We start from the raw sequence: 120,486 nt of genomic DNA on the forward strand, positions 1-120,486 counted from the left end.
AAAGAAAAACAGAGTTAAAATAGCATATGGGAAATGAAAAGCCAACGCATGCCCAGGAGACAGTAACAGAATTAACTATCACTTCATTATGAGTGCAATTCTTTATTCATGAGCATCCCTGAGTCTGTCTTCCTTATTATTTAATATACAATGGTTAGCAAATAAAATATGATTAAATAGGTCTGATGGGTCTTTAGTTAATTTTAGGATATTTAAATAAAACAATGCTCAAAGACACATGGCGATAATAAAAAGCTAATGCAGAAATCCATTAAGCATGTTCACCTGTTGTTAAAATCCACATCAGAAAAAAGTAAAAAAAAAGTTATTTTGCTTTAAAACTTTCTATTAAATTCTTAATATCTGTCCATCTTTTTGAAGTCACCAAGGTGACATTAACCAGCAAATAATGTCAAGAAAATGAAAAAAGATCAGATCACATTTAGTTAAATTATGTTTATTTAAGTATTTATTTAATTATTTTAGCCAATAAAACCAATGCCACAATTCAGAGAAAAACTCTAATAATGCAATTGATTATCTACTGATACATAATTTCTTACACAGCCCACAATAGTTTTTTCCTTTTCTTCATTTATTGGAAAATCAATGCACAATTGTACAGCATTTCTTTACATTTAAAAGATAGAGTTCATTTCTTAATATTTTTAGAAAAAAATTGTATAAAAGAAGTGCTCTAGTTGGATTCATATTTCTATGCCTGAAATAAGTTTCAAAAATAATGTTTTGAAAATTATAGGAAAAATGTGCCTAGTTAAAAAGAAGCAAGACATTCTTTGGAGAGAAAAAGGATGTTCCAGGTGTTCCCAGCTGTTAACAAGGATATTTCTGAGTTACGTCAAGGCTTAATTACATCAGGAATAAATGCTTCCCGAGATACCATTCTGTTTATTAACCTCCAGTTACATCTTCATATGAATGCTAGAATGATCTCAGATTATTTCAGCACAAAGATTTGGAGTAGCATCTAAATATGATGAAACAGATATTCTTGTCATTGACTTTTATGTATCCATTATATTTGTATTCCCTTTTCTTCCACAGAGTGGCTTATGTGTTTATATTGGATTCTGGAGTCCAGCCAGTGTGCTAAATCTGACTGAATTTGTTTAGTTTTGGCTTGCGAAATATGTGGGGACTTGAGCATTTAATCATGGTTTGTTGAATCTCCCATAATTAACAGTTTGTGTTTACGTGTGTGTGTGTGTGTGTGTGTGTGTGTTGTGTGTGCGTGTGTGTAATAATTGTAAAATATCTGTGTATTTTTATGTTATGTTTGTTCATACTATAATATTATGACATCATAAGTATAATAAGAAAATAAAGTATCATTGCTACAAATATATGATCTATTCAAAACACCTACTTTTATATGGGAAAACTTTATGCATGTACATCTGTATGCTCATAGGAACTCTTCATTCAACAGCGAATAATGGACAGAATCGATCTTGCAATGCTTTGAACAAGTTGTTATTTTTCAAAGGATTTAAATGTTCCTTGACTAAAAGGCTCTAAAAGATCAAATCAAGTAATAAGTAGCCTGTAACAACAACAACAGCTAAAATCAAATTCTTTTATTTAGGGTTCTAGCCAGACAGACATTTCCTTTTCCACATCTTACATTCCATTCTCTTTACGCCCACTCATTCTCTCTCCAGTCATTAATCTGTAGTCAGTGAGCATCTTCAGTTCTCATTTACTGCTGCTACTCCCCTGGTATTTTTAGGTTTCTCTAAGATGTTTGTTAGATCTTTTTTATGTATGAGTACCAGCTGGATTATTAAAAACAACAAACACACATTTTAGTCTTTATATTGGAAATAAAGGAATGATTATGCTGTGTAATTTTGGTAGAATAATTCAATTCATACGGAAAAGGAAAGAAACCTTGTAAAAACAGTGTTCTAGCTTCTAAAATTATAGAAAAATGCAGTGTAAGCCTAATTTACATGCTTATTTAATTTAAACTATATAGAAATTAAAATTTTAAGGAAATTTATAAAATTTAAACAATTTTTAAACAATGTAAATAACTGGCAAGTTACAAAATTTATATCAAACTCAGTCAAAAGTAATTTTGAAATGCTTGAATTAATTAGAAATGATATTTTAAAATTAACCATGGAATTGACAAAGAAGAATATTGTTGGCGGCATCTGTGTGTGCAGGTGTGGCTAACAATCCAGTTATCTAAAAGAAGCTGCAAGATATTACAAGCACAGGGAGTTACCAACCTTGGGATGCTGATAAGTACTAATAATCTGTGTCAGAGAAAAGCTTTTCTCCACTGGAGCAGAGTTTCTCAACTTCCACAATTTTAAGATGTGTGGATTTCAATTTCCAGAATTTCTTCAGCTGAGAAATTCTGGGAGTTCAAGTTCACACTTCTTAAACCTGCAGAGGTTGAGCAATAGTGCACCAGAGAACCAAGTATAGCACTGTGCTCAAAGGGTTCTCATAAGCACCTTCATCAGTTCTGTATAAAAGAAGCAAGACTATAAGGTGCCTAATGAAAAAGAACACAACCATTATCATCGTGTCCTGAGATGGTACAAAATGCATAAAGTTTATTTCCAGGTTTCATCCAGAAATATAGTTGAAGACCCACAGGAAACATAACCATCCAAGTAACACCTAAGGATGTGCCAGAAAGGCAGTGTTTCTCAAATTGGGAACTTTAAGATATGTGAACTTTAACTCCCAGAATTCTTCAGCCAGCCATTCTGGTTGGGGAATTCTGAGAGTTAAGGTTCATGCTTCTTAAAGTTGAGAAATGTTAAGTCCTTGAGTTAATGGCAAATGAAGAGCACGCATTCTGTAACCAACAGCTCTTTATTTCTCTTCTGCTCACTCCAACAACAAACTCTGAGGCTCGCAGGCCTCTTATCTTGTGACCGGATCCCCGGGCAAAAACGGTTACAGGGAAAGGCGCACTTTTGCGCCTTGCGCATGCACGCAAGGCTGGCACCGCTCAGTCTGGTCCCGGGCAGCTTGAAAACGCCCGGGACCATAGCAATGTCCCGAGCCTGCTTTTGGAGGCTCAGGACACAACAAGAAACACTGCCATAGGAGCTCTCACTTTAGGTGTCTTATGCTCAGCAGACAGAATTTTTCATGGCTTCTATGAAAGAAAGAAAAGAAATACAGGATTGCTAAACATTGGTGAATATTATTCCTTGCTATTTCAAATACTGTACTTCTTAACCAATACATGGATATGCACATAAATAAGGCTACTATAAGGAATTTCCAAACATTCATATTTGATATGGAAAAATAAAGGAAACAGTGCTATAAAGAAAAAAAATGTATTGAAGGTACCCATGATAAAATGGTAACTTTAGTATGAGGGCATTCACAATATTCCCTTCGCATTGTCCACAACATACTTCAGGAATAGGAGAAGGAAGAAAGCAGTCCATGTGTATGCTAGCTGTAATCTCACCGTCCCAATGCCTGCTAGCTTTAATTCCAGATGGTTGTCCATTTGGAAGAAGATCTGAAAGAGGTACAGATATCTAGTCTCTAAGCCAATTATAACTATATAGGTCCAGATGCAAATTGGAAGCTAATAAAGAATATATTGACCAGTGCAATATATCCATAATGTAGCAAACACAATTGTCATGCAAAGCCAGGAAAACATTACAATATATCTCATGACAGAAAAGGACAAGAATCTATTTGGGTACTGCTTTGGTTGCCATTGTATTCTCTACTGTCTGTCATATTCAAATGCATCTATATGTTTGCTGCTCTCTGTTACCACAATGTGTCCAATAAGCCAGCATCTAACCTTCATTTGATTCCAAGATGATTGCTTAAGTTTCAAAAATCCTGGATATGATAGACAGCAATGCACTTTATAAACCTCAAATGTAATGCACAAAAAAGTACACTAAGCTCTGTTACATAAGAAATGCCATAAAATTTCTCTGAGTCTTACCAGTTCAGCTTAGGTTGGAATTTGTACAAGTAATGTTATCTAAAGGAGAAACATATGAGAGCAAATTAAGGAGCACAGAATGAAAATGATTAAAGCTGAACCTAGAGGCAAACTTACCTTTAAAGGATCAGACATGGATCCTTATATCTTTGAAGGATTGGCTCTCAAGATATCTTTGGTTATACTAAAATAAGTCAAAGTATTGGTTAATTTATCCAGATCTATCCCCCCCCCCCAGCATTGCTGTGGCATGATTCCAAAACTATCACAGCAGCACACACATTTTGGATTAGCTGTGACTATTGGTTCAAAGAAGTCTGCCACTTGAAGAACGAAGAAATAATGAAGGGGAGGCATCAATATTTTATGCCAGAAATTGTTGCAGATAACCCTCCAAATGTCTCTGCTGCATGAAACCAAAGGACCACTGTTGAATTTAGCATAGCTAATTATGAAATGATTCATATCAAATTTCTCCATAGTATGTCATCTAAATTAAGCAAATATAGATGGAACTAGATTACTGGCAGCAGTTATCCATGGATTCAATATGCGTGGTTAATGTAAAATAGCTGCATTTACTGGATATATTATGATGATATGAATTTGGTATGGATAGCAGTGTCCATGTATGCGGTAGGTTAAGAACTGTTGAAAAGAATTATATTTCAAGTTGTTTCTTTTGCTGTCACTAGAAAAATGCAGGTCTCATATTTGCAAGCATAGATGAAGCATGCCTGTTCTGTATTTCTGACAATTGTTTGTCACTAATTTGTCACATGGATGCATTTTTAGATAGTGAGTTAATGTGATTACCATGTAAAAACAGTACAAATACTGAATTTGGGACATGCTGAATTCTAAATTCCTTATCCAATCTTCCAACCAATGCTACTTTAACAAAACACAATATACACAATTCTCAAGTAACCATGAAGACATGTTTCAACTTTAATCACTGTTAGCAAAACATTAGTTGAATTAGCTGCATGGAAAGGAGCAACATTGATCCTCAATCCCACCAGCCAACCATATCATTGAATTAAACTAACCTAAATAACAACAGCCTAGTTCAGCAACTTGATCTAGCTGAAATAGGATTTATTGAATTAGCTTACGAAAATAAAAACAAATGTTTAGCAAATCTATTAATTAAAATATTATTTAGCATGTCTTTAACCAACTGAAGTTTGAATAACAATTTTAAAGGAAATTAAAATAAAAATCTTTAAACAAAACTCATGAAATAATTATTTTTATTACATAGACTGCCCTTATGCTTCTACATCTCTAAACAGATCACTAGTCTATTTCCCTGAGGTATAAAGAGAGCATGCTATAATACAGTTATGGCAAACCTTTTAGAGACCGAGTGCCCAAACCGTGACCCAGAACTCACTTATTTATTGCAAAGTGCTAGAATCGCATCAACATTGTGGTGTCCTCAGGCGGGATGGGGGTCATGGCTCACTGAGTAAGCATGGCTGGGTGGTTGTAGCCACCTCAATGTTGCTCGTGGGGGGAATGCCTGTGGGGGCCGAGCAGGATTGGGGGAGATCCAGAGGGTCTCTGGCAGGTAGGGTGATGGGCAGGAGGCTCGTCTTGCGGGATGAGGCAGGAACCAGGGTGGGGTACCATTGCCATGGGGCAAGGTGATGCAGTGGCCAGAGTGGCTCCTGCCTGACACCATTGGCACATAGAGGCCAGCGAGCGCATGGGGGCCGACGGTGTCTGTCAGCAGCCACAGCCTGCCGGCCCCTTGACCGGCACACTCTGGGGCTCTGCAACTCACTGCCAATACCGGGCTAGCCCTCCAGCAGCAGGTGGAGTAGGGGAGGGGGGAGGCACGTGATGCAGACCACTGGACGCGCCTACCTATCCCATCTGTTTTTGCTTGCGGTTGGAGAGCAGGTTGTTGCTGGTCATCTTGGCCCCCTCACAGATCTTGCCCTTGGCCCACACATGGAGCATGTTCCCCTTGCTCACCCAACCTCTGCGAGCTGCTGACAGTGGCAGTGCACGTGCCCACAGAGAAGGCTTTAAGTGCTGCCTCTGGCATGCGTGCCATAAGTTCACCACCATTGCTATAATATATATGCTCTCTCTTGGGAGCAAGCACCATTGGATTCAATGGATATTACTTTTGATTTATATAAATATATAAATATAAATATATAGAATATCCAGATATGGCTTGTGGGCTGAAGACAGTGAGGAATTTATTTTTCATATATATATATATATATATATATATATATATATATATATATATATATATGTTGGGTGAGGCACCCGGTCTACCAAATATAAACCAGTCTGCTCTGCATTTCGCTATACTAGACTAGCTATACTAGTCTCCCACTAACTGTTTGTCAGCCACAAAATTTTGAATTTATAGTGTTCACAGTATGTGAGGTCTGCCTGCAAAATATCCTCCTAGATTGGAGCAAAACACAGAACAGACTGATTTATATTTGGTAGACTGGGTGCCTCACCCAACAGATGAGATATATATCCTCCCTGGTTTCTGCTGATAGGAGTAAGGGGGAACCTGTGGCTCAAAAGGGTAATGCAGCTGCCTAACATGCAAGCTGCCCAGGTTTGAATCCCTGAAGAATGTGACTAGCTGATGAGGGCAAATGAGCCTGAAATAGCTATATTAGTCTCCCACTAACTCTTTGTCAGGCACAAAATTTTGAATTTACAGTGTTCAGAGTATGTGAGGTCTGCCTGCAAAATAAGCTCCTAGATTGGAGCAAAACGCAGAACAGACTGATTTATATTTGGTTAAATGTTATTGTTTGTTTGTTCCCTGTAATTTGAAGGGACAAAAGCCTTAAAGACTCAAATCTCCAAAACAAATGATTTGAGGATAGCATGGGAGCTGCAGAATGGCTGTTGCTGGAAAATATTACAGCCTGCAGGTTACCAATTTCAGATCTAGACAGATATCTGGTATTATCACCATCATGTTTTCCAGCTCACTTTTGAGAGTACTCCTATTACTACTTATTTTTTACTGTTCTCTGCCACAGAGCTCAGATGTTCCATACTGTTGCTGCATTTGACCTGAGGTGGAAAGTGATAACATGTTCTAATGCATTCTCACAAAGCCATATAGATCCTTCATCAGAACATTGAACAGTTTGTGCTTTGGAGAAATCCATTGGCCTCTTTCATGCTGTTGGATTTGCCACAACAGAAAAGGAGAACCAGAGTCATAGAGACTCATTCTGAATGAATCTCTTGGAATTAAGTATTATGAGCAAGATCCATCACAGAGTATTTGTGTGTGAATAATTCTTTTGCAAGCTATTGAGAGGATTACCTAATGGAAATATGTGGCATACAGATAGCTAAACCTGAAGTTTCATTTTGAGGAAGGACCCTCAGAATATTGATGGGCAAGATTGTCCAAAATGTTGCAGCTTTTTCAACAACAAACACTGTGGAAGGTGAGATGGAAGTAAGTCTTCTGTCTTAGACTGAATAAGCAAGTAGTGTTTCAACTAATTACACATATGGAGACCAAGAAAAACTTGAGGGGTTGGGAAAGAAAAGATATAACTACTGGAAGCTTAGGTGCTTATAGGTTACAAGTCTTCTAAATGATCTAGAAATATTCTTGATTTCTAAGAACTCTAGGAGGTCTTGAAACCAAAATTTTTTGCAATGGTTGTCCATATTATCTCAGATTAATTTTGAGTTATCAGCTGAAAGCTCAAAGTTATGAGCTGAATCAGGCCATACATTTTTTTAAAATGAAACTAATGTAAATCAAGAAGTATTTGTTGATCAATTATAAAAAGTGCAGCTATTGGGATGCCAATTGAAATGGCTGTTGACCAGCAAATCATCTGGATTTGGTTTGTTATATTATCTGGCACAGGAATGTTTGGTAAATAGTTTATCCATGGTTAACCCCAATCAATCTTCCTATCGGTGCCATTGCTATGCATGCAGATTTATATCAGAGAAATATTTATTACACAAGTTGATTTTTGTGTGCAATCTTAGAGAACAATATTGTAATATGGAAAGCTCTTGTCCTACACAAACTTTTATTTTTACCTCCCAGTATTAGGCTGTCAGTCTTCAGTAGGTTGTTTTAACTTTTCAATTTATGATTTATTTTTCTAAAAACCTGAGGTTTAACAAAGTTGCTTGAACCTGGATGGTTTTATTTTGACTATGTCAGCATTAGCGCTCAACATCTGAGTACTGGAAAAAGATGGAATAGTATTTTTTTTCAAACATTTTTCAAAGACTGCTTAGATTATAACTAAGATCACTGACCTGTGTATTACCACAGGTAATAAGACTATAGCAAAAGTATTCTATAGAGTAAAAGTAAGACTATAGAGTAAAAGTACTCTTTGAAAAGTAAAGCATTCCTGCAATGTTTAAATTCATAGATTTAGAAATAATCTAGATAGTACATATTTTATAGGTCTCCATACTGAAGATGACTGAGAATACAGCCACAGCCATACAACCAAGTAAATTATCATAATAAAACAATTTGTTTCTTTGTTGCATTTGAACCAATAATCTTATATCATCTTAATACTGTTAACTCAGCATTGATGAAGTTATTCAATATCTCAGATCATGAAAAAATCAATTTCTTGCTAATGGCAAACAATAATAAGTGTGATGGCATTATCATCTGAATTTAATCAGAGTAATAATGTGCACAATAAAAATAAACATAATTCTTTTAAATTTAAATTCTGATCAATTTCCAAACAAGATCACTGCCAGATTAAGCACATACCCCTTTAAGTTCTACTGCATGTCTTGAATAAAAGAATATTTTATGCAATGAAAACATTTAACTTTCATTCATAGAATTCTAGGCAAGTTGGAACAATGATAATTAAATATTAAATCAAAATATAAAACACAAAGCAGCAGCTGAGTTGCAAGAATGGAAAAGCTGTAATTTTCTTTCTGTAAGATATGGAATCTTAAAAGATTGCATTTCATAACTTTAAAGGCTAAATGGTATCTTTATCCTTTCCAGTAAACAGGTGTCCTAAGATGCTACTGATCCTCATAATAATTCTATATTTTTAATTTAGAACTCTCATGGGAAAACAGGAACAGAGTTTGAAAAAAATCAATTTATTATAGATACTAGTAAAGATGAAGGAGAGCTTCTACCTAGATTTCTATATACTGTATGGATATTCTATGGTTTAATCCTGAGTTTCTTTTTCTCACTTTTCGTGATGGACTGCTTGCAATCTGTTTCTCACATTGGCCAAGTTTCAGCACCTGGTCTGAGTTTACAAATCAGTTTATCTGGACATAAGCTACTTGTTTTTGGTCTTGCCAGGTTCAAGCCTCCCACAGCTTCAGATTTTATTTTACTTTAGCTCCTGACACTGTAAAAACGAAAACAAAAGTCGAAGAATTCAGCTCTCCAGTAATGTCACCTTATCATTAGTAAACCTCCTGCTACCATCAGAGGTCATTAAAAATATGTCACCATCAACTAAAAATTCTCTCCTTGTTTGAAGGGAAGATCTTTACTAGATTCCAGAAGGTTTTTTGTAATGAAATGAGATAGGCTTCCTTTAGAAAGTTTGTGCTAAATCTTGTAACTATAAATCAATACATTGTTCCAATAATATTACTGGAACCTAAAATTTCTTATTGTTGGCTGGATTGATTCTTGTAGAAACAAATTGGGTGCTGAGGTTGGTACTCAATAATTGGGAAATGTCTAAATATTCAATTAGGAGGTTGTGAAGTGTGTGTGTGCCTAGTTGATGAAAGTCTATGAACGATTATTAAATATAATCACACCTATTAAGCAGATATTCAGAATGTGTAAACTGAAGACAATGTTGACCTTAAAATGTATGCTGTCACAAAATTAAGCAATTTTTAATGCAATAAATCTTGTCATGTACTAGACAATATCTTGAAAGACAACTCAATATTCAAGGATGTAATTTTTTTGCCACAACTTGACAACTATAAAAAGATACCCTGCATTAATCTCTACCAGATCTCTGGAAATATTTTCAAACTTAGATGAAACTCTCTCTAATCAAAATTGACTTTGGGGGAAATGAAATGCATAAAGAAATGACAAGCTAGCAGAAAGCTAACCACTCATGTGCCCCAGAGGCTGCTTCAAAAGTTCACAGCCAAACCAAGACCTGGGAGTTAACCCTAAATGTCTCTCCTGAAGAGATGTGACCCATGATATGACATCTAGATGACATGCTCGAACTACTGGGAACAGAAAGAAGACTTTCATACTGTAGATCAAATATTTGCAATGCTTTTCTATTCCCATCACAATTAACTAAAATTTCCTAACTTTCATTTTTATTGGTCATTTATCTGATGCTTGAATTAAAAGGTAAGTTCTCACTCTAAATCTTTTAAGACTATCTTAACCTAATTTTAAAAAATTAAAGTAAGATATAATTCAATATAAGGAAAAAATGACAGTTAATAAGGCTTGTTTCAAAAAAAACGAAAACAAAATCACCCAAAGTTGTTAAACGATATACAGGTGCTCTGTGTACATTCCTTTCTTGGATATGATATGAAGCAGATAGACATACTGCAAAGCTGGAAAGCTAGCATGTCCTGGAACACCGATGAAGGCCCAGACTTGAACACTCATCAACATCAATTCATCTTCACATTTTTGTTTACTTTTGTATAGATATCAGAGTACAAAATAGAAGAGTACAAAATGGATAATCAAAAGTGAAGGGCACATGTGTACAAAATTTGATGTGTTTCAGCTATATCTAGCACTGTGTGTGGTAGGATGAAAGGCAATCTGATTCCAGATTTGCATTTTGCAATTTGATATCTATACTCCAGCACAAAATACACAATCCCACCCATCCAGTGCAAAGGGCACACATGTATAAAATTGAGTGCATGTTCCTTTAAAATTTTCAGAACTTAGGGGCCAATCATTTATAGAGCATCACCTCATATTTAAATATGGAATTCTAATTTTTCCCCAAACACTTCTTTACTCTTAATGGGAATCATTGTGTATATTACTCAGATGTTCACTATAATATGCACAATATTTATTCTGGAAATATTTATAGCACAAGACCTGTTCTGTACAATGGAATGTTCTTTTCCTTGAAACAGAACCGGAATTTTTGTTTTCATAGTTCCCAAATTAAAAACAGTCTAGGCCATAAACATGCCATGATTTTTTTATAATAAAATAGACAATTAAAATGAACTACTTTAAAATATTACTTGAGTAAGTATGCACAGACCATTATCTCTGTATTTATTTCAGGATTTAATTAAGATTTTCAATAAAACTAATCACTGTTCAATGTCCCTATATTCACCAGGTCATGGATTGGCTGTGGCCTTTGATATATTATAATTGACAGAACTGGAGGACATCAAATGAGAAGAGCCTGTCTTAAATTTGGTTGTTTGGTTCAGTTCATAAACAATGCTAATGTTTGTCAACCTAAGTATTATAGAGGGACAATGAGCTAGAAATCAATTTCTGTATAAAAAAAGCAATAAATGTATTTTTTTTAACTTGAAAAAAATTAAACCTGAAGGACTGCCTGACTGAAAGGGAAAATATTTCCCTATTTGTTTTATTCATTGCACTTTAACTTCCTGATTATATTTATTCATTATCTTGCCAGAATTATTCATTTGTCATTAGAGACTCATTCTAGAATAGCCCTTGACGTCTTTATTGGTTTGATTTAACACATTCTAGCTGCATTTTCAATTCCAAGAATATTTTAAAGAATGCTCACTGTTAAGAGCAGCAACCATGACCACACACATTTTGGCTGGATTTCTTATACCATCTGAGTTTCTTACTCTTGTTGAGACAAAGTAAATTAAAAAAATGCTTTTGACATATTTACAAAAAAAGTTGGACATATGGATGTTCAATTAAAAGCCCAAATCACAAATATAAATAGTACCACTGCAAGTCTATGTTCAGAGTAATAAAATTAATTAGTAATCTTGGACTTACACCTGAATTAACATGCTATATATCTCAGAGTAGTCAAATATGTGTATGTTTGTTACCACCTTTTTCTCTCCATACTGAGTTTGTAATTGCTTTATTTAAAATAATGACTGTATTCTGTCTTAACATTCATTATATGGGAACTGCCCCACGTCCCTTACACCTGCCTAAAATTGCAGCCAGGTCTCCCATAAATCGACACCTGCTTCACCTCTCTGGCCCACTTCTGTGGCGTCCCCCATCCTGCATTTCACAGTCAGAGGCTTTCTGGAAAGGCCTCTGCAGCTGAGAATGCAGCTCTGGATTCCCCTGGCCTGCATTTTGCCATCAGAGGCCTTCCGGAAAGGCTTCTGCAGCTGAGAACTGAGCAACAGATTCAATGCATAGATCAGTTCTCTGCTGTAAAGGCCTTTCCTGAAGGCCTCTGATGGCAAAATGCAGGCTGAGGGGTGCAACGCACATCAATCTGGAGCTCCATTCTCAGTTGCAGAGGTATTTCCTTCAGCTGCAGAAGTGGGCTGGCTGAGTAGAGCTGTTGGTGCCGCCATTGCAAGGTGAGACGGTGAAAAAGACACCCTCCCAAAATAAGACCTATTGCCTCTTTTGGAGGGTCTTATTTTTGTGGAAATACGGTAATGAAATTTGGAAAACTTGTTCTTAAATTTGTTTTTAATTATTTAACAAACTGAGGGTTGTTGTATACATTCAATTTAAAACTCAACACCCAAGAAAAAAATCTGACATAATTTTAGTATTTTTGCCAGGTGTAAAACTGTATCTATTTCGTTCTTTTTCCTGAGCAGATTCTACGTCTCTCTATTACTTACTGTATGGTAAAGCAAGATTAAAAATAGAGTAAGCACTGTTTTATTTTTGTACTTCTTCTCTTTACATTTTCCAGGGGTTTAGACCAGGGCTTTTCAACCAGTGATACGGGTACCACCTGTGGTACATTGGCACCTGGCAGGTGGTACATGACCATCCTAGAAAAGTGGTAGTGGGGGAGGGGAATGAACTGAACCAGTGACAGCACCGCACAAGCCTGAGCGAGAGATGGCTGGAGCTGCAGGGCTGTCAGGGCTCAGCGGAAGCACCAGGATCAGTGCTGCTTTCCAGCTGATCGGCGCTTCTTCAGGGCTGTCAGAACTCAGTGGAAGCGCCAGGATCAGTGCCAGGGTCCTGCTGGAGCTCGGCGCTGATCCTGGCACTTCTTCTGAGCCCAGAAGAAGCACCAATCAGCTGGAATGTTGCCTTATCTCCAGGGTCTTGTGATTTACATTCAGATGCGTGGCAATTGATTCATATTTATGACGGTCACAGTGTCCCAGGGTCATGTGAGGTGACCAAAACCTGGTGCAACCACCCAGCAGACAGGTGGAATAAAAACCAAACAACCCCCACCCCACTCCCGCTGCCAATCCCCAGCAGAAATGCTCACAACAATGAAAACCTTGAACAGGAGGAAGAGGACGGCTGGGTGGGCAGGCAGGTGTCTTGCTCGGCTGTGGCTTGGGGGACACTTTTTCAGTGCCACTGTAACTTCGAACAGTCATTAAGCAAACTGTTCTAAGTCAAGGAATATCTGTACTTTATTACTTTTTTCCTTTTTTTTGGTCATTAAGTTTTTGACACCTTGCTAAGCAACTGATGGTACTTGGATATTGCCATATCCTAAAAGTGGTAAATGGGTGAAAAGGTTGAAAAGCCCTGGTTTAGGCCACTGTGGCCAAAGCATCATCATGAATAAATTTGAAAGAATTGCAGCATTCAATTTCTTAAAAATACTTAAAACTTCAATAATGAATTACTTGTTAAGATATTGGATTATATCTCTGTTAGGAAGCTTGCTGATTTTTTTGGTTAAATCAATATCCAGCCTGTGAGTTAGATAGCTTTGTCTATGTAACAAGGATGGTTATGTGGAGCAAATAAGAAGAGGAATGCTATATATATTGCAACACATCCTGGAGGAATGGCAAGATATAAATTTTACCAATAAAATAAATAAATAATTTACACCACATGTATTATGTTACAAATCCAGAAATGTCACTCAAGGGGATTTATGTTACACAAAGAGATTGACATGTGTCTGTTGCATTCATATCTGAATATTGATGGGAGAGAATATTTGTAGCTCAGGGTTGAAATGTGGGGACTTGGTGCTCTCTGTGCATGGATTATGTTACCTTGTATGGTAATGAAACATATGCAAGAAAACCATCAAGCTCAGAGAGCACTAGGGACTCCATATTTGAATATATACATGCGACTGGGTGTAGGCATACACACATGTACACCTGTGAATGCACTTAAAAATGATTTAATCCACAATTGCATAACCTGATTATCAAATTAATATATTTTGGAGGCTTTGTGCAATCCATTAAATTATAAGCTATATATCAACAGGCTATATTAACACATTAAGCCTCAGGAAATCAAATCAAGCTTAATTCTCATAAATTCTGATTATGCTATACAAATGTGCCTGCTTCTTCTTTATCTGAAGCAATGCTAACATTGCATACTTTCAATGGTATGAAAGCACTGTAGTTGTATGATTTATTCGTCAGTGAAAAAAATTGAATGAATTTATTTCAATCACCAGAGAAACCAAAAGTTATTCGGTAGTGAAGATCAAATATTTTCGGTTATGCCTTCTTTTTGAAATTAAGAGGAAAAAATCCCACTACCTTAAAGGATTTTAATTTTAAAGCAAAATGCTTAACAAAATTGTGATCCAGGAAAGTCTTAAACAGATAAAGGTGATTGAGTTTAAAAAACAGAAGAAATATTTTCTGAAGAAAGTGATTTTGAAAATAGCAAAAATAGCTATTCATGGGAAAACTGATTGATTAACAACAGTAGACAATTAATGGATTTTATAAAAGGAGAAGGGTAATATTAGTGAAACTCCGAGTCTGTAATTATGCAGAGCTGAGACTAACATGCTAAAGACAAAGAAAAGCAAAATAAAAAAAACCCTGCCTTTTACTTTCAGCATTATAATAAACATATTTTCACTTTCTCAAATGGCAATCACAAGAAAAGCTGCTAAACCAGTGGTTCTCAACCTGTGGGTCGGGACCCCATTTGGGGTCAAACGACCATTTCACGGGGGTCGCCAAACCACGCTGTCCGCCATTTTTTTCCCTTTTCCCTAGCTGTCCTACTCCCTCTTATTGGTGGCCACACCCACTTGGGGGTCACCACAACATGGGGAACTGTATTATGGGGTCACGGCATTAGAAAGGTTGAGAACCACTGTGCTAAACTATAAGACACAGGAGTTCACTAGAACAACTTACAAATATAAGCATTTTACCAGATTTATTGCAGTAAATGTTTGAAAAAAATGGCAAAAGATGACTACAATGGTTAAAAATGAAATGGAAGAAGGCTCTGTAGAGCAACTGGCTGCAAACTAGATGCAAAGTGGAAGATTTGGAACATAACACAGAAGTTATAAGGGGAGGAAAAGTTTGGGCAATTTGGCATTAAAGGAACTGAGACATTCAACTGAAGCCAGAATTGTTTCCCTTTGGACAAAGGAATAGCAGTTAGAAAGAAGCCAAGGAAAATTATTTCAGTATATGATTACTGTGGCAATATTATTATATGTACAGCAATGGAAAAAATTCAACACTACCTACTATGGAAGAATAGTTGGTTGGTTGATTACAGAAAAGACACTATCTGCATTTATTGGTGCCTCCTATAGACTTTTTTAAAAAAAGGATCTTGTAATTTATGGCTTTGATGATTAGACAGGATAGATTATAGAAAAAAGATTATGATGAAGAAAAAGATTATGATTATCAAAAAAGATAAGGGTATTTATTATCATTATAAAGAATATCGGAATTCACTTCGTTATATCTTTTTTCTTTTCGTTCTGTTTTTCTTAAACTTTCTTTTCTTTTCTTTTCTTTGATATTGTGTTCTCTTTGATTTCTTTTTCTTCCTTTCCTTATATTAGTGGATTAGTTTTTAGCTTTTTTTAAAAAAAAATCAATAAAATCACATTAAAAATTAAGAAACAAGGCATTGGTCACTTGGATAAAAAATGAATGAGAAAGTTGACTAGTGAGTCTATGCTTAGAAAAACGTATGTTTTAAATATGTAGTTCAAGTATTCCCATTTGTTTATATATATGAAAAAGGAATTACTATAAAACTAAAAGTTGACTGGTGTCTTTTTTATGATGTCTGAGAATTATTGAAGGATATCAAGGGTGATGAGAGGTTCTGAATAGGATAAGCATAGACATGGAACAAAAGGAAAAAGAAAAAAGAATGAAAGTAGAACAATTGCAGGACAGCAATATGTTTGAAAAAATATTTAAAGATAAATTAATTTCCAAACAAAAGTAATTGTAAATGTGTATAAAGAAAAAGAGTATGGAAGCTGCTCAAAAGACAGTACAGAGGATCCCAGAATCATATGAACTGATGCCAATGAGAACTGTGAAAGGGATGCTTGGCGGAATCAAGTGAAAGAGGCTGTGGTAATAAGAACATACATATACGTGAATGACTGTTGCAAAAAATGAAAATGAGAAATATATCATCTATAAAGAAAAAAAAGTTGCAAATAATGTAGTCAAGGAGAGCAAAGAGAAAAAGGGAAAACCAGAACAATTTGGATATACAGCATATATAGTATTGCATATTTGGATGTAAATACGTCATTTAGCAGCAGATAAATCAGCCAACTATAGGCACATCAAGATAATTTACATTTACACACCATTCAAAAGAGAATAAAAAAGCTAAGATGGAAACACAAATATCAGAACAGAGCAAGCTACCGTATATAAACAGAAAGCTTGCTCCACTCACTTGTAGTACTGAAGAGGTTATCTAGTTGGGTAAATGAAACATCTACAAACAAACAAGCTCAGAGAGCACCAACACTGTTTTGGAAGTGGGTTAAGAAGATTGAACAGGGAGTCACAAGTGGAATGACTTCTTACAAGAATTAAGAATTGAAATGATTATGGACACAATTGAAGTGAGGTTGCTTAAAGCACTGTATCAGAATGATAGTGATTTGTTAAAGAGTAACTTTTTAAAAAATACAATAAATATTAATGTCCAACACAAATGATGAAAAAGAAGTGATATAATAATGTGGAAAGATTGAAAAATTGTCAGGCTGCAGATATAGTGTAAGATTTTTGTTTTTCAGCAGGATCATACAAAGCATAAATGTTATAGAGAAAGCATATGAATGTTTTGCATAATTATGGAATTGAAGATTGGTAACCGAATGTAACCTTTCCTTTGCCTTCCTTATTAGTTTTACTCTCTTTTTGCTAAATGTTGCTTTTCCTAAAACAGAATAGTATGATATTAGTATGCACAGTAATTAGCTTTAAATGTGTCCCTACATCTTGTACATTAGCAAAGGAGTCCCCAATCTCTGGGCCACAGCTCACTACTGGGCAGTGAGCTATTTGCAACCAGGTTGTGGAAAAGGCGGATGAGTGCGTGCACGCATCCTTCCTTGCACAAGCAGCAGGCAAGCACATGCATGTGCACTCCATTTGTGTGAGAGGCAGGCATCTGTGTACACTGCTTGTGCAAATGGAGCTGCGCGCACTTGCCAGCCACTCACACAGAACCATCCCCCCCCTGCCAGTCCACAAAGCCAGAAAGGTTGGGGAACTCTGCATTAGCATGTGCATTTTAATGGCAATCTCTATGTCTTTTGCTGTCTTTTTTGCAATACAGAAGTGATCAGTATCTGAATCTAATGTAAAATTATCTGTGGGCTCACAGAATGCACTAAGCTGAAATCAGCCTATGATTTATAAGCCACTTAGAAGCCCCAAGCTCCCAAACCCAGCATTTTTTTTTAGTGTCAGGTTTTTAGTTGATTTTTTTCACTTCAAAATAACTGGAGAAATAGACATGTTAAAGTTGTATGAGATAAAAGATCCTTATATCGCTCAGCCAGATGTATCAGGTGTTATCACTATATTACTTGATATGATTACTATGTATAATATCCATGTATAACAGGGGTGTCAAACTGCCGGCCCATGGGCCGGACACGTCATACGGAAGCCGCGCCCACCCAATGGCAAAACAGTCCTGATATGTTGCGCGACATCATGTGATGTCGTGAGTTTGACATGTCTAATGTATAATGTTCAGTACCCAAGCTGAATAATGTTGCTTAGCTCTGTGCTAAACTGTGGACTACTCTCTTTGTTATCATCTGTCCCAAGAAATCAATATTATGTCAAAAATCCAAATCTACATTCCTTCCAGCATTAAAATTCTGAACAGTAACACAATGTGCTTTCAAACTAAATAATTCATTTCAAGTAATTTTAATAAAATTTGCTTCTGCTGTAGTACATTCCTTAGGCTAATAGTAGAAATGGCTATAACATCATCCAAATTTCTAAAAATTCTTTTGCTCTGATCTACATTCAACCTTCTATCCATCCACTTTTACTTCCACTTTTAAAAAATCTTTATTAAGTTTCAAAAGCAAACATTAAAATAAAAACTAACATAAAGAAGGAAAAAGGGAAGGGAATAAAAATGACTTTTGTTATATATTTGTTTGATGTATTTTTGGACACTTTTTATGTCCACTTTTAAGGTTTTGTTATGATTTTCCTTCAAAACCCCAGATTTGTGTAAATGAATCATCAGAAGTATATGCAAGCACAAATCATTTCATTTCATTTCATTCCTTTTTTTTAAAGGAATGTTCTGATGATATCAGGAATTTAAAATTCCTTTCTTGTCTCTTCTAACTCTGTATATCTACCAGTTATCTGACCTTTTCTTTGACAAAAAGGAGACACATGGTAAACTCATTCTGTTCTGACCCAATAATTAAGATTCTGTTTTTAGAAAACTATAAGAAACATCAACGAAGAATAAGAATGTTTTTTAGAAGAAAAGAATATAATCACTTAACATTGCTTGATTTTGCAAATACAATGGTCTCTACAATATTTTAAAATAAATTTGTATTTCTGAAGGCTTTTGATACATGGAATAATGCTATTTTGTTCATCGAGAGCGCCAGCTGAATACATGAAGGAAGACAGTGCCTCCTAGTGGTCTTCTTTGAAAATATATCTCTGATTATTATTAAGTAGTTCCAGGCTAGTTTTCTTTTTAAACAAACAAACAAACAAAGGTTTCTTTTGCTTTATGCTTTATGTTATGATTGAATATTGTTATCTGAGTGTTTGCTTCATAAAAATGTTATTATGCAATTAATCCCAGTATAGATAATTTCGACACATGGAAAAACTCCCTTTCTGTACTTACTTACACATTTATCCTCATGTTGTGTGGTGTTCTAATTGTGCATCCCATTTACTTCCATATCTGCAATTGACTACATCTACTCCATCTACTTTCAACTCAGCAACAAAGTTTCAAAATCTAAATTAAACAGTATAAATTATTATTACTGTAAAATGTCATGAAATCTGTGCCAAAAGGGAACATCATTCTGTTAACTAGTTTCAAAAACAGATAAATTACATATCTATTGAATTTAGTTGTTAGTATCAAGAATATTTCTTTTTGGTTTCTCAAAATACTTGTCCAAACCCAATAGAACTCCTTAAAAATAGTTAGATTCCAAAGTTTTGGGACATAATTGAATATAAAACTTTATTAATATATAAAGGTTTGACCATAAATCTTATGCAGATGAATATATTACTCCAAAGTTTGTCACTGACTCACAAGGCCAAATCGTATTTTCTGTGGCAGCATCTGCCTCAAGAAACAGCATCTCCCCAAATATCCAGATGATTGTTAGCCTTTCATAAGACTCTGAAGACCTGGCTGTTTCCTCAGTGGTTCCGGCAAGCTGTTTTTATTGTGATTTTATTATTGGAATGTATTTTTAGCTTGGGTGTCATGAGCTATGGATTGGTTTTTAAACTTCATATACTGCCAGAATCAACGGCATAAAGATGGGCAGGTACGTACATTTTAGCATTATGATAACTCCTCCCACACTATTTAGCATATTGGGCAGCAAGGGATCTCCAGTGTTTTTGATTTTGGGTGAATACTTCAGTGTCTTCCCGATGTTTAGAGTCTTTAAGACTTCCATGAAAGTTCTTTGCCATGTATTTTGCAGTCATCCTCTTGGTTGACATCAAAGGGTGTCAACTTGGGGATTCAATTGTTCTCCATACGGAGAATATGGCCTCAAGTTGGAGCAGTTCTTCATTAGTAATATGGTCAAAATAGCGAATCTCTAGGATACATATACACACACAAAGCGGAAGCTAAAATATTATTAATGAAGAGAAAGAGCTAGCTAACTAGCTAAATAAATAAATAAATTTAAATAAATAAATACAGGGACAGAAGATCCAGAACCCTCTTATCTTTGTATCATTGGTCCAAACACTGAAACCTTTGATGCTCCCTCCCAATGACAACAGCTGCCTTACAGAACCGTCACAGGTTTTCTCCTACATTTGCTTTATGCCCAACAGAGATAAATCTCTTGGGCTTCACTGATTATTTCTAAAAATGTCTGAAAAACATGAAATCTGGCTTTGTGACTTAAGTTCGTGATCATTGGGGAGCACTATGAACTAGATATATTTCATCTATGATATCAATGTACAGAGAATTAACTTTATCTCAAGTGCCAGCAAAGCTAATCCTCCCAGCAGCTGTTACCACTCAAATTCAAAATGAATATGATTTTAACTTACCTCAATCTAACCTAATAAATTCTATTGTTTTCCTAAGCACTTATGTGAATTAAAGGTTGACATCTAAGCACACATACAGGACTGGAGTGGCTTCTAGGCATGTAGCCAAATATCTTCCCAATTCCCTAATAGGGTATGTATCACTCCCTCTAGAAAGCCTTTGACCAAATGATAAAAAACAAAACTGTTCTTGATTTCTTTTAAATCTCCCAGACTTGTCAAAAAGGCCTCCGCAGGGCTCATGAATGTGACCTTGTAACTAAAATATGTATAATCTGCCTCCTATCATTCTATTTTACCAGATAATTCTGACTACTAATTTATGTACTATTCCCAATCCTTCAAAAAAAGGTGCGAGTGTACATATAAAGGACCTCTTTAAATCACCAGAGCATTTACATTATTCTTCAGTCACATAGTAAATCACATGGTTGTTAAGCTAAAACTGGCTGTTTCCACACACATGCCTAATACTTTACTGGGTTGCACATATCTGAAAAACAGTACTGCTACTTTTATGATTCAAAGAGAGGTGCTTCATGTAATACATTTTGCATCATCTATTTCACAGAATTTGTAGGTCTCCCAATTTGGACTCCAAGACATTGAAACTTTTTTTGACATTAATATAGTAATAGCACTTAGACTTATACACTACCCCACAGTGCTTTATAGTACTCTCTGGGAAGTTTACAATGTCAGCATATTGTCCCCAACATCTGGGTTCTCATTCTACCAACCTTGGAGGGATGGAAGGCTGAGTCAAATTCAAGCCTTGTCAGGATCGAATTCCAGGCTGTGGGCAGAGTTAGCCTGCAACACTGCATTCTAACCACTGTGCCACTAGGGGTCATGCATATATAAATGTAAAGTTATATAAATTTATAATATAAACGTAAAACTGTTATATAAAACTGTTTATGTAACAGAATAGTGTTATAACAAATCATATAAAACTGCTCCTATAGTGAATTACATTGATAACAATTTATTTAATGGTTTGTTAAGTCCTTGCTTAATGATTTATTAATAAGTCCATGAAAGGATTTTAACGTGGTCCAATATGTTTCTGTGAATCCAAAGAAGAATGAAGTCTATAATTTCCTTTTATTGATTATTGATTAAATTCATACATTGGGTCTGAAATTCACAATTGTTCTGTTTTGTTTCCATAAATTACTTCCACTTCTGACATCCACAAGTGATTGCAACATCTAAAATGCTAATAGATTCACGCAGGTAAGTTGTCCAATTTGCTTGAAAATCAGCAGAATTATCTGGTTCTTGTTTCAAGATTCTCTAAACATACAGTGATCAGAAAGCAGAAATTAATATATAGATAAAAGTAACTTGTAAAAATGTTACTACAAGTATTTTTCTATGAAATGTAAATGATTTTGTTACATCTCTGTACCTTTAATAATTGAATGAATCATAGAAACAAAGCATCACTGGTCACATTGCACTGGATGGTAATGGAAGAACATATAAGTAAAATAACAAATAATTCAGAATCATAACAGGCAGTCTCTTATTCTGAGAATTTGAGACTCACGGGTACTTTTATTTAGTTAGTTAATTTATTGCTACAGAGCAGTGGTTCTCAACCTGTGGTTCTCAACCTGTGCTGCACCAGTTGAGTAGTCCTCAACTTACGACCGGTTGAGTAGTCCTCGACTTATGACCAGCTGGGGGTCGCGGCATTAAAAAGGTTGAGAACCACTGCTATAGAGAAACCATTCTTTCATTGCTCAAATCATAGACTACTAATCCTGATACAGTCTTATGGTAATCTATGCAGGCTAAAATAGAAGCTTAATGTATTCTGTTCTAGAGCAGTTGTTTCCAAATTTTTTTTGACTGTATAACTTCTCATAGTAAAAAATATGAGGGCATACATCCATAATATATGCATGTTTATTTATAATTTAAATATGTGTGCTACTCTATTAACTTATTATGTACCACATAAAATATATCCCAAAACAGAAAGTAAAACATAATGAAATAAAGATAAAATAAACAATATTCTGATATTTTCTTCCAGCATCCCAATAGACTGTCAGGGTCAAACACACAACTCTGGAAACCACTGCTCTAGTGAAAAGACAATTGCTTGCTTAATTCCTAAAGATAATATAAACTATTGAAAAGTTATTCAAATGTTAATTCAGTTTGTTCCTTTATCAATTCGTCTTTCCTTCAACATAAGAGGGCTGTGTTAGTCTACTGTATAGTGACAAAAAATCAAGAGTCAGTTAGCATCTTCTCCAGATAACAATTTAATTGAGAGGCATAAGCTTGAAAGCTCATGAATGCTTATGCCTTTAATAAAATTTGTTAGTTGGAAAAGGTGCTACCAAATTCCTGATCTTTGCTGGAAAATATTATGTAATACTGTGCCAATTTTCTAATTTTGAGACAATGTCATCCATGAGCCCGTGTGGGTGGAAAACTCTTGTGGCCTTGTCCAAGCAGTTTACATCAATCTCCTTTGAGAACATAACAGAATCCTAACAAAATTTTTATGCATTATGCAAATTTCATTGTAAAAGTGTACGCTTTTAATTTCTAACACAACTTTGTGTGAATAAGATTTAAATTGTTAATACATGTAGACTAATTCACATTTCATGGCAATTGTTGGTTTAGCCTAATGTAAATGCACCCCATTTATAAACCATACATCCATTAATTATACTTAAATATTAGCACAGCAAATGAATCCTATCTGCGGACACATAATGATTTGACTTCCCTATGCCTCATAATATGGCTCTCTGCACTGTGAGAGGCAGAATTTTTAATTCCATTACCTACTTCCGGTTTTCTGATTTGTGTCTCTTGTCTTGCAATGTCACCACCACCACTTCTGCAGAAGGGAGAAGGATTAAGCAGCAAGACTATTTGCCATCCTCTTTCCATACTTTCCATTTAGAATTGCATTATCAGAGACACAAATATTTTGGCTTCGTCTTTGTACAAAATATATATTATGGGGACAAGGGACAATATTTTGCTATGTTGTATTTCGAAGCAGAATGGGCCAAATCGATTATCTTCCATTTGATCTCTTATATTTTTTAAAAATAAATTCTCCTAACACACTAATTTTTTTGCCTAGGGAGTTGTGGTGTACGGTTTACAAACCGCAGTTTGTTCAGGAAACCCTGACTGGGCAATTCATGGCGTAGTGCGTTGCAGAAATACAGTTCTGAATGTTACTTAAATCCTCCGACTATTTTATTTGTTTCTTTAGTCCAGCAAAGTAATTCGACATTCATTTCAAACTAATTAACGCGAGTCCCTAGGAACATTTTCATTCAGATTGCGTAGGACGGCCGCAGAGCCAGGTTAAAGGTCTGCCGAGCGAATAATTTCAGACTACATTTCCCAGGACACACTGCGTTTTCTCCGGAATGAGTCGCTGGAGTCATTCCGGGTCAATCTAGCATGGCTTCGGTTGGAGTAGCCGGCTGTGTTAGAAGCGGGAGGGCGACTTTGTTGCTTCCAAGGTGTCTGCTAAGGGCCTCGTGGGGATGGAGTGGGTTTTGCGAAGGCCCCGGTTCAGGTGAGTTTTGGCGGGGGCATCTGGTAGTGACCGCTCCTCAGATGTAGGAATGGCGGAGTAGGGGAGATTATTCCAACCGGAGCAACCTCATTGAAAGGATACGAACAAACTATGGTTGCGTTAGAACCTCCTCCTTTCTTCTCTGCTCGAATTACTGGATTTCATGCGCTACCTGATTCAGGCTGCGAGATCCAAAAGACCATTAAGTAGCAGCAAAGAGATACAGTAAACTTTGCTGTCATTGTTCACAGTCCAGATTTTTGCAACCCCATCTGATTGCTCAGTTCAGGCACCCACAACTTTGCTATCAGCTTACTGGAAATTATCTGGAGTGATCCTATTTAAGCAGCAAAAGTTTGAATTGTCGTTAGATGGCACAAAGCGAAAGAAAACAAGTCATCAGGATTTTGGTAGCTCAGAATGGTAATTATAGGTTACAGGAATTGAAGCACAAGACCCTCGGAAGGCGTCAGACAGGAGAAAACGTTCATTTGTCAAAGCTGAAATGATTTCTTTCAAGACTAATGTGCCTTAAAGCTTTATTCATCTCAATGGGATCAAGTTTCACTTCATTACTAATGTATTTGTAAGTGTAGTGTAAAAGGATAATAAACCTAAGGTCTAATCTTTCAGTATTAGAATTTATTCATGAAATGTGTATATATTGCCATGCCTACGCTGATGCTTTCAATGCATGCTGTCATCTGATAATGTTATGGTCATCTAGTCATCAGTATGATTCTGAGCAGTTTGCTTTTACAGTCCATGAGCTTGAAGTCAGATCAGAATGTAGTTCCCCGAGATGTATTTCTTTTGCTTTACATATAATTCTTGACTTACAATTACAGTTGGGTCCTGAATTTTTGCTGCTAAGCAAGGTAGTTGTTAAGTAAGTTGCACCTGATTTTATAACCTTTTTTTTTGCCATAGTTAAGCAAATCACTGTGAAGCACTGCTGTTAATCATTTGGTCATTAAATGAATCTGACTTCCCCCATTAACTTTGCTTGTTGGAAATTGGCTGGAAAGGTTGCAAATGATGACCAAATGACTCTTGGATGCTACCAAGTGCTTGAATTTTATCATATGAACATGGTGATGCTGTGACAGTTGTAAGAGGAAAGACCTCTTATAAGTCACATTTTTCAATACCATTATAACTTTGAACAGTTACTAAATGGTTGTAAGTTGAGGACTACCTGTGTAAGATAAAGTAGGATACTATTCTGTAGCTACTGACAAATTATGGTTAACAACCTAATATGTGGTATACTGATTAATTTTATATTTTACTGTTTTAAATCTATAAGTCATTTTTATTCATGTCTATTTGGATATATTCAGGGAAAAATTACTTTGTTAATAGTATCCTGGACCACTTCACCTCTTTAATTAAGATTAAAAATCTGCATGAAATCCTTTTCGTACTATTTGTTTGCTGTATAGAATTAACTTAGATCTTTGAAATATGAAATCTTCTTGCTTGTGCCCTTTAACCGTGAGGGAGCTGCAACTTCCAAGCCAGCAACTGTTTGGAATTGACTGTCTTATAGTCTGGGAAACCACTCGAAGAACCATAGATTATACAGTGTCATCTGTTGTGGATAAAAAAGTCTACCCCAATAGCTTGTCCATTTGATGGAGAAGAAAAAAAGAGAGGGTATGTCAAGGTATACTTTATATCTTCCAAGATGACACTAGAATGGGAGAGAATTGGAAATAATGCATTTATTTTTCCTTTCTTGGAATTAGTGAGATGGAAAATACAAATTAAGCAATACAAAGTGTCTGCATCTCATCCTGCCTTTCCAGAATGAACCCTGCAAGCCATACATTTGTTTGGCCCCATAGCTTCTTGCTTTTATCTACAGTATGATTCCTTGACCGATAAACAACTTATAGTACAATTACTTTGTATTTATTTGTGCTTATTCTCAGTTGCATATAGGATTTTAGCTAACAGTTGATAAACTTTTAAAAGTTTATTTTTTTAACGATATAATTTAATATTTTGTGGTTGTGTTCTAGCATTTATGTATTTTTTGTGAACTGCTTGTTTTACAGAAAAAAACAAAATTGATGTTCCAAAGCCTTGTTTCAGGGATGAAAAAGTTCAGAATTTACTCTCCAAGATGACACGGATAGATTTGCAGAAGATTTTCAAAGCAAGAAAACAAGAGCTTACGCCTCCTATATACAAGGTCATGACAGAATCCCAGCTGGAAGAGGTATTTCAACTGTTCTATGACCATAAATAGAAGATGTGTTGATTTGTTTGAGTAATTATTTACATTATTTTTTTCTCCCTTAGGCTTCAGCACAAGCTGTTAAGAAGGCTAAAGAGTATCTTAAAATGCCTCCTGTACTGAATGAACGGGAACCAATTGATGATGTTTTAGCTGAGGACAAGATAATTGATGGATCTGAGCCTTATAAATATGTATTTACTGATTTAACATATGACATCCCACACAGTGTAAGTCTTTTAGAAACCCATGGTAATAAATCTGAAATGTATGGCTTAATCCTATTTCCAGCTTCACCAATAGGCAGTGTGTACACAGAGCAGTAGCTTAATAGCTTATTTTTAGGACTAATTTCAGTGACTCAGGCTTTTCATATAATTCATGGGTTTATGAGAAATCAAAGTTTTTTAAAACATGCCACTTTGTGACGTTGTATTCTCATAGAAAATAAGAATGACTGAGCCATATTTTAATTTAGATTAGTTCTTTAGTTTTTTTTCCCCCTAGACCTGAATTGCCTGTTTTTTCTTTGCAAGATTCTAGAAGAAATCAAATGTATGCATGATGAATATTTAGAATTCATCTTTGCATTACAAGTCTGTCTCTTGTACAGTTAGCTTTAAAATAGAATACAAGCAGTCCTTGAGTTACAACCACAATTGAGCCCAAAATTTCTGTTGGTGAGACATGAGTTTTGTCCTCCTTTACCTTTCTTACAGTTGTTAAGTAAATCACTGTAATTGTTAAGTTAGTAGCATGGTTGTTAAGTGAATCAGGCTTCCCTATTGACTTTGCTTGTAAGGTTACAAAAGGTGATCACGTGACCCTGGGACACTGCAACTGTCATAAATTTGAATCAGTTGCCAAGCATCTGAATTCTGATCACATGACCATGGTCATGGTCGTAAGTATGAAAAATGGTCATGTCACTTTTTTCAGTGCCGTTGTAACTTTGAACAATCACTAAGTGAATTGTAAGTCGGGGACTATGTGTAATGTTTGCCAACAAGAGTTTGGAAACGGCTACTGAATTCTGTGTGAGACCTCAGTACCTAATTTTCCAATTTGTCACTACCTTATTTATCACTGGTTTTGTAAAGGCAAAAATCAGTTATAGAAGAATTGAGCCAGCAAGTTAGTTTCTAAATTTTCCCATTGAAATAACAACATTGGGGCATTTCAAGTGAGTGCTATGACTGGATATATCATATATAATCTTCTCTTATATAAATACAATATACATTACTTATTCAAATAGCTGCTAGGAATTTCTCAAAAGCCAGTTGGTATTTTAAATTTACACTAATTCCTGTCTACTTTAAAATGAAAAGAATTAATGCCACCATGATAAACTTGTAGCTTACTTATGTTTTATTTTTCAATTTCAGGAGCGATTCATTGTAGTTCGAGAAACAAATGGAGTATTACGCAAGGCCACCTGGGAGGAACGGGACAGGATGATACAGATCTACTTCCCAAAACAAGGCCGTAAAATTGTCCCTTCATCTATATTCACCAATAAAAATTTTGCAGTGGTAAATCCAGGAAAATTAATTTTCCTTTTGTAGTCTTTAGGGCAACTTAGTAGGCTTATCATATACCTGTTATTTGCGGACAATTGCCTAGCATTATCGTTTAAATTATTAGGCACCTAACTCCAGCTTGTTAAATTTAGCCAGTATGAATATCCTTCTCAGTCTTACATTCTAATTTAACTGGACTAAAAATAAGTTGATGTCAATTTAGTTGACATTAAACTACTGGTATATAGTATTAATACAAGAATACTAATGGTTCTCAGTTCCAGTTGGTGAAACTGGGACTGTTTACCTTCATTTGAACACTTGATTTACACACCTGAATAGCTTTTATTCCTGGAATCTTACTGCAGAAGTGGGCTTTCTCCTAACTGCTTTGTGGAAAATTTAAACCAAAGTTTTTGACATGAAGTGCTACCTTTCATTTTTGTACAATATTTCTTGTTTTAGACTATGTTTCTTCAGGATCGTCATGAAGAACTCCTTGATCGCTGTCTTATGCAGTTTGAGCCAGATTCAGCTAATTATATCAGAGTGAGTTATCAATATTGCTCAATGGAGAGATGGAATTTAGGAACTGCTCACCAAAATACCTTAAAAAGAAAATTTGTGAACTCTTTAGCACTATTTGTAGTTGTAGTCGATTTGAACTTCATTTAAGCCTTATTAATCTGGCTTCACTATTTTTTTTGTGTATTTTATTTCTATCCTGTGAGAGTCCAAGCAACTCTTAGATGATATAAAAACATTTGTGAGAGGTGTGTATATTAAGATTGCACTAAAAGGAGGTGTGATGGCAAAACTCTTAGGAACCCGTAGTAGACTTACGATCACTTACATTAGAAAACATGTAAGTGGCCTGCAATTCATTTGCTATACCTCTGGTTATTAGTGATCTCTTGAAGTATGCTTTGCAATCACTGCTCAGAAAGATAACATGAGTTCAATATTTTCAATAAGTGCATTATACAATATATTAATTTTGATGGCATTTGTTCAGTCAGCTCATTTCATGGACTAAGTTGAGGGCACAGATCGCATTGCAGTACTGCAGGATTATATATATTCTAAAAAGTGGCTATATTTCCCTACATTTCTGGAAATGCATTATGATTTGTTAATATGCTTAAATATATGAACAGATTCATCACGAGACATATGAGGATATTGATAAACATGGAAAGTACGATCTTCTGCGTTCAACAAAATATTTTGGTGGGATGGTCTGGTACCTTGTAAATATAAAGAAAACAGAAGGATTGCTACTAGACATGGTCCAAAGAAATTTGTAAGTACTCTGGTAAGCCAATATTTCTGTACGAAAGGAATTCATTAAACTATTTCAGTTGGCAATATTGTATTAAAAATGAGCCATGTTTATCCATGTTATCTATTCAGATTGACAGCTAAGGTGATTAGTACATTTTGGACGTTCCCCAAGAAAGTCCACTGCTCTGGGCTAGACTGAAGTTTTTTCTTTTGGTTGATATTGGCAGTCTCTTATATTCAGCTGCTGAAAAACTGATTTCTGTATAATCTCTAGGAGTTGAATTTCAGTTGAGAGCATATTTATGTTTGTATGAAAAAAATGTATGAATTCAGTTCTTTAAGTTTTTCTTGCTATTGTTACAAGTATTTCATAAATAATTGCCTAATTTATGTTATGTATTCTTGCAAAAAAAGTGGATTGCTGAAATTTAAATATTAAGAATTAGATTTAAAATGTAACTTTAGTTACAGAGAAGCTCATTTTTTGAATAAAAGTTTATGTCCTACATAGTAGTAGCTTATTTTTATCAGTATTTCTTTCACTATAAGCTAGTAACATTAAGCCACTTCCTGCATTCTTAATAATCCAAATGTTCAAATTATATATATGAAACTATTTAGGAGTTGTTACAAATGAACTTCTGAATTTCAGGCTTGAAGATGCTGTAAGTTTAATTACCCTCTACCATATGCTCTATCCTGATTGTGAAACAGCAAGAGAGGCACAAGAACAAGATATCCAAGGGATAGATTTAATTAAGGTATAATATACATTTTATGAATGTAAAAAAGTTGACTATAGAAAATGCATACATCAGCATCAGCTTTGCATCTTCCTAGTGGCTGTTGAAATAAAAGCAGTTTATTCATATTCAGAATTTGTTTTTAAATTTGTGTAATTCTTTTCAGCCCTGTTAGCTGTCAATTCCTCATTAGAAGTTTAGCCACATTTACCGTACCAATTGTTTTAGTATAAGAGTCCAGAATGTTATTTTCAAAATCATATTGGATACCTGATTATCATTTTAATTTTTTTTACAGGCATTTGCAAAGGCAGAAACATCAAGAGCCGGCTACATTGAACTTATCCTACAGGCTTATCAAGCACCTTCACCTAAGTCTGCAGCTTCACAAAGTGATTAGATCAATAAAATCATTTAATGTCCAGTGTATGAAAAAGGAGGAAAAATGTACATAAAGCTCTAAAAGAACGTTTTTATATCATGTATGATAAAATTAATTATTCCACAATTTTCTCAGCATGCCTACTTTTTCATCTTTCTTTTAAATCAAATCTTCATACACCAGAGACTGAGGGAATCCAAAAGACATTTATTGGAGAATTGTCTGATCATGTGATGCGAGCTTGCTACTGTATCTAAGGAAGCCTACATTACAATGGAGAAATCTATATCTGTATTGTAAAATACTGTCCCTATTTATTTTCCATCTTAAATATAAAAAAGAGTCACTTTTCAACAAGACTACATTGTCAAGCATAACTAGGTGTCAGAATGCACATCATTTTAAAAGTTCAGTCAGACATTTCTTCATCCAGAAAAATATCGGTGGTATCAATATCCTCCAATTCCAAGTTATCCAGATCTACATCCAGATCCAGTAAAACCTAAAACAAAAAAGTAGTTGGGGAAAAATATCTGATATCTTATTAGCAAAAAAGTAGACCATTATTTTGTTATGATCCTAAAGATGAATTGTCTTAGTGACAGTGCTATTATTATCTTATATGGCCAATGATCGTATTTGTAACTAAATTCAAATTTAAATAAAGCCAAATTCTTTACAATAGAGCTATCTTGTAAGGAAAAGCCATGAATTGTGTGTAGCTCTTATATTTTTTGAACAGTGGTTTATAAATCCAGGGTTATAACCTATCTTGATTATTAATATACATCGGCAGCTAGCACCATTCTAAGATATAAAATGAACAGGAAATACTTAAGTGTTAATGTTAGAAAAAGTATACAATCCTTATTCGACAGACACAATTAGTTGTATAGTTATATAAATAGGTGGAAGGGACTGGGATTGCTATGACCCACAGAATCAATATCAGAATTAAATCAATAGTGTAGTAGTATAAGCCTGTAGAACAGATGATAATAAGTAAACAGCTTGTAAAAAAAACAGTCTTATCATGCTTGGGATATAAAAATTAATTCCTGATAAATTGTAAGATAATAAAGCCATTTTACTTCTAATATTTTTAACTACAATTACTGAAGCTTTTTATTATGCTGGATCAATGCTGAAATTCATTAACCTGTTGACTGATAACGATTAACCATATTAAAATAGTTTATTTCTTAGGAACAAATTGGAAAATAAATATATTAGAAAAAACTCTAAAAATATTAATATATACTTTGTTAGTGAATTCCATACCTAAAACTGATTAAAACCATTAATGAGGAAGATAGTACTTAAAATGTAAGAGAAGATGTTATGCTAGGAAAAGTCAACAATTGCAGCTACATGCAAGAGCTCACATTTGAACACAATGAAGTTAGCCTGTATTCAAAAAATATTGTTTATCTTAGTTACCACTGCTCTTTGAAGGCAGTTAATTAGTATTTTAGAAAATAAGGTTTAAAAAAAACTGATGTATTGGTGTTCTAAATAATGGGACAACTTGTATAAAAGAAAGTTTACTGGCTAGCAGTCAATTTATACTGACTTGGCTCTGCGTAGTTTACAAAACAGATTTAATTTTGACACTATCACAGTAACTTGAAAGAAGGAAATTACAGAAGTGTAGTAGGATTAGAACTTCCAAACTGCTAATTCCTTTCTTTGTAGTATAGTAAATTTACCTTTTCATCTTTGATCTCAGCTGGAACCTTTCCAGCAACTGGAGGCTCTATTACAGGTCTAGGAGATGGCACTGATTCATCTTCTGATTCCTTATGATAAAGAAAAGAACCCCCCCCACTCATATAATGAAGAAATAATGTATACTTGTGCCTATCTGTACCATAGCCATTCTGTTCTAACATAAACTGAACTTACAGCGAAACACCAATTTTTTAGACCATCCATTCAGTGGACTTCAGAAGCACCAGATAAAATTTTACTTTGAATGTCACCTTGTTATTTCTAAAGTAATCTGAACAATTACATTTTTAAAGATTTATCCCACCCTAATTACCAAATCAGTGAACCTATATAATATTCCTTTCTCTTCCTATTTTTCCCACAACAACTCTGTGAGGTGGGTTGGCTTGAGAGTAAATGGCCCAAAGCCACCTGACTGGGGTTCACACTTAAGGAGGGATTAGAATTCTCCTGGTTTTTATGCCAGTACCTTAACCATTATACCAAACTGGCTCAATGTTACATTATCCAGTCAATTTACATCAATTACGTAATTATGGCAGCTACAATCATTATTAGGTGCTTTTCAATCTATATGGGATGAACACAGCATTGATTACTCTTATAGATGACCACTGTTGGAGGTTTGTGCCTGGACCATCCATGATAATCAAAGACATTGTCAGAGCAGTTATGTTCTTTTCTAAGTAGTTGGGTATGATTGAGACAAGGTAAGAAATTGGTCTAGTGGAAAACGTCTTTTCCTTTAACTCTTGTTGGCTTTTTGGAATCTTTTTTAAAATCAACTATTTATGGAAAAGGACATTATATAGTAAATTTATAGTCCAATATCAAGTATTTTATTTTTAAATATACAAAACTTTCAAGCTGTAGCCAGAAGATAATTGTTTTTCACTGATAGCATTCACGTTGTGAAATACATTTTGCATTGAGTTTAGGCTCCGTTAGCCTCCTTTTTACAGCCTCCAGAAATGTATTAAAACCTGAATTTTTCCAGAGAGCATTCTAATGATTATTTTTTTCTATACCAGAACCTTTAAAATCTTCCCATTAAGTAATCAATGTTGGACTAAGAATTTATCATTTTGAATACTAGTTGATCTGAACAGCCAATGTATTTCCAACAAACAGTTCTGAGGAAAATAAATGAAGAATGCACACTTGCCTATCAAATACAATCTACTGCGTTCTACAATTCTGTATAAATGGAATCATCTGTATAAACCCCTAAAAATACATTGTGCTTTGAAATGCTATAAAGAATGTATTTGTATCAGGGATTGGCATTATTGGGGTCCATGAGAATACTCATGTATTTTTTCCATATTTTTTTCTCTGACAATTTTTGTTTTTCCTACTGGAAAAACTAGAATGATAACTGCAAAAGGATTTGGAAATCATGCAAAGCTTCACAAAATATTTATCTTAAAAGCCTTTTTTGGGGGGAGGGCAATTTGTCCAGCCCTGCTTTCCTTAGTGCTCTCTAAAAGGTGTGATATCCTCAAATTTATTAATACTGACCTCAGGTACTTTGTTTTGCGGTGTGAAATCTTTGGCTTCTTCTAAGATATTTCTTTCTTCATTTGGCTAATAACAACAAAAATTAGTAATGCATAAGCAGAACTTTACTGATTCTCAAGATTGCTAATACTGTTGGTAACTTGCATCAACTTACAGTAACTAGAGGGTATTCACTGGATGGCCGTGATAAGGTTTGTGATTTTTTTATGTATTCTTCAGCAACAAATGCCTCCTTCAATCCAGGGAACAAATTTTCATATTCTGTGGGATCAGCTAGGGATTCAGCTGCTTTCTGATTGATTTTAGAAAGATTTTCTCTCCATAGTTTTACAACTCTGAAACAGATTACCATTGCAAGCTGTTCAGTTTTGAACAAAATATTTATACTATGTAACACAGATTTCACAGCTCAGTTACCTTGAAACTTGGCTTGGCAAATATGTTCGTGCTAAGAAAGCTGCTTCTGGCAATCGTCCGGTTTTAATCAAAAGTTCAAGACAATGGTCAAGCCTACAATGAAACAGAACTTCCTTTTAAAAAAAATGGACTTAAATTAGTAATATAACAGAAGTATGAAAAGTGTGCCTGCAATATTTCTATAGACTGCAAAAATCTGTGATATCATCAAAAGAAACCTATTTACCATTGTTTCAATATTCAATATGGGCTATTGACATTCGGTGCATGTAACAATAATATTACCTTCCTGTACCTATTTCAAATTCAGTTCCTGGTATAATTTAAAGTGCAGTTTTAATTTATTAAGTACTTTAGGCTTTAGCACCTTGATACTTGTAGCAGTGCCACTATGATTTGTATAAACCTGACCTATTAGAACAAGGAGACAGAAACTCCTGGCCTAACACTTCTAAGAAAGTGAGCATTGACTAGAACCGTGTTTCTTAATATGGGGGCCTAGGAACTTCAGGACTTCCCCATGATTCTCAATGGTTTACTAGAACAATTTGCCAGCCTATGTAGAAAAATAATACAAAGTTAAAATACCCTCAAGTGGAACTGCATCAATTTAATTTTTAACATGGTAAAAATCAATAAATATAACCCAGACAACATAGGGTCCTCCATAATTTTTTAAAGTGGTAGGAGGTCCTACCACTTTTTTAGTTTAAGAAACAGTGGACTAGAAGTTGCTGTTTCTCCATGGCATCTTGACATTGTGAAGTGATCCCGCAAAGATCAGACTCTTTTAAAGTCTAAAGTTAAAGAAAAGGTATTCTTGTGGGTATAAAATCTACCCATCCAGATTTGGAAACCATAGAAATTTAGAATGTGAAACTGAAAAATATGGGCCAAAAGAAATAAAAAAATAAACAAAATTGCTGGCCAAGTTGAAAGACAAATACTATGGTTACATTAATACTGTCAGGTTTTCCCAAACTTTAAATAGTCACGGGGTATATGTGATCCACTGGAGAAGGAAATGGCAAACCACTCCAGTATCTTTGCCATGAAAACCCCATGGACAGTACAAAAAGGCAAAAAGATATGATGCTGGAAGATGAGCCCCTCAGGTCGGAAGGTGTCCAATATGCTACTGGGGAAGAGCAGAGGGCTAGTACTAGTAGCGCCAGAAAGAATGAAGCGACTGGTCCAAAGCCGAAAGGACGCTCAGCTGTGGATATATCTGGTGGTGAAAGGAAAGTCCGATGCTGTAAAGATTTTTTCTCCATAGGAACCTGGAATGTAAGATCCATGAATCAAGGCAAGCTAGACGTAGTCAAAAAAGAGATGACAAGACTGAACATCGACATCTTAGGAATCAGCGAACTAAAATGGACAGGAATGGGTGAATTTAACTCAGATGACCATCAGGTATACTACTGTGGGCAAGAATCCCTCAGAAGAAATGGAGTAGCCTTCATAGTCAATAAAAGAATAGGAAAAGCAATACTGGGATACAATCCCCAAAATGACAGAATGATCTCAATTCGAATCCAAGGCAAACCATTCAATATCACAGTAGTCCAAATCTATGCCCCAACCACTGGTGCTGAAGAGGATGAAATTGACCGGTTCTATGAAGCCCTACAGCACCTTATAGAATTAACACCCCAAAATGATGTCCTTATCATCATGGGGGATTGGAATGCTAAGGTAGGAAGCCAAAAGATAACCGGAATAACAGGCAAGTTTGGCCTTGGAGTACAAAATGAAGCAGGGCACAGGCTAATAGAATTTTGTCAAGAGAATACGATGGTCATAACAAACACTCTTTTCCAACAACCCAAGAGACGGCTCTACACATGGACATCACCAGACGGTCAACATAGAAATCAGATTGACTATGTGCTCTGCAGCCAAAGATGGAGAAGCTCTATACAGTCAGTAAAAACAAGACCAGGAGCTGACTGTGGCTCAGATCATGAGCTTCTCGTTGCAAAATTTAGGCTTAAATTGAAAAAAGTAGGGAAAAGCACTAGGCCACTCAGGTATGAACTAAATCATATTCCTGATGAATATACAGTAGAGGTGACAAATAGATTTAAGGAATTAGATCTGATAGACAGAGTGCCTGAAGAACTATGGATGGAAGTTCGCAACATTGTACAAGAGGTAGCAACTAAAACCATCCCAAAGAAAAAGAAATGCAAGAAAGCAAAATGGCTGTCTGAGGAAGCTTTGCAAATAGCTGAGGAAAGAAGGGAAGCGAAAGGCAAAGGAGAAAGAGAAAGATACACCCAATTGAATGCAGAATTCCAGAGAGTAGCTAGAAGAGATAAGAATGCCTTCTTAAATGAACAGTGCAAAGAAATAGAAGAAAATAACAGAATAGGGAAGACCAGAGATCTCTTCAAGAAAATTGGAGATACGAAGGGAACGTTTCATGCAAAGATGGGCATGATAAAGGACCAAAATGGCAGAGACCTAACAGAGGCAGAAGAGATTAAGAAGAGATGGCAAAACTACACAGAAGAACTATACAAGAATGAGCTTAACATCCCAGATAACCACAATGAGATGGTCACTGACCTCGAACCAGACATCCTAGAATGTGAAGTGAAATGGGCCTTAGAAAATCTGAGCAACAACAAAGCTAGTGGAGGTGACAGTATTCCAGCTGAGCTATTCAAAATCTTAAAAGACGATGCAGTAAAAGTGCTACACTCAATTTGCCAGCAAATTTGGAAAACTCAACAGTGGCCACAGGATTGGAAAAGGTCAGTTTACATTCCAATTCCAAAAAAAGGCAACGCCAAAGAATGTTCAAACTATCGCACCATTGCACTCATTTCACATGCTAGTAAAGTTATGCTTAAAATCCTACAAGCTAGACTCCAGCAGTATGTGGATCGAGAACTACCAGAAGTACAGGCAGGATTTCGAAGAGGCAGAGGAACTAGAGATCAAATTGCCAACATACGCTGGATCATGGAGAAAGCTAGGGAGTTCCAGAAAAACATCTACTTCTGCTTCATTGACTATGCTAAAAGCCTTTGATTGTGTGGATCACAACAAATTGTGGCAAGTTCTTAAAGAGATGGGAGTACCAGACCATCTCATTTGTCTCTTGAGAAACTTATATGCAGGTCAAGAAGCAACAGTGAGAACTGGACACGGAACCACTGATTGATTCAAAATTGGAAAAGGAGTCCGGCAAGGCTGTATACTGTCGCCCTGCCTATTTAACTTATATGCAGAGCACATCATGAGAAAGGCAGGGCTAGATGAATCAAAAGTTGGAATTAAGATTGCCGGGAGAAATATCAACAACCTAAGATATGCAGATGATACCACTCTAATGGCAGAAAGTGAAGAGGAACTAAAGAGCCTCTTGATGCGGGTAAAGAAGGAGAGTGCAAAAGTTGGCTTGAAACTCAACATTAAGAAAACCAAAATCATGGCATCCGGCCCTCTCAATTCCTGGCAAATAGATGGGGAAGAAATGGAGGTAGTGACAGATTTTATTTTTCTGGGCTCCAAGATCACCTCAGATGGGGACTGCAGCCAAGAAATTAAAAGACGCTTGCTCCTGGGGAGGAAAGCTATGGCAAATCTAGACAGCATTCTAAAAAGCAGAGACATCACCCTGCCAACAAAAGTGCGTATAGTCCAGGCCATGGTTTTCCCAGTTGCAATGTATGGCTGTGAAAGTTGGACCATAAGAAAGGCTGAGCGCCAAAGAATTGAGGCCTTTGAACTATGGTGCTGGAGAAGACTCCTGCGAGTCCCTTGGACTGCAAGGCGTTCAAACCGGTCAGTCCTAGAAGAGATCAACCCTGATTGCTCTTTAGAAGGCCAGATCCTGAAGTTGAAACTCAAATACTTTGGCCACCTAATGAGAAGGAAGGACTCACTGGAAAAGAGCCTAATGCTGGGAAAGATTGAGGGCAATAGAAGAAGGGGACGATAGAGAATGAGATGGCTGGATGGAGTCACTGAAGCAGTAGGTGTGAACTTAAGTGGACTCCAGAAGATGGTAGAGGACAGGAAGACCTGGAGGAACGTTGTCCATGGGGTCGCGATGGGTCGGACACGATTCGCAATTAACAACAACGATATGTTTTAGTAACTTTGTTTCAGTCTTTTATTGACTGAGTTGTCCCTTTACTCATGTGCCAAAGTAAGCTCTTTTAAGGTTAGTAACACCCAACTGCAGGCCACTTTTAAGGTTAAGAACACCCAATTGCCGGCCACTGAGAACAGCTGTCTTAACATTTTCGCCCTTTCTCTAGAAAACCAATAAGACTGGCTGCAGCGGTTTAGTTAAGGGGAAAAGAGATTTTTGTGTATTTTCTAAATACCAATGTTTATTTTTTGAGGATACTTGGAAAATGCTACTGAATATAACAGAATGTTTGATACTTACTCTCCTTGCAGGAAGTAGCTCATAAATGCTACATTGTTCTTGCCATCTTTTTCTGCTGCTTCAGCTAGCTTGCTCACCATATTAGTATTTCCTGAAGCTGTGGCTAAAAGCAGTAAGCCACCATAGTCTTGTGCATGATGCAGACATTCTTGGGCAAGGCCAAACTGGCACTTATTGATAGCAAGTTCAGCTAGCTGCTTCCACTTTTGCTCAGACTATAGAAACAAAATATTTTCATCTTTTGAGCATTATACATGCTAAATGGTTTTGAAAATTATTTGGTTCTCCTAGAGCTGATTTTTTTTTATTTCCTTGTTACACTTTCCCTTTTGAATAATACTTAAACAGATCAAATTTAAGAAAAAAATATTATGCAACTCTTTTTAATATATGAAAGCTATGGATATGCATTTTTCAAAGAGTGGTATATGTTTAATTTTTAAAAAGTTATTCCTAGACAATTCAATGTAGGTTACGGTCACTAAACCATAAACTCTCAGTAAGAACTTACGAAGATTTTGAGCTAGCTAACCATGATCATTTCCCATCTCAGAGGAATCAACTGAATTGTTCATAATTTTTCAAAATAACAGACAATAAATATGTGTCCTTTTTAAACAATTCAGGAAAACATGTAACTCATTTAGACCCTTCATGTTGATCAATAATTTGGACAAGATACCTTGAATTAATTCTATTCCTAGGCACTCAAACTTCTATTTCTTTTGCACAAGTCATTTCTTGTACTGATTCATATAACCATTTATTTTGTTACTAGGCTTATATGCAGTTCCAATTATGATAGACTCTGAACAGTTCAGTAATAATAAAAACAAAATTTAAAATGTACAATAAATTACTGAAACTCTGAGGAAGTCTCTTCTCTTTTGAGGAAGACATCTTCTCACAGAGGAAACAGTGATAATGATCTTTACTCCAGAGACCCATTCTCCATTGCTTCCCAAAAAGCAAATGGAGTTGGGCCAATCTAATATTGTGGAGGATTCTGTTCCAGAGAATGGGGTACAATATTTTTAAGACGACACCAACATACCTCTGCTTCCAACGCAAGTTGATATGCAATCTTAAGCTCACCAAGCTGAAGAGCAAGCTCAAAACGATGTTCAGGGTCTGTTGATACGGCAAGTGCTTGCTGCTTGAAACCCTAAACACATTTTTAAAATAGCAACTTGTTAGTGACAGTTTTCTTAACATCCTATCAGTGGTGGCGAACCTATGGTACGGATGCCAGAGGCGGCACTAAGAGCCCTCTCTGTGGGCACGTGTGCAGTCTCCCCAATCCTTTGCTCTTTGTATTTGGCTGTTTGCTTGCAGACATTTCATTATTTGCTTGTCCTGACAGTGTCGGTAGGAGTGTGGTTTTCTCCTTGGTAATTAATATATCTGATATTTTCTGAGTTCATAATTGCTCCTTCCTCATCCTCAAAAGCAAAGAATATTGGGACATCTTAATTTTAAACAAAATCTCTGGTTGTTCACAACATAAAATTCCACTACAACTGAGACTTGAAAGACTAGGGCAAATGATTTTACCTGCTTCTCGAGGAAGTGTGCAACTCTGGTCCTCTGTTCCTTTGGAATTGTAGGGAGAACTTTGTCGGCCATACTGAAGTCTCTCCTCATGACTGCAGTCTGATATTCTAGCACTGAGACTAGTAAGGAATAACTCACTATATTTAATTCTTTGTCACCAAGGTAAAGTCTGTTGTCTTTGGGGATATACCCTAATAAATACATTGTTCTTTAAGAAATGAAAAAACAAAACAAAACAAAACAAAGGAAAGTATGTTAATGCAGATGTGAGGTTTCAAATAGCTGAATCTGAGAAATAAGAAAGACTAAAATAGTTATTTATCTAATGTAAATAGGCAAATTGCATCAGCAAGCATGTTCTAATTATGACTAACTCTAAATACCACTTACTCTGTTATGAAGCAATATTTTGCACAGCGACCAAGAATAATGAGGTACTATCAAAACATAATAAATATACTGAGGCACTGACAATAGTGGAAAAGTTTCTTCCAAGTAACCAATTAAAAAGCAACTTGCTCTAATCATAAATACCCAGAATTCTTCTTTTTCCTTAAAAAAATACATACCGGGGGGAAAATTGTATAAAATATTGAGTCTTCTGCCTTACATTGAATGAACAATAAATAGTTAGGATTATGGAATCCTCCCACCACCAACACCTTTACTAGAGTCTATTAGGACTCTGCCATCTCACTATAAGCATTTCTCTCGTCTCCATTAAGACTACAGTGCTGCAGTGTTCTCAACATTATTTCAATCTGAACATCACCCTAAGGACCATATGCCTGTCCATTAAGAATGGACAGAAGGCACAATGGCAGAATGATTTTACATCAACAAGAATTATATCTTATGATCTTCAGAATGCTTACCGGTCCAAGTGTGCAATAGTGACAATTTCTCCTCCAACATAGTAGTTCAACCTGTTCACAGAGCTTGTATAAATAAAACAATCTCCCACCCAAAGTCCTGTTTTCACAATCTCTTGAATTTCACCAAGGACCTAGTGGAAGAGGTAAAGAGTTTATACTCTGTAATATCCCAACAGATTCAGCAAAATGATTTCATTAAGCAGAGGTTTAGCCATATTGGCAAATTAATGCATTATTTCATGAGCTCTGAAATGAAATTAAAATATGAATTTGCCAAATTGAAGAGTGTTCTGCTAAAACAATGACATAATAAGCAAAACATTTGCTACCCATATAGTTTTATATCTGATTATGAAGCAGAAATTCACAAGTATATTGATTTACCCATTCACTTATTTTATCAGGAAAATACATCTATACAAATACAACATGTACTGATGAGGGATCAGATCACACTGTACCAATACCTCAAAGGCATCTTCAATGCCATCTTCAGTGACTCCCTCATGTGTATCTTGTGCGGTTGCAACTTTTTCAGAAAGGTATTTCAGAATGAAGAATGATTCTTCCGTAGCTATGCAGACAAGTTCACCAGAGTCAGACCAGAAAATCTAAATCAAAACAACAGAAGCCATGGGTTGTGAAAAGTAAGTATATTGAGCTGAATATTCTGCATTTGAAGAAAAACTTTAAAAAATTCAATAAGTACTAATACTGTTATTTATTAAATTTAAAGAATTTTCTTCAAAGGAGTTAAAATTAGTATCAGCTTAGCTTTAGAAAATTTAAGCTTTATTTATTTATAACTCATTTCAAACAATCAACTCTGAATGCCATACAGCTCCCCAAATATATAATTTGGACTTAAAAACTGATTGGTAAATAATGTAATTTAAAAACATGCCGTGCATTACAATTGCATATAAAAAAATCAAGAATCATATTAATTAGAATAAGACCAATTCATCTGGAAGATGAATAACAACCCAGCCTCCATGGCTTCATCAAATAAATAGATTTTCACCAATGTTCTAAAATCTAGGAGATTTTTAGATAATGAGATTCAGCTGAAATAACAACTTACATGTTTGGGCTGTATTTCAATTCTGCGTATCAGTTCTGTATTTTCCCAGTCATAAAATGCCAAACCATTGACAGATCGGACACCCAATAAGAAACCACCATATATACCTGTATCAAAAGGAAATAAGAATTAGTGTTTTGCTAGAAAATGCTCCATATGATTAAATAAAATGCTAAGCATTACATGCATAACATGCCTTCTGCTCCAAAATCAGGTTTAAAGGATTTCTTCTCTTTGAAGTTTTTAAATATCTTGACACTGCTGTTGCTTTCTCTGATTGCATACCTGGACATAAAAGAATTCAATATAACTTCAATATGCCAACACATATAAGAAGCAGGCAACAATAGGTACCCAGAATGCCTATGGTTTGCTCAAACACTTCATTAAGTTATTCATGTTTTCCAGAGCTTGAACGAAATAAGTGAGACATGGATTATGTATAACCCACCAGCCATGCATGCCTTCCCAAAATTAGAATATCCAACCATTATTAAAATGTTTGAATATTACAATTTATTTTTAACATTTTTCAGATATGTTTCACACTTATCTGAGAAAAAATAGTAGTACTTTCAGATACACATTATACTTTCTAACTGAGCTGGTTCATGTGCCACATAATATAATAGACAAAACTCTTACTAGGATTACTTTACTTACTCAGAAGAATCATGTGCCCATGCAAACTCCTGAGCAGAGCCAAAGCTCTTGTTTCTCAGTGCCATAGCAGTATAAATGATGTATTCACCATCCCCACATACTACTACAAATCTGAAAAACAGAAAGATAATAGCATTAGTAAACCATATAAAAATGGTTTGCCTATAAGACTCAAAAAAGGTATTATAAAAATATATATAAAACAGTGGCGGGATACAAGTCTTGTATGCATGACGTACTGGATACACTCAAATAGAACTGTGAAAAAGTAAAGAAAAGTAAAACTATTTCTTATCAATGTCAATCAAAATGGCCTGGCAGTGATAGTGTAATTCAGAATAACAGAGTTCCATGTAGTATATTTCTAAAATGCTTTTGGTTCTACATATAATTTAAGACAAACCTTTTCCCCAAAACCTTCTGAAAAATGAACCTTACCGTCCATTCGGATTATGCTGAATAGTTTGAGGATATATTTCACAGCTGCCCATATCTTTCACAGCAAGAGGTAGCCTCTCCCCATCTTTGATTTCTGTGTCTCCCATTGCTTTGAGATTAGCTTGCTGAATTTCTGAATGCTTGGCCCAAATAATCTTTCCATTTGCATCCATTGACATGGCTGGCTCTTCCCGACCAAGCTAGTAAGGAGAAAATTAAAATGAAAATAGAATAAAACATCCTATACATTTCTCCAAAGCAATTTGCTTACATCTATGACATTTACAAAAAGTAAGAAAAGTCACCAATGCCAAATGCTCAATCGGTGTCTGTTTCTCAGATATGAAAAATATGCAATCATTCAGCTTGGTGGATATCAATTACAGGTTTTATAAGATAAACATACTTTGACAATGATGCTACCCTCATCATATCCAAGGGCCACATTGTTTGATCCTCTTAGGCTTGCAACACACCATACACGTTCCATGCCATAATTCAAAGTACTTTCCAGACGATAAGTACTCGAATGCCAGATGCGAACAGTTCCTGCATTTAAAAAAAAAAAAATGGGAGGGAGCAAGAGCAAAAATAATTTTGATCTATGATCAACATGACTATTAAATACAATATTATTTAAACATTTTCAACAAGAACAAAAATCTATGGTTTCCTGAAATGGCTTATATACAGAAAAATAGATAATAATCAGTAAAATGAGTCTTATTTCATATGTGATATATCCACTGTCACACTTCTAAACAAATAAGGGAAGGAATCAAAATAAGCTATTTTTAATAAACTATTTTAATCAGTTTGCAGTTACATTAATTTTATGCAGGCAAAAGATCTCAAAACTAAATAATATTGATAGAATATCCATTTTTCTCGCTCTTGTCTATATTCATCACTCAATGGCACCTAAATAACGGAATATTAAGAATCTGAATATATTATATAACACTATTGTACTGAGTATGTTGTATTAAAACCAAGAGGATAGAGCAATAGACAGTCTAAATGAATAGATTTAGTAATATGTTAAAAGACTGAGCTAGAGCTATATTAATACTTTATGGATATATCTTTAGTTTCTTCAAATATCGCTCATTTAATTACTATTTTTATATTCTTTTCTGATTATATTAGCAATGCTTTTTTATGGATGTATTTCATTATATATTCCAGTTGCTATACTTCACTAATAAAATATTTAAATATTTTAAAAAATCTCAGAAGTGTTTAATAAGCAATTATATTTCCCAAGTATTTATTTTATTTTAAAAAGAATTGTACTGTTAAATAATCACAATCTAAACTAGTCTCATGGTAATGGATAAAACCCATTTATTGATTCATGCATTTATTCAACAACGTTTAAGCATTTCTTAAAAATCTTTTATGGAAAGCTCTTCACAGAACCAATTGTACAGGAATTGGTCGTTTTGATCTTTCCTGAACTTAACATAGTCATAAGTCAAATGTTAATAACCCCCCCTGAAATCTATTGTTCATAATTAATATAGGCCTATGTACATAAAAATGTTTTTATAAGTAATGTTTAGAAGAAAAAAAGTATTAATAATTCATAATAGACACCCTAAATAAACCTATACTATGATTTATTACTAGGTTTCTTTTACAAACCAAATCAGGAATATTCCAATGAAATCTGGATTTGAATAATGCATAAACTTAAAGCAAAAAAATGTGTACAATAGAGTTGTAATAGACATTTCAATTTTTTACTGTTATAAAATATGGGAGTGGAGTGAATAGTCTAATACTCTAAACAAAATGTTAAATTAGTTTCATAAATGTATATCTAGATTACCATCTTCAGAGCCAGTGATGATAATAGGAAGCTCAGGGTGAAAACTGACACAAGAAACATTCTGTGCATGTCCCTCCAGAATTTGCACACAAGTTTTATTCTAGAAGAAGAAAAATGAAAATAATTGATCAAGATTCAGTTGCACTGAATCATCATGGATCATCATCATAAGATTCAGTTGCTATATCGATAATTTAAATAAAATTAAATAAAGTTATATGCTGCCCAACTCTCAATGACTCTTAAATAATACAATGAGGTTTCAGAAACATGCTTAGCATTCTCCAACAACAATCTTCAGCTAAATAACAAAACATAACCATAAATCCAGTTTTCAGTTAAAAAATCCAGCATGTCCAGCTATTTTCTATAACCCCCAAATGGTTTAGAAATAATATACCTGATAATCCCAGATCTTAACAAGGCGATCATCTGCTCCTGAAATTAGGTAAGGTTTATCACCTCCACTGTAATAATCAATACTATTTACACCTTTCTCGTGCCCTTCTAAAGTAAAGTTGGGTGAAGAAGAGCCAAGCTGCCATACCTTGCAAAAAGATGAAATTACATATTCTTAAAAAAAAAAAAAAAAGTAGGCATAGGACATGTACCACCACCAGTTAATAAAGTTGATACAGACAAACAGTGATTCTGAAAACTTCGGCTACATTAAATTTATAATATTCTGCTCAAATTCCTGTGAGTAAAATTAAATCAGAAAGGAAAAAAATAGATCATTCTAAGAAGAATTTAAAATCTTACTATATTAGAAGTTTCTTCAGTTTTCTAAATAAACACTAAAATTGAATAAATTATGAACTTGCTGAAATAATTTCAAGCTTATGCAAAAAAGGCATTCACAAAAGAAATTTTTCTTAAGTCTTTCTGCATCAAGAGAAGCCAATCTTTGCTATCATATCGAATCGCCATAATCCATACCTCGAAACCCCAAGCAATAGCTAATTAAAGCAAAAACTTCATACCAATGAAAAGTATTAATGCACTAAACATACTTAAAAGTAACCAAGAGGACATGGTATTATTGATAATCAACTTCTGTAAATTCAATATGAAATATCATAAGCAATATATATTAGTTTAACTAGGTTTTTGTATATATGACAGAATAAACATTGTTATGAATGTTTCAAAGATAATAGTTGTCAGTTCTGCTACAGAAATAGTTAAACATTTACAAAGCGATACATTTATTTTATTGTAAATTAATAATTCTGACTATCCAAGTAATAGTAGTTACTATTTCCAAAGAGAAATTCATTATTTATATATTATACCTTGATTGTTCTATCCAGAGAGGTACTAGCAAACTGGTTATTGTCCTTGGGATTTATGACAATCTGCATTACATAATGAGTATGCCCTTCAAACACTTGAGAACAGGCCCATTTTTTATCCCAATCCCATAGTTTAATAAGCATGTCATCTACGGGAGAAAAAGAACATAAATCATTGCAAATTTTTCTATCACTACTATTACCAGCTTTACAAAAATTGCACATTGGAAAATTTAACTTAGGAACTAAGTGTGTGTGTATATAAAAAAAACATATTTTATATATATAAACCATCTTACCTGAAAGTCTTATAATAAAATAATCTCATAATTTAGAAATAAATTTAGAAAATTTACTTGACAAAAGGGAGAAAAGCCAGACACTACATCGTATCCAACTATAAATACTGGCATTCTGTAGTTTTGATGGAATTGTATTGAGTTATTCAATTACAAACTCGTGCTTCAACCTTCAGAAAAAGAGGTTTTGACCTTAGTGAATGTAAAGGAAATTGCCAAGAAAGTGTCTGTGGAGATTCTCAGTCATCCAGGTCATAGTTGTCCCAAAGGTGCTTTTTCTAGAGGCAACTGAATTTTCTTGTTTTTCTTTGAAGATGTTTCGCTTCTCATCCAAGAAGCTTCTTCAAGCTCTGAAGAAGATTGTTGGATGAGAACTGAAATGTCTTCAAAGAAAAACAAGAAAGTCCAGTTGCCTCTAGAAAAAGCACCTTTGGGACTGCCAAGAAAGTACTGATATACTTACCACTGCTAGTTAGAATAAAGGGCTGTGTAGGATGCACAGCAATGCAGCGAATATAATCTGAGTGTGCTTCAAACATATGTACCCTTTCCAAAGTATTATAGTTGAAAACTTTAATTTGCATATCATCCTGTGGGAGAACAAAATCAAATGAATAAGTAAAAGCATCACTGATTCAACTGTTATGATGAACAACTGAAAAAATGAGTGCGGACTACAAGGATGATGAAATGTTCTCAAAGACCATATTACAGTTATATCAAGAGTGGAATATGGGAGAAAATGGAAATTGAAGAACATGAGAGGGGTGAAAGAAACTGGAATACAGTTACTGCAGTTAGCAAAAGCAAATAATTTATGTATAAAAGTGATAAAATTGATAACAGAGGGAATGAAATGTGAACATTAAGAGCAGATGATGTGGAAAATATTTGTAATGGAGAAACCTTACTGTTGTGTGTAGCAAAATCTGAAATGTAACACATAAAAAAGCATGCCTATTGAAATACTGAAAAAAATAATTTTATTTGAATTTTTTAGCTGCCCAACTCCAATGGGCAGTTAACAAACTGAGCAGAGTCCAGAATTTTTTTTAAAAAACATAAAGGTAAAGATAAAAGTTTTATCTGTGCAGTTGTATCCCACTCTAAGGGCCATGCTCCTCTCCATTTCTTAGCTGAGGGAGCCAGCATTGTCCAAAGACCCTTTCTGTGGTCATGTGGCCAGCATGACTATATGCCACACGGAATGCGGTTACCTTCCCACCAAAGTGGTAACTATTTATCTACTTGTATTTGCATGCTTCTGAACTACTAGATGGGCAAGAGCAAGAGCTGAAGCAAGTCACAGGTGCTCACCCTGTGCTCATATCTGTAACTGTTGAACCATTGTGCTTCCATGAAAATGTCAAATCAGACAGACAGACCAGACTAAAATACTCTAATAAATATATAAATAAACAGAACAAAAAGGAGTCCTAATAATAAAACATAAATCCCAGGCCATGCACAAAAAGTGTTCAATAGGCTAGAATTTAAAAAAAGGATATAATACACTAAGAGGGTATGATAAAATGAAAACTTTTGAATGAAGGGATTTCTGAGTAAATATGAAATTGCATGTTGGCTGCTAATATATCAGTGACACATAACAAAAGCATGCACAATAATTGATTATTAGATTGTTGTACGCCACCCAGAGTCACTTTTTGTGAGATGGACGGCGATATAAATTTGATGAATGACTAAATAATGAAATGTTTAATGAAGCATTCAATATCAAACAGAGAGTAAGACAACAATATATGCTATCCCCATGACTGTTTCATAAATAAAAATACAAGAAATGTTTTGATGACTTTAGAGGCTAGAAACATGTGCTTTTCCATCCAAATGTGTGATGTTTGATTATATCATTATTTATTACATTGTATTATGTTTATGAACTGAGGTCCATCAATATTGTGGAAAGTTAAATTAATATTATTCTGTGACCAAGTTTTATAATGATGTGCTTAAAAACCTACCCAAATAACTTGTTACGCTATAATACAATATTTTTTCATTTGCCTCTTCTATTTTCCCCTTAACACATAGAAATAATAAAAATATTGAGCTACATTTTATAAACAAAAGACATGTTAAACAGCTTCATTCTATCATTATTATACTAAGAGCTTCACTAGTATATAGATCACAGGTGTCAAAATTGTCATGTCATGTGACATGTTGCGATATATCGCAACTCTTTTTGCATTGCTGGCAATGCAGTGGGTGTGGCTTTGATATGATGAAACCGGCCCATGGGCCGGCAGTTTGACACCCCTGATATAGATTGTCAAAGAAGCCATTCCCATTCTGATATTAAAACAAAACCTGGTCAACAGTTAAGTTGGGGAAAATCCAGAAGTGCAGGCAAACTAAGAATCCTAAATTTCCATATAAAGATGAGAACATATATTTTAAATGTTAAACTGTGGATATAAAGTATGATTGGACATAAAAAGTTTTCACAGTTAAATTTGGACTTCAGGATCTCTATCTTAAGTAAACTATAGTAGATCTCAATAGACTTTAGAAATATATATCACACAAATGAACAACTTACAGCTCCTGTAACAACCCAGTTCTTTCTTGCCACAAATTTAGCTGCTCTGACAGGTAAGTCACATACTTCAAAAGTCTTCACTAGAGTCTGAAAATAAAATAATTTTAATTATTTTCACACAAATAGATTTTTCAAATGGCTATTGTTTATCATGTAAATTATAGCACTGTAAGGCTAGAGCCATAAATTTATAATAATTTTGTTCTTATACTACATAAACCTGGTATTTTGGGGAAAAAAATAATTCAAAATTTTCTGTATGCCTCCAAAGAGGAAGAAAATTACTAATACCATAAATACAACCTTTAATGGGAGAACATGAGAGTTAATTAAAAAATGTATTGCATCAAATGAATTTTTTAAAAAAAACATACACAAGGAGAGTATTATTTTTTCATGAATCTACTTCCATAATAACAACTTACCAACAACAATACCAACTATATTTAATATTAGGCTTACTTGTGTTTCATGATTCCAAACACAAACACTGCCATTGTAAAGGCTAGCCAACATCCATGGTTCTGTGGGATGCAAGTCCACACTCTTCACTCGATCAGATCGAGCTGTTAGTTTCCGCTTTATATCAAGTCGGAGAGGCTAAACAGAGGAAGATTTATTAGGCTATATCAAACAAACAGTATCTGCGTATATTATTAAAAAATGAAAATAAAAGCTTGGTTATATTTATGTAACAATATATCATTATTATTTCTGCAATGAGCCAGATTAGTTTTTCATACAGGTGATGTTTGAAATTGCTCATGAATTTTGTGGACCCCAGACCATAAAATTAAGCAAGCAAGGAAATATTGCCACTGACTCAACAGAAACATTCATTTTTACATGAAAGGAGCTCACTATCTATGTAGATTAATCAAAATAAGACTTATGGCAATACAAAACAATTACAGAACTGATATTAAAAAAATAGTTTGGGGCAGCTCCTAGAAATGGACAGGAATACAACTATACAAATAGAACAAGAAGCTTCTAACTTGTGAAACTGTAAAACCACACTGAAGGCAAAAGCTTAATTTTTTTTTTTAAAAAAATGAGATGCCTCTTTAATATAACCATAACTATTAAGAGAAAAAAAGATTATTGACAAAACATGAAGATTTTATGCTTTAATGTTCCAGATTTCTAGTCCTTCACTTGTGTCTGAAATACAATAAACAAAAAAGGAACACTCTGAAAAGATTGAACTAATCAGAGTTGATGGTACTGAATCAAACATGACAATATTTCAGTTTTAAAATAAATTAGCAGTTTCATTCTGCTCAGTGATAAAATCATCTCCCATCTGTTCAAAAGCATATGCATATCCAAGATCTGGAACATGCAGATTTTGTTTTGAACAAGTAAAGGAGTATCATTACAGTAATCATGCAACTTTATCAATAACCTAACCCACATGTTAGCTATGGGGCACCAGCACTTATCTTTTAGTACTGATTTAATATGTGTACATTAAGGCAATCATATCCATACTGACAAAATCTGGATGAACATTAGATGGAAATAAATAGAAGCAGAAAACTCTCTGCTGCCAATAGTGATTGTTGGATTAGCCTCAGTTTCAAATTATGAAAGGGCATGAATGAAAGCAACAATTGCAGCATTGTTAAATGTTCATAATCATATTATGTAGGTACAACAGAAAATGTACTTCAAGGCCTGTCCTTTTCCCAGCAACATTTGGAACAGAAAATGAGCTAACTCCCAGGTAAGATAACTAACTAAAGATTGGCCCAGGAGGTATGCCGTCGTTGGCAGTTAAACCCTCTCAGAGCATAGATGACAATTCTAACAAGATTCAGAATAGGCTTTCACCCATAACGAAGAGAACCGAAAAATTTCAAGTCGTAGGAGCCCAGGTGGGGCTCTTTTGATTCATCAGCATCTATTGCAAAGACAAATTGGCAGAAATAAATTAAATCAAGATCAGAATCAATAAGCGTTCTCTTCTCCCAATCAACTTAAACAGCGTTGCCATTTTCCCACGGAAAACTGATTTTTTTCTCGCCATACGTTCGGACCAAGATATACAGTATTACCGTCACGGTTGGATGCACGGCTCGTGAACACTCCGAGCTTCTATCGATTAACCTATACAAACAACCGTTTGGAAGAGTAACACTGAGGCTCTTGCATGAATGGAGGTGGAACCAAGCCAAGTCTTTTCTACACGTATTCCTGATCCGACCCTTGTTCGATCCAGCTATATTCCTCTCCCCTCTCGGCCTACTATTCATAGGGAAGCCTCCACTAAAGCTCCTCTTTCTGAGACTCTCGACTGGCTCCAGCTTACCATAGTGCTGGCTCCCGCGACGGCTGCTCAAGCCACACAACTTGCCGAGGTTGGTTCCCAGCTCAATTCACCGACGTGGAGTTTCCGGCTTCAATTGTTCTCGCGAGAGCCAAAACCAAACGAGAACGTCGGGCAAATATTCTTCCGGCGCGCCTTCTGAGCAGGGATTTGGCGATTTAAAAAAGATAGAGATAAGAAAAAGTGAAGAGGAGCTTACTCCACTTGGATAGTCTGTTTTGACATTCTCTATCGAATGGAACTAATTTCTGTACCCCTGTGAGCATTTAGAAGAAGAAGCTGTTAAATATACTATAATACCATTCGTATTTACTGACTAAAGTTCATACTGTGTCTATATAAAATAAATCCAGATTTACTGAACTGTCTTTTAAAGCCAAGCTAGAAAAATCTGTAGACTTTGTGCATGTTTTTCCTGATGTTAACAATTATGGGATCTTAAAAATATGTTTAATGCAAATTGAAAGAGTTGCATTTTCCTATATTTTCTTAAATATAAGAAAATGAAATGATTGGTTATGTAAAATAAATACAAATGTGATAACCTAAGTTTAAAAGTGAAAACAAAATGGCCATCCAGTCTAGAATTACTTGAAGGTTGTGTGTGTGTCATCCTACAGATGTCTTTTGCTCAGGTTACCATTGTCAGTGCTTTATTGATATTATCCCCGCCCTCCTGAATCTGATTCTGATTCACAAACACTGGCAATAAATTTCATTTTTGGCATTAGTTTTATCACTAGGAAACTGAAGAATGAGTCCTTAGCCTAGTTGATTCTAACTGATAAATAGATCTCAAAGAATCAAGTATCTTGATTCTTTCTTATTGCCAACTATTAATTTACCTTCTGCTATTGTGAACAAAATTTGATTCAGATGTACACAATAATAGAGCCACACCTTTAAGTCATCACTATTTTGTTTTTGTCTACATTTCAAATATCTTTACAACATCCTCTGCCCCACACAGAATGGAGCTCATATCAGGAAGATTTGATACTCTGAAGTGATGCTGGGGATTCAACCATACCTGTTTTCAAGAGCATATGTTCAGAATACATATTTTCTTTACCTGTCCTTAGACCTAATTTACTTACACATCAGCAGATATACGGAGGGGACTTCATCAGAAATCTATGAGAGTTCATTCTGCAGCTTTCTTATTTCAATCTCTAAGAAAATCACAATATTCTGTACTGTTACAATTAAGGATGTTGGTCTAGCAAGAATGCCTTGTTGACACCTACACAGTTTACTCTTGATTTTTGAATGCACATTTGAATTTTTCTCTGTTCTTTTCATCTGTTGGTAACTGCTTTGTATTATTGTTATTTTTAACTGGTCTACAACTGTACAGTAAGTAAACAGGAAAATAGAAAAGTCATATGTCTTCGAGGTATTCAGTTCTATAATGATTGAACGCTAGTGATTAAGTTGTTGGATTACTACTGCGATCCAAGAAATGGAAAATCATTGAGTGGCTTTAGGCCAGTTATTCTCTCAATCCAACCTATTTCACAAATTCAGTGCTGGAGAAATAAAATGAAGGGAGATCCCCCATGCAAGTTGCTTTTAGCTCACGGAGGAAACACTGAATATAATTGTAACAAATAATATAAATGTAATATTTAGTTATGGGCTTTTAAGTTATACTATAAATATAGTAAAATGAAGAGGGTATTTCATGTCAGTGTCTAAAAAATACTTGTACCTTGATAATAGCTGATACAAAGTAACTAAGTTAAGATTAAAACATTTCTGCATGTTATCCATTTCATTTTCTGGTTTCCTGGTATGTAGTGTAGTTGGAACGGGTAATAAAATATGAAGTTAATTGTAGCAGCAATAATGGGCAAAAGGCAGAAGATTATTTTGTATCAGTTTAAGATGTAATAGTGGAATTTGTAATGAGAGGCTTTGCTTGAAGGAAAAACAAATGAGAGCTATGAGCCAGTGGGAACCCAAGTAAATTTCATTTTTGCCCTTTGTCCATCATAAATCATCTCCCAATACAACACTATCATTGACATGCCAACTTTATCTGCACAGATTTTAATTATCTGAAATGGATGCCCTGCTCATTTTACAGCAATTTGGTTAATTATCTCTATGTCATGATTTTCAACCAGATAAAGATGATGAGTTGGGTGGCAAATACCCTTCAAGAGGCTTTTGATGAAAATATATTAATTTACTTCAATAACTCTTAGTCAGCAGATGGTAATTTTAAAAATGTGGCCTGAATTTCAGTTTAAGATTTAGGTTTGATGGACTATCTATTCCATCTGCTAATTATTCCGTTATCCAGCTGCTGAACTCATGAACTAAGCAGCCAAGACCAGTAAACTTCAAAAATTAAAAGGTTGAAAATTTTTTCAGATGTTTAATATTGGTTCTAGCATGAAAGAATAAAAAGGCCATAATCTCTACATGCTTGTTTATGTTTATGAATAAGCCCATTGAAGCCACCAGACCTTTTTAAAATGAATGTTCTAAATGAAATAAAGGATTGCACAATTAGTTATCATCATTGATTATATATTTATCTTGGTACTTTCAGCATTCATTTTTAATTATATCTGCCAACCATGATTTGGGTTTTTAACCTGATAAATGGCGAAACACAACTCAAGCAATGTAGTACATCAATATAAATATTTTAATGTGCCAAAGGGCAAATGATGGTTTGTGGAAAAGGAATAGAATAGAATAGCTTGATTTACATAATATCCTAAACTTCAAGTGTACAATTAATATGCTCAACCTAAGGTATGAATCCAATCAGCATATGCACTTGGTTATTCATATGAATGTATACTCAAGCCATGTATAAAAATATTACAAAATTATCACATAAGGGCTATTATCTATGAGAATAATTCCAAATAAATAACTTTTAACAGTTTTGCATAGCAAGAAATATGCACCCTTATAAAGATATTCAATTTCTTGAGGACAATAGTATATACCGGTACAGAATAACAGAGTGGAAAGAGACCTTGGAGGTCTTCTAGTCCAACCCCTGCTCAAGCAGGAAACCCTATACCATTCCAGATAAGTGGCTGTCCACGTTCTTCTTAAAAGCCTGCAATGATAGAACAACCACAAAGACAAACCTTCCACTGGTTAATTTGTTTTTGTCCAAATCACTGCTAAAATAACCAAGCAGCTGCATGAATGTTTGGTAATTAAGACAATTAGAAGGAAACACCTCCCCCAAATTTTATTTTAGGCATAATGTTCCTGAAAGTGTCTATGTATTTTCCCCCAGTAAGGATATAATTCTACAATTAATCCTTATTCAGTTTGAGTGCCAGATCTGGACTGCCAAAATCCAAATACAAAAAAAAAAAAAAAAGCTTTGCTGCCGCATTTGATCATCCGGAGTTCTGTAGCCCGATTTTCTATGAAAGCAGCCTGGGACAAAAGATCTTTTGAACTGACGCTTCCTAGGACCCAGAAGAGACGTCGGCAAAAGGCCGATTCAATCACATCGGAGGTGACCAGGGGATCTTCCGACTCCTGCAACGCCGCAGTGGCGATCGCCATGAGTTTGCAAGCGCTTCGTTACCGCAGGGGATCCCTGCAAATTCTCAACCAGCTTCTGCTGCCTCATCAGACTCTCTATGAGGAAATAAGCAGCGTTCGCCAGGGCTGGGAGGCCATTCGGTCTATGAAGGTGCTGTCGGGGGGGGGGGGGGTTGGACAAGATAGCAATTGCCGAGTTAAGTTGACGAGCGTTGCGCGTGTTCCGCCTGTATCTCTAGAAAGCATGGTAATCGGAATCGCCGCCACGTAGTACAAAGAGGCGTTGGTGTTACAAAGTCTCTGGAGAGTCTCTCAGATTCAGAGTATTGACTTATAGATGTCAATACTTGCGGAGTTAAAAGTCCTGCAAAGTTAAGAGTAAAAGTGAGCGAATATAAACATTTCAGGCAATGGACAAAGTCATGGTTGTGTTCATATCAGAAAGGCAAAGTGGTTTTTCATTGTATTGAATCAATCCCAATTGGCTCCTACGGTGAGCCAAAATCCGTATTTTTCAGCCATAAGGGCAGTCTTCACAAAGCATATTTGGGTTTAATATGACATGAAATGACTGTAAATCTGTTTGCACATGTGTGCTTGCTATTATCTTAGCCCATATTCAACTCACATCTGGGGTACCAAATTTAAACTGCAAATATCCCAACAGGTATAGTGGTACCAAAACTGATCTTATCCCATCTATAAGGACCCAGGATTGTTGGAGGCAATTGTTGCTGACCACTTAGTGCTGTAAAGCAGAGTCCCCAACCCCCAATCTGCGGCATGCCAGCAACCAGGCCGCACGAACAAGCAAAGCCCCATCCATGGGATGTGGGCAGCACCACACACTCTGGTTTGTGGAAAAACCTGATGCCCAAAAGGTTGGGGACCTCTGCTGTAAAGCACAATGAAGCAGTATACAAGTCTAAGTGCTATTACTATCTAGTGATTGCATAAACCCAAATTGGTAGCCGTACATAAAGCACATACCATACTAGGATAACATCAGGTTTTGGCTGAATTGTGGTTCATGTTTTATCCAAATTCAGTCATTGTATAAGAAAGGGATCTTCAAACTTGGCCCTTTTATGACTTGCGGACTTCAACTCCCAGAATTTCTCAGCTGGGCACACTGGCTGAAGAATTCTGGGAGTTGCAGTCCACAAGTCATAAAAGGGCCAAATTTGAAGACCCCTGGTGTAAGAGATCTGTATATATGAAAAACCAAGTTGTTCATTTAACTACACAGGCTTGTAAGTGTAACATTATATTATGAATTTCTCCAACTTTAAGAGTGGTATTAATAATTTCTATTAATGCAAGGAATTCTAGCTGATTAACCAAATGCAGTTTCTAATATGTGCCATGCTCAGCAAAATGAGTCAGTGCAGCTTCTATATACTGACTTTAAATTATTGAATGCAGAATATTTAAACATATCATAAAATTGAAAAAGACCATTTGAGCCACAGTCAACCTACCTAATACAGAAATCCGAATTAAATTATCTCCTATATATAGCATTACTGCTTCATGATTATTTATTTCTATGAAGGGAATATACCACTTTCCTGGATAATTGATTCCATTGTCAATAGATGTACTTGATGGGAAGTGTTTTCTAACATTCAATCTGAATCTGTTTTCTTAAAACCTATGGTAAATGTTATTTTGGATTTCACAATTTAAAACAATGGCCAACAAATTTGCCATACTTTCAGTGTTTAAAAGGTGTATCCATTTATTCTCATAAGCAAATATGGTTCACTTTTCATCTTCATATTCTTATTTTTTTGTTACATTGGGTAGATATAATTCTTGTGATGGGACTTCAGCAATGTAAAAAATATTTGAATTTTGAGGGATTAAGAAATTATATTTCTCCTGATGAGCCTTAAAATTGCATTTGCATTTTTTGCAGCAATTGATGCTGCTGATTGTATTCAGTTGATTTACTATTTTATATATTGATCACTATTCCAAAATCTTTCACAGATACCATTACTAAGCTATATATCCTTTATCCTATACCTGTGCAAGTGAATAAAGTTTATTGTTAGGATGGTATTTATAGTCTACTTTCCATTTCTTAAATTCTTAGACCAGAAAGATATACATATGTTATGCCCTTATTTACAAAGATTTACATGACTTCTGTACCTCCTTTGGAGGAAGATGGGATTTTTCTATTTTTATATCATGTATACCCTGTGTGATGGTTTCAATTATATTGGCCACCAGGGGGCAGTGGAAAACTAGTTAATTTAAATGACTACCTGCACTTGTATGTTAAATTCAATTTACAGGCAGTTCTCGCTTACCCAGCATTTATTTAGCAATTGTTCAAAGTTACAGAGTTGCTGAAAAAGAAAACTTATGACCAGTTCTTGAAGTTTGGGCACCCAAAGTATGGTCATCTGATCATAATTTGGATATTGGCTTTCACTTAGATTGTTGTAGCGTCCTGTGATTAAGTGATCACCATTTGTGACCTTTGCTGGCTACCCACAATGAATGTCAATGGGAAAGCTGGTAAAGGATGCAAGTGGCTCTGGTAAGTTGCTTTCCCCCTCCCTGCCTGGCAGCAGCCAATCCCAGCCCTGCTGTGTGCCACACCTTACCTGCTTACCGACTTTGTTGAGGCTCTCTGGGTCTTGCTTAATGACCAATGATACTTGCTTAATGACAGCAGTGGGGATTGCCATGATTGCCATTGTTAAGCAATGCGGTCACATTTTACAACTACATCACTCAGCATTGTAAATTCCAGTCCTAATTACCCTAACCCTAACCTAACCCTAACCCTAATTACTGTTGTTAACTGAGAACTTAAATTTCTCTATTTTAGTGTAATATGTGAACAGAGTCTTACTTACTTCATAATAGGACGGTCTTTGAGAAATCACTGGTATTTGGCCAGTAGAAAGATGTTTTGTTAAACATCACTAATATTTCCACAAAAAATAATTTTTCAGTAATCTAACTGGAGGCACTAGCTATCTCAGAACTAGAATAGGTGAGGACTAAAAAGGTTATAGATTCTTATTTAATATATATTTATATAAAGTATGGCTTTATAGAATTGAAGTATTAGGCGTGATCTTGTGAATCATGTTTCTGTTCAGTTTATCTCACTAAATATATCCAGAAAGAATCTACTTCATCTCAAGTCAGGCTGTTCCACTGTCAAATCATTGAAATATTGGGGCAGCATTTGGTTGGATTTAGTCTTGTTTTATTTATTTATAAAACTCATTTTACATGCCAGCTACTCTTCTGATTCTAGGCATCATTTAATATTAATAAAATAATAATATATATTTACTGATTTTGATTATGTGACATCAATTTTTTTCAACTCCTAGAACACAGATCATGATCTACCCTTAACCTATTCTTCAAGTCTTCCAACAGTGCACTAATTGCCACTGTAACTGAGTAATGCATTTATAAAACCAGCAAAATGTACAAATAAACCTGTTGCTGCAATAAAAATTATTTATTTTTACCCCACAGTATTTTTAGAATGTTGAAATTTTCTCTTTCTACTATTCAGAAAGTCTTGGCCCTCCTGATTTCTTCCAACATGAATGCCTGGAAATTCTCTCCCTATTAAATTACTTGGGTCAAGCAAATTCATCATAAGAAAAAGATGGATGTTCAGTGTATTGTATAATCCTCTTTAGCCTATTGTTTTCTGCAAACCTAACTAATCTGGTTAATTCACGGAACATGCAAATTACAAAAATCAGGTTAAGTAACCATTCAATTAACTGTGTGAACAAAACCTATCATAAGTTTATCCTTATACTTGACTATCTTAATATTTCTACCTATTTGTTCATGTTTTGTCTTCAAGTATAATAGAAAATCATTCTGTTTCACTTTCTGGGTAAGCAGCCTGTCAAATTGTGATCTTATCTCTCCTTCGGTTTCTCTTTACAAGCTAAATATACTCAGTCCTTCCAAGTGTTCTTAGTAGGACTTAATTTCCATCAGGTCATTTTTCTAGATGTTTGAAGTTGTCCTTTTAAAATTCAGATCAGATTATTCCAAATAATCTTTTCCATTACTTCAGGAACATTTTGGTGTTTATAAACAGTTTTAATCTTGCATACTTGATATGTTGAATTATTTTTAATATGATTATTTGACTTATTGGTTTTATTCCTTTTTTGCTGTACATTACCAGAATCATTTGTTATGAAAGGGTGGCCATATAACTTTGATAAATAAATAAATAATACTCAAAACTGACTACATAATATATGCTGTGCAGATTTAATTCCCACTAGATTCAATATTGCATACTCTCAGGAAAATGGATACAGAAAGATAGTTAATGAAATAGTCATTAATCCATAGAACATTCTAAGGAGTGTTTGAAAATATGTATTCACCAGCTCTCAGTTGCATGGGTAAAGGAAAATGGCTGAGCTTATATGCATTAGGTGACCATCTGCTCTTCCTTCATAAATACTAAGAAAGCTGTTTTTCTGTTCCAGCTAATGTTTCTGTCTTTAAAAGCAATCCTACATAGAGTGTCTTCTTTTCTATTGAAATTTACATAGAGTGTGTTAGAGTGTAATTTACATCTTGGTAGCCTTATACTGACTGATGGGTAACATTGTGATTATAATAACTTACCTTGTTTCCTATCAGGCTTCCCATCCTCCCTTATTTTTATTTTGTTGTAGATTCTTTTAATTAAAAATATTAAATGAAAAACTGACAGACCAGCATTTTTTAGTTTATGTTCATGCCTCTGGGTCTCATATAGATTCCATTGGCTTCATTGGAACATTCTTAAGCAGTGGATACTTGAAAGCAAGAGCTTTTAAGAAGTATTCTTATCTATGGGGGGGGGGAATCAAATGTAAACTGGAAGCCTAAGGAGCAAAGAGCATGCTGGGGGATTGAAAAGATATTAAGGAACAAGTTTACTCACTGGTTATGAGCAATCAAGGCTGTCCTTAGACAGCCATTTTATGAGAACAGCCACTAGGTGTTAACATTCTAAATATGCTTGCTGTTCCCCCAATGTACAGTCCTTTCTACCTGATTCTATTTGTGTTTCTTCCTTTCTATCTGTGTTATTTTAAAGTGAAAATAAATATCTCTTCTTAGGTGCGAGGTGCTCCAGCCATTGCCATTATAGGTTGTCTAAGTTTGGCAGTGGAATTGCATAATAAAGGAAATGAAGAACTGAGTTTGGGTAACCTGGAGATTTTTGTACTGGACTCACTAAGCTACTTAATAAGTGCCAGACCTACTGCTGTCAACATGGCCCGTGCAGCTCAGGAGCTGGGACATTTTGTCCAGCAGGAAGCAAAACATGAAGATACTACTCCAGAGAGTTTACGAGAAAGGTGAGGGTTTAAGAGCCTATCTTCTTTCTGCCCTGAAATTGTAAGCAAGAAATGTACAAGTTTGTGTAACCTCTTATTGTAGTGTGATCAACTGGGCAGAAGCATTGCTGGACAAAGACCTGGAAGACAACAAAAGTATTGGGGAACATGGAGCTTGCCATCTCTTGCAACGAGTAGGCCAGGACAAAGTGAGAGTCCTGACTCACTGCAATACTGGCTCATTGGCCACTGCTGGTTATGGCACTGCACTTGGTAAGTGGCATTTCTTGGCATTCAAGAAGCGTGACCATTTCTGCCCTTTGTGATAAAGGGTAAGAGATTATGGTAATACAGGTAGTCATATAGTATGACATAAAATAACTTAAAATTTTGTCATGTTATGTCATATAGTATGCCTTAATTTAATTGTGATGTTTCTGACACAAACAAGATTATTAAGTGAGTTGGCCTGATTTTTTTTTGTCATGGTTGTTAAGAAAATCATTGCAGTTGTTAAATGAATTGGGTTGTTAAATGAATCTAGATTTCCCCATTGACTTTGCTAACTGGGAAGGTTGCAAATAGTGATCACATGACTCTAGGATGCTGCAACCATTGTAAATACATGCCAGCTGCCAAGCATCTGAATTTTGGTCATGTGACCATGGAGATGCTTTAGTGTCATAAGCGCAAGTACTGGTTGTAAGATGTCACCTCTTATAACAGCCTTCCCTAATGTTCCACGTTTTTTTAGGATTTTGGCTGTCAACATCTGAAGGAAGACTCCAAATTGCTTGTATCTTGACAGCTTGTAGTCTTTTATGTAGTCTGTTATTTTGACTTGTTTGTAACATTGCTTCATAGGTATCATTCGCTCGTTACATGGGATGGGTCGTCTGGAGCATGTTTACTGTACTGAAACACGGCCATACAATCAGGGGGCCCGGCTGACTGCTTATGAATTAGTATATGAGCAGGTGCCTTCAACACTCATTGCTGATAGCATGGCCTCCTTGGCAATGAAAGAAAAAAAGATATCAGGTAGATGTCTTGTTTTCTTCTTTTTCTGCATTATTGGTGTCATTTCTAGATTCCATGCTAGGACATGAGTGTACATGTGAGTCTATGGCTGGCCAAGAACCCAAGAGGTCAAGTTATTAAGGAAGTTGCTGCTCAGGTCACTTAGGTCACTGATGTCAGATCACTGATGTCTTGGGATGGGACATACTTTTTAGTTGGATAATAAAGAAATCTAATGATCACTAAAAGCTTGTAGAATTGCTTTGTAGAATTGGTAGCAGTAATCATATACAAACATGCAAAGGAAAATCTTGTTGGAAGGAAGAACATATGGCTAAATGGAAGTCAGAGTGGAAAGCAATGTTTGTTATGTAGAAAGTCTCAGTTGAATCTCTAATCTTCACTTAAAAGGTTTTCAGATGAAAGGACAGAGAAAACCATATTTGAAATTCTGGAGGGCTGCTGCTACCATGAATATAAAAATATTTGACAGTTCTCTGAAGGCATAGTTCTGTTTTCTGTGTGCTGATCCTTAATTATATTTTCTTACTGAATAGCCTAGTACATGCAACATGCCAAGCCAATATCTGATTTGTTAACGTTTTAGCATATGTATTGTGTGAACCCAGCCAATAGGGATTTAATCAAAAAGACATACTTAAACCATGGCTTCAACCCAGTTTAACCAAAATTTCTACAGTCCCAATAAACTCTAGGAGATGGCGCAAAGAACAAGAATGGTGCAAAGAACAAGAAAAATAATGAATTGTTCCCATTCTCCCACGGAAGGACATTTTAAAAACATATGGGATCATGTTCTAGATTCTGGAAAATGTAGAACAGGCATGCAATTCACACTAGGGAAATTTTGTGAGGGAAAAAACAAAAACAGCAAGCTCTCTTTGTTCTCTTCTACTTTTTCCTTGTTCCGCATTGTGGATAGTCTAGTATTGAACTAATTTGGAACACATTAGGCTTTTAATTGCCATTGTCCTTCCTTTTGTAATTCAGCTGTCATTGTGGGAGCAGACAGGGTTGTTGCTAATGGAGACACTGCCAATAAAGTTGGTACTTATCAGCTGGCTATTGCTGCAAGATACCATGGGATTCCCTTCTATGTGGCAGCACCCAGCACTTCATGTGACCTGCAATTAAAACATGGAGGACAGATCGTTATTGAGGAACGGCCAAGCCAGGAACTGACAGACATCAATGCTGTACGAATTGCAGCACCAGGTAGCAAAACATTAGAAGGTTAAATATAAACAAAGGCTGTATGTAAAGAAAGGAGACATAATAGAATACTAATATTTTTCAGAACTATTTGTAATCAGTGATCTAACAGTGGCTGCCCCAGCTTACATAAATCTAGATGATGTATATATTTTGAGTAAATTGTCATAGATCAAGAAAATGTATTCTGACTTGAATCTCCTTGGATACATGACAGTCTAGTAAGCTATAATCTACTTTTTGAAGAATGACAATTGATTATGGAAATTTAGTCCAAACTTTCTTGAAGGACATAAAGTTGCCTACCATTGTCTGTAATTTTTTTTAACTCTAGAAGCATCTAGATATCCTTTCTACATCTTCTCTTTTTAGAGTTTCCCATTTTTAAAAACTAAGCCATAACATATACCATTAATGAAATAAATACATCTGTTTTATAGCACTAATGGAATAGCACATATACTTTCTTCCTTCCTAGGCATTGGAGTTTGGAATCCAGCCTTTGATGTCACTCCTCATGAATTGATAACGGGTGGTATTGTCACTGAGTTTGGGGTCTTTCCTCCTGCTGAACTTCAGGCAGCCCTGACACGGGAAGCGTATAAAGTATAGAGAACCTGAGTTAAGCTGTTTCCAGATAGGGTGCGAATCTAATCTTCAACAATTGTTACAAGGGCTTCTTTCCCTAATCTGGCATCTTTCTAGATGTTTGGGATACAGAATTTTGTACAGCTAAAAATACCTCTGAATACCACTGGGTTTGAGTCTGAGTCTGATTGGAATGCTTGATATTTCTGCAATTTTGTTACTGAATGTTCATTTGCAAATTCAGCAAATTAAATAATGTGGGAATCTTGCTTCTTGAGTTTCGTGTACTTTGGCTTTGTGAGGATTGCTTGATTTTGGAATTTTTGAGTCATACTATGACATATAACTTTTCTTTAACATCAAGTGATTTTTTAATATGTATAGTATAATTCTTAATCTGAACCATTTTTCACTTGCTGCTTAGGTTTATTTATTAACATTCTACTATGTGTTCATTACCCTGGTGGCGCAGTGATTACAATGCAGTATTGTAGGCTAACTCTGTCCACAGTCTGGAGTTTGATCCTGACAGGAGATCAAGGTTGACTCAGCCTTCCATCCCTCCAAGGTCGGTAAAATGAGGACCCAGATGTTGGGGGCAATATGCTGACATTGTAAACTGCTCAAAGAGTGCTGTAAAGCACTGCGGAGCAGTATGTAAGTCTAAGTGCTATTGCTAATGCACCTGTTTTAAGGTCCTTTGGTGCTGTATCTCACATGATTTTAATCTTATGACAACAGGTTCTCTGTAGCATTCCCTTCCATTGTAGTTTTGTACCAGGAAATCTTCTGCAATACATTTTATGTAAACCTAATCTTGGTAGATATAAAAGTATGACCTATTACTGATCTCTCTATTGGGGAAGAGGCAAGGAAATTCAGACATGATAGCTTGACATATGGTTCATGGCAGAAGTCACCATTGGCTTACTTCTGCTTTATTTTCATTGGGGTAACTGTTCAGGATCAATGCACATGGCAAATATTAGTTGTGAATGCGTGACATGATATTTAAGTTCTTTCTTGACTATCTCAGATCTTGCAAGCTGATTCTTTGTAGCAACATTTATTTTCATTTTCTGTTCTTCAGACAAAATTCATTCCTCACAATAGGCCATGTACTTCCCATTACTTTTCATCAGAATAAGATGAAATTCCACAATGTGTTATTTTGAAATGAGAGTTGGGTACAGAAGGAGAAAGATAAAACTTCAATGCAGTGGAATGGGATAAAGTTTCTACAGTAACAAATAAAAATTAAAAACATAGGCAGGGATTATTTTGAATTAATGGTTTAAATACAAAAGTGTGTGACCAGAACATACGTTTATTGAGGTGGCCTGAATAATTGCGAATTAAAATGCAATACACATACCCCCACACACGGAAAATGAATGGGCTGAAAGAAAGAGACGTAAAATATAAAGATTTGATAGAGTTGATGAGCTCCTCAAAAAAGAAAAAAATGATAAGTTTAAAGCTCCAAAGACAGTTTATGACACAATGTATGACATAGTGGAAAAAAAGGATAGTTAGCAAGGATAGAAAAGTAAGGAAAAGAAATTTTGAATGTTGTTGGTGTTAACTAGATGTAGTTAGATTTCCTTTCATTTTCTCTTTTCCTTCTTTTCCTTACTATTTCCTAATCTTTTTCTGTTCTTTGAGTAACAGTGCTAATCCCAAAATGGAATTGTGTGATGGGTTCATATGTTTATGAACACTGCTCAAATTTGACTTAATAAGAAGATATAAACAAAAGAATGAATTAATGTGTATCAGAAATTGCGTTGATCCAGAAATACAATAAAAATAGATTGAATTTTAATCTCTCGTTAGATCCTTTTAGTCAAACCATCTTCTGTCAGTGATGCTGTTAGAAGAATTACTGTGCTTATGTATTGAAATGCTTTGAACCCTTAACACATTCTGTTTCTTAACTGTTTTAAGACAGCAGAATCAATGCTGAAATAAAAATGGACAACCTCATATAGAAAGAAAATATCTGTGGGGTTCTGTGTGGAAAGGGCCATTTTAATTGGAAAGAATGAACACAATAATAGTTCATGCCCATAAATCTGTTTTTTAAAGCATTTAAATTTCCTAGGGCTAGGAATCTATGTAGGGGATTTTAATTTGCAACTAATTGTTCTGCAAAAGTATAACTCAAAGGAGCTATATTTAACTTACTGGGGGGAAAAGAGGTTATGCTAGCTTTGATTGACTATAATTTTCAGCAGCTGTAGATTTAAAAAATGGTGCATCAATTAAATGAACTGAATTTGAAGTTATGACTGCTATAATAGAGCTGATCACAACCTGTGATAATGTTCTGTATAGTTTGGTTGCGTTTGACTGGCCCTAATGATTTTTTGTTTCTCCAATTCACAGATGGGTTCTTGACGCACTGTGTTCATGAAAAATCCTAATGTGAAAATTTGCTTAAGGTCAGGGTAATTTAAATAGCCTGTCAAGAGAAGCTTTTAGAAAACTCAGTGTGTGACTCTAATCTGCAAGAATTCTCATTAGGTATGCCTTATATTAAGACATTGATTTTTGGCTCTGTTCCTTCAAGTGGAAAGTTCCTCTTTTATCAGTGCGTATGGTGGGTTATTAAAAATAATTTCTCTCTCTGGATGTTGTAATGCCTATTTAATGTTCTTGTTGGAAAGGTTAAAACCAATTATTGTTGTGATTTTTTTCCTGCTGGCATTTCCATTGTGTACTATGGGTCAAACAATTAGCAGTCATAAAAATGTTCATTGTAGAATGCTGCTCTTGTTATATCTATGTATCAAGAGCAAATTAACATTTCCCCCCCCTAAAATGGATATCCTAAAATTAAGTCATTTTTATGGCATTGTGCATGTGCTACATCATGTGCCATTTCTAATCCATATGGAATCCACATAGAAATAAATTATTCTTTATTCCAATTATTGCTGATTATTCATTTTAACAACGTCAACAGAAGCTATGTGGTTTGTAATTGCCAGAAGATTCAGATGGGTTGGCCATTCAAATGCAGCAGAAATTATTTTTTAAAAAAGAAAAGTCACAACTTTATAAAGGTATTGATTTTATTTAATATGTATATTAAAATCCATATTATCTTTCAGAAAATGTACTTTTGATCACCTCTTTTCTTGTCTAGTTTGGGCCATGGATTCTTCAAATGAGATGACAATTTTTTATATTTGTTTAATTAAAATAATATCTTTAAAAATATGTTATTTATTTTGTACTTTTGTCTCAAAACTTTTGGACTCAAAACTATGTTTTTTGGCACTAGGTGGCATGTGAACTCTGCCCATTGTTTTACAATGATTTCTGTAGAAGGAAGAATAAAATAGTTCACTATTTTTTGTTTTTATTTAGATTTACTATGAATCATTCTGACAATAAACTTAGTAAGTCTGATTCATTTTTTTAATTATTTATTATTAATTTCCTGTTGCTATTCTATCTACAGCTTTCTTTCTTTGGGGAACAGGACAGTAAGTTTGATCAGAATATTTTTTGTTGTCTACTCCTTCCCTTATCTGTTGCTTAAACTGCAGGTAGTTTAAAATCCTAAAACTTCAAACTTCTCTTTGAAAATTTCTTTCAAGCAATCTTTGGCTATTAATATTAACTATGATTCAGCCACCAAGATAATGTTAATGTGACTTTACACAGATACTTTGCTGCTAGGTAGACTCTTTGCCCCAATTTATTTTTTAAAAAATATAAAAGTAAAGAGGAAGCTGCAAAATGACTAGTCTCAGGCATAAATGTGAATCAAGATGCCAGTTATCATTTACAAAGCCTTATATGGCATAGATCAAGATATTTGCAGGACCATCTTTCTCCTATTCTTTCTGCTTTATCTACCAGATGTAGCAGCGGGAGCATGTCCTGGGTTTTTTCCTTTGAACAGGAGGGTGGTTTGTACAAATGTGCTAAATAAATAAGTAAATAAATAAAAATAAATTAAGGTGCAAGATTCTGATGCATCCTCTTTCTTGGTCTTATTTCTGTTTGAGTTAGTTTCCAAATAGTTTTTGAATACTATTTTAATTGTTAATTTTATTGTGTTCTGCAAAAATTCACATTTGTCAGATGAGTGTCCATATAAATTTAATAAATTATTAAATAAATATTGTTGGATTCAGGAGTTGTGCCTTCTGGATGGTAGTATTCTAGAACGAAATCTCTCTGGAAATGTTGTTAGCCTTTTGAACAGTCAGGGTTTGAATACCTGGTTGTTTCCCCAGATATCTGTGCCAAAAGGTGAGCAAGCTGTGCTGCTAATGCAGTTTTTTTGATTTGGGCGTTATTGCTTTAATCATGGATACTTTTAATCATGGATATGGTTTATGTGGTATAGTTCTTGTTTTAATCCTTGGACACTACCCACAATTATGGTCTTGAGATGGGCAACCATATAAATAATTTAAACAAAATAAGTAATCTGTCTTTCCAGATTTTCAGTTCTAGCAGCATTTATCCAAAATCAGATAGTGAATAGTCAATAGGCTGAATCAATAAAGAGCATTGGAAAGAAAGTTTAGAATGAAGAGGACCAAACTCTCTTTCCCTGTAGCAGGTGGCAAACAATCCCACATTATAGATAGAAGACTGCATCTGTTGCCAGAAGGATGTCCATATAGTCATCAATTAAACCTTGCTTGAAAGAGAACTTTGCTACATTGTTTGGCAGCCATTTTATGAGCATCTCCATAATGTTTGAAAATTCCACTGATCCAAGTAGGACAAAGGCTCCTAGTTTTAAGATTTTGTAATAATGAATAACTCTAATTAATAATGGAAGTTCATGTTCTCAAACCCTTCAGGCAATGTCAAAGGAAATGGAATCTATAGGCTTACGGCTTGTTCTCATAATGGTAAATTATAGCTGTTCATGGTAGATAAGCATGACTATTTTTTCATTAAACTCCCAAGAAGTTCAAAATTATGACAAAAGTTGATGAAAATTGAGCACTTTTGTCTTGAAGCCATAGAAGAGGACACAGAATCAGTCTTGAAATATAGATTCCTAGTTGGTTTTTTAAATGGAACTATATGTCACTTTTAATATAGTTCACAAGAAAAGTTTGTTTTAACCTTGATATCACGTATTTAGTTCAACAATTCTGAACACCTTGTAGAGTCATCATAGCCTTTTGATTTAGCTGATCTTTGCATTAACTAGTGGATGACAATCTGTAGAATCATATCAGCAAGTTTTTTTTAACTGGTGAATATTTGGCACATCTTTAGAGTTTAACAATGTATAATAAAAGTTCAGCTCTCTTATTAATTTTCTGTTAGATTTTTTGTCCTGATTTCTGAGTAGTGTAGGTGTATGCTAAATTATCTTGTTTCTAATTGTTCTAAACAGAACATGATTAAAACTACTGAAGTTCAAATAATTAAAGAAAAGAGCCCTGAGTATAAAATGTACCTGCAATCAGTACCTGGAGATTAACTATAGTCTATACAGTAATCAGAAATGGATGAGAGCAACAGTTCATTAAACTGTCTTTCCTATGTTCTGAAAGACTGTAATTTACAATTGTCTATAATTCACATTCACTTGTTAAGAGAAAAGAATAACATAAATCTTTTTTCTGGGGGTGTGCTGCTACATTCTTTAAAAGGCACTGGATATTGGCAGCCAGATGGGCAATGGTAGGTATGAGAAAAAGATTTGGGTTTGTCTAGTTTAATGAAGAGAAGGACGAGGGGAGACATGATAGCAGTGTTCCAATATCTCAGGGGCTGCCACAAAGAAGAGGGAGTCAAGGTATTCTCCAAAGCACCTGAAGACAAGACAAGAAGCAATGGATGGAAACTAACCAAAGAGAGAAGCAACCTAGAACTAAGGAGAAACTTCCTGACAGTTAGAACAATTAACCAGTGGAACAACCTGCCTCCAGAAGCAGTGAATGCTCCAACACTGGAAGTTTTAAAGAAGAAACTGGACAGCCATTTGTCCAAATGGTATAGGGCAGTGGTTCTCAACCTTTCTAATTCCGCGACCCCATAATACAGTTCTCCATGTTGTGGTGACCCCCAACCACTTATACATCACCGGGTGCCGGGGGCGTGGCCAAAGAAAAGGGGGAAAAAATGGCGGACAGCCTTGTTTTGCGACCCCCGTGAAATGGTCGTTCGACCCCAAATGGGGTCCCGACCCACAGGTTGAGAACCACTGGTATAGGGTTACCTGCCTGAGCAGGGGATTGGACTTGATGATCTCCAAGGTCCCTTCCAACAACTTCTTCTTCTTCTTCTTCTTCTTCTTCTTCTTCTTCTTCTTCTTCTTCTTCTTCTTCTTCTTCTTCTTCTTCTTCTTCTTCTTCTTCTTCTTCTTCTTCTTCTTCTTTATTTATTATTTATTATTTTTATAAAGAACAGGTACAAAACTTTGAGGCAAGAGAGGGGGGGATGAAAGGCTGAATTGGGACAGTATCAAGACTAAATGATTTGATCATATTAAGAAATGAATACCAAGCAAACCAATCAACTCTATGTAACATTTCTTGGTAGGAATGATTCGGTTATGAATAGCAGTAAAAACCAAATGCGAAGTCAAATGAAAGATATAAATAGCAGAAAAAGTACAGAAACATGATAAAACAGCTTTGTAAGTCTAATTAAGGCTACTTGGAAAAAAACACTAAGTTCAACAGGGAATTTTGTAAGGTCAGTGGGTACAATAGGAATATAGTCATTTTGACACCACAGATTGCCCTTTTTTAATTACTGTTTTTTTAACTGCTAAGGACTAAAAAGGGTAGAATTTGCTATAATGCTAAGAGTAGAAAGGACTGAAATCTTCAACATGCTTTATTGTTTTTTTATATTTTATGGACATGTTAAACTATTGGAGACCTAACTCAGCCATTTTGTTTCTAGGAAATCATATTACTATTTTCTTTTAGCAGCATACTGTTTCGGAGTTCTGGGCTTTGCATAGATAGCATGATTCAACAGGGAGTGAGAAATTTAGAACAACAGAATTCTAGTGCTAAATTTAGAATAAAAATGACTGTCAAAGAGAAACTGCAGAATAAGATAAAGTTCAGTTCTGAGTTTAAGATTATTTCCTATTGAGAATAGATAGGAGAGTTGAATCAATTAATAATGTATATCCTTTCTTACACCAAGGGTAACATTTGGTTATAGAAAAGCATGCTAAGGCATAGTCCCCAAATATATGAGGTCAGAGAAAGAAGTGGGTGAGTCAAGACAAAAATTAAATTTGATTTTAATTTTAGTTAAAATAAAATTCAATACGTGGTCATGATTCATATGAGGGATATTTAATTTTTTTACATTAAATACTACATTTCATTGACAAATTCTGGGATTGCATCCAAGCCTTGGGGATGGGGAGACTGCATTCATGACTCCATGTGATTAAGAGTTAGTCATCCTTGTTTTGTCAGATCATATGACAGGTTTACTTTTTGTCATATCTGCTTTATATACCCAAAAATATTTCCTTGGAAAAAAGATTTGATGGTTGCATAGCATGGCCAAGAGAGACCTATACTTAAAGAAATACGTTGTCTTCTTATCACAAAAAATTTTTACTATGCTTAGTAATTTCAGATTCGCTAATAGTTTATCAAAATGTACATGCTTCACTTGAGCAATTTGCTAATGCTTTTATATCCATTAATGGCAAACAACAATATATATTTTAGAGGGTGCAAGCAGTGATTTTAGGAAGCAGGGATTCTCTCTGCTATTTTTATCATCTAAGTACTAAGTTTAATTTCCTGGTTTGTTTGCTAAATGTTTGTGCACGTTGGCATTTGCTTCTTCAAAAAACTAAAAAATGTATAGCTATGAAATTATTTACCATTTATATTTTTTAATTTAAAATGTCAATTAAAAAGCCTGTCATCCTTGGGAACTAAGAAATAAGTTGCATTTGATTGAGACTTATTAGCATCATGGTTATTCCCTATGAAAAATCAACAACATATGAATTTGGATAGCAAAGATGACAGTAATTGAGCATCATAGATATATCAACTTTTGTTGATCTAAAAAGAATTCATTAATAAATGTATGGGAAAATACATGGAGAACCAGCATGGAATGTTGGTTAATATGTTAGCTGGACCTGGGAGACACAACTTCAAGTCTGCCTTCAGCCATGGGAACTCATTGGGTGGCTTTGGGTCAGTCCCTCACACTTAGACCAACTTACAGGATAGTTGCAAAAATGAAATGAATAGTTCCAAGTAATCTGCTTTGTACTGCTGGAGAACAAGCAACATGTACACTGCATAAATAACATATAAATGAAAATAAATAAATATTGGGACTATAGATTAGTTTTTCTAAATAATCCATTTATTCAGAAAACCTTGAATAAGATCAACTTTAAGATCAACTATAAAGTATAAAAAATTGGGATTTCTGTTACTTCTCTCAAATGTCATATAGTGAATGGCTGACAATTATAACACTTCTAAGAGAGTTTAGTTTCTAGACCTTAGTAAATGGGTATGGGTGCAAGCTTTCTATTGGGCATAAGTCCCATGCTGTGCAAGATTATTGCCAGTACAAGCATCCTAATCCTGACTTAGAATGTTATAGCAGCTAATGCAGGGCCTCAAAAAAAATGTAATGTTCACTGTAAGTTGGCCCTTCAACATCTTAGGACATCATTTTGTGCTAGCGCACCTTCTGAACCAATTTCAAAAGGAACTTCCTGTAAAATCGATTGCTCTGATTCATCTTGAAGTTACCAATATCATGGCCAGGCTTATCCTGCCCAGAAATAGTTTGGTAGGTAAACCTGCAGAACTGAAAAAATATAGTGAGTCTCCATTTAAAACTCTGAATCTGAGACCTTCATTAATTCTTTTCCAGACAAATTAAATTTGCGACCTTTTATGTGCAATGTTCTTGTATAATGGGTACAATATTGTAGCACAATATAGGTTTCTATATTTTGCTGGTTATTCAGCCATCTTTACTCTCAAGTAATGATCTGTCTATGCAATCATTCATTGTGGAGCATAAGATCTAATTACAGCAAGTAGTAAGTTGGGAAAAATAATTGAGAACATCTTTGCAGCTTTCAAAATGCCTGTCTATCTAATTTTCCTTTAATCACATTTTCAGAAAATGATTCCACCTCATCTTCTAATCTTCACATCTGCGTAACAAGTGTAATCAAGAAGACCAAAATTAAAACATCCCTACTGCTATCCTTTCAATCACTCACAAATTAAAACTGAAAAGAAGTTCATCTAAAAGAAATGGGTAGGGGTGGAGGAATCTGGAAATAATAAGAAACTGCATTAAAACCTTAAGCATATCTGTTCCAATTATCAATCTATTTGTATTAAGCTTAATGAACCTGCCAATTAGAACAGAAACAAATGTAATTAAATGTATTCTATAATTAAATGGATTTTAGTCTTCATGTTTATAAAAAAAATTTTTCCAAAGTTTTTAGCCTAACCGTCCATATCCCCAGTTGCCTGCAATAGCTATGTTATCCATAGGTTCAGAAATCTTGTTATGTAATTGTATGGAAATGGTATCCCAAAGGTGCTTCTTCATTTCTTCTTCTTCACTTCTTGAATAAAAAGCAAAACATTTGCAAATGAAAAAGATAAGAAAATCCAATTGCCTTTTGGAAAAATCACCTTTGGGACAACCATGATCTGGATGATTGAGAATCTCAATGTTGTTGTTAATTGCGAAGTCATGTCCGACCCATCGTGACCCTATGGACAACGTTCCTCCAGGTCTTCCTGTCCTCTACCATCTTCTGGAGTCCATTTAAGTTCACGCCTACTGCTTCAGTGACTCCATCCAGCCATCTCATTCTCTGTCGTCCCCTTCTTCTATTGCGAGAATCTCAATAGTTGCGGGAATAGCGTATTATTCTTAATTCTAGCATTAGTAGAGAAAAGAACCAAGTTGTAGTGTCTCCCAAACCTAGTGCAAGGATGCAACTATTCCTAGGCTCTTTTCTTATGAAACTTCATAGGTAAGAATCAGTGAAAATTCTCGTCTACAAGATACTAGATTCATCCAAATCTTGATTTGTGCAAGACGACAACAGCAATTGATTCAAATACCACAAAGTTTGCAAAACATATTCAAGCATATAGGTTTCAGGGTCATTGTTCTAGAGAGAAAACCATGGTCAAAAGTATGTAAAGAGTAATATAAGTAACCCTCAGAGTATTTTTTGTCATATGTTATGCTTCTTTCCTGTATTTTCAGTAACCCATGCTTATTAAAGCATAATAATTTTGATTCTCTATAGTATGTGAATCATTTACCATAAAGTAAGAAAAGACTAGAACAGTGATGACGAACCTTTTAGAGACCGAGTGCCCAAACTGCAACCCCAAACCCACTTATGCATTGTCGAGTGCTGGGTGGGTGTGGCCCATTGGGTGGGCATGGCTGTGTTGGTAATGGCAGACAGAGTGGGATTAAAAAGTTCAATCAATCAATTCCAACTTTGCAAGATCTTTTTTTCCCCGTGAGAAGTTGAAATTGATTGATTGATAGATAGAACCTTTTTTTTTTTGCACATGGCAGTGGAGGCCTAAAGCAAAAAGGTTTTATAAAACCCAGCCTAAAGGCCTAGGACTGGGGCAACAGCATGCGTGCTCACAGAGAGGGCTCTGAGTGCCGCTTCTGGCACCCGTGCCATAGGTTCGCCACTACTGGACTAGAAGCAATAGATAGGTCTTCTCGGTTTAGTGTTCCTTTTTTGTATAAAACAATCCCTTGATCATTAAAACAGGTCTTGCTGTATTGAATAAATACTACTGGTGCAAGTGGACTTTTCAATTTACTATGGACTTTCCAATTTACTGCTGGCAGCTAGCCCAAAATAGTCAGAACTCATTAAATCTGAATCCAAGGAATATGAATATGTAACTAGGCAAACATGAATGCCTGACTACATGACCAGTGATGACAAGCAATATAAAAGTCTTACTAAGGTTTTTTACTTTCAGTTCTCAGTAAGCAATAGATTAAGGTACTTGATCAAGTAAATCTGCAGTTCTCTTAGGTTGTGTATTATTTATCTCAGAAAAAGACCATTTCACAATATGCTGTTCAGAGTTGCTGTTAAGAGCAGCCTCTAAAGCAGTGGTTCTCAAACTTTTGAATGCTGCGACCTCCAACCAGTTGTAAGTCGAGGACTACTCAACTGGTGCAGCACCGTTTGCAGAATGGGACTTTTGGCGGGCTCAGCAGGGCAGGGACAGCCTGGACAAGTCCTAAAAAGGAGTAGCACAGCTAAAGAAAAGGGGAAAAAATGGCGGACTGCATTGTTTGGCGACCCCTGTTAAATGGTCATTCGACCCACAGGTTGAGAACCACTGCTCTAAAGCCTCTACCCCTTGCCAAGTCTTGTATGCTGCCTCATAATGGAAATGGAGCATTCTTGGAAGGGACGAGAAAAGAATGTCAGGAGGACATGCCAAGAGTATATGTTCCAGCAGGACCACTTAAGGTGTGAAGATAATTTGATTTGCCTAAAATAAGCAAATGCCTACAAAATAAAGTGATAATACAGTGCCAGATGATGGGCCCCTCAGGTAAGAAGTCACTCAATATGCTACTGAGAGAGCTGAATGTATTTCATAAAACTAAGAATATTTTTGACACAGATATATTATGGGCTTCCAGACATCTAGTTGCTGGATTCATAAAGGGGAAAAAAATCCAAAGCTGAAAAAAATAGGATTACAGTGGGAAGATAGAACATGAAAAAACTAAATATGGGAAAGATCAAAGAAAGATGAATCAACGAAGACTACATCTTTATCTAACTGACTATAGACATAGATAAATTGAAATGGTCTGGAATTGATACTTTCATTCAGAAAACTACATTTTTTTTTTTTTGCTCAGGATATGGTGTTGCTTTCATAATTAGGAAGAATAGTTATGACAGTATAGTAAAACACCAAATACCAATTTTATGAGTCATGGTGGCACAGAGTGCAGTATTGCAGGCTAATTCTGCCAACTGTCAGCAGTTTGATCTTGACTGTCTCAAGGTTGACTCAGTCTTCCATATTTCTGAGGTTGATAAAATGAGGACCCAGATTGTTGGGGGCAATATGCTGACTCTGTAATCCACTTAGAAAGGGATGTAAAGCACTGTGGAGTGGTGTATAAGTCTAAGTGCTATTGCTATTATCAAGTGTGCAAACAACTTTTTAATTAGTGTTGGATTCAAATATGTGAACAACGGGTTCTCCGTGTGGATGCCACTTCTGGAAGTCCATTCTGGACCTGGGCAACAAAAAATTAGCTACTGGTTCTGCTGAACTGATGCGAAGATGGCTGAATCCCATCACTGTTTTTAATATGATCATTGAAGTTTATGATCCAGCCTTTGATGAAGAAAAACAGGAAAACCAGAAACCCTATACCATTTCAGAAAAATGGTTTTCCCATCTCCTCTTGAAAATCTCACCCACAACTTCCGGAGGCAAGTCTTTCCACTAATTAATTGTTCTAACTGTCAGGAAATTTCTCCTTAGTTCTCTCCTTCATTAGGTTCCATCCATTGCTTCTTGTACTGCCTTTAGGTGCTTTGGAGAATAACTTGACTCCCCCTCTTCTTTGCAGCAGCCCCTTAGATATTGGAACACTGATATCATGTGACCCCTAGTCCTTCCCTTCATTAAACTAGACATACCCAATTCCTGCAACTGTTCTTCATATATTTTAGCCTCCAGTCCCCTAATCATCTTTGTTGTTCATCTCTGCACTCTTTCTAGAGTCTTAACATCTTTTTTACAACATGGCAATCAGAATTGGATGGCTAACACAAGGAACTATAGAATGAAATTAAAGAAATTATTAAAGATGGATGTGAGATCAAAAAACAGAAGAAAGTAAATTGGATATCAGAAAAGGGTGGAAATTGCAAAGAAAAGCCAAAGCAAAAAACCCCCAAACCCCTCAGGAAGGCACTTAAAGAATTTCATGAGAAAAGAAACAATATTAGAATGTGATCAGTAAAGACACTGAAGATTGAAACAGATATAGGTAAACAGGAAAAATCTTCCTTTATTCTGTGAGTTATTTGGAGTCAGGTCCATTGAAATTGATTGATTGTTTAAAAAATATAGCTGAACTCAGAAGGAGATTCCAATTTTGAGCAGATGTGTTAAAGACTGACAATGAACAGATAGAACAGATAGTAGAAAATCAGGCAATGATGGAAAGAATATATTGAAATTCTGTACAACAGAGAGGTCAACATTCAAAATAACATAGGTATTTTCTATTTACAAGAACATCTAATACTAGAAGATGAAGTTGGATCAGCACTCTGAGCATTTCTGATTAGAAGGATACAAGAATTGACAGAATATCTACAAAAATATGGCATGCAACAGAAAAGTTAGTAAAGGTTCTAATCAAACTGTGTCAGCAGATCTGGAGAAAAACACTGCTAACAGATTATAGAAGGTCAATTGATACAGAAATACCAAACATAGTCTGTGATCTAGGCAGTTTAAAAATGTCCAAAAACCAATCTTCTAAGTAAAAAATACTCATCTTTGCAGAAATATTCAGCATGTTCTGGTGTCCTTCACTAGTTAAATTTTAGTTACATATTGTTGTGAAGGCAAGCATATGCTGGCTGAGTTAGCACATTATTTTAAGCCATAATGTAGTTGGGTTAGTTTTGCTTTGCATAGTGTAAATTCAATTATTCTAATTTATAAATCAAGGTTTATGATTTAGTGCACGGGTATCAAACTCGTGATGTCACGTGACGTGTCGCGACATATTGTGACTTTTTTCCCATTGACTTTTTTCCCATGGGGTGGGCACGGTTTTAGCGTGACGCATCCGGTCCGTGGTTTGACACCCCTGATTTAGTGTGTTCTATGAATCCAGACTGGATTAATCATGAATCATAACAAATAATCATTTAGTGCAATAAATTAACAATTTTATCTCCTAATTAATATAACCATATGTTCTACATTTGAAGATTAACTATCCAGATTTTTAAGTTGCATATTTATACTTAAGCATATGTATAAATTTAAAATATATGAAATGACTTTTAGTCAGATTCTCATTTGATATTTTCAAAATAATTGAAGCTTGCTTAATTTAAGTGTATGCTTTGTGGTATGTCAAGAACCTTGAGCAGCATGAGTTAACCCTTTCTGAGAAGATGGATTAAATAAGTGATCTCATTACTGATGCCTCTTATTTTGCTATAGAACCATTTTTGTCACAAGGAAAGTGTTTTAGTGACCCAGATCTAAACAAGGCAGGGAGGCTAGGTACACATGTTACACTAAACAAGGATATTTAAATATAGTTTGTTAAATAAGCTGCAGTAGGTTTAGGATATCTTACTAAGATGGTACTAGGCAAATCATTTACAGTCTCAGTACAATATGTGAATCCAGTCAATGATACTTTATTTTAGATACCACACAAATGTATTAAGAAGACAAGAAAACATACAGAGATACTATTGTCAGCATGAACTTTTAAAAAAATTCTTGCATCATTGCACGAGGATATCTCTATTACTAGAAAAACATACCTTCTAAGGTTTGGGAAATAGAACAAAACTTTTGTTTAATTCCTATTTGGAAGGCAACGATCCTTTATAAAGTGTGCAGGTGTTTAATATTATTTTTATACATTATTTGCTAATCAAACAAAACCATGGATCACTGACAAAAACCAAACTTTTATTCCTATATTTATCATTAAAGAGAGAGAAAAATCAACACAAATGTGGCAGCTACATCAGCTTCATCAGTCTATTTTGTCTTCTTGAAGACTTGATGGCACACCTGGTCTTCACAAGTCAATTCCTACAAAAGAAGAAAGCAGAGCTTTTTCATTGTGCTTATTATACTCCATGCCTTCCCTTAAAGATAAAAACAACTCAGACACCACATTAAGAGTGAGGCTTGGCTATTAAATGGAAAAGAACAATGTATTTTATGTAACCAATCAGCCAGTAAGCACTACAGGTGGCAGTAATTAGATTTGGACACTTCAGTTGAGTTTTTAAAAGGATAAAAATGAAAAATGTATGAAAATTGCTTTGTAACAGTAGGACATTTCATAGTCTATTATTAGCCCACATACTGTAGTGCATTAAAACTACTGGAGCAACAAGAAATTGCAAAAGGAGAAAAGGCAAGGCTTTAAAGGTAACAAGATAAGTACAATAGTATTCGGCCAATAGGCAGCTATGTGTCTGCAGAAAGTGGGTCTTAACTTGGCATGTTATAGCAAGTGTTACAAAGTAGGTCAGTAGCATTATTGGCAAGTTTTGAATGTATTTTAATCATGAGAGGACATCAGTCTTAGATATGAGCTACTTGTTTCTATGTGGATATCTTTTATTACATATAGAGGAACATTTTTTGGTATAAAGTAAGGGAAGGTTTTTATAATCATATCTTTCAAGTTATTGTAACAATCTCTCAACCTTGCTATTAATCCCTTAAATGGTTCTTAAGGCTTTGTTTGCAGCAATAAAAATGAAGAGAAGACGCTATAGAACAGTAATGATGTATTGCAAGAGGGCTATGGGCAGCTGATTTTCTTTAGCTCTTGTTTTTGCAGTCAGATCAATGGAATAAATCACTATCTAGTGTTTATCTGTAAAAGGGAATTAATGATTCTGGGATGAAACACAATTGTGTTTTTACTTTTTTTAAAAAAAAATCACAATTGCTTTGCAGTTCACATGAAGCTACTATGAATTTTATGATGTTTTAAGAGGTATTGTGAACATTATTACTTTGAATAAGAAATATCAAAGTTGCTTTTTTTTAATATGGATAGTATAGTTGTACATGATTCCTACCAAACTTATTAGGGTTCAGCACAATCTTACTACTCAAAGCAGCTTTAAAAGATCATCAAAGTAGCTCCTTGTTTCCCAAATTATCCAATCACATATCTTCTGAAAGTCTGTTACATAGTTCCTAAGCATCTATATTTATCAGTGGACTATGTAAAAAGTTTTAAGATATTGCTATCTCTTGTGACAGTAAATTTAGTAAAATAATTGATAACTATGCGAAGATTTTTTTTGTCTTTTTCTAGCATTAGAAAATCATGCTCCCCAATTTTTTGAAAATTCCATTCTGCAAGCTTATAATTACAGTACCTTTTTAATATAATTCTCAAGAGAACATAAATTATCAACTATTTCTTCCAAGGTATATGTGTTAATAGAACTAGGTTTATAGAATCTCTGGATTTACGACTATTTTACTAGAATAGTTGTATCTATTCTACAAAAATATGGGTCTTCTTAATAGGTTTTGAAGCAGGACTGAATAATGGAACTGGGAGAAGGTAGGAGGATATACAGATGTTCTTTTTCCTTAGAAATTATGCAAGTCAATGTTTGCATCTAATGAAAAATGAATTGTGGTAAGAATGTTAAACATTAATGCATTAAGTTGCAATATTAATCATATTTATTTAAAAGTACGTTCCTCTGAAAATAATTTCCTTACCTTCTGAGAAAAGTGGTTTGGAGTTGAGTATTGAAAGTGCTTAAAAATGATTTTTTAAAATTTCTAACCCATTAAGCAAATTTGATCTCAGTGGTGAAGATGAACAATGTTACCAAATTTAGGCAGCAAAAAATCGGATAGCCACTAATTGGAAGCAAAGTTTAGTTTCCTATAGCTTTTTGAGGCTATCTAGTCATCATTTGGATTTCTGTAGCCCTGTTCTCATTGTTAATTATGGAAATCAATCATGGAAATAAACATGACATTAATTATGCTTTGGGTGTTCTTTCAAGGATTCTACTTTAGATATGACAAAATTCATTGGGAAGAACTTCTTTATTTCCCCATCTGGCTGTAAAATCAAGACTCCATGGTTTCTGCTATGTACTCATCACTTCTAGTCATCCTGATAGCTTTGCTGCTTCCCATTTAGTGGGCTTTACTTCTCCTCTGCCATCAAATGAAAAGGACAGGAGGGTCAGCAAAGTGCTGGCTCGAGAGTCATATTTTATACTTCCTCCATTGGCCTGCTTTTGGGGGGACACTAGTAAGGGAGAGATGCTGGGAGAGATCCAAGTCAGCAGAAATACAGCTATGTGGAAATATAGTTGTCCTCCTATGTCCTCATTTTTGAGACCAGTCACTTGAACATTTTTATTATTTAATCTCTCATTTATCGTTTCTCATACTTTGGTGACTGCTTAATTTTCTTTACATCATTCAAGTTTTCTATGTTTTCGTTTGAATTTCACTTATGAACTCAGCTATATGAATTCAGCTTTTCTTCAACAGCACTAAATTATATGTTTTAAAGATAAGATGTATGTCTGGTATTAGTCTAGTCCATTTTTTTCAACCTGCTTTCTCTGCAGCCTACAGAAGAGGGTTCTTGTATTAAATCGTATTCCCCATAGCTTACAATAAAGTTGAGGAAAATAATTATTACTGTCAAATACTGGAAAATTATATTGTGACAAACGGTAGATTCCACTTCACATTTCCATTTTTCCCATAGCATTTTGAGCTATTTGTTTTTAATTAATAAAAATGTGCAACTATTGCAGTTTCATACCCTCAGTATGGAACATTGAGATTGTGCCCATGAATAAATGCCAGGCGGCTTGAACCAACTGATTGTTCTAATCTTTTGCAGCAGGTTTCATTGCTAGAATATCCTATACTGTATACTCTCCTCAATAAATAATGGTAGAGTTTTGGTCAGCATTTTCCTAATTTTAATTACTACCTGGAATTGCTTGTGGGCTATTAAATGAAAACAGAAGCAAGTCCATCAAACATTAATTTCTAAGTGTTCAAAAAAGTACAAAGTCTGCTGATTTGCAGACTAATGAGGCTGAAACGGTATAAGGAAATGATAGTGTGGTTCATTGGGTAGTGACTGTGCACATTTTTCTATCATTTTTGATTGTGGAAGGCATATTTGACTGCCTTAAAAAGATCTCTTTTCAACTTAAAAGAACTACCATTAAAAATCCATAGGTACACTTGAAAGGGTATTCTGAGATTGAATTTCCTCCTAAAATAAATGGAATTTGTTACTATAATGGCCTCAATGACTTCAGTGCTGTTTTTTATGATTGACATAATCTGTAGGCTATCTCATAGTAAAACTGACAGGTGAAACAAAAGTGCTTATAGTTCATCTCCCACTATGACTCCAAACAGAACTAATTTTATTTCTTAACATGAAAAGGAGTCTCATGCTTTAATCCTGAATAAGGAGAGATTCCTTAAAATTCAGAGTAGACCAGTGAATGTCTATCAGACTGTATACACACACACACACACACACACACACATACAGTATATACATACACACACACACATACAGTATATACATACACACATATACATATACATATACAAATACATATACATATACATATACATATACATATACATATACATATACATATACATATACATATATATATATATATATATATATATATATATATATATACACACACACACAGTATACTAGATGCTTTAAAAAATCCTTATAAAAGTGAGTTGATATGGAACAGCTTTTTATTATAGAAAATCAACATATTTGTTTCTTACTAGATGCAGTTTGTCTCCTTCAATCCAGTGTTTCCAGCCTCTATTGTTTTTTTCACCTTTCTGGACACAGACAAGTTTGTCACCATCCCAAGTCACTGTTGACTTCAAGGATTAAAAGATAGTATTAAGCAACATTCTAGAAACTGAAATATTTAAACTTGGAACTAAATGCAGTTCAGTGAATACAGCCATCTCTCTGGAAAATCCCAAATTCTGATTGCAAACTAAGACTGTCACTGATGTTTCATGTTTCTAGCTCTTCAACCTGATTCATGAAATAACCACGGAAACAAATTATACAAATTTACTAATGATGGAAGTATTCCCTAGAAAGGGAAACCAATATGAAATTTGATTCTGCTTTAAGAGGAGAGTAACTAATCTCCAATAGAAAAGTCACACTTTATTTAAACTAATGCAACATCCACACACATATTTCTATTTCAGTAAATAAATTAGGGTGGTGTTCACAGCAGAATAGATATTAAATTATTTTGTATAAAAGTGACATACCAACTGATGATTAAATCTCCCAGTTGTTTTACACGCAGCTTTTTATTAGAGAGATAGTACAGGATAAAAACAACTGAAAAATTCTTGAAGAAAGATTCCACCTTAGAGATCAAATTACTAGGATAGTTAACCTTTGTGCAGTGCAAAATATTTCTTCATTTCAATATAATTTTTTCCAAAGAAAAAGGAATTTCAGTGGTATCAGTATTTTTGAACTTTTGTACTTTTTTATTATGAAGAAATTATGTGTGAATGTCCATGTAACATTTTGCAGTCATTTTTGCAGTGATGTACCACTTCCCTGTTCCAGACCCTAGCAGCTAGGAAAGCATCAGAATGACAGAGAGGTTAATAATCCTAGCAGTCCCATCTTTTGCCAATGCCAAGAATAACAGCAGCAAAATAATTCAAAGCATATTCATGTACCCAGAGGAAAAGGTAGCAAATGGAAGTTCCTGAACAGGCAATAAAGCTTTAGAGAAATTTCAAGGTGAATTTCAGTAATAATAGCATCAGGCAAAGGGACAGAAAAAGGTTTTTAAAAAAAAGAACAAAAGATTTTTATTCTGTTGTTCCTCATCGAATTTTCTATGTTATAAATATTGGTAGATATTTTCTGAGTCTTTGTTCATTTTCTTACTATTTTTGAAAAATCTGTAGACCTGAACTGGACTAGACAACTTTTTAAATATAGCAAACTTGCATAGGTTTTTCAGCTTGAGGAGTAATCTTTTTTTTCAAGTGGAGAACTATCTGGATGGTGCCAGAATAGAAAAATGGCCAAGAGGAAGAGGAGGGATTAAGAAAAAAAAATCCTATAAAAATCTCACTTTTTGAAATATAATATAATGTAACGTAACGTAATATAATATATAATCTTAGTAGTTCTTCAGCACTTAATAGCAAATTGTAAAAAATTGCTGAAAACTTTAAAGTTAATGCAAAGACAGCATAGGTCATAGGTCATGCTGATTGGGAATTGTAGGACTTAAAATCCACACATTGCCAACATTGAGAAACATAATTATAAGCTTTTCATCCTTGAGAACTGTATTCTCAAAACCTGCAGTAGGGTAAGATATCTAGCCATCTGGTCTGAAACTTTTTGTTATCCACTATACTTTCCAGTGTATTGACTGGGAAGTATTTGATTGTAACTTCTTCTGAAGGTGATAGGAAGTGCAATAAAACTTAAGATATCATTTGTCTTGATATGAGAGGTAATTCCCCCCCATTCCAAATTAGTTTTTGCTGGCCATGTTTATAATAGTGATTAAAAATAGTGAGAAAAAATCTATGCAATTTATGGGGGTTTGGCAACACTCTACACCTCTACACTGAAGAAGTAGAAATTACAACTTTTTTTCTTCCGAGCATTTCCCCCAAAATACAGGGTCTATTTTTTTTTAGTATCAACCAAATGTTAATTCATTGTGACAGGAATTAAATGACTGGTTTGTTGCCCAAGACTGATGTTGTGGCTGAGAGAAAGAGTGACTGGCCCAAAGTTAACCAACTGGCTTTCATGCCTAAGGTGGGGCTAGAACTCAAACTCTGCTGATATCTAGCCTGGTCCCTTAACCAATAGATCAAACTGGTTCTCAGAAAGAAGCAGAATGACTCCCTTAAAAATAATTAATCCCTGCTTTTGCTAAAAAAAAAAAACCCAAGTAGCAATGTGTTTGTATAGGAATGCTGGGTAGAAATCACCCTGATAAGAAATCAGAGAGAATTATAAAAGAAATGAGGTGCTTTTTCTTCCTGTAGTCACATAACAGGAATGAGATAGAAAGAGAAAATTGAGGTTGCTGAAAGTTCAGCAAAGTGGCAGTTTTGTGCTCCTGAATAGGGCTGGTAAAGGATGGCTTTGTTATAAGGAACATGCTGTGATGTCAGGGCACAGAAAGGTCACAGATGATAGGGAAGATGTTGGCTATAAGAAGCAAATCTCTCTATTCTCCTTGGAAAAAATAATTAGGTGGTTGTAATGTTTCCTATTCTGTTCTGGAGATCTGATACAGAGGCACATAAGCCACAATTTACATCAGGTACCTGTGACACCATTAGAATCAGGTGCAAAGAGTTACACATTATGGAACTGGTATTAGTGAAATTTAGTTCCCAATCTTATTCTGTCTTAATCCAGGGTGAAAGCAATAAAACAAACATTTGCTGGCATCTGATCAATACGTTCTATGAAATTCATCAATAATCCAAGCAGCACCCAGAATCCCAAGGCCAGATTGGCTGTTGATTGGCAGACAGCAGGAAAGACTAGATTTCCCTTGTAACATACATTAATGTTTTCCTAGTTTCTCTATCTTTTCCAGACCTGATAGTTCAGCTTCCAGTCTGGATAGCTTTTGTTCGCAGGAAGGGCCATCTTGCAACATAATAGCAAGATGGACTTGAAACGCTTCTAGTTGGGTAAGGAACTTTGCATAAACAATAGGTTCTACCTAGTTTTGCTCACCACAAGTAAAATGTTTTGTGTGCTGCAGCCTAGAAGAATAAAGAGCAGTGACTACTGTGGCTAACAGGAATCTGATTTTCTCTGTGCCAAACTATGAAGTAAGTCTATGGCTGTCAACTAGGGAAATATAACAGTCTGGAACCATGAAGAGTTGAAAGCAAATAACAAGTAATTTTACCTTGCTGTCATCTGCTTGAGAAATTGTCATGATTTGCATATAGAATAAATAGTTGCACTAGCAAAGCATCTAGTTTCTGAAATGCAAATTTCAGCTTCTTTATAAATAAGCATTTCTTTAACATTTTAATTTGCTTTCTACCTGTTTACTTGAATGTCAGGGACTTATACTGACTGCTGTGTAAATGGGAAACAAATAATAGGTTTTCTACCTTCACAACTCGATTGTCAAGCCCCTTGGTGTGCTCTTCAAATTCCACTCCTATGGTATAATTCAATTCATAGTTTCTGAAAGTGCTCAGTGTTTTTGTCTTGAAATTGTCTCCATCCTGAATAATTTCTTTTGTTTGTTTTAGATGGTTTGCAATCTTACGGGTAGCAAAATCGATGCCTGCAGATGAAATAAGAGATATGCATTTTAACAATGTGCCTGATTAAATTTGATTTCTAAATGTAAAAACACAAACTTTTGAGGTTATGCAGATGCCCAATAAGACTTTTGGCTTTTTAAAAAGAGTTCACATCTCTTCTGTGAACTGATTTTTAATAAGTTATTTTGAAGTGGTCAATGCATCAGAAAAATCCCTTGTTAAATTGCCATGTCTGCCCACTTTTGAATAGGAATTTATCTCAAGATAGCAGATTTGCACATAAGGATCTTGAAGTAATTCCCATTGAAAACAGTGGGACTGATTTTCTAAGAAAACACATGCAAGATTGTGCTCTAAAAGATAACATATACATACATGTATACATATTTTCTATTAGTAGAATATCTCATTATCTAAGGCTATGTCATGCCTTCCTTGGAGCCTGACTCCGAGGAAGACATGGAGTTCTCTGCTGAGGCATAGGAGGGGGTATCTGTGGGTTTGGAGGACTGTAGGGAGGAGCAGGCTGAGACAGGCCAGGGCCCTTCATGTTTGGAACAGGGAAGGCAGAGTTCAGGTGAGGAGCAAGCCCCCCCCACCTGATCCTAGAGCAAGGAGAGCAGAGAAGAGGAGAGAACAACGGAGGCAAGCTCAATTGCTAGGGAGGAGAGCGTCCCGCCCCACTCCACAAGCCACACCTGGGGATTAGGATTTAAGGAGATGCTGTGGGGTGGGGCATTTGCCAGGAACAAATGTGGTATCTTGACATAGTTGTGAATTGTGCTCTTGTTTGCATTTAACCTGGACACTTTGAATTCTGGACCAGTTTGTTTCCTGCTTCACGACCACAGACTGCATTCCTGAGTCTCTCCTTGCAGTTTGCAGTTTGCAGGCAAGCTGAGAGTTAAAAGGACTCTTTACGTTTTCTTGTTATCTGTCTTGTCTTGAGAATATTGTATTGGTTGAACTCTTGCCAGCATATGTGGAAGCTTTTGGGCAACATTGGCAGTGATTAAAGGACTGTTGCGCTTGCCAACCGATTGCTTTGCCTCTGGGTCATCACAGCCTACTTTTATAGAATTGTACAACAGTTAATAATGTGCTGATGTGTTATGGTTAGAAGCTACAATTATCAAATAGGATTCTGAATGCAAAGTTCTTTCTCTGTCAATCAGATAATTCCATTACCACCCAATTTCTCTATCACTGTTCTCCTCCCTGGCTAGTCAGCTAGCTAGTCTTATGGTCAGTTTTTCACACCAAAACCTATTGCATGCCAAGCTTTGTGATTTCAAACAAGATAAATACAATTTCTTAATCACCTCTCAAATAAAGATATTTAGCTATATTACTAGAGAGGTGTTGTAACAGAAAGGAAGTAACATGATGGAGAGCATCAGGGACAGCACAAGAGCAAAGAATTGCCTATCTGCAACTGAAGCTTCTTTCTGCCTGAGAAACAGTAGGTAATATCCATTAACCCCCATCACTTCCACGAACCAGTCCAACCTGTTTTTTTTAAAGCCAGTCAAGTTGGTAGCCACATCTCTTGGCAGAATCTCATAGCTACTAAATTTTATGGTGGCAAATTCTAAACTTTAGCTACAGTGCAATAAGGATTTAGGAACATTTATAAGCAGTTCACACATGACCTGAATAATAAACCACATGCTCAATTCACACATTATGCTCAATTAAAGGCAGTTAGGTTTTATTATTGTTTAGCAGGCCAATACATTACTGAAACTCAGACATTAAAGGCACATAGGAGAGCTTCAGTATCCTTTTGTGCTTGGAGAACTCTTTTCCATAGGTATTTTTCTACCTTAATCTACTTTGTATTTGAATGTTATAATCACATGGGTGGAAAGAGAGAGCAAGGTTGGACTGGTTCCAATGTCCATCTAGGTAACAGAAAATTGAAACACATATTTATTTATTTATTTGTTTATTTGCATCCCATCTTTATTGTTTTTCCAAATAACTCAAGGTGATGAACATATCCAACACCCCTCCTCCTTCTATTTTCCCCACAACAACAACAACTCTGTGAGGTGAGTTAGGCTGAGAGAAAGTGACTGGCTCAAGGTCACTCAGCTGACTTTCCTGGCAAATTCATGTTCTCCTGCTTTTTAGCCTGGTGCTATAACCACTAGACCAGTGGTTCCCAACCTTTTCTATACCCTGTACCCCTAGAATGCTTCTGATATATTCTCACACCCTTGAAAAGTTTGAAATAATGGAAACAAATTATTGTTTGTTGCCATTATAGTGCATATACACTATAATTTTGAAAACCCTAGCTTTTGCTCTCCCTGGAATATCGTCTCGCACCCCCAGGGGGTGCAAGCACCCCTTGTTGGGAACCCCTACACTAGACAAAACTGGCTGCCTCATCTTACTATGTTCAGAACTTGCTGTGAAAAATGAGTTGGAAAGCATTAGTAGTTTTGTAGTTTAATCATCATTGCCTTCCATTACATAATGGCTTTTTTGTTATCACTTTATTTTGATCATGATCAGAATAGGATATTTGAAGAGCAATGGTATACAAAAGATCAAATATAAAAGAGAATATGCTGGGCTGATTTCTTTCTTGTCATATTTCAGTAAAAGATGCTAGTGATGAGCTAAACAAATTCATCAGTGGGAATAGCAGTCAACCAAGATTGTTGTAAACACGTCCTTGAACTCAAGATGTATTTCACCTCTGTCAGCCAAAAGCTCAAAGATAGAGAGCTGTGTCGTTTATTATCCATTTCCTCCTCTAGTGGTTGCCACTGATTGAATAAGATTGCAAAGCATAAAGCAGCAAATGCAATGTTGTGATGTAAGCCCTATGTGAGAAGTACTAAAGAGGTGGAACTTGAATCGTGATGCAACTATATCTTGCTCATTTTGATCCTCCTTGCAGATTCCAGTGAAAGCTTAGAATATCTGATAGATAAAACTGAATGTTTTTGCAAAGTAGATAATATTTTGCAGCTAAAATATCTAGCAAGTTTCCCCAAGACAGCCATAGAGCAATCCTACCCAAGAAACAATTTAGTGGACCTAAAATGTAAAGAAACACATACTTACATACACACAGGTGCATAGACCCACAGACCCATAGAAATACACACACAGAGATATCTATACAGACATCTTATTTTGTCATCCTTTACCTTACCCTGTTAAGTATTACATTGTCATTCTTATAAAATATGAATACAGTTTGCTATCTTTTACTGAATTTATTAGTGTTGTCTTTAATGAGGAAAATCTGAACAAAAAATCATCCCTTCTTAAATATTTCCCCCAGATTTCCTATTCTGATGCACAGTTATGTTATAGTCTTTTTTATTTTCTTGTGAAAGTAAAAAGGGCATCATATACATAAATATGATAAAATATTGAAAATATTTACACTGATAATTATACTAGTGTACTTGTTGTATTGCAATTAATGTAATTATATATAAGAAGAAACCTGTCCCAGAAGTCAAAAAAGTGAAGATGTAATACTAATACTTCATTGCCTGGTTAACTGTTCAGAAGGAAAAATATGCAACAGGTCATGTATAAAAAGGGAACATTTGCAAATGATTGTCCCACTGATGGCTGGCACTATGTGCAGGAGTTGTACATCTGAAACTTAGCGATCTTTAGAACCGACAGCCTGAGAATTAGAGCTCATATTTATTCTAGGAACTCCTAACAGTTGACTAGTTTTGTTAATATACCAGCCATCTGTTCAATGCTAACGGTAATTTTTGTTTGTTTGATGTCCCTTAGTAGGCATAAGCTATTACAGTAAATCAGAGTTTATATATGTGCAATTCATTATTAGGTAGAAAGTGAAATGAGTAAGAACAATGCAGTAATGCTTTTTCTTTTTAAAATTTGGCAACCATAATCTCTACTGCAGATTGCTCAATTAAGATTGTGTCTGCTGTATAAGAGAATACAAGGCAAACACAATGTACTAACTGCTGGGTTCTTGTATTGATAATACTGAAAATAAATTTAAGATCCAGATGTCAATGTATTACGTGTAGAATCCTACGATTGCTATACCTGAGATAAACATGGGATGGAGTCTCACCTTGGGACAACCTTCTTTCCTGTTTGGCCAATATCCATTATTCTATTGAATCAATAGAATATATTCTCATAAGCTCTACAGTTTATAAAAATAAGTAGACATCCCTTGTCACCTAATTTAATGCTATGCCCAGTTTTGTAAGCCATTTTTGCCTTTACCAGAGATATACATAAAAATAGTCACATGATGCATGGTGCTTTGTAGGATTAAAAGATAATTTACTACTGTTGTCTTGATTGGCAGTTTTAACACTTTTAAACAGCGTACATAAATATTTGTTGTAATTTTAGGTTTTGAATTATTTTAATCTATACTACTTTGCATGCATATAATTCGAAGGCTTCATATGCCTTCCATTGGATGTAAAGCACTGTTTTAAAAATATTTGAATTATCTCTGATTATATTTTAATACATGCTTAAGCAATTGCGTTCAAAGTACCTTATGTATTGTAAAGATAGAATTTAATCGTCTGAATTAAGTTTATACTTACCCAAAGCAATCATATAACCTTCAAAGTTTTCATTTAATACCATTTCCCATTTCCCATTGTAATCTGCAGGCATTGCTGCTTGGTAGTTTAGCTATGGAATATGAAATGGTGGTTCTCCAAAAAGAATGAACTGTAATTCTATCTTTTTTATAGTTCTTCAGATGTAGTTTATGGTTTCTAATATAATAAAGTCTAAGGGTCACTGAGATAATCTAAGCAGAACGTTATGTTCGTTATTAAAGTTCAAAGAAGAACTAGATGTGAGGAGGAAAATGATGTTGCAATGACCTTTGTAAAATGTTAAGAAAAAAGACAATACAATATTTTTTATGAAAGCATATGGTTGAAATATGTATTTCATAATGGCAAATTAACAAATCTAACTTGGTTGCATTCTTTGTTTTTTAAAATGTCTAAGATCCTTGACATCTGTTTGAATTTTATTAGGAGTGCTATCGAGTTGATTCAGTTCAGTTTAAAAGAAGCAACATCTAATTTCTTCCCAATAATCCCACTCTGTTTGAGATAGGCACACCAATATTCCATGCACTACTACAACATAGCTGTTTAGGTACTTTTGGATGCTTCTGATGTAGAAAAAGCAGGTAGTCTTGGTACAGTAAAAGGTGACAAGATAATCACACTGGCATTTTGTTCAGTCCTCCTGCTTCTTCCTCCTAATGTGGATTTCTTCAAACAGCTACAACTAGGACATTTAGCACAAGGTATTATATCAACCCTGTAGCTGAAGTATTGGTTTTAATTTATAAAGCTGTACATAACTTGGCACCTAAATATCTCCAAGTGCCTATGTTGCCTGCAGTTTATCTGTCTGAAGAGTTTCTCCTGGAAGAAGCTGCTTGTGGTCTTCCACTTTCATGTAGTGGGGGTTCCTGAAGCTAGGAAAAACTAATTTTCCATCTTGACATTGATAGTCCAGAACAACCTATTTCTAGAAGCTAGCTTGGCCTTCCAGAAGGTAGTGAAGACTAGTCTTTGATAGGCTTTGAGGAAGGATTATACACTGGATTTATTAACTAGTTTATTGGTATTGTGTGTAATTCATTGGCATTTTATTTTGATTTTGTAATAGTAATAGTAGTAAAGTTGGAAGGGACCTTGGAGGTCATCTAGTCCAACCCCCTGCTCAGGCAGGAAACTCTACACCATTTCAGACAAATGGCTGTCCAGTCTCTTCTTAAAAACTTCCAGTGTTGGAGCATTTACTGCTTCTGGAGGCAGGCTGTTCCACTGATTAATTGTTCTCACTGTCAGGAAGTTTCTCCTTAGTTCTAGGTTGCTTCTCTCCTTGATTAGTTTCCACCCGTTGCTTCTTGTCCTGCCTTCAGGTGCTTTGGAAAATAGCTTGATTCCCTCTTCTTTATGGCAGCCCCTGAGATATTGGAATACTGCTATCATGTCCCCCCTTCTCCTTCTCTTCGTTAAACTAGACATACCCAATTCTAGCAACCGTTCCTTATATGTTTTAGCCTCCAGTCCCCTAATCATCTTTGTTGCTCTTCTCTGTGCTCTTTCTAGAGTCTCAACATCTTTTTTACATCGTGGTGACCAAAACTGGATGCAGTATTCCAAGTGTGGCCTTACCAAGGCATTGAAGAGTGGTATTAATACTTCACGTGATCTTGATTCTATCCCTCTGTTAATGCAGCCTAGCACTGTGTTGGCCTTTTTGGCAGCTGCAGCACACTGCTGGCTCATATTTAAGTGATTGTCTACTAGGACTCCGAGGTCCCTCTCACAGTTACTACTATTGAGCATGGTGCCACCTATGCTGTACTTGTGCATTTGGTTTTTCTTGCCTAAATGTAGAACCTTGCTTTTTTCACCATTGAATTTCATTTTGTTAGTTAGTGCCCAGTGTTCAAGTCTGTCCAGATCCTTCTGTATCTTAAGCCTGTCTTCTGGAGTGTTGGCTATTCCTGCCAGCTTGGTGTCGTCTGCAAATCTGATGAGTTCCCCACCTATCCCTTCGTCCAAATCGTTGATGAAGATGTTGAGGAGCACTGGGCCTAGAACAGAGCCCTGGGGCACCCCACTACACACTTCCCTCCATATAGATGCAGTTCCATTGAGGACCACTTGCTGAGTAGGGCCGGTCAGCCAGCTACGGATCCATCTGGTGGTGATTCTGTCTACCCCACATTTTTCTATCTTATCAAGTAGTAGGTTGTGATCTACTCTATCAAATGCCTTACTGAAGTCCAAGTAAATTATGTCCACAGCATTCTTCTGATCCACTAATTTTGTCACTTGGTCAAAGAATGCAATAAGATTTGTCTGTCATGATCTATTTTTGACAAACCCATGTTGGCTTTTAGTAATGACTTTGTTTGCCATTAGTTATTCGTTGATTCGTTGTTTGAATATCTTTTCCAGGATCTTCCCAGGTATTGAGGTCAGGCTGATAGGTCTGTAATTTCCTGGATCCATTTTTTTCCCTTTTTTGAAGATGGGAACTACATCAGCTCTTTTCCAGCCCTCTAGTAGTTCCCCTGTGTTCCAGGATCTTTGAAAAATATAGTTCAGTGGTTCCTAGATCATATCTGCCAGTTCCTTGAGAACCTTGGGGTATAATCCATCTGGTCCTGGCGATTTGAACTCATCTAGGCTGGACAGGTGCTCACTTAGCATTTTCTTGCCTATCTTAACTTGTGTTTCTATTTTGTTTTTTATGGCACTATTTTTGATAGATTGGTCTGTTTTTTCCCTTTGTGTAAAGACAGATGCAAAAAATGAGTTAAATAGTTCTGCTTTCTCCCTGTTGCTTGTCACCTTCTTGCCACTTCCACCCACTAATAGGCCAATCATTTCCTTCACTTTTTTCTTGTTTTTTACATGTTGAAAGAAGCTTTTTTTGTTATTTTTGAGCCTTAATTAATTTTGAGCCTTGGATTTCTTCACTTCATCTTTGCAGGCTCGGGCTATTTGCCAATATTCTGACTTAGTTGTGTTCCCCTCTTTCCACTTTCTATACTTGTCCTTTTTATCTTTCAATTTGTCAGAGAGTTCTTTATGCAGCCATGCTTCTTTTGAGAGCTGTTGTTTTTCCTCTTTGTTGGTATTGTGCTAGACTGTGCTTTTATTATCTCATTTTTCAAAATTTCCCAAGCTTCTTGAGTTGTTTTCCCCTTGAGGATTCTCATCCATGGAATCCTTCCCAAGCCCTCTCTAAGTTTATTGAAATTAGCTCTCTTGAAGTCCAAGAGTCTAATTTGACTGTGTTCTATTGCTTGTGCTTCTATAATGTTGAATTCTAATATTGCATGATCACTTCCTCCCAGGGTTCCTATGGCTTCAACACCTTCTATCATTTCATCTCTGTTAGTGAGAATTAGATCCAAAATGGCTAATCCCCGAGTTCCCTTCTCTACTTTTTGGGAGACAAAGTTGTCTGCTAGGTTTGCCAGGAACCTGTTTGATCTTCCACTTGGTGCGGAGTTTGTCTCCCAGTTGATGTCAGGGTAGTTAAAGTCCCCCATTACTATTGTGATGTGCTTCCTACATACCTTAGTTAGCTGACTAGCAAAAAGTTCATCTATTTCCTCTGTCATTTCCCCCCCTCCTTTTATATTGACCCAAATGCTGTTATAAGGGTTTTCTTATGTTTTATAATGCTCTTTAGTCACTGTGAGTTCATTACAACTCAGTGACACAGATGTTTGATAATTTTTGAAAAATAACACTCCTGTACTTTATGAATACTCTTTCAGCAGTACCGTAATACATATATTTATATTCAATTATCCATTTAGACAAAAATTAAAGTTTAGAAAGGATCCCTGTAATATTTAAGGAAAAAATCTATATAATGATGGTTTAAAATATTAGATTAGATGTTTAAAGTAAGTGTCCAGTGCAGTCCTCAACTTACAACAGTTCATTTAGTGCCCGTCCAAAGTTACATCACTGAAAAAAGTGACTTATGACTGTTTTTCACACTGTGACCATCGCAGCATCTCCACAGCCTCATGATCAAAATTCAGATGCTTGGCAACTGACTCATATTTATAACAGTGGCAATGTCCGGGGGGGGTCATGTGATCTCCTTTTGTGACCTACTGACAAACAAAGTCAATGGGGAAGCCTGATTCACTTAACAATCATGTTACTAATTTACCAACTGCAGTGATTCACTTAACAACTCTGGCAAGAAAAGTCTTAAACTAGAGTAAAATTCACTTAACAAAGCTTTCACTTAGCAACAGAGATTTTGGGCTCGGTTGTGGTTGTACGTTAAGGATTACCTGTATCATTTCCAGATGTAGTGGGACCCCAAGTATGAACCAGCATAACCTGGCTTTCTTTAAGGGATTTGGATAACTCTATTGTTCCTGCTATGATAGATAAAAATTTGGGAATGCCATTGTGATTTCCCACATAATTTGACATCTTGTGGTTTTAAGGCAGAAGTAACAAACTGAGTCCTTGCTGCAGGAACCTTGAGTGTAGTTCCCAGAGTATCTCAAAAACCTATCCACAAGATGTTGCATATTAATTGTATTTAATTAATGTAATTATAATCAAATGTAAATGTAAAAGTGGAGTCACAGAGCATGAATAATTTAAGTGAACCTTATGTTGGCTCTGGCGTAAGAGTAATAGTATCGTTCTCTGAAACTCAAGGAAATGTAAAGTATAATTTCTGTAATAATCTTAATATCTGAATTTCTAATGTTATTGGCAATGTACAATTTCATTAAAAAAAATGAGTAGTGCAAATTGGAAGATAGAATATGGTCAAAAATTTCCTAGTCTCTCCTATGATGAAATTAATTTTATTTAAGACAATCCTGGAAGCATTTGTTTTGTCAGTAAAACCATTCTCAGTAGTCTCTCTTTAGTTCATTGTTTCCCAATGAATTTGTGGATATCAATTCCCAGAATTTCCTAGTCAGCCTGGCTGGCTGGGGTGTTCTGGGAGTTAATGTCCATGCATTTTAAAGTTGTTAAGTTTGAGAAATACAGCTTTAGGCTGAGGAAGCATGGAGGTTATCTGCAGATTCCACTAAATAAGTGATTTCTTGCTATACAGCATTCCAGATATAATGTTATTTTCTTCTAGCCTGCATTTGCAAACATACTGAAGTGAGAGAAAAAGGAAAGAGAGCTTTTTTCCTTACAATGTAGATGCTTGTCAGAATGTCTCTGCAGACAAACCATAAAATACAGGACACAATCTGGCAAAGTTCTTTCATGGTATTTCAGTAAACGGTAAGAGGCACAAGGTAAGCCTCTGGGAAATTTTGATTTCACTTCCACTAAATGAGATTCTATAAGAAGTACCTTCATAAAGTAAAACTGTCTTAAGGAAGAATAAAGTGTTTACCACCAAAATATTTGGTGTGGAAAGAAAAACAAATGGAGACCAGAACCTACGCTTTCCTGAGGACTATTGAGATATGATGGTAACTATATTAGTTCACAAGTCTTTCCTAAATTAAATGAATTATTGAGCATGCTAGACTTAATTAATGAGGTGACTTTAGTGTTTTTATTAAGCCAGCAATTTATTGTTTGATCAGTTGATTATTCATTATATTGTAAAAATCCAGAACATGGATTTTGAATAGGATTTTGAATAACATGAATAGTTATGTTGTGTGGATGAAACTAAATAATGAAAAGTTGTTCTCTAAATTCTGCTTTGTATGTAATTCTGTAGGTAAAAGTTTAGCAGTTAACATCAATTACAATTTATGGAGCAAACATATAAACCCAAGTGAGCTGTTTCTAAGTGCAAGGAACAAGAACAGAAATGGGCTTAGTCAAAAAGAAATTAACCATTCATTAATACCTATTGCCCCCTTTATGGATTACTGCCTTGTCATGGCGAAGGGGCTTGCGTAACTCAATGAAGCTATAAGCTATGCTGTGCAGGGCTACCCAAGACGGACAGGTTATAGCAGAGAGTTCTGACAAAATGTGATCCACTGGAAAAGGAAATGGCAAACCACTCCAGTATCTTTGCCATGAAAACCCCATGGACAGTACTAAAAGGCAAAAAGATATGACGCTGGAAGATGAGCCCCTCAGTTCGGAAGGTGTCCAATATGCTACTGAGGAAGAGCAGAAGGCTAGTACTAGTAGCGCCAGAAAGAATGAAGCGACTGGGCCAAAGCCGAAAGGACGCTCAGCTGTGGATATATCTGGTGGTGAAAGGAAAGTCCGATGCTGTAAAGATTTTTTCTCCATAGGAACCTGGAATGTAAGATCCATGAATCAAGGCAAGCTAGACTTAGTCAAAAAAGAGATGACAAGACTGAACATCGACATCTTAGGAATCAGCGAACTAAAATGGACAGGAATGGGTGAATTTAACTCAGATGACCATCAGGTATACTACTGTGGGCAAGAATCCCTCAGAAGAGATGGAGTGGCCTTCATAGTCAATAAAAGAATAGGAAAAGCAATAGTGGGATACAATCCCCAAAATGACAAAATGATCTCAATTCGAATCTAAGGCAAACCATTCAATATCACAATAGTCCAAATCTATGCCCCTACCACTGGTGCTGAAGAGGATGAAATTGACCGGTTCTATGAAGCCCTACAGCACCTTATAGAATTAACACCAAAAAATGATGTCCTTATCATCATGGGGGATTGGAATGCTAAGGTAGGAAGCCAAAAGATAACCGGAATAACAGGCAAGTTTGGCCTTGGAGTACAAAATGAAGCAGGGCACAGGCTAATAGAATTTTGTCAAGAGAATATGATGGTCATAACAAACACTCTTTTCCAACAACCCAAGAGACGGCTCTACACATGGACATCACCTGATGGTCAACATAGAAATCAGATTGACTATGTGCTCTGCAGCCAAAGATGGAGAAGCTGTATACAGTCAGTAAATCAAGACCAGGAGCTGACTGTGGCTCAGATCATGAGCTTCTCGTTGCAAAATTTAGGCTTAAATTGAAAAAAGTAGGGAAAAGCACTAGGCCACTCAGGTTTGAACTAAATCATATTCCTGATGAATATACAGTAGAGATGACAAATAGATTTAAGGAATTAGATCTGATAGACAGAGTACCTGAAGAACTATGGATGGAAGTTCGCAACATTGTACAAGAGGTAGCAACTAAAATCATCCCAAAGAAAAAGAAATGCAAGAAAGCAAAATGGCTGTCTGAAGAAGCTTTGCAAATAGCTGAGGAAAGAAGGGAAGCGAAAGGCAAAGGAGAAAAACTACACAGAAGAACTATACAAGAATGAGCTTAACATCCCAGATAACCACAATGAGATGGTCACTGACCTCGAACCAGACATCCTAGAATGTGAAGTGAAATGGGCCTTAGAAAATCTGAGCAACAACAAAGCTAGTGGAGGTGACAGTATTCCAGCTGAGCTATTCAAAATCTTAAAAGATGATGCAGTAAAAGTGCTACACTCAATTTGCCAGCAAATTTGGAAAACTCAACAGTGGCCACAGGATTGGAAAAGGTCAGTTTACATTCCAATTCCAAAGAAAGGCAATGCCAAAGAATGTTCAAACTATCGCACTATTGCACTCATTTCACATGCTAGTAAAGTTATGCTTAAAATCCTATAAGCTAGACTCCAGCAGTATGTGGATCGAGAACTACCAGAAGTACAGGCAGGATTTCGAAGAGGCAGAGGAACTAGAGATCAAATTGCCAACATACGCTGGATCATGGAGAAAGCTAGGGAGTTCCAGAAAAATATCTACTTCTGCTTCATTGACTATGCAAAAGCCTTTGATTGTGTGGATCACAACAAATTGTGGCAAGTTCTTAAAGAGATGGGAGTACCAGACCATCTCATTTGTCTCTTGAGAAACCTATATGCGGGTCAAGAAGCAACAGTGAGAACCGGACACGGAACCACTGATTGGTTCAAAATTGGAAAAGGAGTCCGGCAAGGCTGTATACTGTCGCCCTGCCTATTTAACTTATATGCAGAGCACATCATGAGAAAGGCAGGGCTAGATGAATCAAAAGTTGGAATTAAGATTGCCGGGAGAAATATCAACAACCTAAGATATGCAGATGATACCACTCTAATGGCAGAAAGTGAAGAGGAACTAAAGAGCCTCTTGATGCGGGTGAAGAAGGAGAGTGCAAAAGTTGGCTTGAAACTCAACATTAAGAAAACCAAAATCATGGCATCCGGCCCTCTCAATTCCTGGCAAATAGATGGGGAAGAAATGGAGGTAGTGACAGATTTTATTTTTCTGGGCTCCAAGATCACCTCAGATGGGGACTGCAGCCAAGAAATTAAAAGACGCTTGCTCCTGGGGAGGAAAGCTATGGCAAATCTAGACAGAATACTAAAAAGCAGAGACATCACCCTGCCAACAAAAGTACGTATAGTCCAGGCCATGGTTTTCCCAGTTGCAATGTATGGCTGTGAAAGTTGGACCATAAGAAAGGCTGAGCGCCAAAGAATTGAGGCCTTTGAACTATGGTGCTGGAGAAGACTCCTGCGAGTCCCTTGGACTGCAAGGCGTTCAAACCGGTCAGTCCTAGAAGAGATCAACCCCGACTGCTCTTTAGAAGGCCAGATCCTGAAGTTGAAACTCAAGTACTTTGGCCACCTAATGAGAAGGAAGGACTCACTGGAGAAGGGCCTAATGCTGGGAAAGATTGAGGGCAATAGAAGAAGGGGACGACAGAGAATGAGATGGCTGGATGGAGTCACTGAAACAGTAGGTGTGAACTTAAATGGACTCCAGAAGATGGTAGAGGACAGGAAGACCTGGAGGAACGTTGTCCATGGGGTCGCGATGGGTCGGACATGACTTCGCAATTAACAATAACAATACCTATTGCTCTAAATGTTATTCATAGATAACCTGTCAAAGGGATGTTAATATATAAATTGATCAATGAGCATAATATAGATTGATTTGAGTTAATATAAAATAATTCTGACCAAATTATTTTATACCTATTAATATTAATGCAGCATTTGAAATGGAAAGCTATTTTAAGAATGTGGAATTTCTGCTTTATGCTGGAAATGTAAAACAGCAATAGGACCATATTATCATATGTGGTGAGAATGCCCAAAGGCTGTGAATATTGGAATAGAATACAAAGATGGCTGAAAGATATATTAATGTTGGGCTTAGAGTTAAAACCTGAACTTTTCCTGTTGGGAATAACTACGGAAAAATACAATAAGGGAACAATCTATTTGCTGTTACATGTCTTGATTGCAGCTAGGCTTGCGTTTGCGCAAAAATGGAAGAGCAAAGAAATTCCCACAGAGGAAGAGACACTATATAAAATATTATCATGTGCGGAAATGGACAGGCTCACAATGGTATTGAAAGACAAATGTAGATCAGTTTATTTCGAAACCTGGGATAAATTTTACTGCTGGAGGGTTCGAGGAGGATGGTTGGGATTATAGGCTAGTGTTAAGATAGAAATATACCGTAAATGCCGGTGTATAAGGCGACTTCCGCGAGTGCTGAAATCGGCACCAAAGACGGGGGTCGTCTTATACGCCGAGTCGTCTTATACGCCGGAAATACTGGTAGTGTCCGGCGTATAAGACGACGTTCTAGGAATGCGGCCCAGCTATAAAGACAGGGGTCGTCTTATACGCCGGGTCGCCTTGTACGCCGGCATTTACGGTATGTAATTTTAGAATAAGTACTGTATATAAAATTTAGATGTATATTCAGAGATGAAGAACCAATTGTAAAATGTGGAATAATTTGATAAGAATGTATATACTGGAATAAACCAGAAGCCAGACCACAGCGGCATCATTAGCCACTTTAAACCCCTCCAATCCATACATGAAGCAAACTGACACCCTCCATGAAGAGGAGGCACGACCACGAACGCGAAGCCAAAAAATAGCAAGGCAGCCCAAAATCTTAAATCCCTCTGCAACTCAGACTAACCTGAGCACAACCAAACAGAACACTCCCCCAGCCAATCAGAGCATAGCCAACCCCCCAGCCAATCAGAGCACAGCCAACCCCCCAGCCAATCAGAGCACAGCCAAGCCCCTAACCAATCAGAACACACCTCCACCCAATCAGAACACAGCCAAGCTCCCACCCAATCAGTTCATACCTCCACTGGCAGTTAAAAGGAAGAAACAGCTAAGACCACACATTGCTGCTCGAAGCACGAAGCTGAAAGCACCAGCCTGAAGATGACGAATGGGACTTCGTCGAAACGTCGCCAAGACACTTCCAATTTTACGCGGGAGAAAACCCGAACAACCAAAGACCTACATATACTGGAATGTATATACGTTATACCCAATGTTTTTTTTAATTGTATTATAAATACATTTTGAAAAAAAAAGAATGTGGAATTTCTGAGTCACGTTTAATCCATAGGCAGGAATGAACCATTCAGTATAAATCCAGGAAAATCAGAGTGTTAATTCATATTGAAGAAATTTAGAAACCATGATGAATTTCAGCAAGAGATTCAACAATAAGAAGTACATATAAAAATATTGGTTGTCCTTCCCATCCCATAGACCAGGGGTCCCTAATCTCTGGGCTGCGGCCCTCTAATGAGCCATGAACTGTTTGCAACTGGGCCGTGGAAATGGCAGGCGAGTGCATAGCCACATCCCTATTTGTGCGAGCAGAAGGCAAGTGTGTGCACGTACACACCATTTGATGAGTGGTGTGTATGCGTGCATGTTGCTTGTGCAAATAGAACTGTGTGTGCATGCATGCATGCTGGCCACTTATGTGGAGCTATCCCCTCTCCCCCCTTCCAGTCCCCAAAGACAGAAACATTGGGAACTCTGCCATAGACTGTTTGGTGTCTTCCTTTGCATGGATTGGTATAGCTTCATCTGTGTCCATTGTTTTTGCAATGCTGTCATATTGCTTCACTACATGATACCTATCACATCTGAAAAGGTGGGAAAATTGTAAAATAGATCTGAAAAAAGTTAAAAGGGATAATCCTGGCTTCAAACGTATGCCCAGGGATTATAGCAAAAATAGCAACTAATGGCTAGAACATCCATCACAATCAAAATCTTTTAGTGAGAGGCATTTGAGAATTTTGACAAAGAGCTTTCAGATAAAGAACTGAACCTCAATCATTCAACCAATCTTTAGACGTATTCTAGGTTTCAGTTGCTAACTGAATTTAAGTAGAAAGGTTACAAAGACATACATCATCTAGAGCTCACATAATATGCTGTGAAAAGGATAGCATAGTAATTCTGTAATTTGACTGACAGCATCCACAGTAGCTTCTAATAATAAAACATGGGTTGGAGCTCTGCTTTTTCTTTATGAAGACAATCTTTGATATTGAAACTGTGATTTCAAATGATTAATACCAGCCAATGACAGAACTTATGCACATTGCTTCCCAAACTGAAGTCCTCCAGATCATATGGATCTTTAGTAGAAATGGCCCTGGGAACTGAGGGAGTTAAACTCTCTTATAGAGGGTTATTTGTTAAGGTAGAAGAAATGGGTTTTTATATTAGACCAGGCTAGAGACTCCACTTATAAATCCAAAGAAATATCTCAAGCTTTCGTGTGCTTTCCAAATTCTATAGATTAATTCTTAGCATCTATAATCTATCACTCTAATTGAAGTTATTCTGCAACAAACTTTTCTAATTGCTGCTGCCAATTTCTATCTTCCTCAGATAAAGGTTAAATTATTCCACAATTGAACAGCAAGCATGATAGATGGAATTTGAGCGGAAAGGTTCCATAGAAAGTTATATGGCTTATTTCACCCTTCTGGTCCCTCTTTGACAAGCATAATTTAGTTAAAAGGATATGTATGCCATTAAGCTTTCTCATGCCTGACCATTGAGAGTGCCATAATGTCAATTATTATCTTTTTCCATTTGTTTCAGGAACATTTGAAAGGATGGATCTGTGAAATACTCAGAAAATTATTGACTAAAAAATGATGGGGAAATATCATTATAAAATGTACCATCTGTATTTTTCAGGATATATTTAATGCCAATTATGTACACTCTGTTAAAATATTGAATGGTAATCAATTATCTAGAGAGGCAGTGAAGTGATGTGATTAAAGTACTGAAATCAAAGCAGGAACCTATGCCTTCTCTTAGGCATCGGAAGCCAATTGGGTGACCTTGCACCTTGTTCAACACTCTCAATCCTAGACTGGGAACTGAAAAAAACATCTACCACATCCACTGGAGCATGTGGGTGAGTCCATAGCCTTCAGTAAAGAGTCTTTCACCTTCAGTGGATTGATTTGGAATTATTATAACAATAATCTTCCATGTAACTCTATACCATATGCTGCCATCTTCATAGCTGTTTGAATCATTATAATAGTAATACACAAAGGGTGATGGTTCATCATATATATTTTCATTCAAATCGTAGGGAATGTACAAATATAGTATGAAGAGCTGTTGGGATCACAGTGACAGGGTTCCTCCCAATTGATACCTATAAGCTGTACTTAATATTGCTTCTTGCCCAAAGAATCCTGCTTTTGCATTACTTGCACCTATTTGTACAAATATAGAAATATTTCAGGGAATATAGCAGTGGGGTAGGGCCTGATTCTGCACCCTGCGCTGTGAGAGTTGGCTATACTTGGAGTGCATTCTAGTTTGGTATTAGTGTATAAACAAATGAAAGTGGAATGCAGCATCAAAACAATTGATTGCTTTTTCATTGTGCATTACGTATTTTCACTAATTACTACATATAACGTGATGTCTTTTCTGTAAATAAACTTTTTTGGGGGAAGGTATTAAGAAATTCCTGACATATAGTCTGACATATTGAAATCCTCCCCATAAGCATTGCTACAATAACAGTTGTTTCTGATATTTTAGAAGTATTTGCAATAAGTATTTAGAAAAATTAACTAATTTAATATGTTTACAGTTCTCAATTATGATACAAAAATATGTTAGTCTCAGGTTTTCAATACACTATCCATATCTACAATATATCTACAAAACCCTGCTTTGATGTTCTTGCCCATTTGACTTAAAATAGATTATTTTATGTTTAAATGGGAAGTTGGAAAGTGGCCAAGTAAAGCATTTGCCTTCAACCTTATATGTGTTTCCAATCATGACTGTGCATGTAATGATGTTTAGTATCTCTCCATATAATGACAATTTTGTGACTGGGTAGTACTTCCTCAAAATCACAGTTTGTCTCCTTGTATAAAATTATTTCAGATCCTTTCAACATTAGACTATTGTCTTTCTCTTCTTCCTTCCTTTTCTGAAATAGAAATAAATAAATATATATGCTGGCAATGAGAAAAAGACGTGAAATATTGTTTCACTGATTAACAAGGATGGTGTTATAGTCAAATGAAGTAAGTCAGTTGTAAGCACTGAGTCAGTTTATGTTGCAAGCTATCCAATAAAATATATGCAATTATGTGTAATCCAACACAGCATAGATAGGCTAGTTCTTTTATCTTCCACTCAATTAGCTCTGAAGAGTTTTGTTCCAGGACCTATAGCTGTGATTTAAAGAGAGGAATAGTGTGTGGATAATTGATGCAGAAATCATAGTGCTATTGATTGGGAATCATTCTTTGGTGATGGGATCTTGCCATTCAGCAAAGATTCCCTGGAACTGATTTTCATTTTCTTAGCAACAGCACCTGCAAAAAGAATAATGGCAGTTCACAGTATGCAAAGACACATTTTGGACTACATTATATATAGACTTTGTCTTCTCCTGTTCTTTTTCCAGATGATTTATATTTTTAACAAACATCCCTTGTCCCTTTGCTGGCTGTCCATTTTTATTTTGCCCACATCTGCCACTGTCCTAAATGCTATAGGAAAAGTATTAGCTTCTTTGCTGTTTATAGACCAAATATCTTACATCATTAATGGCTAGAGAATATGGGGTTAAGATCTGATATGCCTAGAGAATATCCAGTTGGAGGTGGCTAATACAAATATTTTATTTGTATTTTGAATCTCAGTACAGCACAGGTTTTATTCTTCAAAGGTTTATTGTCCCATGATAATAAATACCATTCTGAATTGTGGATATACTTAGTGAATGAAATTGGAAAATATGTAATTTTCCCAGGATCCTATATATACATAAAAATCTGGATATATAAAAATTTGTTAAGTCTGAAATTAATCACTCTTCTCCATGAATTTGCTTGCATGTAAAATAGAATATATTAAAGATTTTAGAAGTTATTTTCAAGCAAAACCTGAATGCAGTACTTCTCTTTTTGCAGCAACAAAAATAAATTATTTTTCTGAATACACGTCTAAGAGATTAAAATGAATCTTGCACTTCATTGGTGTGAAAGTCAAACCTACAAATGAAGCTTAATCTTGAATATTATCACAACTACTGCAATCAGTGTTTATGATGTCAAAGGGCAAAGACTGTGGAAGATAGCAAAGGATTGCTTTGAGCAATTTTGTATCCTTTGATGTTTGTAATCAGATTAAAAAGTGCTTAAATCCTTTATAGGTTTTAACTATTAATTTCCTTTAATTCTACTATTCTTTCCTTGCCCAGAGAATAAAGGTTAAATAACTACGTGGAAGTTCAGACATTTCTTCAGAGGCTTATATCATTAATTTTTTTTTTGCAATGATTAAATGTGCTTGTATTGATCAACTCACCTGGTTCATGCTATTAAGTATAGCAGTCAGTTACATATAGAGTGGTGTAAAAACATGATTTGATATTTATTAGGCAATTTTATCCATTGCTACAGAAATGAGTACAGGACTTTGAGATACTTCATGTCCCTTCCTTTGTACATTCTGCTTGATTGATTAGTCCCTCCATTAGTGAGAGGGGAAGGATGATGAAAGAAGGGGGCAGTTGATGAAAGCAGCAAGCTCTTGCAGATGCCAGACTTTTTGATTTATAGGAACAATGTGCCAAACTATGGATTGTGTTGAGTTTTAAATGAGAGCTGCTCTTCAGGAGTTCACAGTTCTAATTCCTAATGACAACACCTTCACCTTTATCATCAGCCATAAGAAAGTCTATATCCCACCAGGCCCTAAAGTACTAAACTGAATTCTGTATTAAAGTCCAACTGAAAAAAAACCCCACTGACACCATTGAGTTGACAACAGAAATTGCATTTTGGCTATTTTAGATATACCTATGTACTGTGATGATGCCCTCCCCTCCCCCAGATACCTCTTCAGATGTTAGCATCGAGAAGTGTGAACTAGTTGCAGGCACATCAGGAGAAGAGTTGGTCAATGGCTCCAAGCAGCCATCTGAGAGTGATTTGGCTGAAGCACAACTGTAGTATGTCAACTCTGAGGCTTCAGGTGGGAAAGCATATAGCTACAGCCAGTCAGTAATGTGGAACTGCCTTCTGTACCTGATCTAAGAACATGTAGGGCAGAGAAAAGGCAAGAGCAGTGAAGATCAGCCAGATTACTCATAAGGAGGCAGTCTCATCCCACTTGATGGGCTGTACCAGAAGCTGGCTATTTAGCATAGCAGACAGATAGAGATGATTCTGGGAACAATGTGCTTGTTTCCTTGCTATGTGTTCTTGCCTTGAACTTCAGATTGTGTCTCTTCAGCTGTTGCCTTTGCCTTGGGAACTTTCTTTTGCTTTTTGGACTGGACTTGCCTTTGCCTTGAAAAGTAGTGTTGGCTTCATTTGAATAGCCTTTGGAGCTTTTGGGAGTTCAGTTGGGTCTGACATAGGGAATTGCTTAAAAATACCAATTCAGGTTCAGAAGCCTTATTAAAGACTTCTAAGAGGCAGCTACTGATGGAAGTTGAGGATAATTCACATTTCATTGTGAAGTGGAGGATAATTCACTGATTGCACAAGGCTCTTTGTGAAGTATAGTATAGATTACTAAGTATAGAAGATTTCAAGTTTTATTTTTGTTTTGTGTTTTCAACTGAATCTTGAATATAGCTAATTATGTTACAAATCTTCTAGTAACTTTGCTGCTCTTCTCCCAGTTGCAAACTAGAACATAATCTTTAGTTTCTAGAATAAGGGGAACATGAGTCTTCCACATAATTTTCACTACAATTTTCAGTATCTTTTATCAGTAGCCATAGCGTCTGGGATATTTGATGGCAGCATTCAACAGTCTGGAAAGCCCAAAAACTTCAGTCCTAAATTCCACCTTCTTCTTCAGGACATCAGTTGACTTTCCCTAGTCAGGTCAGCATATTCATAGTATTTATTCCTTCTCTCTTCCTTCCTCCCCAAAATGTCAAAAATTTAGGTATCTTTTCTCATAACTGACGTGCAACAACAGTTTTTGGTTCATGCAATCAGTAACTATTTAACAATATTTATATAGCAATCTATTAACAAGACTCTGGGCAATGCACACCAGGGGCAAGGACAGCAAAAGAACAAAAACCAATCTCTTATTCCATAAAATAATATATCAAATAATTATATAGTTGCCTTCAATCATACTAAAAGCCACAGGGCCATTGTGATTGAACATGAAGATGGTTGGGCCCAAATATATCTCTGGGTGAGGTATATTCCATAACCTAAGGACTATTATCAAGAAGAATCAGCATATAATCAGCATCCCTCGTAGCTCATGTGGCTAGGCATCAGTTGACTTGCCCTAAGTCCTCACATCATAAGGAGACTATTCTTGATATACTTAACAATATATTTTTAATATACACCATATAGATCTTGATAGCTAATAACTGGAATTTTGAATTGATTGTGGAAACTTAGTGGCTACCAAAGCAGTGATCTCAAAATACAGTAGATGTTACTCTGCAATAGTAAGTTTGTTCTGCTAGCAGTCTGATTACTACTTTTGTACCAGTGGCAGTTTCCAAATTTCTCCAAAAGTAGATCTGAATATAATACAATGCAGAAGTCCAACCAGATATTGATCAGCATGTCAGTAACTATCTTTAATGCTCCCAGTCCTGATAGGGTCACAACTGGGGCACCAAATTAAAATGGTCAGAGGCTCCTCTAACTACAATTTCTATCTGCTGGTGAGCAGGAGCTGAGAGTTCAAGTAGACCTCAAGGTCATGGACCAACTATTCAGCAAGAATGCAACCTCATTAAGAGTAATTACTGAGACTAGTGTTACCAGATAGTCCCAATTAACAGCAACTTTGTCTTGAGAGGATCTAATCTCAAGCCATATATTCTTTAAAATATTCCCAGCACCAGTTTCCATGTTTCACCTTAGGATGGCACTGAGTTCTAACAAGACTAAGAGGGACATAGTTACTTCATCAAAGTCCTGATGAAAGTTCATCATCATCATCATCATCATTTTAGCCATTATCTGTCCACTGCAGGATAAGGCTTCTTCCACATATTTCCAACCAAATGAAAGTATACAATGTCATCAAGAGAGTAAAAGAATTGAAATGGAAATAGGTTAGTCATATAGCAAGAAAAACTGATGGCAGGTGGAACAAGGCAGCCATAGAATAGATCCCACTTGATAAAAAGCATCCACGAAAGAGACCCAAAAAAGATGAAAGTTATCTGCCAGAAAGATCAATGCTGTTTTGACTCTGTGATTGTTCTGAGTACTGACTGGTTTTCTCTAGGAGCCTCTCTAGCTGATTCCCCATTATCTTCTCAACAACATTCCCACAAAAGAAGGTTGGGGATATTGTGAAAATAGGAATAAAAAGGAGTATTACATTGTTCCCAAGTGTCATCATTGTCTCTTTAACAGTGGTTTAGGCACCACTGTTAAAGTAATAAAGGTGAGATAAAAAATCTACTATATCTATATATGTGAAATATATGACTGGATTAAAAGATATCTTCTCTAAGAGAAGGTGAATAATCACTTCTTTAAAAGATTATAAAAGAATGTAGCTCTATGGATATGGCCCTTGCTTTCTCATAAATCAGTTTACTGCCTTGTGCTTCACTAACACAGAGGAATAACTGCCAGTCTCCAGAGCAATAGCTTAATCTTATGAAGTGAGCAACAGAAGATACTAAGATTCAGCAACAATAAAATTGTATTGATCTCAAACTTTGTAAAAAAAAAAAAAAAAGAGAGAGAGAGAGAGAGAGAGAGAGAGAGAGAGAGAGAGGGAACAAATATTAAATATCACCCATACCAACATACATACTGCCCAGGGCTGAGATGGCTGAACTCAACTTGGGTTGTTGGAATGACAGCTATATACTAGTAGCATGGATGAAGGACATGGACAATGGACAGCTCCTGCAGAGTTTTTTTTTTTTTTTTAATTCTTTGCCAGCAGTGCTCATCTCACATTCCTTCCACATTCCCTCAGCCTTTTGCTGACTTGTCAAATTGCAGACTTAAATTGACTTACCTCCATGGCAGTTAATAACTCATTTTATTTTGGTCTCTGATCTTTCTTGAATTGCTTCCTGGTTTCATGCATCAGTGCACAACCTTAGCATGTATCCAGCTGGAGATCCTATTCTTCTAGACCCAGAACAGTGATAAAGATATTTCTTTCATTAATCTACTCCTTTACTAGTTTAAAACTATTACTTATGTCAGGTTTCTTGCTGTCATCCATAGTTCAGGAAATGGTAAAATGAAGCTGCTTTAGCAAAACTGTAACTGATGGCATAGCACCATCTCTCAAAGAAGCATTAACCATCTACACAATACAGCTTTATAAATCCTGGAGGGGGGGAGAAGAATCTAGCTCACCGTGACATGTCCATTTGCTTGAAGTCTCCAAGCTCAAAAAAATTCCAAATTGACAGAGATTCTGTCCATCTCCAACTGGCATCCATACAAGAGCCAAAACAAGCAAATATATTCTTAAACACATTTGGATGATTGCAAGTGCTTTGTCATACCCCTCTAATTTAAGAAAGGCAGGAGATTATGATAGGAAGAAGATAGAAAATTAACTTTACCCCCCTCCAATCCCTGCTGGTCTTCTATCTATTTAAGACTCTTGTTTTGTAGTCATAGGTAGTAAATGAAAATTCAATCACATTTATTCATTCCCATCACAGGCAACATTAGCATTCTTTTCAAGCTTATATGTCAAAAGCTCTTTTAAAATAAGATACATCAGTCTGTTTTGATTTTACAGACAAAATAGGTTTTTTTTTTCAATCAAATCAGCTTTAAAAAAGAAAGAAAAAGTGTGAACATTTACAAAAGCTAAACATTAAGCAGTTTCTCCAGACTGCCTGTGATGCTAATATAGAAATGACAGCTTTGGGAGTAGGAAAGGGGTAAGAATAGATGATTGTTAATCATTGGAGAATTACGCTTTAAAGGGACATGTTGTATTGCCTCAAGGTGCAATCTGTCTATCTGGGTGACAGCATGAATGGACCTGACACTTCTGTATGAAATGTTTCTTCTTCTTTTGAATCTTAAGAACATGGGCAAAATTGTTTTTCTCTTAAATCTCTCTCTTCCTCTTAGAAATGAATACAGATCAAGGCTTCAAAACACTCTTCTATATTAGATGTTTCTTTGGCTGTTTAATGATAATTTCCCAAAGAGATTTCAAGATTTTGTTTTACTATTGCGATCTGAAAAGTCAGTGGTTTCTCAGCATTGTTTCCCTTAACATCAAATATAATTACTATCACCTATTCTTTTTATTTCCTCATTGTTCAATTATTACATTTTCTGAATGCCTGGAAAGATAGCTAAATGTGAGATCCAGCTGATTTGCAGACATGAAAGAGGATATTGTTTTTGCAATGCAGTGGTGCCTAAATCACTGTTAAAGTAAGGTGACCAACTTTTTTACAATGAAAAGGAGGACACAAATAAATTGAAGAAAAAATTATCGTAAATAAAAGAAACATTTTATTCATTGCAACAATAATACAGAATACACTATAATATGATAAATGCATAATAAAAAAAACATTTGTAATAATAAAATTTTATATTGTAATTATGCTTACATGCCTATTAATTATTATTTAAATGAGTACTGCGCAGGGTGGGCAGCAGAGACAGATGTTGAGGGCCAGGCGCTCCAGGATGGCCATGTAGGCATGCAAAGCAAGGTGCCACAGCGCAGGTCCAGCACTGGGTAGACCACCAGCTGGCCCAGCCCATGGAAGGTCAACCACCCGCTGCACCCCCGCCCGCAGCTGCCCCGCCAGCACCGCTGCCCTGCTGTGTACAGCAGGCTGCGCAGCTCCCAAAGCACCAGCTGCGCTGGCTCCAGCCCTGGGAGGCAGCCCACTGCCAACACACCCCACCTGCAGCCGCCCCGCCAGCACTACCGCCCACCCTGCGCAGCCCCATGTAGAGAAGGCCCCGTGGCTCCCAAGGACAGGGGGCAGCCAGCCACCACCGCCCCTCACACTCCCACCCGCAGCAGCCCTGCCGCCCCTGCCTCTTGCACCCTCAGCCATTATTGCCCTAGCAGGGCCGAAGATCAAGAGAAACTTACCGTGGCATCGCTGCTCCAGTCTCCTCCAGGTATCTTTGGGACTAACTAGGAGATGGTGTAGTTGGGTAGCAGGGAGGGGTGCAAAGTTCCTGCCAATTCGCCTTCGCTGCAGACAACTTGCATGTGCAAAGTTTGCCGGCTGGGTGTTTTGGCGTGCTCAGCAGCAATTCCTATTGGCTTTTGAAAGCCAATAGCAGAAGTAGCACAGCTCATGCAAACGTTGAAAAAAAACATCAAAAAAAGATGCTGGAACGCCATTCTGAGTGTTCTATGAGAAAAAAAAGCCTTGCAGATTAGTCTTCAAATATTGAAAAGGAGGACATGTAGGAAGACACTTTTCGAGGGAGGACAGAACTTACAAAAGGAGGACAGTTGGTAATCTTAGTTAAAGAGAGCATGATGACATTTGTGTTCTTATGGATCAATATTATAATTAATTGCACATCTGAGATCCATCCCCTTATACTTTCATTAACTCCTGTACTCTGAGGACTATCTTCAAGGATTGTCTTCACACCTGCTGAAGCTTATCTCTCTTCATAGTGCCCATGGCAATACTTGGAATCTCCTGATTCTGCCACGTTATTGCATGCCTGGAAGTGAGGGTCTGGATGGGAGACAAAAGACTTCAGATAACTCTGGCAAGATTGAGTGGCTCTGGGTTTTGGGCCTACTGGTTCCAGGATAATGTCATTTTTGGTGCTGGAAGGGGAACTGCCCATAGATTCAGTGTGTCACAGGGGGGGTCCCCCTCGAGGAGCAGATGGAAATCATGGCTGGGATGCACAGCTTCATTTCATGCCATCAGTTGCACCATTTCCTGGATTGGCAGGCTCTCCTCATAGTCACTCATGCCCTAGTCACCTCCAGTTGGATTACTGTAATGTCCTCTACCTTTATAAGGGGGCTTCCCTTGAAGAGTATCCAGAAGCTTCAACTCATGCAAAATGCAGTGGCACAGACTGTTATGTCTTCTTTCCGAGGAGCACATTTTATTCCCCTGCTCTGTGAACTGCATTGGCTGCTACTTTAATTCTGGGAACTGGGTCGTCTGAGAGATTACCACCTCTCCCCAGCCTGCTCCATTTGACAAAGAAAGCATGTTTTGTGTACAATCTACCAAGACCTGGTGGGTCTCAGGAGGTGGGCCATTTCTACTATGATATCCATTTCATCTCTCCCATCCCCAAAGTTAAGTTAACTCCATCCCAGTTATCATTCTGGAAGTCCCTCAAGACCTGGTTATGTCCAGGCCCATCTGAGCCTGGGCTTTCCAGGAAATGAAAAATGTTCTCAGATGGCTCTATGTGGTTGATCTTTTACTCTTTCCATGTGGTTTATATACTTTATAGGGTTTTTCATTTTTAATAAAGACTTATTACAATCATATTGTACAATCATTGCTTTATATATTTATTGCTTTAATTGATTATTGTATGCCACACAGAATCAATTTTTGTGAAATAAGCTGCCACATAAATATGATTAATGAATAAATAAATGCCATTATGAGTAGAGTCCCAGTTTGTATAGGTGTGTGTGTGTGTGTGTGTGTGTGTGTGAGAGAGAGAGAGAGAGAGAGAGAGAGAGAGAGAGAGAGAGAGAGGGAAAGTGAGAGTGAGAAGGAGGAAACTTTTCTTCATATTTTCTTCTGATTTGTAGGAGAGACTTTGAGAGAGGGCAAACAAGTTCACTTCAGAGGACACACACACATTCTCAGGAATGGTGCCATCTCAGGCTTTCTTATTTAAAGGTAGAGTTATACTAGACATCCAGCAAAAGGAGGATCTTTTTGTCTTCATGTACTCTTTCTGGCAGGCTTTGGCAGCCTAGATTTACATTATTTCTTGTTTCTATCCAGCCCTTCAAATCTAGGATCACCATATTTTGTAAATTACATGACTTATCATTTCTATGGTGAAATTTGAAAGGTATGTTGTTGTCAAAGATAGCTTATGCTTTTGAAAATAAAGATACGTTGGAAAAGTAATGCAATTGAAAAATTTGTCTTGCTGATGCTAGAAACAATAATTTTATATACATGTTAGCCTAAGTACATTTTTTGTAGTTTTTCACTATAATTTATGTCACAGTTGCCAAGAATATTGAACAGTTACTATATCTTTCTTTTTGGTCCATTTGTCTTCTTGTCCAATTGCTTGTATCCTGCCTTGCCAGTTCAGACATCAAGTATCCCTACTCAGTGGGTAGCTTAATATGATAATGGTCTCAATGTTCATTTAGAGTTTCTCTAAGAAACACATGAAACTAATCACACAAATCAGTCTGGAAATGCCCTTAGCAGATACCAAATTAAAGTCCTATACCATAACACTACTTCTTAGTAGGTAGTTATATTTCTTTATATAGGTAGTTGTTGAGTTATGACCACAATTGAGCCCAAAACTTATGAATTTGCCCCATTTTTCTTGCTGCATTTTCTTGTTAAGTAAATCATTGTAGTTGTTAAGTTAGTAACACAATTGTTAAGTGAATTTGGATTCTCCATTGACTTTTGCTTGTCACAAAAGTTGAGCATATGACCCTGGACTATCATATATATAATCACTGTCCAAGCATCTGAATTTTCATCATGGAACCATGGGGATCCTGCAACGGTTGTAAGTGTGAAAAACAGTTATAAGTCACTTTTCTTCAGTGCCATTGTAACTTTGAACAGTCACTAAAGAACTTTTGTAAGTCAAGGACTATCAGTATAATGGAACAATGCCTTTCTATTCTTACTTGACCAACCTATATTTTGAATTATATATAGATCACCAGGTACACTATTTGATCTCTCTCCCAGTTTGGAGAAGTTTTAGATTAAGTCCTCTCTGTTTTTCTTAACTCTACTCATGAACTTTGTGCAGCGTAGCCCATTCTTCCTGTCTTGCTGTTGCTTCTGCTTACCAAAATGACTGTGTGTTATAGACATTCTAGTAAAAAACTGATAGGACTAAAAGATACTGTATATACCTTCAAAGCCTTGGATAGGGCTGCAGTTCACTGACAGAACATTTGCTTTTAATGCAAAGTGCCAGCTTCAATTGCCAGTATTTCTATACACTGTTAAGATGGTCCAATGGTCTGACTTGAGGCAAGGCAAATACTTTTACTTTATGGACAGAAAAATTCAAGTCAAGGAGGTGACTTGATAGCTTTCAATGCCAAACATTCTACCATTGGATACTGACATAATAGAATAAGTATGTTATATCAATGTAAAAATTTCTACTAACAAGGTCAGAGTGTTAAAAAAAAGTGTTATTGCAAAGTTTCTGTGCAAAAGAATTTTCCTTTGATTATGACAGTTTTTTTAAAAAACATAATAATAACAGTCACATTAGCAAGCACTCTCAAATGAAATTTAAATGGTCCCCTATGATCAGGCTGTATGGACAACAGATTATATTCACTTGAATAAATATGTATTAAAGTTTCTGCTCTCTTTTTGGTCAAAAAACATTGTTTTCCATCACAATCATTATCTTGTCCAACTTTACTTGTCAGTACCTAATTCATATTTCCTGGTATTATATACTCTTTCCATAATATTTTTTTTCTCCTGTCAGATATCATTCTGTAATAAAGCTCAACATACTGGTATTTTACATACTTCTTCCCTTTGTGCATTCTAGATGGGATATGGTATAGCTACCATCATTTCCAATAAAGCAAGTCCATACTTGCTAAAGAAAGTGGAAATTTTAGCTAAATTCAGTTGAGTAGCTGATGGGAAAATCTGGTCTAAAGTTTAAACTCATGGTTGATGCTTGGATCAGCTGAGCTTACCTAAGTCTTAATAACACCCAGTAATTCTAAATTGTTCATAAGTGAGGTATTTCTATACAGGTAGTCCTCATCTTACAACCACAACAGAGTCCAAAATTTCTGTTGCTAAGAGAGACATTTGTTAAGTGAGTTTTGTTCCATTTTATGACCTTTCTTGTCACAATTGTTAAGTGAATCATTGTGGTTGTTAAGTTAATAACATGGCTGTTGAGTGAATCTGGCTTCCCTCTTGACTTTGCTTGTCAGAAGTTTGCAAAAAAGGACCAGGTGATCCCGGGACATTGAACTGTCATATGTATGAGTCAGTTACCAAGTGTCTGAATTTTGATCATGTGACCATAGGAATGCTGCAATGCTCATAGTGTGAAAAATGGTCATAAGTCACTTTTTTCAGTGCTGTTGTAACTTTGAACAATCACTAAATGAACTGTTGTAAGTCAAAGATTACTTGTATTAAATTTTGCTTAATTTAAATATGGTAGCTAATTAAAACAGAAAAATCTTTAAGAAAATTGTTTAAGAACAATTAACTAATGGCTAATAACTTTTTGTTTCTTTCAGCTTCCATGACGGTCCAAAGGCTGAATTGTTGCTTTTTCTCCCCTCATTTAACAGGTTGAAAGTTTAGGTTGAGAAATGTTCTTTATATATTTATCTATTGCTCACATATCATTTCTTCTGGATGAAAATAAATTTTATAAAGGGAACATGTGGAACATGTAGCCAATTCTTGGTAATTGCTGTAGAACTTTATTTTTATAATATTAAAAACTGTCTAATCAGTTTATGCTCAAATATTATATTTTTCTTTTTTAAATGTCATATGTTTAAAGCAACTTATCAAACATAAAACCTTTCACACCTAAAGCAGTTCATATATTAAAAACCTAAATTTATCTATAACCTTTTAAAACTTTTTTTCATCAAGGCTTAAGTGCTTCTCTTTTAAATAATTTCCTCCCCCCCTTTATTTACTCTACTGTAATGCTAATCTTGCCTTGTGTTAAATGTCCCCAAGGGAAAAATATTTGGATCTAATTATAGTGGTAACACAATTCTCAACAATTTGTTTTACTTGGCTACTTGTTAATTTAATTACTTAAGACCGTTTCACAGAACAATTTTAAAGTAAAACATAGGATTGATAATTTACCGCCTGATGCTTTCACCACTACACCACACTGGCTTTGCATAACTCTAATTTCTTGCAGCGTCTTGAGACTAAGAAGAAATTCTATTGTTAAATCCAACACAATAGATAAATCCAAATGAAGCTAAGGGTCATTATTGATGAATATTCTTGAATGAGTCAGACGAACAGCTTCATATTACTGAATATATAAAATGAAGCTGTTGATTACTTGATGCAAATAAAGGCTGTAATCTAGATGTCAACGTTGTGACAATTAAGAAATTGCAGCCATTTTACCTTTTGCTTTCTTTGTGCTTTTCTGTTTGGGATTATTTGATGTAGAAGAGGGAAGGGGGAAATGCTTGAGCTTTTTCAGTTAGCTTAAACAATTGCAGTTGGGTGAACTTCAAGGTCAGTTCTGCATAAAGTTTTCGTTGGGCTGAAAAGTAGGAAGGAGAGCCAGCGTTTTAGATTAATTGGTGAATGTGATTTATGATAGTCTTTCTTGGGTGGGAATTCTTTAAGGAAGAAATCTTTGCCTTGAAGTTCTCTTAAATGGCTTCATCTATTAGAACCATGACACTATCACTACATGTTGAGAAATAAATTATAGAATACATGGTAAGATACAATATATAGATTAGTTTCTCTCATTTGTTTCTGATCAAATATAAGAACACAGAAGGAATTTTATAGAGTACCATGTAAACTAGCATTTGGTAAATTTGATGAGTGTCAGATAAATATGAAAACCAGCATGTAATCATTACTTTAGTTAGCAGTCTTATGCTTGTTAGGACAAAGTAGAGTTGTCCACTACCAGTTAGTAGTAAGATTGACGAGAGGTTGCACTGCTAAAAACAGTGCAAGAGAATACAACCTAGCGTAGTTATGTTGGTTGGGTTGCAGAATTAGGAGTTATATGGGTTTTCCTAAATAACAGGAAGGATATGTTTGGACTTAATCAGTTATCAGTAAACTATCTCCTATGTTCCTAATGTTTCTACTTCCAGGAGTTTGCTGTTTGCAGTTTTCACTGTTATATTTCTTTCATATTCCCAGTCTTCCTTCTGCCTATTTTTTCTCTTTTCCTAATACAACCTGTTATTCTTTCCCTAGACCTGCCCTGCCTTTTCTTTGTGTTTCTTTTTTTCAAGTATAAGCAAGTATAAGGCTCATGATTAAATTTAATAAATGTTAATAAAACTTAAATCTATTCTGGCTGCTTATTGAGGCATCTTGTATTGTTTCTTTTAGAGGCTGAGATGATATTGGTGATCCAAAAAAGAGCAAACAGCAGTCAGAGTTAGAATAAAAACATTTCAGTGCAAATAGCCAGTGTTCTCATGACTGAGTTCTTGCTTGGATTATCTCAAAAATAGCTTTTAAAAAAAACAAATAACTCTTGTAAACAGAATCCTTAAAGAAAAATGTTAGTGAATACTTAGGTATTCCATTTCTGTTAGTATCAAGGGACAGTTTCAATGTAAGTCATGACCTATAGCCAAAATTCTGTTGGGGTCAGTGATAATACTGCAGTTAGCTTCAGCTGTTCCTTAGGAATAATCTCTTTGGAACTACTGCAAAGTAAATATCAATCAGCTTGGGTCTTCATGGTCCAAGTGAACTTCACTCCTGCTGATGTTTTAGCTAAAGGCTTCTAATTAGTGCTAAATTACCAACTGTATCCAGTACATTAACACAGTGTCAATTAATTAGCATAAGATTAACATACATTTACTTTTCAATGAAATATGATTGCAAAAGAGCAAACTGTTTAGCAAAATTGAAGACACCTGTGCTACTTTCTTTCCCTGCCATTGAAGCCTTCTCTACAGTTGAACACAGCAGAGGTGCCAATAAAGCTGCAGCCTTCATACTAGCGTGGAAGGTGATATGTGTTTTGGAGCTATAAAGCCACCAGCAAACTATCCCTACACTGGCCTAGGGTTATCCAACTTCGGTAACTTTAAGACTTGTGGATTTCAACTTCTTGAATTCCCCAACTAGCATCTGGGAATTGAAGTCCACAGATCTTCAAGTTGCCAATGTTGGACACCCTTGCAATAGCCAAAGAAAAGTATGTGTTTTTCCCCTTCAGAAGAAGTGAATGGACCAAAAGATATGAAAAGGAGTATAGCAGCCCAGTAAGACAAAGCACAACAGAAAAAAGAGCTCTACATGTTGTCAGTTAACAAAAAAAGAAGAAATCTCAGAGACGAAACTTAAGACAGAACAGGTTTAAGAAATGTTGATGCATAATAGTAATAAGTATAAAACTAAATATATAGGTAATTGTAATAGATACAATATGTAATGGTATAAATATTCATAGTAATAGTAATTGAAGGGCAATATTGTGATTATCATTGTAATAGTATAAAGATAGCAATAGAATAGATGAAGCACTCACAAATCACTTTGAAAACAAAAAATAAACCATGAGAATTTCTCCCATATAACAAGATTGGCCCAAATTCTCAACTTAAAGATTTTGGACCAGTCTTCTTGTTATATGGGATAATCTCCCATGGTTTATTTTTTATTTATCTTTTGTGAGAGAATGAAATTTGACCAGTGAAATTGCAGTTTAATTTTATTAAACAGATTTGTATGCTTCCTTGCTGCCTTTCAATCAAGCGCCTCAGGTGTATTGGGAATGCCTGTTTTAAGAAAGAGGGAGTACAACATTTAGACTGGAGAAAATGGAGAAGAGGGATGAGGCATTTTAGTACCACTAGCAGAGTGGAAAGGATGGCATGAATGTGTCATTTCCATTAATTCCAGTTTCCAAAGCTTCACATTTTTGCATCTTGATTAGAACTTAACAATAGCTTGAATTATTTTAATCAGTGATGCATCTTACAAGCATGATTAAAAGTGTTCAGAAAATTGATTGTAAAATCAATTATATGACATCATGCCATCTGTATGCTATGACTTGGATTTTTTTAACACAAAAAGAACAATAGCCTGATAGTGTTAGTCCATTACAAACACTCAGATTTATTTTTAAACAACCAGACAAATACACATAAGTACTTAGAACAAAGGCATATTTGTGCCACATAGAGATGGATGTTATTCTAGGATTCACAGCCAAGCAACTTTTTGCATGCCCTTATTGGGCAAGTCAAAGATGTAAGAGTACAGGTAGTCCTTGACTTACAACAGTTTGTTCAGTGACCATTCAAAGTTATAATGGCACTGAAAAATGTGACTTATGACCATTTTCACTTATTATCTTTGCACCATCCCCATAATCATGTGATCAAAATTTAGATGCTTGGCAACCAGTTCATACTTATGACCGTTGTTGTGTTCCAAGGTCATCTGATCACCTTTTGTGATCTTCTGACAAGCAAACTCAGTGGGGAAGCCAGCTTCACTTAACAACTGCAGTGATTCACTTAACAACTATGGCAAGAAAGGTTGTAAAATGAGGCAAAACTTACTTAATAAATGTCTCACTTAAGAACAGAAAATTTGGACAGTTATGGGCTTAAGTTGAAGACTACATGTACTATCTAACTCAAGACTATTTTTGTACAATCCCAAATTGGCAAGTGTGAAGATGATTAAGCAACGAATATCTGCTTTAGAGGGACTGGGGAATTAAAAAAGGTGCTATGTGAAAATGCCCTTAGTGTGTAGATTGTTATTGTTGTATACAATATGTTGACATTATTCTCAGTGTCCATGGAGCTATAATTTCCTACAGGTAGTTGTCAGTGACTTTTTCGGACAGTGATTATTCAGTTACAACAGTGCTGAAAAAGTTACTTTGTGACCAATGTCCATATTTACAACCTTCACAATGTCTCTGTCTGTATCTCTGTCTCATGTTATTGTAAGCCAGTTGTGGTTGCATGATTTTCTACTTAGCAAGTGCCTCACTTAAGCACTGAGTTGCCAATCTCATCTACAGTCACTAAACAAAAACTGCCTGTGCAGCAAATATAAAATTGTGGCAAAGTATTTAACTGTTCCAGAAAAGTGGATTGTTTAATGTTGTGGCTGCACACCCATGAATTCAAACTAAATCAAATCTGAATTGGTTTCATAGTTGAATTCCCTGTGGACAGTTCTAATATGTATTTAAATTTAGTATCCATCATATCAAATGTTATAATCAACAGAACTTATATGTTTACATGCAGTAAGTTTCATCAACTTTAATGTGATTTTATATATTATATTTCAGTTGAGAAAATTAGATGCAAGTTGATGGGACATGGCTTCTTTTCTAGGTGTTATTGAAGAATATTTGTACACCACAGCATCTGTAGAGTTGGCAGTAGGCTCATTCATGCTGTCTAAGCTTCTTAATCCCTGTGGTTAGGCTTATCACTGTACCTTCTTAAATATTTGCTTACACTTGACACCACAAGCTCTAATTTCCTGAAAATGAAAGTTCATTTTTAGCTGCTATTTATTCAGATTATACATTTCTCGTGCAAAACCTTTGTTGTCTAAACAAAAAAAGGCATATGCAATTAAACTCAAAGATTAAAACAGAGAGAATCTTGGCTTAATCTTAAAAATTAATTGCACGGCATTTCTTGAGGGATTGTTGGTGCTCTCTGAGCTTGGTTATTTTCTTGCAGATGTTTCATTACCTAATCTATGGTGCTAGAAGTGACTACTAGTGCTAGTAGTGATTGCTAGCACTGACAATGTTACCTAATTTGGATAATAAAATGTCTGCAACCAAGTTCAGAGAGCATCAAGCAACCTTCATTTCAACCCTGAGCTACAAATATTTTCCTCTATTGTGTGACATTTCTTGTTTCAGTCCAACTCACCTTTTAGGATTGCTGTGAAGATACAATGAATATGTAAAATGAATGATATAAACTGGCTCAAATTCTTTCTTTCTCAAACATAGACATTTTACGTGTAAGATTTAAGTATTTCAATTAGACATCATCTATTAAATGCCCTTGTGTGCAGCAATGGATTCAGTTTTTCTGGATCACATACTTTTATTGAAAAGAATTTTGTAACATGGAATCACTTTTGAAATATCAAGTGCTATTTTTGGGAGATTTTAGAATTCCCTATTTACATTTAACTTCAGCAGTCAGTAGCTTCAATGATACTTAAACAAAAAGAATCCAGGGACAAAGCATCAATATTTTTTTATAAACCACAGTCCAGCAGACTTCTAGGTTAAGCATCTCTGCCCATTTGCAGCAGTGAGGAGGGGAGATTATTTGAATTTCTCTTGTCTTGATACTTTAAGTTACTTGACTATCCATCAAAATAACCCTTAACCAATAATTACAAGTATGCGGTC

General features: G+C 35.7%; 4 protein-coding genes across 8 annotated transcripts; 2 read left to right on the forward strand and 2 right to left on the reverse strand.

The window, feature by feature from the left end:
• Positions 1 to 24,124: 24,124 nt before the first annotated feature.
• On the forward strand, positions 24,125 to 30,575 carry MRPS22 (mitochondrial ribosomal protein S22). The gene is made up of 8 exons (XM_039344673.1): positions 24,125 to 24,272; positions 26,336 to 26,499; positions 26,583 to 26,747; positions 27,906 to 28,052; positions 28,506 to 28,589; positions 29,198 to 29,343; positions 29,977 to 30,085; positions 30,366 to 30,575. The coding sequence occupies exons 1-8, from the start codon at positions 24,155 to 24,157 to the stop codon at positions 30,465 to 30,467; spliced, it is 1,035 nt and encodes a 344-aa protein (XP_039200607.1). The 5' UTR covers positions 24,125 to 24,154; the 3' UTR covers positions 30,468 to 30,575.
• A 61-nt stretch (positions 30,576 to 30,636) lies between these two features.
• On the reverse strand, positions 30,637 to 51,589 carry COPB2 (COPI coat complex subunit beta 2). The gene is made up of 22 exons (XM_039344672.1): positions 51,452 to 51,589; positions 49,600 to 49,737; positions 49,138 to 49,224; positions 47,035 to 47,161; positions 46,273 to 46,421; positions 45,378 to 45,524; positions 44,978 to 45,077; positions 43,550 to 43,692; positions 43,144 to 43,343; positions 42,706 to 42,816; positions 42,239 to 42,327; positions 42,043 to 42,149; positions 41,426 to 41,569; positions 40,959 to 41,089; positions 40,084 to 40,291; positions 39,584 to 39,694; positions 38,530 to 38,744; positions 34,119 to 34,211; positions 33,856 to 34,036; positions 33,702 to 33,767; positions 32,159 to 32,248; positions 30,637 to 30,951 (listed from the first exon to the last, which is right to left on the reverse strand). Exons 1-22 carry the CDS (start codon positions 51,452 to 51,454, stop codon positions 30,859 to 30,861), a joined length of 2,733 nt encoding a protein of 910 aa, XP_039200606.1. The 5' UTR covers positions 51,455 to 51,589; the 3' UTR covers positions 30,637 to 30,858.
• Positions 51,590 to 54,642: 3,053 nt separating this feature from the next.
• On the forward strand, positions 54,643 to 72,861 carry MRI1 (methylthioribose-1-phosphate isomerase 1). Of its 5 annotated transcripts, none has more exons than XM_039344676.1 (7): positions 54,646 to 55,148; positions 60,125 to 60,366; positions 60,449 to 60,618; positions 61,210 to 61,386; positions 62,377 to 62,601; positions 63,077 to 63,240; positions 72,316 to 72,861. In XM_039344676.1, the coding sequence occupies exons 1-6, from the start codon at positions 54,876 to 54,878 to the stop codon at positions 63,208 to 63,210; spliced, it is 1,221 nt and encodes a 406-aa protein (XP_039200610.1). In that variant the 5' UTR covers positions 54,646 to 54,875; the 3' UTR covers positions 63,211 to 63,240; positions 72,316 to 72,861. The 5 variants fall into 5 exon arrangements, with proteins under 5 accessions (XP_039200611.1, XP_039200612.1, XP_039200610.1 ...); XM_039344675.1 differs by lacking the exon at positions 72,316 to 72,861 and adding an exon at positions 65,575 to 65,816; XM_039344677.1 differs by lacking the exon at positions 72,316 to 72,861 and having other exon boundaries at positions 54,643 to 55,148; positions 62,491 to 62,601; positions 63,077 to 65,816.
• A 4,755-nt stretch (positions 72,862 to 77,616) lies between these two features.
• On the reverse strand, positions 77,617 to 91,011 carry RBP2 (retinol binding protein 2). The gene is made up of 4 exons (XM_039344690.1): positions 89,906 to 91,011; positions 85,167 to 85,345; positions 81,792 to 81,893; positions 77,617 to 78,038 (listed from the first exon to the last, which is right to left on the reverse strand). The coding sequence occupies exons 1-4, from the start codon at positions 89,976 to 89,978 to the stop codon at positions 77,985 to 77,987; spliced, it is 408 nt and encodes a 135-aa protein (XP_039200624.1). The 5' UTR covers positions 89,979 to 91,011; the 3' UTR covers positions 77,617 to 77,984.
• Between the last annotated feature and the right edge of the window lie 29,475 nt (positions 91,012 to 120,486).

Source organism: Crotalus tigris, unplaced genomic scaffold (genome assembly GCF_016545835.1).
Source record: "Crotalus tigris isolate CLP2741 ecotype Arizona unplaced genomic scaffold, ASM1654583v1 scf7180000017933.3771270, whole genome shotgun sequence".
NCBI lineage: Eukaryota > Metazoa > Chordata > Lepidosauria > Squamata > Viperidae > Crotalus > Crotalus tigris.

Bases quoted from the DNA above. Each gene is read 5' to 3' on its own strand.
- MRPS22 (XM_039344673.1), top strand. From the start codon at position 24,155: ATGGCTTCGGTTGGAGTAGCCGGCTGTGTTAGAAGCGGGAGGGCGACT. The intron at 26,500-26,582 runs GTATTTCAACTG...TTTCTCCCTTAG, and splicing joins CAGAATCCCAGCTGGAAGAG to GCTTCAGCACAAGCTGTTAA. The intron at 26,748-27,905 runs GTAAGTCTTTTA...TTTCAATTTCAG, and splicing joins CATATGACATCCCACACAGT to GAGCGATTCATTGTAGTTCG.
- COPB2 (XM_039344672.1), bottom strand. The intron at 46,422-47,034 runs GTAAGTATATCA...TTTCTCCCGTAG, and splicing joins CTTTATTCTAACTAGCAGTG to ATGACATGCTTATTAAACTA. The intron at 45,525-46,272 runs GTATAATATATA...TCTTTTTGCAAG, and splicing joins CTCTGGATAGAACAATCAAG to GTATGGCAGCTTGGCTCTTC.
- MRI1 (XM_039344676.1), top strand. From the start codon at position 54,876: ATGAAAGCAGCCTGGGACAAAAGATCTTTTGAACTGACGCTTCCTAGG. The intron at 60,367-60,448 runs GTGAGGGTTTAA...CTCTTATTGTAG, and splicing joins CCAGAGAGTTTACGAGAAAG to TGTGATCAACTGGGCAGAAG. The intron at 60,619-61,209 runs GTAAGTGGCATT...ATTGCTTCATAG, and splicing joins TGGTTATGGCACTGCACTTG to GTATCATTCGCTCGTTACAT.
- RBP2 (XM_039344690.1), bottom strand. From the start codon at position 89,978: ATGCCTGCAGATTACAATGGGAAATGGGAAATGGTATTAAATGAAAAC. The intron at 85,346-89,905 runs GTAAGTATAAAC...TTTCATCTGCAG, and splicing joins AGGTTATATGATTGCTTTGG to GCATCGATTTTGCTACCCGT. The intron at 78,039-81,791 runs GTAAGAAACAAA...CTTCTTTTGTAG, and splicing joins AAGGAGACAAACTGCATCTA to GAATTGACTTGTGAAGACCA.